At 41.5% G+C, this 144,179-nt stretch overlaps 1 protein-coding gene across 1 annotated transcript; it reads right to left on the reverse strand.

The window, feature by feature from the left end:
- Positions 1-19,443: 19,443 nt before the first annotated feature.
- LOC311029105 (cadherin-18) lies at positions 19,444-99,519 on the reverse strand. The gene is made up of 12 exons (XM_084034039.1): positions 99,358-99,519; positions 79,392-79,949; positions 65,361-65,655; positions 60,347-60,466; positions 48,941-49,108; positions 47,494-47,681; positions 46,601-46,854; positions 41,296-41,432; positions 37,937-38,058; positions 36,228-36,345; positions 26,905-27,156; positions 19,444-20,236 (listed from the first exon to the last, which is right to left on the reverse strand). The coding sequence occupies exons 2-12, from the start codon at positions 79,620-79,622 to the stop codon at positions 19,734-19,736; spliced, it is 2,388 nt and encodes a 795-aa protein (XP_083890165.1). The 5' UTR covers positions 79,623-79,949; positions 99,358-99,519; the 3' UTR covers positions 19,444-19,733.
- Between the last annotated feature and the right edge of the window lie 44,660 nt (positions 99,520-144,179).

Here is a 144,179-nt window from a genome sequence, read left to right on the forward strand (position 1 = left end):
CGGTGATGGCTTCAAAGAGGTATGATGGAATGCAAGGGTCAGGTTTAATACACTCAGAGGTAAAGAGTTTCGTGTCAGAGCTTAGGATATAAAACAATATTTTGCATTGATGTCTTGCATTAATGTCCTACCTGTCATTCACAGGAAAGGCCATTAATGCGAAAGTGTGAAATTTACTATTTATCTTTTTTAGAGTGACTTACTAGCGGTTACTTATCTCCAGGTGAAAATCCTGCAGGGCTCGCAGCTAAAAGCTCCTGCTCACAAGGAGCCTCATCTTTAGGTATACAAGCATTTTCCCAAAATGTAAGCATTTCTTTTCGAATGCATGACAAAAAAAAAAAGGCAACTTTACAAGAAATAGACAAGTAGCTGTAGTTGAGAGACAACTGGTTATATTTTTAATTGAGTGTAACCTAAATTGAGTCCTGGAAAAGCAACCAAATGTTTTTCACAATTTCTCCCACCATCTATTGGTAGCTACCATCTCTGGGGAGAAAATAATCCAGGATTTTCACTCATTGTGTAGTATAGACACTAAAACGGGCTGTTAACATTGATCCTGCTGTAAAGTTGGGCATTAACATGATATTCTATGGGGATTGACTACCTCAAGTGGCTATTTGAGTTAGACACTTACATGTTGGTATTTTCAGCACCAGAGGTTGCTGTTAGTTGATCACCAATACAAATATACAACAAAAAGAAAAATCTTTTTTTTTTTTTTTGCCAAAATCTGTTAATCAAGTTTGCCTGGAACTTTTTGTCTGTGTCTAATGGATTTGTTTGTTTGCCTAATCATCCCACTGCCTTTAGACTGGATAACACCTTTCCTTCATTAAAGAGCTGCAATTCTCATCAGCATTCAAGTCCTAGTTCCAGATGTGGACGAGGCTTCACTGCTTAGTAACATTTTAATCCAAAAGACAATTCTTGGTTTGATTTCCCAAAAAGTGATCATGTTTTCACTGCACCCTCTGAAAAACAGGAAAAAAATATATCAATTTGTAAATTCAGATATATGAGGAAACATTGCAGTAGAATCTGAATGCAGTGTTGTATATCCGGCTTTACAGCCTAAAATAAAGCTTCTCTGACTCTACTCTGTTGGTAGATGAAATACAGGTTTTCTGTTTTCTTGGTTTGTTTGTTTCTGACGCGTTCACTCAACCATACTTAGCTGTCACCACTGAACACCAGCTGTGAAATGTGAATGTTATTTATATAGTACAGATGGCAAGGCATAGAATGTTACCGGTCCTTCTTAATGAATGTTGACAGTAATAAATGAGTCAATTTTTCATGTTTTCAGCCAAGAGGAAGTGTGTCAATATTCCCAAGAAACTGACTTGTCACCAAATGAGGGCCATTTTTTTTTAAATAAATGCATCTTGAGATTATGGTTATGATATGTCATGGTAAAAAAACAAACAAACAAAAACAGTCGGGGATCTAGAGCAAACAACCACCAGTATTGATTCAGTCTGCTGTGAGGAGTACATGAAGACCAGGGCTCAGTTGATTGTTATTTCAGGCACACATTGGGCGTGTTTTATTTGCCCTTTATGAGTTGGCAGCCAGAGAGTCAGATGATACAACGTGGCCAAAAGTATGTGGACAATCAAGGGTTACACACATTTATTAATCTTGACTCTCTCAGTCAAAACTCATGAGCTTTAATATGCTGCTATAACAGCCTCCGTTCTTTGAGGACGGCCCTGACTGAGGGTTTCCTCCCTTCCTAGCAGCCACAAGTGCTTGGCTGGGTGGTGAGGTCCGGCTCCCAGTTGGTCACACCGCAGTGGGAAAGCTGGAAGGATGCTCTTGCCAAGATTTCCATGCAGCCCTAAAGTTAAATGTAAACAAAAGTATGTAGGTCAAGATGCTAAATGTGGCTTGAGAGATAGAATGACACAGACTCATATTTTCTATGATATTTTGAATTATAATTCTTTGCATGGTCATTTCATGCTCATCCCATGAATGTTTATTGATTGTCACGCTTTAGAAGAAATGCAGATTCACTTTTTTTTTCATTTTTTGTGATGAATACAACTTATGTCTGTTGTAAGGATATATTTCACCCTAAACATGGTGGGTAAACTTCAGCATTTCTTAACTTAATGATAGTGGTGACATCTACCCAGTCAAAACAGGTTCACTGTAAGTGTTAGAGATGTAGCCCAGTCATATTTCCTGACTCACATCACATTTTCACACTCATTCCGCCTCAATTTAGACTTTCTTCGCTCCGTGAATGGAGCTGAAAGCACTGCCTTGATGCATGTATTTGATGGCCCTCAATGAGAGCTTTCTCAGACACGCAGAATTGTGAAGGATTCCGAATGAGAGGCCTCCATCCTGCAGCAGAGGTATCATGCAGCAGAGGAAATTACTCTGCTTCCTAATAAAACAATCAGACCTGGGATGATGTTTATCAGCCCAGCAATCACACCGTTTGATATCCACTGAAAGACAGTTATTGAAGAAGCCAACCACATCAACAGAATTTAGATGTACTTATTCTGTCTTTGTATCCGTCCAGGATGTCTGAGTGCTTCTTTTCACGACTTACGTAGATATCTTAAGTATTATTTTGTAAACTTAACCTGGTTGTTTCCTATCAAGACGGGAGATTATCTTGAAAAGACTACGCATGTTACTAGGGGAAATAGATACATGTTGCTGGACATTCGTCGGAGAATCTACGGCAAATTACAACTTTTTGTAAAATATAATACAATCTGTATGAGGATATGCTGAAGTAGGTGAAGTTATGCTAGAAACCCCCCTTCTGCTTGTACAAGACCTACAACCCTCTCATTTTACTCTTAAAGCTATGGTCTACATTCTGAAAATCAGTTGAGCCTCTGAGACAGTTGACAAAAAGCACCTACCAATGGGAGCCTACCGGAGCAATGGCTCCCATTGGTCAATTTCTATGCAGGCCTACGGCTGATAGACTGAATGGATTTTTTTTTTTTTTCAAAATCTTAGACCAAAACTTGTATACATTTCATTTACAACCTTTTTTCACTTCCTGACACTTTCATTCCTATGAAATGTCAAAATCAAAACAGTTTGGAGACCCTGCACTTTCCTGTCTATAGAAGCTCCTTGTTGGAGGGCCCTGCACTACTCACTGATGTGATTTTGTGGACAGTAGTGAAAGTTGAGATATTGATTTGCTTGTACAGTGTGGTCTTCACAATCCCATCAGCCCTCACATGAACGCAGGTCAAGGAATGCAAGCCTGACATTTCAGTGAACCGTTCATTCTGGAACAGTGGAGATGGCTGAATGTGTCCTCCATGGATTGGTTTGACATTTCATGTAAGCTAGGACTGAATAGAGTGGGTCTCTGCTCAGGGACCAGGACCCTCAGGGGCCGCAAGACTCTATGATGGGGACTACTAAATGTAACAGTTTAATTATCAGTCATTATCAGGTAGCTAGTGTCTTTGGGTTTGGGGAGGGCTCAGGTTTGAGGAGGTTGAGGTGTTGACTGAGTTCCCACACGCCATCAACAGTTCATGGGAAGTTTACGGTGCCATGAGGGAGCAGGCTGGGGTGTAGAAGGAAACCAGATGCAGCCACGATGATGGAGGCAGAAACACGGGGGGAGTTTCTGATGTTGAGTAACACACAGGAATCAGAAAGCATATTGCCCAGTAGGTTTCAACATATCAGGACTTTGCTTTGCTGTTCAATGAGCAGAATAGTTATAAATAATAAAGCATTCAAGAAAAAAAAAACATGAAATGAAAAAATACACTATACACACGCATAATAATAAAAAGAATAAGTAGAATAATAAGTACAATTTGACAGTGGAAAAGTCCGTAGTATACATAGGCAGATGGCTTTGTGTGTGTGTGTGTGTGTGTGTGTGTGTGTGTGTGTGTGTGTGTGTGTGTGTGTGTGTGTTAGTGTGTGTGTGTGTGTGTGTGTGTGGGAAGGGGGTTCAGAGTGCATATCAGTGGGGGTCCCGGGACTTGTTGATGAGGCCAGTAGCAGATGGGTAAAAACTGTTGGGCATGAGGTTTTGGTCTTGACAGACCTCAGCCTGTTGGCAGAGGGGAGTGAGTGAGGTGAATGATGGCAGAGACACTCACACTGCGTAATGCAGGAGGCAGGCAGGAACCAGGAAGTGCAGGACTAACCCATTTTTAACTGATGTTTCTTGTTATTCAACTAACTTTCCCATTTATGGCTGTAACACTGTAAATGTCCCACCGTGGGACAAATAAAAGATTATCTTATCTTAAATGTCACAGATATTTAATAAGGTTGGAATTGACATTTACATTTATTTAGAAAAAGGAATATAGGCTAATTGTTTAAGTTATTGAGAAGGGGTTTATGTTTATAAGAATTTGTTTTTGACCATTTGTTTTATTTATATTTCATTTTATTTTTTTATTTATTTTTTTTTACTTATTTGTAACATGACTGAAATAAATACGAATGAAGTGTTATCACTGTCCACTCACATTTACCAACACAATTCCCATTAGTATCTCTGCATAAAAGTAATTATAAAATATGCAAGATCGGCATATCGTTTGTTTTCATGAATGACCGGTTTGTGCGTCACTTTAAATGTTTCTCTCACAAGGAATTGTTGGGTGGCGTTATCTCCTTTCCTTTGGTAAAGGAAAGTGTTTCCTATGCTGAAGGAGACATGCAAGGAAGCATTGAAGCACCTTTCCTAAGCGTTTGAGAGAATTGGACCAGCTCTTATCAGGTTTGCCACTTAGATTTCTAAGTAAAAAATAACTTCCAAAAGCAGCCCTGGAGATTCTTGCATGAGATGTGAAGAAGAAACTGTCAACTCCAGTGAGTGAGCAGGAGAGGCTTATGTAGAAGGTTGATTGCTGATATGGAGCACCTGTGTGCCCAGGTGAGAGCAGGCTGGCTGATGAGGGGGGCGTGGCTTACTTACAGAGTGGAAAACCACTGCAAACTGTGTTCATGCACCGCTCATAGCTGTACCTATAATATAAAAGTCATTCAAAAATCAATTGTTATTTTTGCCACGTGATTACGATCCTTGTGTCCTGGAAACTGCTATTTGTGTCACAGTGTTGCTTTAAGGCCTTTATTATTTCCTTTATTATAAGGTGTTTATAATGGTTGAAAGCTACTAAAAGATGGAATTGTGGAGCTTTGATTATTCTATATTTGCCCCCAAAGGTTTATAAGAAACTTTAGTTTGTTAGCTGCTGCAAACTTGGCTGTTTGGCTTGAACTGTCCGCATTCACATTAAAACAAAACAACTTGACAGTTAAACGGTCGCGTTGAAGCCGCTCTGTGAAATGTAATTTGAGTTTTTTTGGAGAGACAATCAGAGCCAATCTGGAGACTCTGGCAGCTCTAATCATCAATTGGCAACTAGTTTCTTCTGCCCTCTTTTTTTTTCGTTTTGTTTTATTGTTTTGGTTGCAAACACTGTCATCACTGAAATACAATTCATGGAAATGATAATAAAAGTGTTATATAGCGGGGCTTCATTTATTTGTTTATTCTGTCTCTAAATAAACCTCCCTTGGAGGTTTGCCTCGTCAGCTGGGACACGACTGTGCCGCCTTGCAGGCTGCACACATTAGCTTTTGAGGAACTGAGACCAGATTCAACACTGCCATATGATTTCAATATGTCAGCCACATGGGTCGCAGACATTTCCCCAGAGTCTGGGAATTGGAGTACGGGGAACCAATTGTGTTCCTCGCACAACACGCGCGATAATGAAAATGATGTTGCCCGGCTCTCCACAGGGAAATCTCCCAGAAGGCTAATAATTCATTGTCCGGGTCCTGGCTTGTTGTTTGTACATTTACATCCAGTTTCTTTCTTGCATTGTAAGTTTTTTTTGTAAAATAATGAATGAAGTCAATGGGAGAGCATTGTTTGCATGATGTTCCCATGAAAGATGCCTCAGGCAAAGGAAGAAAATGCCTTTTGAAAAAACAAATATATAAAAATAGTTAGCAATTTCTCAAAGCTCAACAATCACTGTTCCTTCTTAAACTCTGTATACGATCTGCTGAGGTTCTTGCTCATATTGGAAGCAGCAAGACGGTGTTAGCTCACCTGCTGGATGGTATCATGCACACGCCACATGAAGCTCAGACAGATATCTTATTTTCACTCCCAGATCAATAATACTACAGGGTCATCACAAGACCCCCAAAAATGATTATACTTAATCTGGAGATTGCAAGCAGCGATGAACACGGGGTCCCTTGGATTACCTGGCATGTTGTCGTTTCTCCCAGCAGGTTTTCACACATCACTCTGCATGTACCTGCTACGTTTCTTAACTCTACAAATAATGACACTGCAGAGCAAACGTTGCTTGGGAGGATCCGTAACCCAAAGGATTTCTTCCATGCGTATTTCAAATAATGCTGTGGATGTTGTATGAAATATTGTGCTCTTGGCCAACCGAGGCTACGTAAATCAGTAATAAAAAGGGGACCTCTGCCTAAGTCCCATACTGGACAGCATGGGCGTCGCTAGACCCCTTTTACTGGGGCACGTGCCCCAGTATTGATCTGCCGTGCCCCAGTAAAATCTCCCGTTCGAGTTTTAACGAGCTACTATATTTGGCAGTGGATTAAGTTATATTGATAATAACGGTAAAATAATGGATTTTCTTTTTCATCCACAATCTCAAACCAACGCAGTTTAACCCCAAATACAAGCTGAGGCGCGCACCTTGTGGTCCGGGTCCGGCGCGCACATTACGTCCATGCACAGCAGTGTGCATGTCGTAGCCGGTGCACCGCTGTTTTTTGTAATTTTAGTAATAGGGGGCCTGTGCCCCAGTAGAGCTTTATGTCTAGCAACGCCCCTGCTGGACAGTCTAAATACACTATGAAATAAATCAGTCTACATTATCATTTTATAATGACAGGAAATACGTGGCAATGCTTTGGCTTTGGACAAAAGGCCTTTTTAACAGCAGATATTCTTGACACGTAGCAGGAGAATATGGGGCATAATTAATAACATTAATGATGGTCAAGTTCCAGCTCCCCACTGCCGTGCCTCCCTGCTGCTCACTGACATGGTTCACTGGGACACTTGACATGGAGTGGAATTTATTTGATTAGTCCCACTTGTGATTTTCCCGTTATGAGTGAAAGTGGATGGAAATGCACTGAGGCTGCCAGAAACGGTCAAAACCAAATGCTTTTCACTGCTGCTTCTCATGTTGTTGTTGTTGTTGTTGTCAGATCTGCATCTGAATGGATAAAACATGATTTGTCACAACCAGATTTCCCATAATAGACTTTGCAAGGGAGTTGCCACTCCACATGAAAGAATAAATAAAAAGAAATTGAAGCTGGAGGGTCTGCCCAGCTCAAAGCAATTGGTGCATTTCCACCCTTAATGACAGGCCGTCTGCAGGGGCTCAGGGGCCTGCTGGTTTAATCTCGGCGCTATCTGATCACTGGCTGATTTCCACTTGGGACACCAGGTGAAGGCAATTATCTGTTAACTAGCTGGTAGGACAGGGAAAGCAACACAGGGAGCGCCGCTGACAGCCACATCTCTAACTATCGTCTCACAAGCTTTGACAACTCGGCGTGGCAAATCCTGTCTCATCAACACATCTTTTAAAAGGTCAAGGGAAATTAAAATCAGGGCCTTAGGTCTATAATCAAGTGCGTTCTTTTACCGAACCATGTTATTTCATCCAGGACACTTAATGCTGCTAAAAGCATTCCGTTATTATAAATTATTTTTATCCAACGTGAAACACTTCAGTGGTCTCCGTGTGCATCGGCTTGGAAAAAAAAAAAACCTCACTCTCTTGTGATGTAAAATCAAAGTGGTATATATATATATATATTCTGTCCCTCATTCAGCTGAATGTCAGAAACACTCATCGGTGTCTCCCCAAAGACCTCATTATCCTCTTAATTTCCAATTATTTCAAAGACAAATGAGTACACCTGGCATCCTAGCAGGCCTGTCAATGGTGAACACAGGAGACGGAGCCATCCTCGCATCCCTCACCGGAGATAAATGGGATGACGATCAAACCCTTTTTAAATGTATCTCTCTTTTTTTTTTTGTATTCCAACTAGGTTGTAATTCAAGTAGGACTTCGTTCTCATGGCAGCGATTTCCCTCTCGTTCACGTTTACAATTAGGTCTCATATCCTGATGTTGCGGTGCAGCTCATTTGTGTTTGACATTGAAACAGGTTCTTCACAGTATTTCCTAACAGGCGACCTTGTGGCTCAGTTGTGTGGGGCTATTATACTGTGTTCAACTTTGACCCGGCACCTCCTTTTTATCATGAAAAACCCTCTGAGTATACAGTTGAACCAACACCGTTCTGCAGCAAAAGCACTTATGAACTTACTTCTGAAGTAGGTCATGCATAAAAAGGTAAATCAGAACTAGGGAAATTATGTTACAAGGTCAATATGAAACCGTGGGGATGATGGCAAACATTTTGGCCTAAAAAAATGATTTTTTTAGTTGGTAATAAAATATGTTTTTAACTGGTGACAAATATATCTGTACTTTTCTATCAAAAGCCAGTTAAGAATATGTATCCCAAGCCATTACATTCTTAATCACTACGAGTTTTTTGTCTTTATATATGGTCAGATACTTGCATGTGTCATTATATTTGTAATAAATGGAGGTTTTTGACCAGCGGTGTTGTGTTAGTAAGTGCATCGTTATGTTTACTACCCCGCTAAGCTAGTCCCGGGACTTTCCAAACCGCCCTAACGACTCCATCGCCATGCATCGGCACGGAGGAAATGCGCCCAGCTAGGAGCAGCCGGCACCGTGGCGAGGTCCCTCGAGGGGATCCTCCCACATCCAGCATCCGTCTCAGACCTGCTGAGCTGAATCATCCGGGCAGACTGCTGCTGAGGTGTAAAAGTATTTTTGGTTCATTGTGAAAACAGACGACATTACCTCATTACCTTTTATCTCTGTTATGTGTGGCACATCACATGTATGGTTAAATATTTACCCACAGACAGATGAATGAGAAAAAGGAGAGAATATAGATGTCATGCTTGTGATTTGCTTGTGAAATTGATTCTGATTTGGACTATTTTTGTCAAAAACTGAGTTGATTCATGAAATTAGCAAACATTCCTCCAGATTGTTTTTTTTTTCAGAGAATATTACGCAATAGTAGGATAAAGTGAGTAGCTGGAGAGACTGCCTCAAGCTAAACCTCACACTGGGCTCTGAGTAACCACTAATCCAGTTAAGGTTCCCTTAGATGAGGCTCGGTCGGGACGCTATTCATATTTGATTACATTTTGATATGTTACCGCATGTGGGCCACAGGATTATAAAGCCCAGCAGGTAATGGGGGTCCATTTTTTTTTTTTTTTTTTAGTAATTCAGTCCTTTAAATGAATAATTTCTGGCCCGAACCCCAGGCTTCAAAACGTCTCTAGAAACCTGGGAGTGATGTCACAGATTACCGACTGCGTGAGTCATGTTTCTGCATGATTCACCGCATGCATGATTTATTTAGTGTGTTGGATTCAAATTTGATCTGGTGTTGCTTTTAAGGAATTTTAAGGAGCCACTGAGAGATGGCATGTGGGTATCAAGTGGGAACCTCCCATCGCAGATGTTTAAAGGGAATTAAACCCTGATCAGCCCTCCACACTCTCCCACTGTGCTGACTTCAAGCCCACAAGAGGCCAAATGATTAAGTTTAAAAACACACCGCATTTGAAATCATTCTACAAAGTGATTCTATCCGCCGAGCACCGGGAGTAATGTTGTAAAACATTACCATGCATACAGCACATGTGGCTTATTTCACACTTAATCATTTAAACGGTTGTGACTTCCGACTGTGGGAAGCAGCGTTGATGAAGGGAACACCTAGATGCATTGTGAATAGTCATCATGCATCCACAGTAATCATTTGTTTTGTTTATAGGCTTTTACAGAGTCGGGATGTATCACCACGCTCTTATTAGTGAAGAGCTGTGAAAATTGCTTTTTCGCTGCCGTCACTCGTAACTCAGCACTTTTCACACGTGACATGCTATTTCAGAAGATGATAAACTCCATGGAGCAACTCGAGAACACATTTGTAGTTACTTTGATTTTTTTTTTTTTTTTTTTTCACACATGAATGGGGGGAAATTTGATCATTAGTAGACTGAATGTGTGTAAAGCTTCGATACATGGGGTAATTACTAGTGTGCATGTCGAGGATGAAAACAGCGGGGAACAAAAGTCTACAAATGAACAAAGCACATCATACTCCAGGTAGTAAAAAGATATATTTTAAAAATGTGTCTATGCCTCCACTCCTAATCTATTTGCAAACTGTGTTCTCAGGAGGAGTTTCTCAGCATCCAAACTACTTCAATGACAAAACTTCTGTCCTGAGAAGCACCAGAATGTCCATGTTTTTTCCCTGCATATGTTTCCAATTTCAAGTGGAGAGCTCGTGCAATGAGAAATCATCATCGGGGACTAATTAGTGTGGTGGAAGGATTCAGGTGTTTGAAAGTTTTTGCCTAAGTGGTTGCAGATTCTGTACTCGCTCCGAAGAGAACTGCCCCATCATTCTGCGGTGGCCCATCTCACCCTGGGGCGTAAAGCCGTGTGAAAGGAGATTCATTCTCCAGCAGGACAGCGACCGTAAACTCGCGCCGAAGCCGTGCCACCCGCACCGAGTCTAACGAAGAGTAAGGAGGTCTGACTCGCGTAGCTGTTCTCGTTGGATGTATGTGGAAACCTTCGGGGGAGCAGGTCAGGCCGCCGTTTAATAAGTGGGCCCAGGTGGAGAATCAAAACACTCCAGCACCGCACGGTCAAATCCCCAGCTGGGTTGCTTTCTGAGCTGAGTTCACCATCAAAAAATACGCCGACAGTGTTTGAGGGTGTGAAGCCACTGAGGATCCCCGCTGCCTTAACAAATCTCCCAGGGCACCTGTAGGGTGAAGGGATGGTAACCAGTGGGTGAAACAGGAATCTTTGAACATGTTACAACCCTCATGGTGAAAAAGATCTTGACCTCCAGACGTTTCAGAGGCCAGTTCTCAAACCGTAATTAAGGAAAATGGTGCAAACGCCAAGATCGACTCGCCCAATCTATAATACATGAACCGATTTTAACGATGGAAAAAAAAAAAAACAGTTCTCTTCGATCGGAAAATGTATTCAGACCGAACGTGAAGTGAATAATGAAGCCGATGCAAAGACGTTAATGAATTCCCACGGGGGAGGCTCAAGTGGATCCCAATGTTTTTGTTAATTGCACACGAGCTAATGATTTCATGCTGTTGACTGTTGGTGGCGGTTATGCACAAGGTAAAATAGTAATGAACTTGTAAAGATAGGGATGAAGAATACAAGTAAACCTGGATATAAAAGTGTGTTTATTATAATAAGAAGAAGAACAACCATAAAGAAATCAACAATAATCACGTTCAACATGGTTCAGGCCGTCAGGATTATTTTGCATTCGGTCAAAGCAACTTCCAAAATACAAACACAAAGCTTACTGCTCATCCGCCTCAGCTTGGCAGCAATGTCTGCCAGCTCGCTATTTTCACAAGATTTATATGTTGTTCAAATGCTCAAATGATTCTGTTTATTTGTCTCGGCGCACATGTGGGAATTGTGCGACACTGCCTCTAGAAAACAAAAATACATGCTGCCTGGAGACAACACAGGTGACATTATTGTTAGCTATACCGAGTTGTCTGTTTGGATTTGTGTTCACATAGCATGACAATTACCGTATACGATTCACGCCAGGTTACAAGACGGATGCAGCAGCAGCTGGAGGAGAGAGTAGCATGCATGGTGGAACCCGTCTGCCCTGATCCAATGTCTTCTCTCCACATAATGCATTCAACACATACAGAGCTGACGATGGTGCTCCACACGTGAGGGGAATAGAGCCGTACGTTTGTTTTTTAATGCTGTTTCACAAAATGAATACCTCTATGCAAGATGTTATGCAGTATTCCTGTCCTTTACTTCAGGATCTGTATATATTAAACAATGACTTTAAAGCCTTTTTTGTTATATCGATCAGCATCTGTACAGTTTTGTCACAATAACACAGTGTGTGTGATGTAAAGAGTAGATTTTTATGATTGCTTTTACCTTCTTGAAATATTAACAAATTAAAGAGCAATAAAAACAAATTACTTTTGTAAGAATGGAGTGAAAAATAAAGGAATGTTATCGTTATGACATTTCTTGGCAGTCTTCTTTCGCTCAAAGCTTTCCTGTGCAAGGTCAGCACTTTCTCCAAAAAAACATGTATCTCACATCATTATATGGTTTGATTTGATCAACATGACTGAATGGTTAGGTCAGACAAAAACATTTAGAGAATATTTGTCCTCGATAATTATGAGAAGTGGAGTTATTTGATAAATATTATATTCGACCAACTCACCTGCTGCAATCCATTTGGTTTGGTTCCTGGTTTGTTGCCACTTTGGGGAAAATTGGGTCCTCGTGTGTGTGAATGTCCTGGACATGGTTCATAATGGAGGTCCACTTCCCCATTCTCTCAGGTCTGGTTGTTGATGATGACATCCTTCATCTTTGCAACCATATCCAGTCCCTTTGAAATTCCTAGAAATACAGATAACATGCAGGTCCTCTCCATACAACTCCCCATAATAAAATACTTTTTATTGGAACATGAACAAACTAATTTATTACACTAAATGGACTTCCAAAAGGACTTCCATCATTCATCATTCACAGTTCCCCCCCCCCCCCAAAAAAATGAATAGAATTGTTTCGGCAAATGCAGACGTCTAATTCTCGCTACCATATTGGCCGAATTATATTTTGACACATAATTTGTCGTTCATTCCATGTGCATTAAACAGCACATGAATCCGTCTCATATTCATGAAGAGGTTTCAATTTCATGATGTAGCTTTATATTAGTCACACGCTGGTGAAGAAAGTCTGCAGCAGCCTGTCCCCACTCCTCCTCTGCATAACTTTTCAAGGCTATGTAGGTCAGCTGTCTCACTGAAACGGTGCCATTTTTGTTTTTTCAACCACAATTTTTAAATTCTTCATTGTGTATTCTCTCATGTCATTGGAAATTGCGTTTCTTTACTGCAGAGGTGACATGTCGGGGAGACAAATGCTAATCACACACATTTATAGCCTTTGCCTCGGAAGCAGCGGAGGCATATAAAACTCCAGCAATCAGAGTTATGTAACTGTACTTTCTAAATAGACTCATTTTCAAAGCCTGGATTCACAGGCATACAGTTTCCCCATTATGGCCTCTCAACCATCATAAACATCAGCATAAGACGATGTGACACTGATGAAGTCACTTTGCATCTTAAAGTCGAAATCCAAACTCATACAAAGAACTTTTTTTTTTTTTTTTTTAATAGCAAACAAACCACGGCTGCTTCCCAAACTTTTGGGGGTAAAACAACTTTAATGATCGCGAGCTTGAATTTTGAAAGGATTTTTTTCACTCTCTTTGATCTTTTTATTTCCAATTCACCTTCACATACTCCAGAGTCATGAACATTTATAATATGCAAAGCTCTCCTCCATTAAATCATACTCTATGTGAAAGCTTCAAAACCTTCTTAGAAGCCTCTGACCTCAAACACTATGAAAAGTAGCACCGGCTGCCTCTGCTGGCCCCGAGGTCTTAGCTTACACAGCCCACTGAAAAAAAAATACATAAAAAATGAAATAAAACATTACCCTCCACACACACACACCCTTTACCACCCAGGCAGTCAGGTACACAAACATACATGCACATCCATCCTTGACCCGATATGCAGAGTGCAATTAAAGCTGTTTTGAAATGCAAGCATCTGCAAACAAAGTCCACTGTTTGATGCATGGCTGCTCATCTAGAAGACATGAAGGGTGTTAAGGGGTGAAGGAGGCAGTAAAACATCACAGGAACCATCAGCACTTTGCAGCAGGGCTGGTATTTTTCTTCGATAATCCATTCTGCTCCTTTTGACGAAAGATAAAACCTCAGGAGCTATTTCCCCAACACATATCCTCACGCGCCTGTGAGATATTACCCTCGCCTTATCTGGGAAACATATGGGCAGAGCTTTGATAGATTGCGGCTCTAAAAGGAAGAAATCTTTATTCAGGGAGTGACGGTGTAATCCATGTAAGCCCCCCGCTCGGTGTCTTTACACTTATCACACTATTCATTTTTTTGGTACAAAAGCACAATTTGACACTGCGGAAACTTTACACCACCTTTTAGAATTAATTAACATTTGAGTTCATTTCTCAGCTAAAACTTGTTGTGGACGTCTCCTGTGTGCTTAATTAGCTAACAACTGAGTAATTGTGTCAACATGAGCTTTTTTCACTCTTTGGATGAAGAACCTTTGAAAAAGTGTTATTCTCCACACGATTTAGCTTCTATTATTAAAGAGCCTGCTGTGTATGATAGAAGGGCATTGCATCCTCTGAGGCAATTATGTTTATCATGTCATTAGTGGGGCCGGAGATACTACGGACCACGGTGTCCCTTAAGGGTCAAATTCAGTGCCTTCAAATTGAATAGGAGCCCAAGTACAATCTGCTCATCTCTCATTTTAAGGTAGATCATTACTTGCTCCAGGGATGTTTATTGACTTTACCCTCATCTACTGTAGAAAGATTAGTTGGGTTTTTAAAATGATGAGCTAAAATATTCAAATTAGTCGGATACCTTTCAACCTGCTGCAGTTCTGAAAGGTAATATTTGCCCAGCCATGATCTCCTACCAAGGATGAATTGGTCCAAAAATAAAGCTACAAGCTGAAAACGTTCTGTATAACTATAAAAAATACAGAAACGCTCCATATTAAGACGATTAACTTGAATACAGATTATTTCAATAATTGATGATTCTTTTCCCCCAGATAAAAGCTTGAGAAAATAATGAGAAATCAAAATTGTAATTATGACTTAAAATTGCTTGGTTAGTCGACCCAACAGTTCAAAACCAAACATAATCAATTTGATATCAAATGAAACGGAAAAAAGCAGAAAATCGAGAAGCTCCGATAAGAGAATGTTTGGCATTTTGACTCGACAAACAACTCAAATGATTAATTGATGATCAAAATATTTTCTCACAATGAATCACCAAATTATTTCTCCACTGACATAAATTAAGTGGACACTCGAAGGATTTCAGATATAAAACATTCCATATGGATAAAAGCTGCAAATAAGACAAAATAAGATCTTACATCTCCTAGAATGCATTTAGCATTTTTCATCATTTTATTTTTTAGACCAAACTCCCGATCTGTGGTTCATTAAGATATGCAAACTGATATATTAACCTGATAATGTTATAGTACACGCTCAGCTAATACAACAATAAGTACAATCCAATGTGTTTGTTAGATTAAAACAGAATCTATGAACTATTATTCTGTTGATTTAAAAATAGAAGCATTATTCTTTGAACTATGAATCCTTTTGTAAAGGACCTCCATTTATATAGCAATTTTCTGGTCTTTTCAACCACTCAAGGCACTTTATTTCAATAAGTCCTGGGATAAAACGCTTTTAGATTCACTCTCCTGCTGTATGCATGCAGCTATCCATCTTCTGGAGCCTTAAAAATGTCCAGTTTACACTTGTTTACAAACACAGACCTCCAGGGCAGGTACTCGTATATTTGCTGCCCGAGGAAAAAAAAGACAAGTTAGGAGCCTGGGAGTAATTTGAAAGTTTAAGTTTCCCATGGCAACCACACTGGGAGAATAATTTGGTGAAAAATGGGGTGAAAAAAAAAAAAAAAAAAAACTGCATGGAAGGGAGGCGAATGATAGATTCTGAGAGTGACTGATTTGCTGCAGCATTTATCCGATAATGGATTCATTTGAATTCAAATCAAACACAACTCATGCACTTTGTGAATACAAATATGCCTTAAATAGACACATGAGCAAAGATAGCTGCTGCATGTCAGTTGAGAACTTGCCTTTGGCTACCTTATATGACCTTAGCCGCAGGCCAGCCCTCAGGCTCCTCACAACTTTTGGAGGAATTTCTGTGCTCTTTGTTTCAATCCAATTGTGGAAAAAGACCAAAAAAAAAAACAAAAAAAAACAGCAGAGGGAAATAATGAGCAAGAAAAGGAGGGAAGAAGAATTTGACAGAGGATTGTTATGCAGGGAAGACAGCCATTATGTCAGGACGTACAAGTGGAGGGTCTAAAATATTCATTCACTTCCTTTGGTCTTTTCTTTGGACCGTCGTCAGCATTTCTGACGCAACCAACACTGAAAAAGAACATGACAGAACAGAAGAGTCAGTCAGGGCTGGTTGGAGATAACTGATCAGCACGTACAAAAACCACCATATAAGTGATAGCATTTCTTTGTGTCAGTGCTCATGTTAGTGGCCGAGCCCTTGTTTCCCGTCATCATTACACTGCATTTTTTTTGGGGGGGGGATGACATTCACTATTCGTGACAGCTACTGAACTTTTCAGACACACATTGTTACAAAATACTCAATAGCTGCAAATGAAGGCAAATCGCACCGTTTAGAAGTGTGCCGTCTCCTTTAATGTCGCCCCGCTGACAAAATGACAGCACTTTGAAGTTTTAGTTTCGTCGTCTCTTTGACATATTACTTAATGAATGTGAGAGCTTTCTTCGTCCCCTAATGGATGTTAGGGAAGGTGATGTCCCCTCCATTTAATGTCATATAAAGCATCATAAAGATGTCACCGACGATGCTTTGAATGGGACATCTCAGACACGATTTCTTATCGAGAAGGCAAGACTCCCCTTTTACGCAGACAAGAAATCCTGTAGATTAAAATGTAGTAATGGATGTTCTTGCTCATCCTTTCGCTTGGCAGGTACCAAAAAAATGAACTCTCCTGAAACGGATGATTCAATACATTTAAAACAGCTATGATCAATGTTTTTTAGATTAATTATGGATCATATCCATATCACTGGACTACAGATTCTGCAGTCGGGGGAAAAGAGCTTCAGGCGACCATATTAGTGAACAGAGTGGAGAATTTAGGAGCAAAAAAAAACCCCGATTTGAAATGAATGATATCGCTCTGTATCTCCCGGATGTGTGAACGAGAAACAGTTTGCTAACATGTTTGCGAGAGGTGATAAAAAATGGCAGAGGTGTGGTCACACAGCTTGTTTCGGTTGTCCCAAGTGGACAAACATATCAGTGAATGCAGTTTTCAAACATCCAGTGAAAAAAAATCCCACAAGTGATGCATATGTGACCTAGATCTGTATCTGTGTGAGCAGCACAAACACATGGAATCTGATCTGTTAGGTTCTGATTTGTGTTATGGTTGGATTTGTAATTTTTCATGTGACTTTTACGTCACTCTAGATCGACATATTTCAGTGCCATGTAGCCAGTCACATCACTATCCCACCACTCCTGGCTCCCATTCAGCATCTAACACCCATTGCTCCATAAAAAGCCCAAACATGTGAAGGCTCTCTTTTTATCCTCGCCTCTGTCCTCATCTGCTCACAAAAAAACATGAAGTAATCTACAGAATGCAACATCTGTTTGGCATAAATGTGCACACTATCTTCCACTATTGCACCACCAAAATTTACAAAATATAATTTTGTAGAATAGTGTTTGTGTTGTTTGTTTGCAAGAAATTGGTGCATGTAATTGTGTTTACTGTACTAACAGGATTTACACAAGCCAAGCACGTTTCGTATGCACACCGAGTACACTGCTCACTTCTCCAGCATCAACACTCGCCCCTTTGAATTAGTAAACTCGGGACGCAGCATTGAAGTTCCTCTGCACCATCCCAAGAGTGCATACCCATATCTCCCTAAGTGGTCCCATTGCAAAAAGTGTCACGCACGACAAATTAATGAACCGATGCGGAGAGATTGCTCCTATAGGGGGGCTCGCAGACACCTAATGAATTGGAAAGCTGACCAGGAGGAGATGCTGGGGGAAACTTCTGGAGACCAAGGTTGCATTTCCTGGTTGGGGCTCCAGAAAAGTTCAAGATGCTTGCTGTGATAATCGTATCCACTCAAGTGTTATATTATAATGGGCTTCTTGCAGGAATGGATAAAGGAAATAAATGGTATTTGTGTTCCAACCCTGTCTTTACAAAATGACATTCCCATACAACTAAATTGCTCACTCAATTATGTTTACATTTTTTATAGTTGTAGTTTTAAACAGCTTGAAACAAAACACGCTACTAACCTACATATGTTTAGGCAACAAAACCACTTGGTTAAGTTTTGAAAAAACAACTTGGTTGATTTAAAATGTTTACTAAATTTAAATATTTAAAGACCCCGCCTTCGCCCAATGACAGCTGGGATCGGCTCCAGCCCCCCCCCCGCGACCCTGAATACAGGATAAGCGGTAGACAATGGATGGATGGAAATATTTAAAGATTTAAAATTACTAGGAAATTCAAACACAACAAAACAAAAACCCAGCAAAATGACTTGGTTATGTTTAGTCAACACCAATATTTGGTTCAAATGGGACTGAACAACGGTCTCCTGGGTGACAGTCCTTCTGTGGACTCTTGATAGTATTCTATCATACGTCAAGGGTAAACTTAATCCAAAACAACATGCGTTTCCCTCAAAATGCAACTCACAATGCCCTCTTGTTCTATGGGAACATCATTTTTAGGCGACCAGGCTGTTTTGATCGTTCACAATTTACTTGAACTATTTATCTATTTGAATTTGGGATGCACCTTTGTGTTCTTATTTTTGATTGAGTGCTTTTGCCAAAATAAATACAATCTCCTCAAATTTTAGTTTTAGAAAACAAGTCTCCATACTGCTCTTTGATGCTTTCATTTTCCTGTAACGCCAATACTGATGCTCTAGAAAATCACATGTACCTCAATTTCACTGCTGAAGTTCTGTGAAATCTCTCCAATTCTCAGACATGTTTACGGGTCATGGGCACATAATAAACACGTCTACAATTTATGATTAAAGCTGTGTTCCTCATTCAGGACACCCGGATTATGAGCATATTTGGATGGTTCAGAATGTTTGGTACATCTAGAATGAAATGTCAAGAGAAAATACAAGAGAATGTTGCTGCATGAGATCAACTCTGTGTTACCTTACCTCCCTTCAGTTAATATCAAAGAAGCTTGGGAAATTGTGCATAATTGTGTTCCAAAAATGTGGGTGATTTTGAATGAGCGTTTCATAGATAATGGCATTTTGAAAGAAATGACACAAAACATATTGTAAGACTAGAGGTGTCATTATTGTGCATATGGCTAGCTCAGCATCATCCTCTGCTTGGTGAATCATAAACACCGTTTGATAATACCGCCCACCATGATAATCTAACCGCTTGCTATGAATCCAATCTTGGAGGAAGAAGACAAATGTACGTACATTTTTTTCACATATCCACTCATATGGATTTCAGGACTTTATTGAGCAATAAAAAATATACACCAAGGAAAATATCATTTTCCTTTTCCCCCATACTCTTGTTCTTCAATCTCAAAATCTGATTTTAATACTTCCAGATGAACGACCCATGATCCAAAGCGAAAAAATTAAAAGAAAAAAAAAATAGCAGTCTTGTTTTTTTTTTTTTAGTTCAACAGTTATAAACCACCGGAACAGTTTGAAAGCATCTCTGTTAATATTGTTCACTGAAGATTTTTGAAAAAATGGATTTCAACCAGATTTGGTTTGAACGGGATCGAAATCACAGACTAGGTCGTCACATCCGAATCTGCTTCTCCGTAGAGTTCTGCCAGCTTCTGGAACTCGGGCCCCCAGTCGTCCAGGTAGTGATAATCCTGCTCCGATTGCGTGGCCGGAGTGTCTAAAGGGCTGACGGTTCCCGTGGGCGAGCCCTGACCCTCGTAGGCGTAGGTCTGGAGGGAGTCGTAGGGCGGCACGCTGGTGTCCATGTCGGCCTCCACCAGTCTCTGCTTGATGAACTCGTGCACATCCACCTCGTCCAGCTCCGCCGACGCACTCCGGCAGCTGTGGGGCGCCGCGCAGTGTTTTCTGTCCGGACGGACGTCCCGCCGGAACTTGAGCTCTTCGGCGGCGGCCGGGTTACGGAGGGCGATGATGTCGAAGGCCTCGGTGTCCTCCTCGCCTCCGCCCTCGTCGTCGTACGTGACCACGTTCTCTCGGATGTCCTCCTCGGAGATGATGAGGGGCTCTTTCTTGCTCCGCCTCAGTGTGATGAAGAGAACCACGATGGCTGCAAAACACAAGGAGAAGCGCTAGTGATAATAGCCAAAAACATTACAATAAATAAAGTTTAATTTTCTAAACTAACTTCCATATTTAATAGAAAATATCTTTCTTCAACAATTCAGTTGACAAAGCTGCTTAACTGAAGAACATCACAGCTGAATGTGTTTACCACGCTCAGCCATGTTTTTCGTTAACACCCGACTAAATGAACACAATGTGCATATTTATCCGATTTTCCATCGGGACAATAAAACTACCCAAGCAACGAAGAGTTGCAAGTCAATAATACGTCATTAGCCGTCATTAGCCGTGATGTTACTTTGAACGCAAGCTGTCGCAAATGATGACAATATACACAGCATCATCATCTGGGGAGCAAATTTCATCTCCCATCCAGCCAAAAATGCATAAAAGGAGTCAGTCTGTGACTATAAAGCGAACGCGAGTCAGCATAGCGTGTCTCATGTAATCATCTTGTACCTTGAGGTGAATCCAGTGATGGATAGAATGAGCCAGCTCTGCCACATTAAAGAAAATATAGCATGATGTGGCATAATGTCTCTGCACATTAGTACCTTATGGAGTGAAATATCTTTTTCCGACTGTTAATGAAGTCATGGAGCCGAGTAATATTTGATGACATGCTTCAGCTCGGAACTTGTTCCTGCAACTAATGAGTTATACTTCTTTGGGTTAATGATGACCTCTCTGCAAGATGTTAACACGAACATCTATTAAATAAAACAACAGATTACATTTGTACCGCGGTGCGATATCTAAAAGGAGTTCATTATGCTGCATTAAAAGCCAGCCAGATCAGCGCTCCTGCAGAGGCGCCTTAGCTTCACAAGCAAATTGCATTGAATATCAGCAAAATATGCATTTTTCTTCCCCGATGGTGATATAAATGTTTTCTCCATCTTCACGTTCCACAGCAAACTGTTATGAATATGCTTTATCTAGTCAGCAACATATTAAGAGGTGGTGGATTAAGAGGAGGTCGAGGTTTTCAGCTTTAATAATGCCAAAGGATGCAATGAGGCTAATCTACTGTATTTGCTCAAGCATTACATTATATATATATATATATAGTAGTGACTATGGCGCAGACTATAAAGCAATTTCAAAGGGAAAATGTAAGCCTGAGAGTAGAATTAGAAAAAAGGTGCATTGACACCAAGCTTCTGCTGTTTATTCACCGGAGCCTTAACTCCTTCAGTTCACCTTCAGGTGAGAATAATCCCATCCAAACTGTGGCAGTACTGAAAAAGTGCACCAGAAAAAAAAGCCAGACCTCTTCCAGGTTTTGTCACTGGAACCAGAACCAGCTACAATACGACACAGCCCTCTTTTTTGGGGGGTAATCACGGACAGATTAACTCATCAGGGAGTCCACAAGAAAATAGATCTACTGTGAACTAAAGCACTGTGACTGACACAGAGGGGTTCTGGGAAAATGCTCAATTGCCGAAAACCTACAAACTTTTGCCACAACTGAATGCAACTTTTCAGATAAATGGTTGCCAACATAATGCTATATACTGCTGTGGCATATTTTGGCATCTGGATGACCTTTGAACTCATGGATCTGTCCATTAAAGAAGTGTTTAAAAGTAGTTTTTAGCTGTTGAAAGCCAGAAAAGGTATTTTTTTTGTCTCTATAAAGGACTCCTGCACAAGACAGGTAATAACACAGCTTGATCTTTTGAATTTAATGCAGTGCTGCTGCATATTCTCCCCAATAAATATACAATATAAATCAAGTTAATTTCAAACAAATAGGAAAGTTAATAAGACCTGAGAACTCGCACACTTTGTCCAGCTGATAATCCAGCCCCGGGTATGAGCACACGGATAATGGCATCCGATAGACACCAGCTATGCTAATAATAAAATGAATTAACATAGTCTGGATTCCTTCCTTCCTAATGCTTTAACTGCAGGCAAATCACTACAACTCTAGTGTAGTCACTGAACTACTTTGCAATTGGATAATGTAAGACTGAATGTAGAATGCAACAGAGTAAACTTGTCCATTATAGACTTCAATGTGCTTGACTGTATCCAAAATCACCTTATGACTAAAGTCATTACGCCCAGATTCATCCATTTACATATATTTCACTGTTCAGTCCCTTGTCTGTGGTTTTAATGAAACCTGACTGTGATTAATCTATGCAGCGACAAAAACCCCAAAAACATTCACTTTACTCCACCCGGTGCTCCGGCGTCGCCCGAGTGGGGTTAGAGAGGGTGAAAAATGCAATTTGTGCGGTACATTGATAATCGCACAACTTTTTTCAAACAACCAATTACGCGAAACGGTTGTGAGAGTGTGCCGGGTGAGCTGGGTCAGCCACCGTGAGCAGATAGGAAATAAAGAATTGAGTTCCTTTTTCGTGCCGCTACCTTTTTTAGCCACTTCCTGCTCCCACTATCTCCAGTTTTACACCTCGCCGTTGTTTAGACGTAAACATCCTGAATAGAGCAACACGGTTAATATACTTTTTTATTTACCAGCACTTCATACATTAGACCACACTCTCCGCAGTTCATCTACTTGCATTCGTATATTCCTATCCACTGTACGGACTGTATTATATTACACTCTCTCCATTAATGCTCCCTCAATGGTCCATTCAGGTCATTTCATTTGCCTGGCCAAGGCCAGTTGAGGCCCAGCTGTTGCTCGGTACACCACTTACAGTACCAGAGAGCATTATATCAGTGCATAGATATCTGTTTGCTGCAGCAGAGGCCATTGGAGAAGTCTCTTTTATGCTGCGTTTATCCTGGTTATGGAAGATTACGCTGGGCGACCGGAGGACTGCGTTGTGAAATGATGTCTGCAATCCAAACAAGTGGCCATTCGATGGGATTCCTCAAGGCACAAACCGCGGCTCGAAGTGAGCAAAACTTAGAACACAAAGTCAAAACACTGAGAAGTCACTGTTGCAATATTTAAGTCAGATTGTCTTGTGTTTCATTTTAGTTGTCAACATATCAAATATATACAAATAATGTTATATGATGGTTTTTAAATGGGGTTCCCGGGAAATCTAGCTGTGCTTTAGGCCAAAGCTAATGGGGATCCGGTAATTAACTCAACTAAACTAACTTGCTGCTGTTGCACTGGACTGTAAACAAACTACTGAGGATTATTATTTCAAATAATTAACAACAAATTTACCAAATACATGGTGTTAAATTTGCCATAGTGTGTTATTCTGTATTGATCTATCACTTGGCTTCATTCTACATTAAGCAGGCAATGATTGAATTTTGAATCCAATCCCTCATTTCAACTCAATTAGTACTTTAATACTGTACCATTTCCGTTGGAACCAAATTGGTGTAATCCAAAAAATGATCTTCTTATGAATATTTAATGTCATTTAAGTCACGTGTAAAGGCCATTATCAGCCGAGTCGGAGAGGAGATGGTTTGTTTCCCTTTTCGGTTTTTGCTCCAAGCGTAATTAGGACGTCTTATTAGAGGGCACTGAGACAAAATGGGACATTAAAGGGACGGAAAGCAATCACACACAAACAAATCACACTGACAAGCAAAGATGAGCACAAATTAAAATTTGAGTCCCGTCTGTGTAAGTGATATAGACGTTGATGCACTGCCTCTGCCACTCCTGTCTGGCAACCAATCAACTTCAGTGTGGGATAGGGTTAAAAAAAAAAGAAAAACCCTCCCAGGAAGTTGAAAGATAATCTCACTATGCTTTCACATTTCACAGCACAGATAGTAAGGTTACACACACACACACACACACACACACACACACACACACACACACACACACACACACACACACACACACACTGGAAGTTCCTCAGTGTGAGTGGAGGAGACATAGAGGGCCATTTGTAACATCTGCAATTCTAAAATAAGCCACAGAGGAAAAAAACAACACCTTAAAAACAAGGTTTTGTCAATTAGAGAAATGTAAGCTATTTAATAGTCAATGTTTTAGTCTTAACATATACAACTGAATTAAACATTTCTGCAAAAGTAAAGTTTAAAAAAACTTTGTTTGCAGGACATTGAATCTGCAATCGGTGCATTTCTAGCTAAAAGCAGAAGCACTAGATAGTCTCTTCTTGTGTAAAGTGATGTGAGAATAAATTACGCCCACTCTTAGAAATGTCAGGTAGAAATGCAAATGTCCGATTGGATGTCATTTCACGGATTGTGTGTCCCGATCGCATGTGAATGGGGACTGTAAGTACTGGGGTTTGATGCTAAGCCTTACAGCACATAGACAAACAGCATAGGGAGAGAGTGGTGCATGACATGCTACTAAATTCTTTACTATTCCAGCAGGACGCCCACGTCCAGCTCTTCATTGTACCTGCCGGGAACACCAGAGATGGTGAATTATGAACAAAAAAGCGTCGCAGGCAAGTCAAATGACCAGCTTGGAGACAGAGCGGAATCTGATTTATTTTGACCGCGACCCACTGACGAAAACCTCTAATCTCTTCGGGTGATGGGTTACCAAACCTCTGTCCAGCATCTGGTATGTGAGACGCTCCGCTTGTAAATGGAAAGTGTGAACCTAAATGCAGCATGGGTCTGAAAAAAAAAAAAAGGTGTGATCCGTCTCTCCCCATTTCTCCTTCCACTCTCTAGTATCTAGTAGATGATTAGGGATTCAGCGCGTGTCTCTCTCACTCGAGCGTTCGCTCCAAACAGTGGTGATGGCCTTTTGTTCGCCTCAGCCAGAGGCTTTGGCACAGAAGAGGAAGACAGCCAGTATGAATATGCATAACCTTCACGCGCTAATGTCCACAGACAATTGCTGAAGAGAGGAGGGGAGAGCAGCCACGGTGAAGCCTTGTTAGAACACACGTCTGTCCGATCGTGTCTGACTGCGGTTGGGTTTGCCGTGCCGAGGCCGTGACATCTCTCCGTTTGGCCAACAGATTGTTGACTTTGGTTTATTTGATCTCAGATCTGCGGGCCAACACATTTCTCCCCCACCTATACCGTCCACAACTTCAAAGTGTCAAGACGATATTTGCAAGTTTAAATATAATCATGTGCTGTTGCTGTGAAGACCGGTTGCTATAGTAACAAGGGCATCTACTCAGGACATGTGCTCTGGGTGCTGAAGCGAGTAACACGGGATGCCGTGCTGTTTATTTTCACGATGTTTCTGACAGAACACGTCCGTCACACATGAACTCAACGAGAGAGGTATCCGTGTTGGCCGTCAACGGATTCCCTCCGAGCTCGTCCTCTGCTCTTGTCGTCACAACCTGCTATGTCAAAATGCGAGCCGGGCAGGGACGGATTGCGGAGGAAGACTCCGGTGCATAGCAAAGGAGCCGATTTGAATTGAATTTCAATCGGAGACAATGCGATTTCGGGTCTTATCTGATTCGAGCTGCCTGTCAGACTGTGAATAACTGCTCTCGGATTCCAGTCCCACTCCCCAAACACTGCAGGTTTATTCTCTCACTATTTTACTATCCTAGAGAAATTAATGATAATAAACAATAATAATGGCAAGCACCAGTTTTACACATAATGTGGAGATCATTTTCATGTCCTCTTTTTTATATTAGTAGTACAACAACAATTTTCGTTTTTTCATTTTCTGAATCTGCTCATATTCAGACAAAACATGAAAACAATAAAATAATGAAGTAGCTACAGCAAATATTGTCTTATTTTTGGGTGATATATAAAGTAATAATAATGGTTTAAAATGTTGTACAATTGCATAGTTTTAAGTAAAAAAAAAGCTTGACATTTTCTTGGCAGAGTATCCCCGAAGCTATTATTGCCTAGCATCTTTTATTCACTGTAGGAATTCAGCATGCGTCTCCGTAGTCCGCTGCATGGTATGTAAGATTATCCTGACTGGGAATCTGCTCTTAAAACCTGAATGGAGCGCTCACACCCTGTCTGGCTGGCTGCTGTGTACTCCAGGCTGAAGGCATCCTATAATATATTATGGAGCGATACCTTGGGCTACAAACTTCACGGGGAAAAGCACTTTGAAGTATTAACGCCACGGATAAATATAGACACACACCACCTTAACCCTATAACGTCTCCGTTGGAAAATCATTGGAGCATTATAGGTCGACTGTAGAAGATGCCTATCCAAGGTATACAAAATAACCAAATAAAATCACAACTGACACAGTATAACATGCTTAAAGAAGTCATAAATACATCAGAATAGGAAGAGAGAGACTGCAGATACTGATGTTGAATGAAAATGGGGCTAATGGGAGCACTGGCACTTATTTTTTTACCACTTCAAGCACTGCTCAGTATTCTTTCAGTTGTATACACCTTCTGTCTGAATCACACTGACCCTGCAATCTCCATTCCACTCTTTGCTGCCTTTATCCTAGCCGTCCCTTTTCTAGTCACCTCTCCGCCTGTCTGTGTCCTCCTTCTCTTCTGTCCTTCGCATCCCTTTCTTCTCCGTCCACCTCAAACTTTTTCTAACCTCATTACTAATTCCACCTCTGTCCTTGCTCGCCTTTTCATCCCACTCCTCCTCATCCTCCTCCGCTTGTCAAACCCTTTCAGTCTTCCCTGCTCCTCTATGGTTCATCACCTCCATCCATGCCCCCAGGATATGCTCCCCTACCCCCCCCCCCCCACACACCTGCTTCAGTCCCCACAGTTCCAACTTACCCAGCAGGATGACGATGCACAGCAGGATGGCGATCAGAGCCCCCGTGCTGAGACCCGCCGAGGAGAGGAACGCCTCGCCTTGGCACATCCGGATCTTGCCGTGGCGCTGGCATGGGCACACCCGCAGGGTCAAGGTGCTGGTGCCGCTCAGCGACGGCTCCCCACCGTCCCACACCACAATGGGCAGCTCGTACAGCTCCTGGGTCAGGTGGTTGAAGCGCCGCCGCCTGGCAATGATGCTGGCCGTGCTGTCTGTAATGAATTTAAATACGTTCGGGAAATTAGTAGTGGCGAAAGCCTGCGATTACATATTGACACAGGAAGACATTGAGGTAAGGTTAAGAATCGTCAGCTAAACAGAAAAGAAACCCACAACGTATTCCACTGTGAATCCGATCTTTGCTTTTGAAGTATCTCAGGACGATAGCTTTCTTGCCTGACTGTGGCTTCCCTGTGTGCCAGGGCTAATTAATTTCAAAGGTGTTCCTTTGCTTATTTAAATGTGCTGCAAAGGAGCAGTTCACCTTGGCCTCTGCAGAAACACTTCTGTTAATGGAACACGTCATGCAGATAAACAGAAATGAAAAGGCCGGGATTTGAAAAGAAGAAAAAGCAAACGAGAGAGAGAGAGAGACTTCGAAAAAAGGAGGCTTTTCATGAAAAGATTCAGCAAAGAGGAGGAAGCAAATAAGTACACACATACAACACTTGTATACAAGTGTAAAAATAGGAGCTTATTGTGTCGCTAGTTATATCAGTCCTCTCTCCAGGGCACATTTTAACCTGAACGACATAACCACAACAATGACAGTGATTAAACAACTCTAATTGGCTTGAACTAATACCTGCAGCAGAACGGCCGTCTAACACCACTCCAACCAATAGACTTGATGAAAAAGGGCTCTGATTTCTTTATGTACATTGGCCACTGCAGGGATTCTTATTACCATGTATTTATGTAGGGGTATCTATAAGATGCACAGCGGGCTACTTGCCAATGTCCTATATTCTGCTGCAGCCCAACTGAAGCAGCCTTGTTTACTTAAGCTGGATTTATTCATGCATACTGGAACTACAGGGACACTGTATAAATAAGGAGCTCTATTAATATATATGTATTAAATATGCATATGCGGAAAAAAAAAACAATCCAATCATGAAAAGCATATGAGAGCCTGCATGGTCAACAACGGAGCCTCCATTAGCCATCTGGTGGCGTTTATGGTCCAGCTTCCCGACCAATTACAACCAAAGGCGAGTCCCTGTGCTGCATCGACTTCCACCGCGGCTGTTTTATTCATACCGATAAACGCCAGTGCGAAATGAGTACCAGCAGAGTGCTAGAAACTTCCTTCAAGGACAACCGGAATGGGAGCAGCTGACGACTCGTCCAGTGCACCTGGAGCTCAAATCTGTGTTTGTACACGGGCAGCTATAAAATATAATCTGAGATGGGATTTATTTTATGAACATTTCAAATGAGGAGAATATATTAACTGGCATTGCTAAGTGACAGATGGTGATTCTATACTTTGAATAACTTCGACAGTTGATTTAAGGAACTACTTTAAACTGCCCATGTATACTGTAGCTGTATATAGCATCATCGCCACTCATCATATTTTTGCTGCTTGGGCAGAAAGCCCCAGCGTCACTATAACAACGTCCGGAGCAGCCTTTTAATATTGTAATATAGGGTCGCACATAAAGTTGGAATCATTTGCAAGTGTCTTGTCTTTTATAGCGCCAAACAAATGTTATGCATGAATACATTTTCACCTGGGTGATTGTGACACATAATGCTATCATTGCACCTGGTCAAAAGTGATTACTGCTGCATTTAAATAGGAATAATGTTCAAACTTTATGGGCGACAGATTAAGTTATTAATGTGGAATGCTGCTTATCTAAGCATTGCGGATTGTTATAAAACACATTCATAATCAGCTTCAGCACTAGCGTCGTCTTTAACTCCGCCCCCCAGCCCTCAGTCCAGCGCATGCTCATTCACATGAAAGGAGGAAGGAATAATTAAGTACTGTATAAGCGTTCTCATTAGGAAGTTGATTTACATCACAAAATTGGTTTTGGGCCCAAAAGCAGCATGTGACGGACCCAAAATCTGTAATTCCACAGTTTGGCCACCAGAGCTCTTCCTGGGAGCTTCATTGTGATTGGATAGCTAACATATCTGCCGATACTAGCTCATTAGCCAAACTTACACTTACCCCCCTTTCTATCTGCACACAAATAGGTGCTGTTAAGATGTTTCCTTTGCCAACAGCACAGACAAAGCTCATTTCCCATTCGATAGAATTGTTCAACACTTGTTTGAGAAGGGCATGCATGCTAAGAAGCTTACACGAACACGTTGGCCTGAGGGTTTACCATTAGGAATCTAACATGCAATGCTTGCTGGTAGGTGTAGGCTCTATCAGGCTGTAACATGTATTTCTTTCAGGCTAGTGAAAAGAAACAAGCTAATGTCTCAGTTGCATTTAAAACATAAAATGTCAGAAAACTTACAGAAAATAATTGTAATGTCAGTTATCAATTGAGGAAGTTTCATGGTGATATCTCCAAGTGAATTGTTTTTACCCTTTCCACCTGTCATGTCTGACATTTCTTTTCCCCCCAGACATTCTAAGCAAGAGATCTCCACTTTAGTGGCATGTGACACAAGCACCTGGATGACTCACTCTGGCCTCTCGTGCTTTACTAGACATGTTCTGAAAGCGTCGAATGGCGTCTTTTTTCATTTTACACCCAGCAAAAACACGCCCGCCGTGCTGTCCTTCCGTGCTGCTGCTCCGAGACCTCGCCTCCCACTCTCATCTCCACTCCATCTATGAATAATTACAATGATCGACAGCTGGAATGACACCACGTACTTCAAGCTTTATTAAGTCAGACTTGCGGTATCACCGTATCGGCAAGCAGATGGGTTGGCTGGGGAGAGAGTGGAGTGGGCAGAATCAAATAACGAGGAAGAGGGAGACGGGGAGTTGGGAGGTGAGAGGAGAAGAAGGGGGGGTCGGATGGAGGAGGATGTGTGTGTGTACGTGCGAGCTAAAAGGGAGGAGGCTGAGGCAAAGAGAGAGAGAAACAAGCCGTGTGTGTCCGCCGCCGGAGCCTTTACACTTTGAAGCACGGACCCAAGGCACCGCGGGTCCTTGTGCAGACCACAACCAGGAAGTCTGCATCAATTATGTCATGCAAATTTCACATTAAACCGCCTGTCGTCGCGGGCGGGCGCAGGGGAGCTGTGGATTGGCTGATTAAAGCCACAGTGAGACGGGCCCGGCCGCCGCCATGTGGTTCCCATCATACGAGTAGAGGCGGCGGGAGTTAGCACGTTCGCTAGCTAGTCGTGTTGTGACGGCAGCGCTCTCTACAGCATGTTACCAGCCGTGCGAGACCCAGGATGTTGAAAATGATCCTGCATATTTTTGATCTTATATTTTGTATTCATTTATTCTGGTTTCTATCATAATAAAAATACATTGATCTACATAATGTGGTAAAATGGCTGGCTTACAGTATAAATTGATACAATAAAAGATGCCCAATTACATTTAGTTTAATATATGATATATTATAACTGTAAAAAAAAGCTAAAACACATTGACCACAGACACGCGACACAACCACATCTCTACAGGCTTCACACTTGCCTACACAAGTGCTTAGCTGGATTCCTTGTGAACTTTGGTGGGTGTGTGTGTAGGTGCCACTTATGGGATTCAGCATGAACCGCTCTCTCCAGTTGCCACTTGGAGCAAGGCACGCATTGATGCGGCATCTTTTTGGAGCAGGATGTACGGTGTATTCGGTCAAATTCTAAAAGTGGGTAATGTTGGGGAGGGCTCAAGTTTATACAGACTGCAACTGTGTAAATATATAGCCATTGTGTTGGGCAACGGGTTATTTCTCAGATTAGACCAAAAGAACCAAACAAATGTGGAAATGTGATCAGCAGCGTGTGCATGTGTGGGCGTGTGAAAGTCTCTTCGAAGAATTAAATAAAGCAACAGCCGTGTAACAGAGGAAGCAAGAAGGGAAAGAGATCTGTGTTCCTGTGATGAGCTTTTATACCTGCAGCCACAATCAGGATCAGGTGTGGCTCATCAACTGCTATTGTCCTCCAAGACGTGTGTGTGTGTGTGTGTGTGTGTGTGTGCAACAGTTAACCACCAACATACTAACAAAGCTTCCTGGGCGGAGCATTCCAAAGATGTAGACTGCAATAAGTCTGAATTAGACTAGTTGCATACTCCAACAATACTATTGATTATATGTAATGTTGTTTTAACCAAACAGAACCGTCCGAATACATATAGCATTATGTGTCCAGCTATTATTATAGGACGGCTTTGAATATTGATTAATGGCTCAGTGTTGTTCAAACACTAATATCATTGTGTGTCGAGATAATCAGGCTTTTGTGCAGAATATCAAACAGCAGATCAAGAGACAAACGTGAAACTCTCCTTTTTAAAACAAGCCCCTGCGTTCAATACGGATTAGTCTGACTCAGTAAGGCTTAGCTTAAGAAAACATGCCCGCCAGTGACTACAGATGGCAGTGATTGGGCAGTAACAATCAAAGGGGATTGCAGAGTACTATTATGTTCCTCTGTTACGCACGAACAAATAGGGCCGCAGCTCCAATGTGGAGCTAATGGCTGAAACTTACTGCACACACATACACATACATATTGGATTATTTAAAACATTAAATCAATTGTCTTATTCATTTTTTGAAGTCATGAAAGGGAAGTCTCTGAACTTTGCTTGGCTATTAATAATAGTTAACAGAAGAGCTTATCAAACATGTGATATATGTGATATTTCCAGCTGCTGTAAAATTCCAAAAGTTTTGACTGAACAAGCGTGAGACAAGCCGCTATTCCCTCTGTGCAAATACAACACCCATTTGCAAACTTGCGAGTGAAGTGTGAATGACATAAAAGCTAATTAAACGGCCCACATATAAATGGCTTGGCGGCGCCTCTTTCAACGCGGCTGATTAACTATAACTTAAACGTTGTCTGTATGCACACTGCAAAGGAGATCCCTTCACAAATCAATTGATCTATTTAAGTATGTGTGTTATTTAGAGATCATTAGGCTCCGTTTAATTGCTTTTTTTTTAGGAGCAAATGTCATCACAATGTGACACATAATGAGATGAGAGAGGCATTCAATTTTCACTTATTGTATAGTCGGAGTAGTCAAATTGAATGTATTCAAAGGGCTTTTAACGGCACAGGATTGTCACAAAGTGCCCCCCCCCCCCCCCCCACCACCTCTGGTTTCAGCTTTAATGGTGCCTGATGACGCTGTAGGAGTTTGACCTGCATTTAATGCAGCACTTCAAACGCATCAACACATCTGCAAAGTGACTACAGAGCCTTAATCGAAGGCTGACTCTGGGTTTTTCTTTTAAAGCTAAAACGTGACACTTGACATTTTGATCCGACTTTGTTAAAAGTCAAGCTGAAATGAGAATTTGACATTTAACACGGGCCAAAAATAAATACAAGATAATTTCCTATCAAAATCATTTGTTTCATTCTTCCTGGAAAACCAATGACACATGCTTAAGTCTGCTGGCAACCAATGTCAACCGAAAAGATCACAACATACATCCATCAATCAACATCCATCAATCAATCTGCAACTACGGGTGGAAATTTGGTTCCTGCAAATAACGTTTAAAAAGTATTGATTGTTAAATTGCTTGAAATGTGTGCAGAATCAACTGCAGATATTTAGCTAAAGTTAGGGGAAGTCTCGAACTCAAACTAAATCCTTATTTTTTTCCCCCTTCAGCAACAAAATGTGCACTGAGCCACCACCAAAAAAAAAAAAAAAAAAAAAAGAGAAAAAAAGCTCCCATGAGGATCCATTGTGAGCAATCTGTAAGCGAGGAGGAAAGGAGGTCATGAGAGAGTTAGTCGTGTGAGTGACTGAGAGGGATTTTCGTCAGTCGCACAACAACAGAGGGAGGTATTAGGCGCTGGCACAGAGCGCCGACCAACTGTTGGTCTGCTGCGACGGCGATGAAAGAAGCTGCTTTGAGTGCGAAGAGCTTACTTTAATTATCAGACACAGGAGTCAACAGCATGGCGTGCTGTGCCTCCCTCTCCCTCTCTCTCACACATACCCGGGTATAATACTGAAGACAGCAAAGAGCCTCTCACACACAGAGGCAGCAGAATGTTCTACGACTCTCGACAAATCTTTGGAGGAAGCGTTGGAATGCAGCGATTGGAGCAGCGAGAAGTCAAGAGTGCAGCGGCTTAACATTAAAGGGGAGTTAGTTGTTCTCGGAGTGGAGACGAGCTGAGGAATTTACACGAAAGGAATGAGCGATGACCGTCCAGGTGGACGTGTTTATAAAATAGAAAAGGATGTTAAATTAGAAAGGCATCCAAGAAGGTGAAGCTAAACACTGCAGAAACCTTGTACATTCTTTCAAGAGATATCCTTATTTACGTCTTATTATTACACTGTACTGCATTTATAATTAGCACACTTAATAGATCCCATTTCTCAGCATTTTTATTATTAATTGTATTATTATATAGATCCCACTTCTCAGCAATTACACTGTGATTGTAAGTTTCGTGGGGTGATTTCTTGTATATCTCATTCCTTGGATTTACTTGTATTCTCTGCAAATATTGTGTTGTATATACTAGCGTTAAATACATTATTTACAATGTTTTTGTATTTCTTTACGAGAGAGCAACTGGAACAAACCAATCCCCCCCAGAGATCAATTAAGTATTCATGAATTAATGCATGAAGTTGGAATTGTGTCTTTATACATGGCGGGATACTTGCATGTGTCATTATATTATTACCGTTTTACCAAAAAAGACAATAGAAGTGGACGTGTCCATAGTCAGTCTCTCTTAGAGCTCCATGCAAGTCGTCCCCTGATGGCCGCTTCACATTTCAGAATCGGAGACTGCCATTGTGAGCATCGAGGTGTGGCCGACGGGTGCCGTGAACCTCAGTCAGAGCCAAGTGCCAACTTCACCCTGGGGGGCTTTTCCAAACCAACCTAGAACTAGTCGCAGCACCTCAAATTCACCCAGCAAGGGTCAGACACGTGAAATCGCCTCGCCACTTTTAACCTTCAGCTCTGCAGTCTGCATCCATGACGATTGCTGACAGTTTGAAAACCCAACGGGGTTACCAGATTTACTCACAAGCTACTTTTCGTAATCGAAGGAAGGGCAGGTTCCTTCATTGATGAAGCGGCTGACCATAACAGGATGTTGTTATGTGTGTGTTTGACAGTGTGAAGTCGCTGAAGCAAGAATCACTTTCCTCGTCTAAAAAGGCTTTAAGAGTGCCCTTGATCGAGGCATTGACTGCTCCGCTGGAGCTACTGTGTGGTCAACAGAACGAGTTAGAGGCTTTGCTGGGCGACTGCTTCCCTTTTTATCTGGTCAACTAACCGTCCACTTTCTTACTCTAAAACACATCATTCTCTTAAGAGCCTTCCTGGTTAAAGAAAAGAACATGTTTCAGGATCTGTTGGTTACATGACCTATTCATTCCAGAGGGATCATTTTTAATGCAGGTAATCACTTCCACCACAATGTCCTTCATAAAGTTATATTCAAGTTCTCTCGAACGAATGATTAAAATACAAATTATTTCTTATTTTCACGTCATGACACATAATCGGCCCGTCCCACACGGGATTATCCCACAGATATAGTTTGAGGGGGGAAAAAAAATACAAGCCTCTGTGGGATGGTATGCAGCTGGAGCTACATCCAAATTGAAAGGCACTATTACTCAAACAGCATGAACCAAAAAAAACAAAAAAAAACTGCTATCAATCCTTCAAGAGAGAAGGGTTTCCTTCCTGAATGCTTTGGGAATATTTTGCTGCAGACGGCTCTGTTGTAATAAATCTGACAACTCTCAGAGAATCACTTTGCAGAAAGTGGGGAATATCTTTCAAACGGTGGGTATTTAGGTTGGAAATCTAGTGTTTTAAGAGTTTAATTTGCTCTATGAACTCCGAGGCAGTCGCCCGGCAAGTTCAGAAATCATGTTGGTCTCTTTTCCTCCGAGACAGACACATCTACAGACTGTGTAACAACCGCTCACAACTATGATATATCCTTCCAATGATCTGCCCGACATTTCACGATACAGAACACAACAGCAAATAATGACTTCATCGCTGTGGCAATTGTTGTTGTTAAACAAAAAAAGAAACAAAGAAAGAACAACACCCAAAAATTGTGCCAAAGTAACGAGCCTCAAATAGTCGAGATGAAAAAGGGTGTTATTGTGGCTCCAGGTTTTATACCGGGCCTGCACATTTCCAGAGCGGTGTCTTCATTTTTCGATTCTCAGTGGGGAATGATAGCTTCTGCAGTAGAGACTAATAAATACAATAAAGAAAAGAAAAAAGGAAAAAAGACACCACTTCTTGGCAGTGTAGGAACAGTTCACTTCAGAGCCGCTCTACCAAGTTAATGTGTAAAACAAAAGCAAACTGCTGGATAAACTAGTCATTTGCACTCTTGCAAAAAAAGGAGACGTGGGCCTTTGGAGCAGCGATGCACTCGATCTTTGCTTTGTTTGATTCGTTCGCCCCTTAGGAGTGGAGGTGGGCAGGAGGTGAGGGAGGTAAGTGCCACTTACACGGAAGCTGCAAAACTTTCCTCTCTAACTCAGTGGAGTTGAAGTAGGCAAGGGATGGCTTGTGGTGGGAAGCAACTGGACCAAGGGCGAAACAGCCTTATCTCCTATAATCTCATTGTTTTCTCTTTTTTTTTGTGTGTGTTTGGATCACTCTCGCGCTCTCTTCCTCTCTGTCTTCTTGCCTCTCTCTCGCTCAGTGTGAACTCCTCCTCTCAGTGGGCAACTGAGATCTTCAACTGAGTGTTTTTTAAAAGCCCTGTGATTGCAGACCAAGCTAGCGCTAGGTGTTCCCCTGAGACTGAGATAGTTGCCTTGGTAACACCCTGCCGTTGGCCCCTGCGCCGGCTTAATAATACACGCAAGCAGGTGGGGGAGAAAAGACCGTTTGTCAACACGATGTGCAAATATGCTAAACTCCTATGACTCGTCCGTCTCATGGGATCCGACTCGGGGTGGACGGAGAGCTGGCGTTCTGATCTCCAGGTGTCTACACGCATCTTCATTACACCTCCCAAGATGAGAGGAAATCAGCACGGCTTATTGGACTTTGGAATGCGAGCGCCGACGGATGCTGCCGCGCCCCGGAGGCAGAGTGCAAAACTCATAAGAAATGCAAACAAACATATTGACCGCTTTAATTACCTTCATTGTCCTTGAGGGTGAAGTTGGGATTAACCGGTAGCTGGCTCGGCAAAGCGAAGGAAAACCTCTGTCCGTTGGCAAAGTCGTCCTTATCCACCGCCGTGACGGTCTGGATCACCTGTCATCCAGGAGGAAAACACGCATTTAATCTGCCGCTGTACCATTTACAATCGCATGCAGGAGAAGGAGCTCTGATGAATGATTTGTTGGTCTAAATGGTTCCTCTGACTTTCCCCTCTACCTGTATGCTGCCTGGCGGCCGCACTGAGGTTTCGGATCATTGGGCTTGTGCCAGCGGGGGAGCTGGTGTCTAACAATGACACGCTTGCCCTCAGGGTGCCATTTTTGTCTGCTTTTACCCTTAATTGGTGAAAGACAGTGAAAGCGAGGAGAGCCAGCTTGGAGAGAAAAACGACTAGATACCTTGTCACCGCGGGGAGTTCTTATCTTCAGTGTGAGATTTGGGGCGGTGTTGTGCTCAGACCAGGAATTTCAACGGCAACCACGGCCTTGATACCCTTCTGAGAAATGCATGTCCATCGGCCACTCTGGTCTCAATGCCCCGCCCGCCCGGCCCCAGCTGATTTTACCATTTTGTCTCTTTTCATATCAATAGTTTTTGGACACCGGGTGCTTTTGTCGATATCCTAAATGCTTTACCATAGGAGAACTGGACTGTTTATGACATACGTTTGACACCAGAGCCACACGTGGTTTTAGTTGATTGTTATAATTCTGTGTATAATGATAATACATGTTAAACAGAGCACCCTGGAGTGTATTAACTTATTTTACCAAGGCCACTAACTAAGTCAATAAGAAGCTGTGTTGTGTTCATTTCAATTAATAAATAGGTCCATACTTTGTATGCCGTTGCTATGGCTGCCTGCAAATTAAAATACCATAAGCACTGATTCCCAACAAGGATTTAACTCTTAATTGGAGTGAGATGCCACGTTACAGTTTTGATGGAAACTTGCCAACCAATCAGAAATGAATATTCATAGCGTACCAATTTAAATGCAAACATATTCCAAAAAACAGTTAACAAGCAATTCCATTCTTTCACATATGTTGCCATTTGAATGGCAGTGCGACACATTATAATTCCTCCCACTCAATCCCCTGGGCCAAGAACCCTGCTGATCTAATGCAAAACCTTAATTCAAATTTAATGCAAACCTTAATTCAAACTTTTTCTTCCGCTAGCTTAAAACTATTAAAAATGTATTTCGTTGTGTCTTTGCCGTCTTTACTCCATCATCCTTTGCCGAAACCGCCTTTTCAGCCATTTCCGAGCCGCTGATTGCTCTATATCTCAAAAACCTTCTTAATTTGAATGAATCAAAGACTACTGAGAGCAAATATAAATGAGCTTCGATTTAGTGCTGTCATGGTTTGCTGCTGAGATACTCATTTTGAATGAGGGATGATTGAGGGAGCTCTCTCTCCGCTGCCTTTACAGTTTCTTACTGCTCGGCTCGGAGCAGTGAGCGAAGCCATAGTGCTGAGGGGGAAACAGTAGCGCGGTGCAGAATGTAGTCAGGCAGGCAGGAAGGCGACCGAGGTTAATGCACAGCTCTCAACAACTTCTGAGGTGTTTGAGTGGTGGAGAGAGAGCTGTGGATGTGCGAGGAGGTAGAGGGAGAGAAATGGAACGGAGATAGGTGTTGCGTATTTTTTTTTCGAGGTGAAACCTAGACTCTCACCTGTCCTGGCCTCGAGCTCTCGCACACGATGACCTCCTCGTCCGTGGCTATTTCTGGCGGGTTGTCGTTCATGTCCAGGACCTGGACGGTAACAGGGACGTGGCTGAGAAGGCTGGGGTTGTCTGTAGCGGGGAGACAAAGGAGACGAAAGTCACGTGTCAGCATTAATAGCAAAGTAGAGCGTCAACACTGTGATCTAAAACTGGGGCACATTGTGCGCTTCTTGTTGTGGGTTTTGTCTTAGGCTGTACCACTATTAAAGCACCGAGGGATGCAACATTTTGTATATTAAAAGGCACATTAGATCCTCTTTTTGCTGCATTTTGCTCAGCTGTGATGCATTATTTGCTGGAGATGTCATTCATGACACATGTACAGTAAATCATATTCCTTACCTCCTGTCACCTCGACATAAAGAGGCAGCCTTAATGGGAACAAAACAGCCACCGACACTAATGAAATGCAAATTGTTTGAAATACATGACATTTTTATTTGCGGTATATGCTAGACAGCGGTGACATATCTACATGGACTAATAGTGCCATGAGTGCATGAATGTCAGGCTAAAGTGCTCCTAGAAGTGGGACTGTGATGTTTAGTTATTAGGTGCGTAACAGTAATACAATTTGTTGTCATTTTGCACAAAAGTAATACATTTTGATTTGAGTTAAATATTGGGAGGATAAGCTAGTCTTTCCTCAGAACACACGGATTGCTGCTGCTGATAGCACCATTTATTGCACATCATAACATTGCACCTACCAGACAGCTCTTTATGCGTTTTTTAGATGCCAAGTACCAAATCCAGATCCAAAAATCCAACAATAAAATTCAATCATACATACTTTCTGTAATGTACTTACTCACTACGGCCTATCTACATAGACAGGATGAAGGATGGTTTGCAGCTTGACACTTTCATCCTTGCTTTTTGACAGTGTCCTAGTATATGACTGTATCCTTGAATACGAAGGTGAATAGATAAAGAAACATTAGCATGCAGCACCTCTGTCGGCCCGGCAGGAGATTTGCCTAATTGTTATTAAGAATTACCCAAGTTACCTGATAGCAATTCTTGAAGTTAGCGGGGCCTGCATTGATTTAATTAATTTCCAATGTAGGAAAGGACATTGAAACAATTGGGAGTAATTTGATTTTGTAGTTAATTATAAGAAAACAATACACTCTAACCTATCTGAATACATTCTAATCAATATGCAAATATCTCCTTCATCCTTGTTTTCTCCCGACTTTAATTGTTGCTTTCGCTCTAAACTCATTTGCTAATAGGTTGTTTTTAAATACTGTTAGTGATTGTAATATTACTATTAACAATGCTATTAAAACATCTCGCTGCCATGCTGTTTTTTTCTTTTTTGCCCAGTTTTCTGAGCTGCAAGATGGTCAGAAAACAGAACAGTGCATCAAACTGCATCATGACTATACTGAACTATTGATCAGGGATGGATATGGAAGCAATTTTGTTGGATTGACCATGGCAATGAAACAAAATAAAATAATAAATAAAAACTAAAAACAAAAATAATGCTTTTACCATTTGAAGTGGGATATTTCCACAAAATAAACTACATAAATATGTTTAATGAACAATGTAATTCTTACTGTTTTTAAGTCAAGAATATATCCAGAATATAAGCGTATGTAGACTGGGCTGCATGTAGTATATTCACTGGGATCCTTAAATGCAATGTAGCAGACTAGTGAGAGTTAGAGGATGATGAAAGACAAAGTAGTGACACTGAACTGGTTAGCTAAATAGCTACAGGCGATAGCTGCTTACTGTAGTTTTTTGTGAACCTAGAAAGCCATTGTTTCTGTGCATTCCTTCCAAATGTGTAATTAGTGGAAAATTGGACTAATGGATTAAGACTGGGGGGCAAAAACATGAAAGGACTGCATGGCTTTTGCAGCTGTAAGGGTGAAGGCCGTGAAGGGTGGAATGCACCGATAAGTGCGCTGCCAAGCGAGTAGCATCGGTGCTTCTGTGCTGTTTTCACGTATTTAACTTAAGTAATACACTGACATTTGGTGCAAAATTGGCTCCTTTCTATGTAAATGAGCCACATTGCAAAAAAAAGTCCAATCCATAAAGATCAGTGCAAATAGCAACAAAAGAAAAAAAAATCAGTAACTGTGAAATTGTTGGCATCTTTAGAAAGTTGGCGGCAACTGCAGCACATTTCTACTGAAAGACGGGGATATTAAATCTCAAATGCAGTTTCTCTCTGTCACATTTAAATGCCTCGCCTGAAGTTTTGAGGAATGCCTCTGCACCTCGTCGGTCAGGACGAGCAGCTCGCGGTCTGAAAGTGTCATTTTTCTTTTTCCCTCTCTGCCTACTGAGCTCATTCTGCGAAGTGCACACGGATAATTGCGCCCAGCTACAAAACTTTGTTTGCACTGTATCATCCCTACACACCTGAATTCGCCCATGCTGCAGTGGAAGTGTGCTGATTAACATGTAAAGTATCGTGTTGATGTGACTTTTTTTATCAAAACTTTGAGTCTTTTCTGTAGTTAAAGGGAGAGCCTATCGTCATTTCTTTTTATGGAATGTTCCTTTTGTTGATATTGATTTTGATTGACATTTTACATGCTATGATTTTGAACCAGAATTGTTTTTTTGACTATATGATCCCCTTAGGGGTGTCTTGTTATCTTCTGGGGAAGGAGGGGAGACGACTATACTTTATATCATGCTTTCATGGCACAAAGCTCAGCCATGATTTCAATGCTGTTCTGATAACGATTTACAATGTCTCCCATAGCTTGGGGCTAAACACGATGAGTGTGGAAAGAAAGAGCAATCTCTTTAACTGCCTCTTTCAGCCAAATGGATAATAGTATTTCATGTGTTTACTACAGTGCCCGAAGGTGTCAAACATACTATATACTCAGCTATTTAAATATTTAGAAGGTCAGATTGGTACAGTGTATGCATGTGTGTGTGTGTGCATATCTGCTCATTAACCTACTGCATTACACCATTATAAATTCATTTTTCATATCAATATGGATGCAAAAATATGTGGATAATTTGGAGAAAAAGTGCCTTTAAACCTAATGAAATTGTTGGTCTACAATTTAATTAAGATTGTGTGTTCACAATAGCACTGAGGCAACTAGAACGGTCTCCAGACGTTCTCGCACTTTGCAAGAATTAATTCAGAACCTGTTTGTACAATAGGAAGTAATGAAAACCGTGTCGACGTGGCAGAACATTCTGGTGAAAAAGCGTTGCATCTGCTCCCTCATAAACACTCACATAAGCACGAAGCATTAAGTTTTATCGCCAACTTCTAAACAAAAACTCATGGAAAGCAACTTGGGTACCTACCAACCTCCGAGGCCATCACAGTGATGTTGTGCCAAGCCATGTCTTCTCTGTCCAGAGACTGCGTCGTCCGGATGAGTCCACTGCTCTCATCCACCCTGAAGTACCTCACTCCTTCCTCTTTGCTGTCCAGGACGTACCTATCAGGGAAGGAAATATGACTATAAGTCTCATTAAGTATGTAACATAAAGTTACAAGAGGTCATTGAGATAACCTGCTCCCACTGCAAGTTACCGGAAGTGAGTCTATAGTCATGCAATAAACATAGCAGCCCTCAGCTAAACCTGAGATAAGTGATTTCATCATATTATTCTACCACAGGGAAGTTTACACAAACTGGAGTATCACTGCTAATGATATGGGTGGACTGCCCCTTTAAGCCGCCAGTTAAAATGCCTGAGAACGCGATGCAGCTACTTCAAACCAGCAAACAAAACCTTTACATCAACGTTAAGAGATTCAGTCGACTGAAACGCAAATGAATGAAGTGCAGACGCAGCTCGAGCCGAAGGGGGTAAGTTCTTATGCTTCTTTGATTTTCAAAGTCTAACAGCACACGGATGGAATAATCCCTACTGCTATTTAAATGGACTTTAGGTCTTGAAAGAATGTTCGGAAAATAAATATTTCGAAGTCAAAAGCAATTATCTTCAATATTTAATAATGACAAAAAGGCGATGTTCTGCTGCCAGTGTTTACACTGTTGTAATGGCTTTCTAGCAACGGCGTTATCAAACTCGGAGCGGAGCAGCCTGCGGAATACAAAGCAGACACGGGATCAGCTGCTCCCCGAGTTGAAGCACGAAATCAGCATTGACTGTGTGTTCCCTAATTTATCTCTTAATGACCCATTTACACCTTTAATCCAGCATTCATTCATTCTCCTGAGTGGTACAGCTTATAGTCGACAATTTCCAGTAGGCACGAGATATGGAAATGGTATAGCGGTATTAATGCCAGGATTGCATTTATTTGAAGTTATGAACTATTTTCTTCTTAGCCTGGATTGCTTATAAGTGTACACAGTGCCCTCGGTAGAAACACTGTCATGATTTATCCAATGTACAGGTTCCTAAGTGCATGGAGGCTTTTCAGCAGTAAAAGTTAAGGTGCTAAGGATTTGCTTTGTCAAGATGAAAAACTTAGTTATTTCTTGGCTTTTCAAGGGGAAAAAACACTATAATTGCAGCTGGTGATAGAATCTTGTTTGTTGGTCGTTTATTTTCTTATTCCTGCAGATAACTAGCCATAAAAAGAAGTTAAATCATTTATGTATTATTATCCAGAAATAGCTTTTATTTTCTTCTTTGGTATGAGACTCCCTGAATCAAAACACAAGGGGCCCTAGTTTCGTAGACCAGCGCAGGGCGGCGCAGGGTGGCGCAGCCGGCGCAGTGCAAGTTTCGACCCGCGCAGCCTTGCGCACCGTCAGTTTGGCAGTTTGGTAGATCGCCTGCGCCAAGATGGGTGTGGCGGCGCAGCAGGGGGAGGCGTCACAGATTCAGCTTGGCGTAGCGGAAGTTTCGTGGCAAAAAGCCTCGCCGAGACTGCGCTGAAAGCTCGCCAGCTCCGACCTGGTCTACTTTCGGCGCAAGGCGCAAGGCGTAAATAAAGTCCATTCATTCAATGCGAATCACAGCTGGCGGATCGGAAGTTTGGCTGACGGCGCGCAGTGCGCACACGTCACCGAGACCTCACAGGCAGGTTTCCACAGTTCCAGGCACATTTAAATGCAATAAATAATCACAACAAACACCATTTAATGCAACTAATTGAATCAACACGTGAATTTATATCTATATAGATTGTCCCCTCACATCTGACGTCAGATCAAAGGCGGATGGCACGCGTAACGGAAACTCAGACCAAAACATCTCCCTCTCTCTCTCCTGTTTTTTATAATATCGGCATTGTTATTATTATGATACGCGCGCACAGCGCGTGATGAGCGTGGTGGGAGCAGCGGCGATGCTTCTGTCATCGGGTTGTCAAGCGACGGAACTTGCACTGAACCTCCCCTAACGCATTAAAGGAGAGGAGAGGAGCTCATTTGATTGGTGAAGATCTGAATCGGCTGTATTAATCCCAGTCCACGCCTCGTCTCCTCCTCGTCTCCCACTCACGCCTTCTTCTCCTCCCTCTTTCCCACTTGCGCCGGTGGGCGAGACGGGAGGTGTGCCTGCGCGAGCCTGCGCGGTGCACGAAACTTGCAAAGTCCTGGCAGACACACCCCGTCGGCGCGGCGCAGGTTCGCTGAAAGCTGACTGCGCCTGGTCTACGAAACTAGGGCCCAAGATGTGTATATACTGTATTTCCATAGGTAATAGTCCCTTTCACTGGCATTTTGGGAAATACCGAAACATTTAAACTAAAATCCAAGAATTGTGTTTATGTGTTCAAAACGTTTTTTTCATCTTTTGGCATACTTTGTGTAAAAGCCTGGTAATTAACTGAAGATCAAGACTAAAAGCTTAGAGTATTGCAGCTCAGTGAGGCGGTAAAGCTTTATATACAACACAAAAACAATCTTGTTAGATGGATCAAACACTGAAAGGCAACTCTCCAACTGTCAAAAACACACCATCCAGCCTTGATCTAACCTCTGTCGGGAGCTGGGTGTATTTATATATGCAATAAACATATTTACTTTCGTACAAGTGTATCATGGAGAAGTATTTTAAACCTAAAACTGTATCGCTGTCAGCCAGCCAACCAGAGTGTACTCAAACACAATCAATATACTTACAATAGCTTAGGCTGTACATTAATTACACTCATACCAGCCGGGTCTCCCACACAATGAAACTGCATTGTGAATTACACTTTAAGAGAAACATATTATGTAATGGAGTACGTTTTCAATTACTCACAAGTCAGTGGAAGTTCACAATGGGAGTAGATCTATTCAGACAGACTCTGGGTCAACAGTTAACTAGAAGTTGGTCCTCTGACTGCATGAATCTATTCAAAACTTTTATGAAAAAGTGCCGTCGCAAGCAACTGTCACAAATGATCAGATGCGCGATGCGCTGCTGATATGAATGGTTTTAATTAAAGAAATGTAGTATTTTGCCTTTTTATCCCATTGGTCTTTAAATCTTTCAGGATCTTTAGATGGGTAATTTTACATTTTACTGTACAAAAACATTCAAACCGTAACTGAAACCTGCACTGACATTTAATTGTCTTCCATTCAAAATGCCCAACTTGCCTCAGTTGAAATCATATCGTTGCTCTTTCCACTTGAATGGAAATAAATGATCAGTGAATACAAGCTGACGACGGGGCTGACTTGACTGCACACAGTGCTTAAAAGTAACCAGGCCAACCAAGATGTTTTCACAACTGCTGATGATAATGTCAACCAGAGGTAATGAGCCATCAAGGCGTTCTCTGGCTAGTTAGATGTCAATTTCAGACCAACATTTGAAATGTCACTCAACAACATGTTTATTTCATTGCATGCATGGGTAGACTTCTGATGATCAAAGAGAGCCAGATCCCCGCTGCATTCTGACACCAGCGCGGGGAGCACTGGCACAGTTGTTTCGCTTTTCTTTTTTCCTTTTTTTCCTAGGTTCAAATGGCTGTCATGGTAATACTGCCTTCTTCGAACATGAGCGATGGAGTGATGTACTGCAGGAATGGTCGAGGAGGTGTCCCACGAGGAGAGCACGGGAACTCTTTCATATGGAGATTACTTTCTTGTTTACAACTAAATCTAAACATTCATGAATCAAAGAATCATTTTTTTTTCATTTTTTTGTCTTCCTCCCATTTGAAATTGAACGCCATTCATCAAAAGCCACAGAGCTAACCTGAAACAGGGGGGAAGGACGGCGGTGTGGTCATAAGTCACTGTGCTTAATGCTGTTAAGAACACCCCTGGGCCGTAACCTATGGGCTTTAACCTGGGATCCTATAGCATGTAACAGCAACAGATAATTGCTTCTTATTGATATATCAGCAAAACTTAATCTCATGAGGAGATCCGTGTTTACATCTACTCCATCATTTACGCTGAGGCTGCGGAGGGAATTCAAATTAGTGGAAACGGTGTAGAGTTGCTAGAGTGTAATGTCACGAAGTGTGGTACCTGTGCAGAGCTAAACACCTCGGATTAGTCCACCGCCGAAGGGTATTATCAATCTGTTCTCAACAGTTCACAAGTGTGTGTTTAGAGCGCATACTATTGTCTTAAGTAGTTGTATTGCCTCAGGTCACTTTACGGACTTTGCAGACAAAATAAGGGACGTCGAAGGCATGTATAGGAGCAGGAACACGCAAGCTTTCAATCTATTTCAGATGATGCTCCATGGTGTTCAAGCCAATTCAAAGTGTGCCAATTTGGTCATTTGGAAAATTGTGGGGCGCATTAAAATGTGTCCAACATGCATTTAAAAATGTAAATGTTAATGATGAAACATACATTATTTTAGATGTTTTCAGATATTTGGGAGCTACAGCGTCAAGTCACAGCTTCAAATGCTCGTCTTTTGTTGTATGGAGTAGACATACAAGCATTTTTACTTATTGTACAATGTATTGTATTGTTAAGCCTGTCTGTTTGTGAATGTTTTTATTTTATAGGTTTTTATATGTTCAAAACAGGTCTCTCTTGTGAAGGAGACTCATTGGGTCTCAATGAGATTGTATAAAGAAAGGTTAAATAACCAAATAAAATATGATTGGAGTTGGAGTTAGGCAAACATTTCCTGGATGCAGAAATAAACTTGTAAACTTTGAGGAGTGAATATAAAGCAGCTCGCTTTTTTAAAAATATCTCACTGGTAAGCCAAAAAATAAACCGATCAAAAGATGGATACATGTTTATATAAGCAATTCCTGGTGAAGGTGTTGCCAGTTTGGAGAAAAAACGATCTTGGTTCTCATTTTCAAAATGATCGCATGGAAAAAAAATGTGCTTCATGTATAATAATTTAATCTTATATAATAACAAACCTTTTGGGGATTTTCTAAAAATCCATCTGGCAAAGACTGGTATGTTTCCCTAAAAAAGTATTACCTTTTTAGCGCCCAATTAGTTGACAGTGACAGAGTTACTTTGGCAGCCAGTCACATCTGAAAGAGCACTGAGCCTCAAAATAAGCCTCATAATATTAGCAACCTCCTCTCTCACCCTTAGCTTTTGCAGTTGGCTTGTCTGATATTTCTTAACATGAGACACCGTAGATCTTCAATTATATCCAACGGTGCACAACTAATAAGACAGTATGCCTACAGCGCTGCTCTGCCTCTGAATATTGATAATAATTTCCGCAGATTGTATACGTAGGGGTGTCTTACCTGACAGGACTGTTCCTGCTGTCAGGGTCTCGAGCCGTTACAACGCCCACCTCTGTGCCACTCGGTGAGTTCTCATATACGTCCATGATGTAATGGTCTATCGAAAAAACAGGTGCTTCGTCTACATCCCCGACGGTGATTTTAAGAGTGGCGGTGTCTTTGAACGAGCCGAGATAGGAAAAACGAGGATCCATATGTGTGTTGGTCCCTTCGATGTGCAGAGTGTAGGTCTTCTTTCTCTCGTAGTTCAGAGGCTGTTGGGGGGGAAAGGCATCATGGGGGAAATATAATTAGCACACTTATCATAGGAAGTAGTTTCTCTCAATAGATTATGTGACAAGAAAATGACTTAGGGCTCACTTAAAGCTACTACAAGAAACTTTGTGTTGATTTTGGTGTTCTCTGTGGACCAAAGCGGTCATGTTTCCAAACACCAAATTCCCTTTAGAAAACCCCTAATTTTATTGCAGTAGGATCTGCCACTCTGCCCTGTTCAGACCTGGTTCTGGTGCTCCCCTGCCTCCTTTCCATCCGGCAGCCCAAGTGATACGGCCTGGGGCTCTGGCAGCTTGGTGTCAGTGTTGGAGCTGCTTATAGGCTAAGCTCAAATCAGATGTAATTAAACGATAAAGTAGATGCCTGAGAACTGTCAGCTAAATGCCATGTTTGTTGATAAGAAGTCAAATTTCAATGGATGATTTGTTTCACTCTATAAACTGTAAAAATGTATGTATGTATTTTTTGAACATTAAAGCATGAAGTATTATCCTGAAAATGAGCATGATGGTATCCTTTAGTCTTGGTCCAATCAAAAGACTGAAGCACACAGCTACGTCCTGGTCTATTTTCCAAAGGAGTCACATTTCTGTTTTGTCGACAGCGCGTGTTTTTACCTTTTTCAGGCTGATGATCCCCTCTCTCGTGTCCCTGTCTGTGGATATGGAGAATGTGTTGGCGCCCTCCGAGTTAATGATGCTGTACTTGATATCTGCATTTATGCCAAGGTCCTCATCGTTGGCTTTGATCTTCCCCACTGGCTTCCCTACTTGAGCTGATTCAGGGACGTACAATTGGTAATTTTCTGTGGACAAACATAGTACGCACTTAGAGACAAGCAAAAAAAAGAAAAGAAAAAAAGAAAAGCCTCTTAAAAAAGAAGCTGACCAGCCCAGAGTCGTTGTGTCTAAATGTTCTCCTAACAGGGCTTAGCTAAGCAATTTGATTCTGTCACCATTTGTCCCTCAGGGAATGCCATTAAAAATACTCTGCAGTGCCTCAATTGACTTTAAATGCTAAACTGAGGTTCATACTCGAGCACCACAATGGAGCGGACCCAATTCTGAGGAAGACAATTCAGACAATGTTGACGGTGTTTAAATAGTGTCTAGGCAGCACAAAATTAAAAACTCTGAGCCGTCGGGGGATTGGGCTGGATGGGGCACTTTCAAAGACAATGAATCAAAACTTCATCATTATTTAAATTTTACTATTGAAAATGGAGAAAATGCAGAGTGCAAAAAAGATTGGATGTATGCTAGTCTAATTTATGGAAACATTCAATGCATTAAGACTTTGGAGTGACACAGTAATGAAGTATAATACATCACTGTGTGGAATGTTGAACAGGTCTATGAGCTCTCTCGGATTGATAGACGGTTAATCATTGCATGCATGAACACATTATAATTCAAATAATATTGTCCCTGCAAATACTGAAATGTTGTTTCTTCTTCTTAATCAAGCAGGAAAAACAGAATGCGCTTTGCTTAAAGGATAATCGGCTTGTCTTTCATTTTAAGCATCGCTTACAGTTACTTGCTATCTTTTCACTTCCACAAGGGAAATACAATATGGAACCCTTTTTTGTAGAAATGCTGTTCAGGTAATGTTACTGCCTGAGGCTTCTGTAATGGAGGTCTCCTGCTTAGATTTGCAGCCACAGCTTGGCCATTTAAAGTAATATAAACTTTGGATTAAGGTTGGTAGTAGTAGTAACACATTAGCATTACCATTGTTAAATTATGGGAACAAAAATACCAAATTAGCCTTCTGTCTAGTTAAAAAGCAAACATACCAAAAGGCAACAGTAATAACACTAAGCCCAATGAAAATGTAGTGTCTTCTCAACGTTATTATTCATTTTCACTGATTGTTGGACCACCATGGGACATTATTTTGGAAAAATGTATGGAAGTCAATGGTATGAGACAAATAATTTGTTTGATCCTGGTTGAAATGTGACATGAAATACATATATAATATGTGATGATATATGAGATCAATTTCTTGACAAACATCAAACGTGTATTTCATGGTAGAAAACTTGAGGTGTATACACACTTTGGGGAAACATGGGCGGGTTGTCGTTGACGTCTATCAGGGTGACGTTGATGGTGGTGGAGCCGGAGAGGCCCCCGACCTGGCCAGCCATGTCTTTGGCTTGGATAACGACGGTGTAGTGTTCTCTGGCTTCCCGGTCCATGTCGGCTAAGGCAGTCCTGATGATTCCTGCACGGATGGATGAAAACAAACAATTTGGTCTGGATGAGGTCTCACAGTAGCAAGCATGTTGTACAAACATGAGTTTACAGTGAACAGCAACTAACAGGAACAAAAACAATTATAATTTCAAATCAAGATTGTCACTAGTCATTTGTCACTGTCCTAGTATTTTCCGTTATGGACTATCCATACAGCACTGTGTCACACTCTCCTTTAAAGACTAACACCATAAAAGTGTGCTTCTCTCTCATCTTTGATTCTCCCGGCCCTTTCGTTGCCAAGGTCAGCCTTTCCTCACTTTTCATTTCATCGGAAATTACTATGCAACCTTGGATTGGACCAGAATGCGACTTTCCAAGGCGCCCTCTCAATCACATTTATTACAACAATAACACAACCATGAACTTTCACAATGCTAACTCAGTGATGTATGACTGCACCGCTACACCACAGAGAAACTCTACGCAAGTAAATTGCAACACAGTAAGCCAAAAAGTCAGACGGGGTAGTTTGGTTTTCTTATAGGGGATTTACTGAATGTAATAGCAGCGTGTATTGCACATAGTATTTATTTGTGTGTGTGTGTGTGTGTGTGTAAATTTTGAATATGCCTGTTTGTCTACATAAGTTTTGTTTGTGTGTGTGTGTCTATATCTGTGCTGGAGGGTTCATTCGCCATCTTATCTCCTGAAACAACCTCACCACATGGAGCCTGATTTAATATGTTCTACCAGTTACGTCAGTGTTCAATTTAAAGCATGCCCCCCCCCCCCCCCCCCCCCCCCCCGAGACAAGAGCCTCTGGCAACCATTGACCATTATGTTCCCGTGAACTTGTGACCCCCTGCGATATTACGCAACGTCTGACCGGGAGCGGTGAAGCCTTTATGGACAACGGTTTCAGGGCTCAAGCTCGTCATTTTGTTGGTTACAATTCATCAACCAGATGCGACACGAGAGGGTGGAGCTAAGTACAATTAAATTCTGAAAAATACATTTTTGACAACCAAAATAAAACAATTACATTTTATGAACTGAAAAGAGTTATAGTTCTAAGACACAGACAATCCCAGAACGGATCTATACAAAAAGGTAGCCACACCCTAAATCATACCCATATCATTTGTTTGTCTCTAATTGGAAACATAATTTATATATATATATATATATATATATATATATATATATATATGTTATAGATGATACAGCACCCATGGGAATGTTATGAGCTCATTCAACATCTGGAAAAAAATGAGAACTTTGAGGAGCTCTGACCATCCTTGTTGAAAGTATAAATGAGGCTTCAATCGAGAAAAAAACTTGAAATACATTTTTACCTGACTAAATCTCTAAATCATCACTTCTACCAAATATTCTGTTAGAGCTCAATTTCCGGGTCAAGCCATGACAGCTTCATAAAAAACGATTTTGGAGTGAATGAATGCAGTTCTATGATTCCCTAATTTCACCAAAGAGTCAGATACGGCTGCGTTACACAATAGGTCAATTTGCTCTTTCTTTCTTCAAGACTCTATAGAGGGAAACTAATCCACTCGCCTAAGGCTGAATAATCATTAAAAGTGGGTCAAGGAGCAAGGCAGCCAACAGTATTAAGATCCAGGGGATCTTAGGTCACACATCATCTGTCACACTGAGCTCTGTCTGAGGTAGACTATATGTGAACCTGAACTGATCAGCAGCAAATCAACAAAAAGGGGATGGACTATGGGATTATAGAGCAGAACACTAACTAATAATAGTAACATCTAATCATCAAAGGCAACATGAATAAAAGAAGACTTGTATGAGAAGTCAGCATAGTTGACCTACTGTCAGATGTTTTCGGAATCTCTGAAATGTAACCTTTAAAAAAAAATAAAAAGAAATAACCCTGACATGGTGATGAAGTTGCAACGAATGAGCTGGGACTCGTGTCTGTATCCACACTGGTGTGAATAACATCTAACCTATTGATTCCTCTTGTTCATATTTCTCTAGCGGCGGATGCTTGTCGACTTTTTATTCCAATAGAAAAAGACAGAATAAGAAAATAGCTTTTCAAGGTAAAATGTCAGTATACACCGCATGTCCTCAAATTCCTCTTTAAGGCTAAAAAAGAAACATTACTTGTTGGATGGTGTGAGATTAAGCGAAATAAAGATACTGGAGCTTTTTTTCTTTGTAAGGTACTTTCAAACACGTTACGGCGATACAGTATGTTCTATGTACCAGCTCTGAGAGTGTGTACTACTTTGCGCGGTGTCTTAGTTCTGCCTGCAAAAGAACAACGGTTAAGTGGGGCAGCAAGCTAGACAGACACTAATACGTTGCGTGGCTCTATTCCAGGGGATATCAAAGCAAACCCATTTACTTTGACTGCCAGGTAGATTCTTCTCTGGCATGATATAAAAAAAAATTTGCATTTGCATTTTCTTCCCCCCTCTGTACCTTTTTAATTGTTAATTTTTATAATTAGTTCTTGATTTAAAAGCAATAATAGTTATGTATCGTAACTCCAGTTCTAGTTGAGCGATTGGCCTAATTAAATGGAAGCCGACCCGGTGGGGTGTTATACTTGCTACATTCTGCCTTTTAAAATCAAAAGCTAAAGCAGACAGTGACGGACCGTGCCCTGTTTGAACTCTGACTGAGTTGACGGAACAGATTAACATACTGCCCTCCCTGCTGGCAACGCCAGAACTACGAGTTCAACACGCATGAATAATAAAAGCCTGTGTTTATGTTGGGACTAATCGGATTCTCTGTGATCTCAAAATGTTGCTAAATATCCGTATATGTGTTGCAGGAATAATAAAACAATAAAAGCAATTATATATACTGTCTCTTCCAAAAAAAGAGTCCAATTTAAGCTCTAAAACCACTTAGTTAGGTTTTGGAAAGCAGCGTGGCTGACTTAACCATCAACACCGATTCATGTGACTGATGCCACAAAATGTCAACTTTATTAACCCTGATCCTTTGCTTAACGTCACACAGATGTTTTTAATCACAACAGTTTCATGCACCCTTGTCAACTCTCCAGCTCCCCGCTGTCCGTCTCTCCTTACTCCGCTGACCTCCATGCATGTGTGTGCTGCTTCCTGACCCGCGGCCAAACACCACACACCGTAAACCACAGTGAAACACAGCATGTTTGTTATTACCCTAATAAATGTGAACTCGTTTAATTTCAGCTCAGTGTGAGAGAGTGCTTTGGATGTTTGCCGCCATGGCGTTTCACACCAGTAGCACAATCGCCACGCAACAAAAGCACCCTGAGCAAGAAGCCAATGACAATGTATTAATATCCACATAAAACATGCGCCACTCAATTCACTTTTAAAAGGGAGGGAGAAATTCCCTCGGGACAGCGACAAGGCCAAAAAGATTACAGATCAAGTTTCTTATTTTAAATATTATTATTTTGTAGAAAAAACATTTTGAAAATACAGAAAGGGGCTTCAATGCTATTTCTTTTTCTTGCATTTGGATCAGGAATGGGTAGAGGAAAGTATTTTTATTTTAACCTACAAAACTGGCTAGCACAAAGAGAAAAAAAATTATATAAAACAATGCTAAAAAAAATGCAATCCCTGTTTTTTTTTACATTCACATAGATAAAATACATCTCCAAAGCTTGACATTTAATAAAACAGTTGAATCAGAACAAAGGACATTTTTCAAAAGCATTTTTTTCGATCATGATGTTGTGTTTTTTTTAAATGTCAGGTCTCTGCATGGATCCACTCCTTTTCTTGGATTCTGAACTAATCAAAGTGCTTGCAGCCACTTCCCCGTAATGATGCGGGCTCTGCAAACTCCATTGGAAGTCCTTTGTTATTAACTGGAGTCTTAGCATTACTTAACCCGGGGTCCTTGAGACACACCAGACCTCGGCAAGTGGCCACAAAGACAGATGATCTGACCTTTCAAGTCTCTTATTGCGCCTTTACTCATGAAGGCGCATCGCTCCCAAGCAATATTTCACAGCGGCAGGTTTAGGAACAATGAGCACACTCTCAAAGTATCCTCTTTTTTTGGGGGGGGACTTTGGGAATTCCACTGTCGCCCACATCAGTGGGGATGATCTACTGTCTGTCACAGTAACAAAATAATGAGAAGCTTGCTGTTTGGGACCTATAGGATACAGGACAAGAGACTCACAGACGATGCAATGCAGCAACATGACACACGTGCATTCACTGAACTGCAATCATTCTTTGTGAAAAGCTTCAACATTACCAAAAATGCCCCAAGGGTATTCTTTGGCAAGTGTCTGAAAGGTATGTCAGTACGCTGACATGACGATCGCACCCTTGAACCGCCTTTCCTGACCACGACTGAACATAGTCCCCGCTAAATCTCCACGGAGCTCATGAGTTAATTTGGAAAATAATTGAGAACGAACTCACTTCGGTGAACCTGAGCCCGCTTGACAGCGAGGTGGCTAGCCTTTTCCTCAACCTCCCCAGTCTATTAGAGTTGATACCATCACACTATCTACCTCTTTGTCTGCCTGCAAACTTCTAAAGGAGGACAATCTCCTGGGTGAACAAAAAGGATTATAGGAGATTACTAAGCGCTCTTCAATCTCCAGCTTCAGGAATTTTGTTTTTTTTCCCGGCTCATCCAATACGATGTTATCCCCATGCGTCTGCACTCTTACAGCATTTCCGGTGGAAAAAGGTAGATAACACATACAAAAGCAGCTATATAAATCAAATGAATCATAACCTCTTCTTTGACTTATACATCGGATTATATATCTGATTGAGAATAATTGCTCAGGAGACTGCAGGGCGACTGATTGTGAAAAGCGGCAGCTTTTTTTTCCCTTTTTTTTACCAGAGGTAAGACTTAATCCATGAACCACAAGAACAACGTCTTGATCTGTGTCAGATCCTCCAATAAACTTGAACGCTCCCAAATCCCAGATCAGCAGAGAAATTAGCCTATTTAAAATGCAAAAGGGACTTGGGGGTTCGGCAGTGTGGCGTGCCTCGGTGTGTGAGCTAGTGTAGATGTGATGTGGAGCTGGAGGGCGCGTTCAACTACGAGACTCGAGAGGAACAACCTTGATGTCTCTGCAGGGTAAGTGACAGATGCACGGTAGCGATGGGAGCGACTGGAGTTACGACCCGACTGTAAAATGGATAAATGCGGCCACCGTCTAAGATGTGCTTGTGCTGAGATATGGAGAGCTCTTGTTAAAACTGCCGGCTTGCAGTTTTCAGATTTGCAAACCATGTAACCAAGTGAATCCACAGCAGCCAAATGCTCAGAACAAAGTTAGCATGTCACGGAGCTTACTAGTCTGGCCAATGCAGTCTGACAAAAAAGGGACAGGGCTTTCCCAGAGGAAGCCTGCCAAATGTCCACCCAGGCACCATATGTAGCGTTGATCCTCTGGGATTTACATTCAGTGAGGAGATAGAGGTTGAGACGGTCCGTCTAATACTCTCGTGTCCTTGTGCTTCCGCTCCGTCACATAAGAGGCAGCAGGTGGGGGGTCCTTCTTAAAGGACGCCTCGTGAGGATTTGTGGCTTTTGTCAACACATTCTCACAGGGCCTAAGTTTGAAACTGTGATGCTCAAGGTATCTCTCTAGGGTCGACTGTGGAAGTGTAAGGGACGGCTTGTCCTTGCACATTTGTGCTGAACTTCCATTTTCACAGGAAGTTGAGGTGTAGGCAACAGAGCTTAGTTTGTTAAAGATAGGAAAAGATTGTGGTTGACGCTAACTTGATGACTTACGACTCACATGACTAGCGATACTAACGAGTCACGTGACCAACTAACGTGACAAAGTCAATTGATCAACTTGGTTTTACGCAAGACAAAAAAAAAAAACGGCATCTTGGTAGAGAAAGTCCTGCGTTTGTTAGACTGTTCCATCCACCTCCCTCCCTCCCGCCCTAAGCTGACAATCGCTTCACGCCAGTGTCTCTTGGCGTCTAATAATGGGCTTTACATTGGAGTTAGTTTGTCGCATACAGACACTAAATTACTTTAGGGGAACTTGACGTGCTGCAAATGAGAACGGGTTGCTGATCTTGGAAAATCTGGACTGTAGTAAACTTCTGTCACCACCCAGCTTCGTTGCTCTAATGCACTCCAAAATGCACTATTGCATTACATTTTCAACATGTGTTGCATTTTCCAAAAGTTAACTGAGCAAACTGATGCTGGCAACAGAACGAATAAGCATATTATCCCAATTGTTTTCCTCTAAATCAATTTCTAAGAAGCCACAAATGAAGTCCTTTTTATTGGTGATACATATCAAAAAACAAATAAAGAAGGTCCTTGCCTGTAAACTGCCTCCCCATGTGGTTACTGCAGGCAGAAAGAGAGTGCAAATGGTATAGAGTTATGCGTGGAAGTTTTCACTCCAGCCACCCATAATGCACCCGTTGATTTCACTGATTCAGGTCTCTTTTTGAATGTGATATAATCAGTGGCTGTAGCTGGCAGTTGGACAGGAAACCTGCTTCACTCCCCACCGAGTGGATAATGTAGACACCCTTCTAAAAATATGGCATCTCATTATGCTTAGAACTCTATGCACACCATATAATTTAAATTTGCACAAATTGGCACTTGATTTAAGGGGGAGAGATTGGAGAGATTGGAACAATTCCTCCATTAATAGATCAATTCTCATCTTAACACTCATTGCTGAAACATTTATTAAATAAATAAATCGTGACATAGAACACTGATTCATTCAAATGCTTCAATTTTTGCCTTAGCTTTATAGTATGCCGTTACGCTCTTTACTTAATTCAGGAATGAATACCGTTCAATAATAAGAAAGACCAGTAACTGGCCACACTCACCACTGGTCATATATATATATATATATATATATATATATATTTGCCATTATTTGATAGAGGGAAGAGAGAGGGGATGACATGCTGCAAAGGGCCACATAATCATCAGTTACATTTCTGTAATTACAAAGTCTGCGTCACGCTTGTTTATTCCTTCAGCCAAGTAAATCTAATCCAAAATCCCTATCGCTCCCTGTTTGCATGCTGCATGACACCACCACAGATGCATCAATTACAATTTTACATCCGTGATTGAACTTCATTTCCAGCGGAGACGAGCCACTGCCTAAATGTTGTTCCCTGAGTTAATTAGTCAGTTAAGAAGCATGAACTCAGAGTTGCTTTGCATTGAGCTATCAGCATGCCTGCCTTAATGATCTGACACAGACACACAGCTTTTCTCTGGTTTGGTCAAATATTGAAGCGAAGGCACGGCGTGGTTCAGGATTGGGTGTGAGGTCAGGCGAATAAACCTGGTGATCATTACTTCCGTTGGTGTTGTTGTTGCCGGGATGTGAAGCCACGTGCTTTATTGATGGACAATGTTGAAAAACTTTACATTGTAAGTAGGCTACGATTTAATGTTGAATGCATCAATCTGGAAGTCAGGAGGCTAGATAAACAATGTTTGTGCTCTTGTTAACAATCAGCTTGGTTACATATGAATGGAGGATAGTCATGCCAGGAATCTTGTTCATCCTCGCGTTTACCAAGCCAACCTGTAGCCAGTTGGAGGCCACGCATGGAGGAAACGTGCCCAGCAAGCACCAGCCGGCACCAGGGAGAGGATCCTCCCACAACAGTTAAATCCCTGCAGCAGACACGGAGCCCTCCCCTTGAGAAGTCTAAAAATATAAACGCTTCATTATGAGACTGTGGTCTACCTCGACTGGAGGCAGTCAGTCGAAAAACAGCTGAGCAAAATGAGAACCGTGTAAGTTTTCCTTCTGGAACAAAAAAGTGAAACCTGTTTGAGTAGATTTGATGACTTTGCACATCTTATGATGGGACTATTGCGCGCATCCTGATATATCGATAATGAAACGATATATCACGCATTCCCTAATGTGCTTCGCAAAATTGTTCTGATTTTGATCTCATCTTGATGAACGTGGCTTATCATATTTGATGTTTCTGTGATATGGATGTGCAGGATCAGCCTGCTGAGGCGCGATGAGTCATGTTTAAGTTTGCTTTGGCTTATTGAAAGAGGACTCGAATGTGCTCGTTCCATGTCAGTTAACACCTCACCTAAATGCAACCCTAATTTAGCGATGGAGTGCTAATAGAGCCATGCAGTACTTCAAGCATTAAGTCATTACCCACAGATGTTTGATTATGGACAGTACTGTACAGTATCTTAATCCTCACAGCTATTACAAACACTTAATGGGATGTTTTGTTTCAGGAGCTGCAACACAAAGGTGTGATCGCTTTGCCGAGGCAGCCAGTTATAGAAGCTGTTTGTCCTGTTGAAGGTTGAAAAGTGCGATGTACTGTAACTGTGATCAATTTACCATTTAATACAGTTGCCAGACAATCAGACAGGCCTGTGATTTTCAGTCGCTGGGGGGTGTGAGATGATGTTATCAAAACCACTAAGCCAAGGGGGGGAAGCAGGTAAAAATGGTTCAATTTGTTGCGTGCTGAGGATTTGGGTCGAGTCTAAAAAGGTCCTTTGGGGATTCCTTCAACACCATATGTGCAGGCCAAATGCTATCATTACCCTCTGTCCTTAAACGATCTCTTCCTCTACCTCATGGGCCTTTTAAAATATGTCACCAGATCAAGGTCAAATAGAATGAGGTGGAGTCGTCCGTGTGTTTATTCCTGCTAATGATACATGAATTCCCAGACATGGTGCCTCTCCAGTTTACGCGTGGTGGGAGCCAGGTACATGTGGATGCAAGGAGGTGTAAGCGAGTGCCTGCACTGCGAGACAGATGCAGGGAGCAGCTTCAGGTCCCCGGCGTGCTGCACGAATTTGGCAGCGTGCCAACTAAGTGCTTTGCAAATTGCAGCTCACATGCGAGTGCAGCTTCCTCCATGTGCGGGTTTTTTTCCCCTCACTGACCGCTGGAGTTCCTTGTCCTAATTTAAGGAAGGAGGGTGGTTCGCCAGTGGCAAAAACAACAGCCGACATGCATAAATTAATAGATGTGCTGTGCGGGGTAGTGCAGCTGGCTGGAGCTTCGATCACTCCCCCCCCTTACTCCTCTGCACGCCTCCCGCTGAATTATAATGCAGACAAGATGCCGAGTCAGCTTAAGCAAAACAAGCCATCTGATGTGTCCAACAGCACGCTGCATATGGGAAATGCAGAGAAAATGACTGCAGGATCATCGTTTTTTTGTTGTTGTTTTTTTAACAGTCAAAATTTAAAATAGATTTCAACTAACATATTTGAAGGAACAATTTGGTGTGACGTTGCATGAGAATGCCCAGTTTTCGTAAAAAAAAAAGAAAATTGGCATCGCCTCGCCACACCGCTGTGAAATTGCTCCATCAATCCCCACTGCCTTTGTCCCTGGAGGTGAAGTCAAAATATTCCGCAATTCATTTGTGTTGCTCATTCAGCAAAGAATTCATGTTTTACATGGGCGGTGTGCTCTCAAAGGGGCCCGTAGTTGTTCCACACAGCAATGAATCAATTTATACAAGTGCATCGTCGTTCAGTTTAACCAACAGCAGTCGTAGCGAGAAGCATGCACGGTTTTCAGACGTGCACACGCTCGCTGGTGAGACAAAAGAGAGACCTGAAATAAACAGACCCGCATGCTCACAACAACACAGCATATAAAAGTTATATGTCTTGCACTTTAGAAGGTTTATAAACATTTAATAGATTCCAGCAGTGGTCTTTCTGACAAAAGGATGGAATTTGAAAATGCTGAGCGCTGCCTGCATGGCTTTATTCCTCCTTTCAAAAGGTCTGAAACAATGGCTCTCTGAATGCATCCCCACAAACGTCTCCTCTCACCCCTGAGGAGTTAGTTATGGCCCAGAAAGAGTGGATCGCGTGTTCAACAATATAGCAGTCGTATGCGGAGTCCATAACTCTCCCGTGGCTCCTTTTAGCTTTTTATGGTGTCAGACGTGCTGCAATAAGAGAACAGGATGTTCACAGAAAAGAGTGTATGTGGTGCACATCAAGGCACAACACTTGAGGAGGTCAACAGTAGACACGATTATTATCCCAATTTGTATTGAAGCAGCATATTCAAGCCCATAAGCATTAGTGATCCAGGATCTAGTTTCCACAGGGTGAAGGTACTTGACATCGCAGACCAAGTTTAAGAGATAATAAACCCATCGAGAAGTACGCAGCATTATGATCAACGCCAGCAAATATTACATTCCCAAGCAGCAGTCCAAACTTTTTGAAGGATGATTTCCGTCCACTTGTTAAACACTCTGAAATCACAAAGTAACATTATTTCCGGACCGATTCTCACTTTTGGCCGTGTAGCGGGTTGTTTCAGCTGGCTGCTCAGCTGGAACTCCAGGCTCTGCCTGTGATGCTCAGGTGTGCATGATATTGATCATTTTAATATTTTGTGGAAATGAGGGGAGACTTTTTCACTCAGATGGTCTCTAGCTGAACAGTACTGGACTTTGGATGCGGTCCAGCAGGCTCGAACCAGACATCCAACATTCATGTAAAAATCACTAACAGATAACCTATGAAGAACCACATTACCGTTAATGTTCAGTGGCAAATTGCCCAAAGCCAGATCTCTCTGCTCTCTCAACTAAAGCACACTATATCCATGTCTTGTAGATGTTGTTAAATCATCTATCTTAGAACTTGAACTGACTTCAGTGTAATTTCCTGGTTATTTAGAATCCATTAGCCTTGGAAATTGATCTCAGCGACAATAACTCAATAACAGTAATTAATGTCCACAGAGCTCTTCGGCCCCTTCAAAAGCCCAAGTAAATTAACTGGGTTAATCCCCTTAATTCAGAGGTGATCTCAATATAGACTGGTGCATGCACCTCTGCATTTAATATGGTAACTTTTTTTATTAACAATTGCCACTCTCTGCTTTTACAATGACTTTATTCTTTGGGTTTTGATCTGATAGTTCTCAATAGTCAATATCCAGTCATTTTATCCCCATCACAAAGTGAGCTGCCCTTTGTCTATCATTACGCAGATGACCACTGCAGATTCTATTCGTGCCAACACTGAATCCACAACTGTCATTTAACATTCTTCAGAAACACCTCCATTATTTGAAACTGTGCAAAAACCAAATGGCCAAGAAATACCTAATTTGAAAGGTAATAAAGTGCTAATCACACCAGAATAGATGGAGTGCATTGTTATAAATATCAAGGCATTTGGGTAAATGAAAAACACGTTGTTAACAAAATTTAATACATTAAATGAATGAATACCACACCTGTTTTGGGGTCAACGGAGAAATATGGCTGTCCTTGTAGAATACTGTAGACTATTCTGGCACTGTTTCCATATGTGGGATCGTCAGCATCAGATGCTATGACTTGCATCACAGAGGTGCCTAAAAAAAAAGAACACAGCAAAATGATTTCCTGGCATGTCTCTATTAGAGATTTTCAAATGTGAATAGAAGTATATTGAGGCGTGAAAGTCACATAGCAACTTTGTCTGGAACCCTTAGTGGTCACCTTAGATCTGCAAACAAATCGTTCTTTTTGAGCGACTCTTAAAGAGGAATGAAGATCACCTCACTTACCCCAAAGACAGCTAGCGAATCAACAAACATGCTTGAGCATATACCAACACACTGTCGCACATGATATTGACAGTTGCACAAAACGAATTAAAACGATGCAAAAGTTCAAGTTATCTGGGCAGATAGTGTAGTTACTAATATCTAAAACACTATATCATTGTGTCACATGAAATATTTTTCAGCTGTTGAACCTCAAATGGCGGATAAGAGTACAAGCTCTGTTGTAAGTTTTTAAGCATTTCTCATTACGCGAGAGGAAAAAACAAAGACAAATGAACTCAGTAGGATGGCTCGTTATTAACATTGTTATTTAAAAACCCATGCAGAAGCCACTGTGGTTCAATTTAACACTTGAAGTGTTGCTCAAACAGCATTACAGGCTTCATTAACCCATTATAATTGCATGATGAGTGCACTAAAAGTTTATATAGTGCATGTGTATATGTAATAATCATAGTGTGACTGTGTTAGCAGACATATACGATGCATCCTAAGGCCTTTAAATCTAATGAACACTTGCTTTCTTGTTTTCCTCTGAGAGTAATAATTCAATTAAAGAAGTGAAAGCCCAATGCGTCTCACAAGATGTGAGCTTTTTTCCCCCTGGGAAACCTGAAGGAGCGGAGTGAAATGCCACCCATAATGAACCATGTAGTCCGCAGCATGCTGGCCACTCTGAATGTCTATCAACCTTGCAGCAAAAATTGCACTGGGAATTATGTGGACTTAATCAGTTCTGGGATTGCTTTGGAAGCTAACTTGGTTCCAAATCATCTGCCTGAGAAAATGTATTAGTTAGTTCATAATGTCATGTAATTAATAAAGAAAATACTCATCTGTGACCTTGTATTATTAATATTTCTGAACAACGTGATGAAGAATCTGGATGTTCTGCATGACTTCAGTTTTTCAAACTGTGGAAATGGATTCATATCAGTGTCACATTCTGAGTGATAACGCACTCATTATGCACTCCTAAAAGAGTGCCCAATGTGCTTTCTATTGCTCACAATGCACTTCAACTTAAGTGTTTAAGGCCTACTATGTATTTGAAACTATTAAGGCGATGAGAGCAACATTAAAAGGTCTGATTGTACTCAATGCAGAGTCAAGAGTGAGTACGCACATGTTTGCTGAACATTAGCTTGAAAAAAGTCTGTTTCACAAATGCAGTAACACTCTGCCAGGAATGAACTTTCAAAGGTTTTAAGGTCACAGTACCTTTTCCTTTTTCCTTTTCTTTTTTTTTTTTTTACAAATGCCCTGGAGAGTAAAAATACTTTGCACAATACACACAATACATTGTTAGAATAAGGGGCTCCCACAAAGGGACCATCACCGAACAAGCGGACAAGATTTTTTGACATCTTATAAGGAGCCTGAGACCTGTGTGAAGTTCTAGCAACTGAAGCTGCTATTCAGAACGTTCCTGTCTTTGGACTCATCCCACTTAATTCTCTACTGTGCAGGATATAGTGGCATCAAGGTTACAGATTGCAAGCAATTGAAAAACCCTTTGTTCACCCTCCCCCTTTCCAAGACCGTGGTTACATGGGCAAAGCAAGGTTTACGACCTTGCCTGCTGTAGTTGACAGACATTTCTACGGTTTCGCAATCACATGTGACTCACGTTGCCGCTATTTCACACGTGCATCAAAGAACTACGGCGGACTTCAGGCAACGTAAAAAAGCAAAAAGGCCCTACATAGAGTGCAGTCTGTGTTTGGTTTGCCTGCTACTGTAGAAACATGGCGTTTAAACACTCCATGAAGAGGACCTGCTTCATGAAGGGCTCATTCTAAGCTAGCACAACATGTTGACACTCCAGTGTGTCAAACAATGGACCTTGATCAGGGCTCTAAAGCTAAAAAAAACACACCCCTCGAGGGTAACTTTTGCATGTGTCTACATATTTAAGTTTTCCATTGTACAGTAAAGAGAAATATACCATGCTAAGGTGGTGAAATATGTACTTGGTTCAACATGTACATTATGAAACCAGCCAAATACTGTTTCCCTTTACATCCACTTTCATCCGCTCCATTAAATTTCTATCCATCCATCTCTACTGACCTCACTGGAGTTCTTGGCGCGACCACATAATGTACAAACATAATGTACTTTCACAAGATCAAGGTTGGTTTCCGAAGGTGGATTACAAGCAACAGGTTCCCTTCATCCTCCCTCACTCTGAGTCAAGGCTCTTGAGCCATTTGCTTCCTCCCCACTTGCATGAAATAGAAAAAAAAAAAAATCAATTTCCTCGATGTGTCCTGTAAGGAAGCGGCAATTAGTTAGCGAGATCTCGGCTGACACATAATGGGTTGAAGTAAGATGTCATCCTAATGGGATAAAAAAAATGTCAAGACACAGCCGAGTGTGCGTTTTCAGAGACGCCTGCCATCTACAGATACTGAGTCGAGAACAAAAATTGATCTCTGTTTTATGATGGATAGCAGCATCTACTGGAAACAACACCTGAGAGAGGCAAAGAGGGGGAAATAAATCACAATGTATGTGTTCAGTCCTTTGTATGCAACCCTGAATGTATTTTGTGTTCTAAAGGGTTTCACGCGTACCCATGTGTGCTATTCGGCTCAATTTCCGAAACAGTGCTTCCAATAACGCTCATTTAATCATAACTTCTCATCTCAACAAGCGACCACGTATATACATCAGAGTTATGAAACCGCTATTCGCAAGTGATTTTCCCATAAGTGAATTGGTTGACAAGAAAGCAGAGATACTGTATCCAGTAAGTCCACTTAGAGACATCTCAACTGGTGGATTACAGTCCTGGGAAACTGATACTCCTTTCATCCAGAACTCTAAAAAGATATGATTGTACCGTTGAATGGAGGTATGACACCGTAACGTCGGACTGCCTGACACATGCCCAGCTAATCAATTTAGACCGGTGGGGGGAAAAAAAGAGCAACCAATTAGTCGCCAGACTCCCAGACAGCCCCTTCCTGCACTTGGGAGCACCAGTATTGACAAATGTTGGGGGGATTAGTGCTCTGGAGTGCAAGGACAGTTGATTGTTACAGCCGATTTGACGCCGCAGACGCCGAACCAAAGAGGAATTGCTTTAATGGACATGAGCAAAAGAGGGGGCGGGAAACAAAGGCTAATTATTTTCCCCTTCACAGTCCTTGATTCCCTCCCTTGGGTCATCAATGGTGATTGATTCTTTTTGTGCGACCGATGATGAAGTTTGTGGCGGACATTGAAACTTGAGAAAATGAGTAGTCTCGTTAACCGAAAGAAGGATGCCAATACGAAGATGATGGGCTGTGAGTGTATTCTCATTGGCCTATTATGTACTTATAGCAGCAGCAGCAGCACCTTTATCTACCTCAAACCAGACCTAAAAATAAAATGTCCGGTATGTGCAAATAAATATCACTCTTCATACAAAGCCTCAGAACATGCTGTGCAGAGAAGCACTCTCAGAGGAGATTAAGACATGCACTTGACACATCCAATTTAGGAACAAATATACCGACTGGCAAAGTTGTATGTGTGTCAGACCTGTCTGTTCCTGAATATTCATGAATGCAACCACAGCGATATTGATTGTTTATAAAGAGGACGCCTTCAGGTCTATTGGGGTTTGCATATTTAATCGGGTTTCGCACATTTCCATCTTCTTGCCACAAGAAGCTGATGATTCTGCTCGTTTTCTCCTTTGTTTTTGTCAAAATGGGCCTCCCGCGTTGCAGCTTTTCTCGAGAACCGCCCATCCTAACACCTTCGCGCTCGCTCTTCCCCGAGTTTGCAGCAATAAACCTGGCAAGTGTGAAGTCGATCAGATGAACAGGTAGCGAGAAAACGGAAAGCTAGACAGATAAACTTACATACAAAGACTTTTAGTTCAAAGTAGTTCTTTTCAACAGCTGAAGGGATTACGTTGGACAGATATAGATGGAATGTTTTCAACGAAGTGCCAGCATCAGATTCACTTCCTAAAAATATATTTGAAGGAAAATCGCTCTGGCAGCACTTCGGCCACCATTTATGTTTTTTTTTTTCTATTTCAACCTATAAATGTTCTGAAGGAGGAGCACCATCCTTTTGAGCCATTGTATCAGAAACCACCGGGCTGAGAAAGGGGGCGAGGGGTTCTTCACTCAAGCTAAAAACAGAACGATACAATACATTTTTTTGCCACATGATGCTGGGGAGGAGCAGCTCTCAGAGGAGGTGGATAAAGGCTTTTCTTCCTCTACATTGCGGAGGACTCCACAGTCTGGATTGCTGTGGAGGCACTATTGAGTGCTTTATAAAGACCTGCCCACCCGGGAAACCATCACAGCAACCAGAAAACAAAGATGAAAAAGAGGCCTCGGCTGGCTTAGAGAAGATCAAACATTCTGCGGAACATTATGACGGAGAGGACAAACGAGAACGCTGCACAGGGGTAATAACATGTTTGATCGGGACCTTCTTTTAAACCATCTTGGGGCAGATCTATTTGAAATCTAGACAAAAAGTAGTCAAAGGTCTTGGTAAATATTTGTTCTCTTCACCTCAGGGATGAAAAGGATTACAAACATTGAGAATATCTCAAAAAGCAGCAAAAATAACACTCAACTCCAGACAGGTTCTTTTACCATCACTCAACCCATTCAAAAAAGGCCACTTACTGCCGCTAACAATCATCCGAAGGTCCAGTTAATGCTGTAGCACTACTCACCCACTTCAGACATCTCAGGCACCGCAGCTACAAAGGGTCCATCTGGAAATTTGGGTGCATTGTCATTGATGTCTTGTACTTTGATGATGAATTCTGACTTTGGTTCCAGCGCCTCCTCTGTGTGCCGGTCCAAGGCTTGTGCATGCAGGACATAATGTGTTTTCCTCTCCCGATCCAGGCTCTTAGTAGCATGAATATCTCCCGTCACTTCATCGATGATGAATATACTCCCGGCTCCTTCCCCGCTCAGGATGTAGCGGACAGATCCGTCGCCTTTATCGGAGTTTGAGTGAAGCTGCAAGGCAAAACCAGACACAGGGTGTGTGAATACAACGCTTTCCAAAATCACTTCTTAGAGGGGGTTTTTGAGTTGCAGTTTTCAAAATATTATTCCAGTTTGTTAAATGTACAATGGCGACAGTGCACTGCTGTAGAGTAGCTGCAGGAAATGTACATATTTTATATATTTCTCTGTTTCATGTCATTGTAAGTTATACCTTTGGGTTTTGGACTGACGAAACAATCCAAAACAAGAAAAGTACATTTTTATGATTGCCTATTGAGAAAATCAACAACGGGTGTATTAATCACATAATTACAATATCGATGGCATTATTCAGAGCCCTAGTCCTTAGGCTTTGGGTTTTATAAAAATACATTATGATTCACATCTAGAGTACTACACTTTGATTCAATGTCTATCAAGGCCATTTAAAAAGTTGCGTGCTTTATATAGCAGTGACCTTTGAGGCTTTGCTGCACTGCACGGTGGTGCTCAGCCCACATTTCAGGTGCAGAAAAACGATTCAATATTCTCTCTCAGCCATGACTTTACCCGAGCATCGCTGAAGAAATTCATCTTTCGAGATTAACGTTTTTTGGGGGAAATCCTTATAAGACCGTTAAAGGCAGAAGGAGCGCAGCCTGTTTTTTTTTTTAACCAAGAGAAGGGGGAATAAGGGGAGACCGACACTTTTTTTCAGCCAAAATTGATACCAAGAGGATTAAGACTTTCATGTCAATAGCTCAGCTGGGTTTGGAGTTTTAGACTTCATAAATATATTTTACAATACCACTGAGTTTCCAAACCAGGGCGCGATGGTAATATCATCATTTAAAGAACTTGATGTTAACCCATGAATAAAACATGTGAATCATCCTTTTTCCCCCCTCAGGGATGTATCAGAGATGAACATAACAGAACAATCCATTTTCATTTATGCGTTGGCAACACTTTTCGTACTGGTGGTACTGGTGGTATTTTTATATCGCATCTTTCTAAATGCACATCACTGAGCTGGGAACACAACCTTTGAATTCCAATGCAGTCTAATTTCAAACATTATTTATGCAAATCTTTGGAGAACATAAGGTCCAGACATACAGCAAATACATAATTCATGCTCTGTTTGTATGCAGGTAATATGCTAATATTCCTCGCATTATTTTATACGTCTGGAAATGCATATTACACCTGTGTGCAAACTGCCAAAATGTAAACAAACATGATAAAGAATTACATAAAATGTAAATTAATAGGACTTTTACTTTAATGTGATGAATAACAATTACAATCCATCATTGTCATCTGTTTCCTGCCAATTAGCAGCAGATATGTCAGATATTGACAGTGTTGCACTCCGCTCTTTAATATGGGGAGTTTTCACAACAACATGACGGCAACTAACAGACTTCCACAGAGGCCAAATCATCTGTGCCTGAAATGCAGGTAAAGATGTCAAAACGAATTATAATAACATGTAATACTTCATGTTGAGTCGTAGTACATTCCCACATGAACAGCAGTCACAAGGTTAATCAACAGGGACGTACTTTTATATATGTTTTTATGTAACCATACAAGGCAACATATGAAATTCTTACAAGTTAACACGAATGCGAAGGTATTTCCAGCTCAGATGCCTCAATATCAGGCCTTACATGAAATTTTATTTGACGATATATTGTCCCAGAAGTAAAAGTGATAAATTATTATTTTTTGTATACAGTTGGACATTGGAATGTAGAAACATTTTAAAATACCCTGAATTAATATATCATTCGGGACCATCGGCTAATACCAGCTGACTTTCGGAAGAAGGCAGGTTACACCTTGCACAGATCGCAGGTCTATTACAGGGCTGACATACAGAGACATGACACTGACAATCAATCACGCTCACATTCACACCTACAGGCAATTTAGAGTCATCAATTAACCTGCACGACTTTGGACTGTGGGAGGAGAGAGAACCCACGCAACACGGGGAGAAACACATGACGCACATTACTAAGCCAAAAGACCAAGTTCATCACCCGAAGCATCACCATCCATGTAGAAATCAAACAGCAACCACATCTTGGAAAGCAAAGGAGACATTCCAAGGTCCAAGGTTTAGACAACATTTAAGAATTGATTTTGAATTGATTCTGAACATCCTCAGCCAAAAAGTGGCCTTATTTATATTGGCCAACAGTGTAGTGATCAACCTACATGAAAAAATATATATCATAAAGCCATCTCTGGTCATATCACCTAGCCCTACATCTAATTTAAACACTTATAAACATGAATAAGACGTTTCCCACCCTGTAAAGCGTGAGAAAATAACTGGCCAACCAGCCTCTGTGATTTTGTTGTGAACACATTTTGCTGGTGCAGTTCCTGAATTAGGACACAGCTAAATAGTTTTTGGAGTACAGACTGAGGCTGAAGCTCGTCTACACCCGCAGTGACCCAAATTGAGAAACAATCAATCATCATACTGTTCAATCTTATTGAAAGCATTAAACTCTGTGCCCATTATGGCATGATTCGTTGATTGACTGTCGGGTCTTCACATGATTAATTACCATTTCTTCCACTGGATGCCCATCAGCTATCTCTGTTGGGAGACATGATGTGACTGGACAGGCTGTAAACTAGTCGAGCCTGTTAGGAGACTGAAGCCCAGTTCTTCCCTAGCTGAGAGTATTTTTCAATCAATTAAAGGGGATAAACTGTGAAATGAAACAACCCAGTTACTCGTTTGTGGGCTGCCTAGTTTAGAATCCGTGTGATGCAACAAGCCATTCAGATTTGGCTCCCTTTCCTATGTCATTAGAATATATTGCACCCTATCTGAGTATCCCTACCCACTACTTGAGAATTAATATCACAAAGGTGCATGCAAAAATCAGTATATATCCCTTTTTAACAATGAGTTCAACTCTAGAGGTACAAATTGATATTATAAAGCAACCCTTTCTCCTACAGGCGTTGAACCAGACCATTGTGGTTAAGAGGGAGCAAAGCTCACGATTTATCAGTCCGTCTACGTTCCCCTATGGTCACAAGCTCCGGGTAGTGACCGAAAGAACAAGATTGCGGATACCAGCGTCCGAAGTGAGCTTCCCTCATGGGGTTGCTGGGCTCAGCCTAGACATACGGTGAGGAGCTCAGACATCGGGATGTTACTCGGAAAAGAGCCGCTGCTCCTTTGCTTCGAAAGGGGCCATTTGAGATGGTTCGGGCATCTGATCAGGAGGCTGCGTAGACCCAGAAGACGCTAAAGCGATTATATATCTCATCTAGCCTGGGAATGTCGTAGGGTCCCCCAGGAGGAGCTGGAAAGCAACGCTGGTGAGAGGGATGTCTGGAATGCCCTTCTAAGCCTGCCTCTCCCGCCATCCAGGCCCAGATAAGGGGAAGAAAATGGAATGAATTGGGGGACAAACAGCAGTCTCATGCTTGGAAGACCTATTTTTATGTTTTTTTTAACTGTCCACTGGCCCAACCTCCTTGGACTCAATCGATTGAACCTAACTTGTGAGATGTCAATGGCAAATAGTTCACGACAAACGTATTCACAATGCAGTTCCACCGCATGATAACTTAATTTCCTGGCTGTAGAAAAGCAGCACTACCAGTTTACAGGGACAAGTTATTTAGCAAGTTGAATGGAAGAGGTCCTCAGGTCACCTCTGATGAAAACCCAGACGAGCGAACAAATTACTAATTAGAAAGCCGCTGTTGATTGCAGACCTGACTCTTGATGAGAGTTAGTGGTAAATATCAAGGCTGTAATTAGACAAAGAGTCAAAGATCCTGTTGAATCAGGTAGTTAATCAGTTGCTAGATTGTACTAATATTAAACACAACCTCTCGAGCAAGAAATAAGGACGCATTAACACAGCAGTGGAAATAAGGACGGGAACAATTACATTGATTGTGTTGTTCGGACCATTTGTGCATTTGTGTTTTTTATATCATGTGTAGAAAAAAGTAGACTCCACTGCTGGGTCTGGTTTGACAATCAATTTCTACATATAAATGATATAATATAAATGCAGAGAACCGGAAGGACCACTTCCATAACTGACATACTTCTGTCCAGCAGCAACTCCAAAAATCAGAAATGTAATTACGCCTCCAGTCAGGATGCTAATTTAGGCATTGACTTCCTTTGCAGGAGCCAATAAATCATGCCTTTGCGAAGTGCGAACCAACGATGCATATGGCGACTACTGCCTTCCAAAATCTATGGGTGATAAAAGTGTCAACAAGTCGCGGGCCATTACACAAACATCATATGAGCCAAAAGTACAATAATATCTTACCAGCTGGGAGTGAAACAATATGAGGATAGAAACTGTCACGTCATGATTAGTGTGGCCAAAATAGGTGTGATTCACAATAGTATCTCGATAACCATCAAAGGATGCTTAATACTCCTAAAATTAAAACTTAAAAACACATCTTAGTGTACATGTTTTTTAGCAAAAAAGATCTTGTGCAAAAAAAAAGGATAAATCGTTCTGTTTTATCCTGTATATTTAAAAATAGCGCTATTTTTCACTTGTCTACCATGAAAGCAATCTAGACAGCTTTTTCAAGCCACTCCAGACATTATTCACGATTATCCCCTTCATGGAAATGAACTACAATCAACTTTTTGTGAGTATTTTTATCGTGATCTAAGATAAAAGCCTATCCATAATGAGGATATTCAACCTTCAGATCAGAAGAGTTAAAAGAGGATAATAATTCTTGCTTGAATATAGATGCAGGTGTGCTTGCTATGTGAAGTGGTCATGATTGCTTCTAAACTCACCCTCATCTTCCACAATACCCCATCACGGTCCATTGTGATCTCATAGCGGTATGAATTACAAACTTCTTTCTTTATAGAATCCAGAAGAACATTAGGTCTCTTTACAGTTCCTTAGAACATTTTGGACTTAATATTAAGTATTCTTTGAATAAATTTAACAAAAATCTCATCTCAGGTTTGATTTACCACCAAACACTCTCTAAAAAAAGAGCCCATTTTCTGTCCAACTGTCACAATACAGGTCTATAAAGCTCTAAGTTGCTAAAAAAATGACATCTTCTCTTTCAGGTCACCTTCGGCTATTACCATACACTCACAGCAATAAGGTTTATGGGCTGCGGTGAGTTAGGACTTTTGTGCCCCAGGTTTAGTCTGTCAGGCCACATGCAGGCCACCAAAACCTCCTGATTGATGGAGCCAGTTAGGAGAAAAAGGTCTGCAACTACAGTAATGTGGTCTTCTCTTCATGTTTTTCTATCAAATGAAAACCATACAATCCTTGTTTTGATTGACAACTAAATGTTATTAAATGTTATAATCTAATTATATTAGGGTATTTCCAGTGGCTATGGTCAGAAATAGAGGGTCCAGCATTACATTGATCAAGCAAAGAATACAACCATTCAACGGTAACTTGTATTGGAACAGTAAATTAAGTTAACTTAACCTTAAACACCACCAAAAAAAAAAAGACAATACAACCAAGAACAAGTAATAAGGAGAGATATTATGCTGATACTGTATACTTCCTGGCTTTGAGTTCACTGCACAGCGTTCTCGTTAACTAACCATCTGTGACTGTTTGATGACACCAAAGAGACGAGAAGAGTCCAGATTTCTCTGGACAAAAAAGTTTGCATTTCACATAACGTCCCTTCTTAGTCCAAGCTGATTGTACAAAACTGGGCTCGAGGGGAAATTCCTGTCACGATTTCAAACGCAGGCCTCCATTTCTCTGCAAAGGCTATACTTCAGCATCGGAATATTTTATTCACACGTCATAAATTTTGATCGCAGGACATTTTCTGACAACTCGCCTTAACGTACTTAGTGTCAATGCATCATTCCGCGAGCCTGATATGAGCTCAACATACATATGTGAGGCTATCTGGAAGGGAGGGGAGGTTGATAAAAGTGGCAGTAATGTCCAGTCCTGTGTGATATATAATGAATGGAAATGGATGTAAATGTCTCATACATACTGATCAGTGAAGTGCGGGGAAAACATCACGAGAAAGGTGACATCGTGACCTCTGTGACCTTGTTGTTTTGTTGTCTCCACCGCGAAGCCTTACCGCGGAGGAATCCTTTTCCTCCGCACATCATCAAAACAAGGGATTGCGGTGATCTCTCTGTCTCTACGAGCGACTTTATTAAAGACTAGTGGAATAGACGACTGGCGCGTGGCAGACGGCTGGCAGCTGGCAATGCATTTCTGAGGAGTTTAGAGAGATCAACAGAGAGAGACTGCGGCTCTGAAGTCGCCGGCAAAAACACACTCCAATCTCAAGAAGAACCTCGCTTATAATTTCATCATATGCCCAGAGGGAGTGACCCGAGAGAAAAGTGTATTTTCACTTTCTTTTGTCAACAACCTGCATGTTTTCACTGTTCGGGCTCTGCATAATCATGGCAGAGAGGAACTTAAATTGTTTGTGTTAACAAGCTAATTGGTGCTCACAGTGGAACAATGTACTTTCTGGCTCTGTTGTGGTGCTTTTTAAGGGAAGAAGAGATATGAGGAAGAAATAACACCTCTAACCTGGCAGATATCTGCTACTACAACATTAAATGCTATTTTATTTTTACACGTGTAGTAACAATACACGATAATGGGTAATAAATGGAATCAAACTGGAGCTAGAACCTGTGATTATACTTATTAAGTGACTCATTTAGTCGGTCAGAATTGATTAAAAATGATGTCAATGAAAAATCACATAAGCTGCACCTGTGTGACGGACGTATGAAAAATAATAAGCAATTAATTTGGTCTCTAATTGATAGATAGATCACCAAATAACCTTTTCAACTCATATTCAAAAATGTTAACTGCGAGATATATTGTGGGAAATACAGTTTTAATTGTCTTCATAACGACGCAGATCAATGAATTAAAAAAACGATTTACCGGTACATATATTTCTCTAATACATTAATAGTTAAATCATTTAAACATTTAAAATTATCCCCTGAAAGTTATGAGACAATGTTGATGAAATATTAATGAGGAGACTGTAAGGCCAGATCTAATACTGGAATCCCACTGATTTCACACTGTACATTTAATGTGATATGTATTTTTTGAATACATCACGATAGCATATCTTGGTTTATATGATTGTCTTGATTAATTGCTATTATACACTGAAGAGAGCTGCAATGAGAATACATTTGGCTTGGCAAGGGAGTCACAGTTTCTGTAATTTGATGAATTTGAGTTATCATCTCACCCTATTAGATAGTGTAATGTAAAATTGTGCTATTGAATCTGTACCGGCATTTATTCAACATGTTTCATCACAATTCAAACCAAATCAATGGGATATTCTACTGCATATTGACTAGAGCTGCAGTTAATGACTTTATCGATTCATCTGACAATTACTTTCTTACTTGCTATTCCGTCTTATCGCTACAAAAAAAGATGCCAGTTCCAATTTCCCCAGATCCCAAGGTAAAATCTTGACGTTTGTGTTATTCAACCAAAGCTCCAATCCTCAAAGATATTCAGTTTATTATCATATAGGACAAAGTATAATAATGCAAATCTCACATTTGACACCTGCAAATGACTCCAAGGATAAGACATTTTTTTTATGTTGCGTTTTTATGCAAATAACTAATAGATGACTACAAAAAAATGTATTGATACATTTTTTATTGAATTTATGATTTGTGAAATGATTTTTCAGGACAGTGGTGAGATAAAAATAGTCTGGGACCAGTTGAACAAAAATAAAAACAAAAAAACAATCTTTATCAGCATGTATGTCTCATCAATGATTGGCAAAAGAATTGCTGGCGGGAAAAAAATTGATGTTTGTGATGTTCTGTGTCGACTCAAATTCTCCATTTCTGGGCCAGGAGAACAACATACACAATCACAAGACTCAGTCTTGGTTCAGATCTAGACGCCATGCCGATTTTTCTATTCCTGACAAGTTTCTAGTGAACAAATGGAGAGCCGACTGGCCACATGGTGCTGCGATAATCGGCCAAAAATACTTAGAAGTGGCTGCAATTCAAACATACATAACTCATGTTGCATTTCAGGTGCAGTCAAGAAAACTACTTCATCTTCTTATGTAAGGTTAATGAAGTGTAGAAAAACAACTTTTTGGAAAAAGGAGAACATGACATGTAACACAATTTTCCCAATACAGAGCACCGCTGATACATTACGAGTTTCTGCACAGCTTCACCTTCGTCTGTTTTGCTCCACTTTTTTTTTTCTCCTTTTCTCATCTGTACAAGCTTTGTCATTTTTTCATTGTGCAGATCCTGATAATGTATGTGGCTGCTTGGATTACATTATCGGCGAATGTCATTTGGAACGGCTTGGCGGCATTCATTGTACAGATCCACATAATGTATGTGCCTGGCTTTGCCTTGTTTGCTCTCTGCTTGTATAAAAGGATGTTGCTTTCCTGCTGTTGTGTCCACTCATTATCAGCTGTAGGTAGGGAGCGAGAAGGTGAACAAATAAGAATGCCTCCCTGCGGAGAGAGGATGAATAAGTACGACACGACAAACTGGATGTGACAAATATATTGCAATACAGCAGGGCTCCAGACTAGCTTTTTACAATGGTCGCACTGGTGTGCTTAACTGTTTCATTTAGCTGCACCAGCACACAACTTAAATACACATACACATTTTTACAGCTAAAGGTGTTAACTCCACTGATGATGTCGTGTATGCTGGTGTGAAAAATACATTTGGCTACACACCTAACCAGACCAGCTAAATGTTAGGCACACCGGTGCGACCAAGGAAGATATTTAATCACACTTCACTGATATTTGGTTGCATGTGCGCCCAAAATGGTCACACTCTGGAGTCGGGATAAAATGTTGTGTCGCCATTAGACTGGCACCGAATAGTTGCAATGTTTACATCATGCAGGTTCAGAAAGCTGCAGGGCTTTGTTGCAAGTGTTGAAGGTAGGAGTCGGGTTGTGGAGTATTTATTATTATTACATCAACAATGGGCTGGGGGGGGGGGGGGGGGGGGGGGGGGGTTTGGGATGAGCAAGCTGCATGCCCTCGCTGTTCATCCGTGCCTTGGCTTCATATTTGCAATTAGTCGAGGGGGTGAGGGGGTGGGGGGGGTCATTTTTGATTAAATCTCGGCTCTTATTCTTCACTCAAGAGGACTTAATCACTTTCTATGTGGGTGTGCTTGATTGTCTGATTATCACCACATTTTGACCATGCTCCCTCCCAATCTACTCCTCCTTCTCTTCAACTGATTTGTAACAGTCACAGTACACCCTGATGATGGCGCGCCCGCCTAATGACCATACATCAAGAGACAGTGATGAGGGGGGTGTGCCGGAGACGTGCCTTTGGTGCACATCACGGAGATCCGCCCTAATAGTTGTCCTCTATTTTGACATCTGCGGGGAGAGACAGAATGATCCGTTGTCTTCCCAGCTGGATGGTTGACTTCTTGATGTACAGTAATGAGATTATTAGAGTCCCGGAAGCTACTCTCGACACTCATTTAATAGCTCTGCCTCGAACTGCCGCAAAATAGAAGAAAAAAGAAATAAACATTTCCGATGAGACAGAAATGAAAGCATCTGGAGATGAGGTCTGGAAAGCATGACGTTTCTGCCTTGTGTGCTGGCAGCCAGCGAGGGCAAATGGCTTTAGTCTCAAGTGTCTAAATGGTGCTAATACGTTTGGCAGGGAACAGGGGGAGGACAGTGGAATGCACTTAGGATATTAGGCATGCCTGCACAGACAGCAGACATAAGCTTCAAGTGTTATTTTCTGCAGTCGGTGAATCAATGGAGGCTGAGCTGCAATTCACTTTGTCAGCTTCGTTTGTTTGATCGGTGAGAGTGTGATTCTATTGACGAGGGCACACATACAATTGAAAGTAAATGTTGGTGTTTGCATTAAGTCCAACTGACCCCTTTGCTAAGGCCCGCCCACTGCTGCTATTCTGTCAAACTGTAAGAACCACCATGGAGCCCGTACGGTCACTAAGGGTGGGCGGTACACTCACACCTGTAAATATAAAGAGGTCACCTGGGCCCACCCCTAACTGCACCTCAAGACAAAGAAAATCCCAAGCACAGTCTCCGGGGCACGGCCAGTGAGTTGTTGGACCGTTCGGAGCTGGCTGATGCTACGCTATGATTGGCCAGCCTGTGTTCGAGGTGCGGGAACTCATTAAAGAATTATGATCACCATTAATTGTTTAAAGATGCGCCCATTATCACCCGATCCTGCTGTCCCCCTTCTCTACGAGGCTCTACAAGACTGTTCTTTCAGCTCGTTGTTTTTAATTTGAGAGGCTGTAATTTTACTGTTTGGTTTAGTTTAGGTTCATCAACCTCTTTTAATTAATAACTGTGTCTCTAGCCACGGAGTCGATGCAGTCAGCTGTGCGTGTTGTTCTATTAGCCACACGCACTGTCCACAACGATGACAGTGAGCGACGTCAACAGGGGGCGGTTAAGAGGTATGAGTGAGGAGTCAGCAAGCAATCAATAGCAATATGTAGTATACATTAGCCTCCCCCAACCAGTCATATTACAGTTCACATGAACGTCGCTCCAAAATGTCATCACATCATTTTAACCTTTCAGACATTTGTGTGAAATCGTCAAAATGAGCATACATGCTTGAGTTTGTGCCACATTTGAAGACATTGGACCAGAAAGGCGGACAACCCGATGATGTAACACCTCCGTACAGGACTGTCTCTAGTGTGGAAGCATAAACACCTTTAGATACAAACACAGACACACATCCACACTCATATAAGCTTTCCCTCCGTGTCAGAAACATCTATCACTGGTTGATAAGTATTTTCTGGTTCATGTTTCTCTTTCCAACCATGCAAAGTGATAAAATGACACTGGCTGTAAAATGATCCTTGTTATTTCATGTAACACCCCACTGCTTTAAAACATTCCAATCTGTGTTTCTATTTGCATTACGAAGAGTGGGTGAAAAGCAATTTTATGTTAAGACCTCGCTTTGCCTTTTTTCTCCCCTTTCTTTCTGCCTACTGTTGAGCTTTGCTATTACTGTACATGCAACAAGACAGTTGCCTGATTCTGTCACAGCACAATCCATTTTTAGATGTATGAATAAAACATTTAGGCGCTTTGCTACTTTTGCTCTGCAAATGAACACAGGATGAGACTATTCCTCCTGGTCATGGCTGGAGCACCGTTTCCGTCAAATCTCAAATTATTTGCTGTATATTTTCGAGGCGGGCAGACACCCAATGATGATTCCATTCCATTTCTTCTCATCCAACAGCTGTTCCATGTCCTCCAACTGAGTTAAAGCCGTTCACTGAGGTTAATATTCATTCAGGGTCTGGGGATTTGCATCGTCTTCTAAAGAATCACCAGCCGGTCCGTAACCTGCCCGACTACTTTGGGGGCACCACGCTGAGCTGATTGACATGAGGAAAATTCACACCTCCCATTGGGAGAATGGCTTGTCTCCTGTCTGGTATCTGGACGAGCCCCTGTCCCCGCACCGAGCATTTGCGTCTCACTCATGCACAAAGCTGTCATTTCCCAAAAGCATCAACCCCCCAGAAAGGTGTCACTGGGGATTACGGGACACCTCAGGGGGGATTAAAAATGTTTTTGACAGTCTGGCTGCTTCACTTATTCCCAAAAGTCACTCCATACTGTCCTTTTATGTGCGAGTATTGCAAAGTACACATAACATCACCATAACTGCCAAGGCCGACACAGACATTATTACGGTACGCTCGTGTGATGTTTGACCTTGCAGATTTCTCGGGTTTTTTATGTCTACTGCGCACAAATTAGAATTCCAATTTCTGTGTGCAACGCTACCCGCATCTTATCATGAAGCGTCCGTTTCAAAAATCCACATTTTCCCGATGAAAGCAATTATCGAGTGTTTTGGCAATTCCCTCTTGGTGCTGCTCATTTGCTGCTCGCTAATGTCCAGAGTTTTTAATCAAGCATAGGACGGAGGGGAAAAAACAATACAGCGCAGTATGTGCTGAGTGCATTAATTCTCCTCCTCCTCCTCCTCCTCCTCCTCCTCCTCCTCTTCCTGTCATCTAATTAAGGGTCATTCTGTCTCCTGGACACATTAGGACACACCAGTCCCATCCCACATAATTAAATGTTTTTTGTGCTAACCATCTGGAGACCTCATCTCTTTAAACATGCATGTCAAATTGATTCCTTAATAATGTTGATGTGTCTTCTCACTGCTTTATTATCATCCGGGATTAGCTGTTTATGTTTGTTGTTTTGCTTTCATCAGTGGCAGCCGCCACACACACACACCCACACACACACACACACACCCACACACACACACACACACACACACACACACACACACACACACACACACACACACGACAACAACACCCTGAAGGTACGGGTAGAACTAACACACCAGCCAACCAGCCAGCACAACAAACAATCATGAACTTCAAAAGCAGCGGACGTATATAATGCATGAGTAACCATGACTTGGTGAGGTTAATCGACAAACTAGAGCTCTGAATACGCTGCAAACATTTTTGATTTGACCTAATAGTGAAGACTCAATACCTCGACGACGAGGGGTTTGTTTTTGTCGGCGCTGTGGGGTTTTATGGTTCATTCGTGCATCTAATAATATTAGCTTAAACACGTTTCACCAATAAATAACCTTTCTCTCCTGCTCCGTGGGGACATTTGTGATTAAAACTCCATGTTTTTTCTTTTTTTCAATAAACAGAGTTGGAATGTGATATTTACTGTTGTTGTTTTTTCCCCTTCACCCCCCAAGCATGTCATCTCTCTTTTCTTTCATTTTCCCTTCAAATGGCACTGTTGAAATACAGACATGTGCAGTCGGAGGAGCCTTTCTCATTCTCTTTCTCTCCGAGTGCAGTTGAGGGGATTAGTCTGTGCCTGAGTGCCTGGAATAATGATTACTGCAGCGGAGAAACACATTTTAACATTTCAGGAGATAAGGGCAGGCAATCTGCAAGCAGAGGACTTAACCAGCTCCCTGTGGCTTATTGTGGAGCTAACAGAAAAGTCACCACCAACAACCGGGCTTCACTGTATCCTGCATGCACAAGCGGAATGAATACTATCTTCTCCCAGAGTAAGGGACATCAGTCACTCTGAAGTTTCATTCATAAAAATGTTCAAGCTATGAGGCGCCCTGGATTACTATGTCACCATTGCACCACTGTCCAATTTCTTCCTGTGGTGGTTCATTTCCCACCAAGAGATCAAATCTGAGTTCAATTCCCACAGAGGGTGCAAATCGGGTATTTCACTTGGAGGATAGCTTGAAGTAGAGAGGGTGTTTCTCGCTTCCAAACTTCATCCTCTTTTGGATTGCAGACCCCCCCCCCCTCCCCCCGAGTGGCAACACATGCTGAGAGGCTCTCCTTAATTACACTGAATAAAAAAGAAAAATTGGACATTATCATAAGAATAATTTGGTCCGACAAGCTTATGACAGGAAAAACAACCCCCACACCTGCACAAATGAGCACCGAATTTCCACATCACAAGATAAAACAAAGAGCGTGTACAATGCCGACGTGGCAATCTGCCTAGATAGAACAGTGTGGTCCTGCTATAACCCATTTCTCAATAAACAACAGGAGAGAGAAAAATGAAGAGTAAGCTGTTCCAAATCAAATCCCTGTTCAATAATGATAATAAAAAATTTCAAAAAAAGATGCCTACCTTCCCTACATACTGTGCATCTGGTCCCAAGTGTTCTTCTAAAACAAAGAACTGGTTCCAGATCCAGCCACGCTTCGGCCTGTGATGCACCTCCGTCTCCCCGTTGGCAAGTTTGGTCTGATTCTTGGAGGGCACTTTGGCGGGGAGGTGGTGACTCGCCCCGCAGCACCTCTGGATGAAACAGAGGCACATCAGAAAGGGGCAGAGGCAGGAGGTGGTGGATATCCTCATGGTGGCGCACTTTTTTGTAAAGTTGTCCCCGTGATCCAAGGTGTAAAGGTCCTCCCACCACCGCAGCCTCCACAACCAGCCACTGCTGCAAGCACGCGCAGTAGTTCCAGCAAAGGAGGGATCTAAATCCAAGCTAAGGAAATTGCGGTCCCGATAGATCCTCTAAGGTTCATCGCACAAAGCCGAAAGGTTTAATGAAAAAAGAAGAGCCAAGGTACATTTACATTATGGAATTTCCCAGGTTGTGAAGTGTTGAGCAAACGGAGATGAACTTCTGGGTAGTTCTACCAAGGGCAAAGGTTAATCCCGGAAGCCATTCTGGATTTCCTGGGAAAGAGAGGAGGGGGAAGAGAAACAGAGTTAGAGATTAAGTTGACAGAAGCTAAATGTCCACAAATTCCCTCCAATTAAATTGCATCTCATAAATCCTTACAGATCAGGACATGCACTGGCCAACTGTGAAAATGTACAAACAGGCGACAAGGAATCTAGTATTGGTATTCCAGCCATTTTTTGCCATTATGCAGATGATACAAACATGTTTAAACTTGAGGAGTCACGCTGCTATTAAAAGGTTGCCCATGCCCATGAGGTCAGATCAGCGCTCAGTGACTGATACCGCCCTGTGAGGTCAGAGTCGTGTCGCAGAGCAAAACAGCGCTGGCCCTGTGACTCGAAGGATGAGTCGGCTTTATTAAAAACCATCAGGAAAAAGGTTTGATTCGGATGTTTTAACACGACCGGGGCATACTCTGAGGTTTGCCGTGTGCCTCGGTGCGGTGAATAATAAGTGTGGCAGGAAGAAATACATTTACTCTGATAAGGACAGACATCAAGCCACTCAGACATTAGGTAGAAGGGGATTTTGGAAAGGCAGTGGACTGGAAAAGACAGAAGAAAGCTGCTTTTTTTAATCAAAACCATAAATTGAAGATGGCATTGAAATAGTAAAAAACAAATGCAAGCTTTGTTGACTTTCTTTCAAGCGAGACTCATAGTCTTTTGACGAGCATGCACAGTACACTTGTACGTGCAACTCTGTGGTCTTTAAACAGGAGCTTTTACTGCAGAATCGACTTGTCTTGGGATTGGTTTTTAATATAGATGTATAATGTTATTGCTGCTAAAGCATAAAACCTAACTGCTCACTATTTTTGGATTAGAAGACATTGCAGAATTTGACCTTGCTGTTCTGAGATGATCTTTCTTGTGATGTAACAAGGATATGGTATGATGCATGATGCCTTTTCAAAATAAACTTCCGTCTTCACAGGAAGTTAGGTGTAAGCAAATTAGTAAGCGTTGCAAGCCTAACCCTAATCCTACCCTGGATGTGAGGCGAAAAGGTCTTCAAAAACTAAAGCAAGTCCAGTTGTCTACAATAAAGCTTTCAATGATGACTGAGAGCCTTCACAAACACAAGTTAGTAAGGTTTAAGAGTGTGTTGGATATTCATTTTACAAAATGTAAATGAAGAGTCACGTGACAAACAGATGTTGGGACAAAATAACTCAAATGTTACTTTTAGGTTCACACAGGACACAGAACAGAAATACCTGTGTTTGTACTCTTGAGACTGAAGTTTAGCCTCATAAAGGATTTATATCCTGTTTAAAACTCTATGGAGACATCACTGCCGCCCATAAAGGAAAACCTTTATTCACAGAGGCTTTCTTTTTATAAATCGGCTACATTCTCAAAATCTAAACAGTTAATATTCATCTTTGTTCTAAACCCCTTTATTTCCTGACGTTAGTATAAGCCCAGCTCGTATTGTCTGTCGTTGCTAGTTGGCTACTACATGTTCCTGCAACGCTCCCGAAACATCCTCAATAAAAGGGTTGAAGGTGAAAACGGACAAGGATTTGGAGTTCACTTGGCTAAATGCAGAATTGGAACTACACTCTGGCTTTTGACTCACATTGAGTCCAGAAAATGAACAAAACATGAGAAGGATGATCTGACCTCTAAAACACCAAAGTGTCAGGTCAGTAGTAATGTCAGCTGTGAATGGACAAACACATGTATATGATATTTAATAGGATATAGAAGCTGACAGACTTCAAAGTCTGTAGCTCTTTATCTTTTACAATGCACGGTTGGAGAAAAATGCTGAAATAAGACTTTAATGCAACTTACAACTGTCACTGAATTCTTTTTTTTATAAATATAAATATTTAACATATATCTATGGATTAGGATTTCCTTAGAACCCCTGACTAATCCACGTTTCAACTATCTCCACATGCAAATTATGCAGCTCAACGTCAGCCGTCGCTGGTGTTGCCTAAGTGCAGTGGTTGTAACGGGTAATACCTCCTGCCAGCCCCAGCAGTAAAAGAGAAGGCAAAGTCTGTTCCGCATCACCTTGGATTAAGGCATTTGATGATAAATACTAAACATGTGTAATCTGGAAAAAGATTCTCATCTGCATACGCCCAAATCCTGCTTCCCCTGCTCCCTTCCAATCACAGAGAAAAAAAGATATCAAGCCCTGTAAAGAATACTGATGAAAGACTTCCTTTGAAAAGACGTTTCATGGATTTTAAGGTTAGGTTGCTGTTTATTTATTTTGTTTGTTCTCTTCTCTTGGTTCAATGAGATTCATTATCACCATGATACAACCACACTCTCAAACCTTCACACATAGACGAGGCTGAGACCATCATGGTACCTGTCAGAATCGTTTTCTCTCGTTTTACCGTCACCTCCTGAGGCTCGATCCAATCAGTCACTTAATAGTCTGCTTATCATGCTGATTGTAAGCAAAAAAAAAAAAAAATCAGGAAGCCATGAAATCAACAGCATCTGGCTCCGTCAATGGGAGTAATTCCCCCCATTTTTATGATGATGATATTGTTTTGTGCAGCCTTCTGCCCATGTCATGTTTATATGTGCACCGTTTAACAGGATGGGTTATGCATAGCGGCAGCCGCAGAGATTTTGGCAGGATTCATGCAGAAGTGGCTACATTTACACACACATGCAATTGATCTGGTGATGTTAATGAGCCACATCGTTGCACCCAAGGACATGCCACGCTCGGGTCTCTAGTTTACGTTCGGAGAGGGTTCTGCTGCCGGAAACACATTAGAGCATTGCATGGGAATTAATCCTGAAAAAAAAACTCCCAAACAAATGCATCATTTACTGCTGTTTGAGCAAGTTTGCTGAAACTATGTGACTCATTTTCATCTACAATAGGATCTTCGATAGAGACCAATAGGATTTATGTTGAGAGATGTAGGGAAATCAGAAAACATGAAACCAATTAACTTCTGATTTACTTCATTTTATAGTCATTTTTTTCAGTATCGTAAGTATTCAATCATCGGTTACATACCTTTTGCTTTTATTTTGTTGATCTGTCAAAGCAAGCAATTCAAAGATGCTGTACTGTAGGAACATGTCTGGTTTGTATTTCATCAGCAAAATGATTTATCAGCCCCTCAAAATAAACTAATCAATGATGGAAATGTTAATTAGATGCAACTCTAACTCCAGACTTCCTCTGCATAGCAGCTGGATCATTTGTTTCCCAGAAACCACTGCTTCGTTTTTCGAAGTACTAAATTATTAAATATCTTGGAGAAAAGTCACACCGCATGATTTATCACATTTGTCCACATGCACAGTATGCATACTTACATACAAGTGTGAGTTTTCCCAGAGAACCCTTCCAAGCATCATACCTTTTATGCCTACTTCACAAACCCCGTCATGCTTTATTAATGTATTAATTTATTTATTTTTGCTGGGGGACTGTTCCGCCTGTAGCTGGGACATTGCAGGCAGACAGAAATACAATGTCTCCGTCTCCTTATTTATTCATGTCAACAGGAAAACTCAATAAGTAGAAATCAACTGGTCATGTAAACAACGGAATAAGACCTTTCCCATAGTACGGCCAACAGTTTATGCATGTAAACACAATCACCAATGACACAGGAGACAACCGCTTAAAAAAAGCCAAGTCAACTCAGAGAACAGGCATCTGTCGCCTGCCGCTAAAAGCTAATGTTTTGAGCTTCGCCCACTGCCATCAATTTCACAGCATCAGCCATCTGATAGCAGAAGACCGGGGCAGGTCAAAACACACATCGGCGAACCAACTGTGTTGTCCTCAGAAAAAAAAGGGAGCCAGTAAGAGAGAGACCAAAGCGAAAGAGACTTGAATTTTCCCCTCACCTATAAAAGGAACAAGTACAAACATCGTCCACCCATTTGTTTGTTGGCTGTAGTCTCAGGCAGTTCTGCTGAACGGAGGTAAATAAACAGGACGATGCATGCAGCACAAGAGAAAATTAGCGACACAGCAATGTGCTTATGTGAAACCGCACTGTAATGCAACTGTAATGCTGCCGTGGAATGTTCCTGAGGCCTGAACATTAATTAAGTTGTTTTTTCGCTGTTGTTTCTGCTGAATCAAAAAGGTGCTCTCCACGGACCTGATGCTTCAATGGAAAGCAAGCTAAACAACCTCTTCAGCACCGATAGATGCAATATGTGCTCTAGAATCCTCTCTGAAACTATTAATATCCCCACTGCAAACTATGCATTGTTTGCATCAGGAAAACACAAATTTGAATGTTAAAATATCAGTAACAGCATCATGTTATATTTTAAATTTGTTACAGTCAGAAAGTGATTACCTGATGAAAATGTCAAATGTTTTCAAAGTTATTGTTAGAACTGTAATGGTATTATAAAGTACTCATATCGGTACTCAGTATCGGCAAGTACTGAAATTCTAGTATTTATACTTGTACTTGGTCTGAAAAACGGTATGGTATCGGTGCATCCCTAGTTTGTAGATCCTTTTATTTTTATTTTATTGTTGTTTTACATCCTGTGTGTGAAATGTGTTTCTGTGTGATATCATTACAGCACTCTGCATTGATCTGACTTCAGGTTTGTTTAAAAAAAAATGCATGTTGGTCCCTTGTCAGCAAAAAAAAACTGTTTTTGTTTCTAAGCACCTTAACCTAGTCTCTTTGCTCTTTGTAGCATCATTATATTAAATATAAAAGCAGCTATTAAATACCCCAAGGGTTAGGATAGGTGTGTTATCTGTGAATGGAGGCACTTATGATCTGCATGCATCACAGAATGTGCTAAATGCTCAGTCACTGTCAAGTGATAGCAGCCACTTTTGTCAAAACTACAAAAATGCATTTAAATTATCACTACCTGTTAAGAGCTTTTGCCTTGAGTCTATTGAGTGACTTGACCTGGCTTGTCGTTTGTAAAAGGAAGCAGATTAGCCTGATCAGCTTCACAAGCGGGGCAATCCTCTGAATATGCGGCACACCCTGGAGGTTCCACGAAATTGGAGGAGACAAATAGGTTGGAGTGAGGTGCCAGCGATTCAGGGGTTTAGCCAAGCAGACTGTAGTATTTCCACAATGCCATTTTACTCGAAAACACACAGGGGATCATGGCTGAATAAATTGTTTAAATGGAAAAACAATCTTGTGAGCTTCCACTCCGGCCTATTTTAGGATTTAAAATATATCAGGATTTGTTGGGAGAATTAGCATCACCTCATCACTCTTGAAGTGATGAAGGTTGTTTTCCACAATTAGCCACATAACAGATCACACTTTCTCTGCTGGAACAAGCATGACATGTCTTTTGGTCGCACCTTCCCTACCCTTCTGGCTTCCCAAGCCCACAATTAATTGCACTCATCTTCACTGTAACTCAAATATTTCCTCAGGTGAATAATTTTGTTCTCCAAGTTATCTTGAGGACACCTGCAGTAATATAATCTCAATGATATAATATCTATAAAAACAGTTTTATATCCATTCATATGCAGACAGGACAATATTTTGGTATCCAAAGCATTCTGTTTTTTTTTTTTACTGGTTTCTTGTTCAGTCTTCAGTTCTACTTAGTGTATAACCTCTTGCATCATTTCTGGTAATGCAAGAGAGCAAAAGTGTTCTGATTTCAGTTTGTAGTCCGAGTGATATTGACCAATGAAGGTCGGTTGTTACCAGTCCGTGTGGAGAGCAAAGGAAGCTGAATACATTGGCCAAAATCTCAGAATCTCAAAAAGTCTCAGAACTGTGTGGTTATCATATGATGACCGGCTTTTGATTGGTTTAAAATGTGCTTGTAAACTGTGAAACAATCCATTCACTCTCAATTAAAATAGCTAATCGGACTGTAAACAATGAGGGAAAGGAAATCGTGTCCTGGATCTCCACTGGCTACACTGGAAGCCCAGATATATAGTCCCTTCCCCCCGGAGGCTTATCCCTTGTCAGACAAATACACAATGTGTTCCGAGATGGGCAAGAACACAATTTTGATCACACAACATCACCCAAAGATGGTCCTAAAGTCAACGTTAAAAAAATCTAATAGTCAGGACCAAGCTCTATGGATAAAACTTTCCTCGATCCGTCTCCTTCCAGCGCAAGATCTGCACATCTGAGAATCAACTCTTTCTTCTTGCCTTAAGTGGTGAGGCTGAGAGTAATTTAGGTTCCAGGCAACGGAGTAACATTCTAAATCAACGTGTAAGCTGTGATAAACAGAAAGAAAATAAATTGGCTGTCAAACATTCTTGTCCTGTCGAGAGCGAGACAGTAAAAGCCCTCTGTGTAAACAGTTCGGGAAAGACGGGGCGACAATAACGCTACAATTAGCCATATGAAGCTTGAAAATATGACATGTTACAGTTCCTGAATATTGTTTTTCTCTCCCTCGTGCACATACAAACATAGAAGCAAAACAAACAAATGCTACAACCTCACACTTCGATCACTTCCCAACACTTGTGGGTAATTAAAAGCAATAAGCAGCAGGTTTTTAAACACAGATTAGCCCTGAAGGCAATTAGGCCCATTGCAGTAATGACTCCCACTGAGTCATGTGGGCTGGGTGGTATGTCAGTCACCCCCACCCTCCCTCCCACCATGTCTCCCAAAGTCAAAAGCGACTTGTCCTTCCAGTACGCCATCTTCCAACCACCATCTGTCCCAACCCTCAGCTTTCATTACCTCAAACCCAAACGCACCCCTCCTCACTTGGCTTGGCGAGGCAAAAGGTTGCCGAGCTGAGAGCAGGAAGCACTCCGACAGGTTTTTCATCTTCTCATGTTTATATGCCAAGTTAAACAACCTTAATTATGTCTGTGAAGGAGGAGAGGTTTTTACTCTTGGTGTCAATTTAGAAAAAAAACATGCCTGGACTCGTGAGCCCCGCTATATGTTGCGTGGTTGCTTAATAAGAGTCGGTGGAAGATGGAAAATGTCCCATCTGCCGTGTGTTTAATGGCTGGATTCTTGAGCTCTAATCATACAGCAGGAGTGCCAGGATGGAGCAGACAGCACCCATCTGCTGGCCACTGCGGGGGAAAAAAAACACCGTTTTTCAACTCGCATCACCATCATCATCTCGCTGTTCTCCCACTGCTGCCGCACAACATCCAGCTAAGGGTCCATCAGCATTATGCACGTAAGAGGAAGTCTGGCAAATGCGTCGCTGTGGGGCTCCAACTCATGACTATTCATTATTTATAGAATAATCTGCCGATTGTTTTTCTTAATACACCAATTAATTGTTTCGGGGTATTGGCTTGATAAATCACTTGAGTGAATAATCTATTATAAAAACATTGTTGATACATTTTTCCGTCAGTCGACGAAGCGATGAATCGGCTAATCTTTTTCAGCCCTACTTGGATGCGTGTTTAATGCTTTTGGGATTTGAGTCATCCGCTGCCAAATCGACAAAGAGAAAAAGACACACGGTGGGATTGAGAATGGAAATGTATTCATTTCACCTGCAGCACTTGGTTCTCTTCATGTCTGCGAAGTCTAAATTTGTGATTGAGTCGACCGGAGTTTGGCAGGCTTCAGTGTTTCACACATGCTAAAACACACAGAGCAGGTGGGTTTTACAACAAGGAGAGTGGGCCCTGTGTGTTCTCATCCGCAAAGTAGGGCTGGGGCTATTCGCATTAGCATTTCATACACAGATAAGCTTGCTTTCTCGCTGCCAGGTAGAGTCCCCCCATGAGAGGATGAAGTGTGAGAGATTTGGGGGGGTGGGGGTTTCGCAGATGCTCGCCACACTGCTTTTCAAGTGCCCATGGAGACTCACTGCTGTTAGGAGCCACAACAGACAAATATGCAGTCGCATCGTCCAAAAAAAGAATAAGCTGGTGATGTAGACTGCAGAGTCGGGGGTTCGGTGTGAGGAGGGACATTTACAGTATGTTATGTGAGCTGTGGGCACAATAGTGTTTTCTCCCTGACTTCAATTTTTTTCCCTTTTTACATCATTACAAAGGCCGTTAAAAGCTAAATCCCCTTCAAGTACTATGAAAAACAAAGAAACGGGATTCCTGACTTCCTCTCAGGTGTTTCCTGCAACAGCGTGTGGTATTGTGCAAATGCTTTTGCCTTTTTCCTCAAGCTTCTTCTTCTAATTGATTGACCGCCAGTGCCAAGTGTGCTATGACAAGCAGTGTGACTCCACGCCTGACACTGAAAAGTTGTAAAAAAAATAAAAATATTATACGTGGCGCAAAAAGAGCATACCAGGTGTGTTGCACCATAGGAAAAGAATGCTTTCTGTGTGATCGGTCCCTAGTCTTGTTCTTGTTGTGGCCCTTTTACTCTTATTCTGAGAGATTGATTTGGGAGATTGGACAGTTTCGTTTTTTGCTGTATGCCTGTGCAGGTTGTAATTTGTCGATCTGACTTGAAGCATAACCCTTTTTTTAAATTGGTGAATAACTGCTTACTGTTCAGTCACTTTTTTATACAATCCATGGTCTATAGTAACATGATATAGCTGGGGTAAACACTCATCCTTGTATTAGCTGGATGTTAAGCTTGGAATTGGGCTCCTGGCACCGTGTGTTCGACTTGTTTCAGGGAACTGCAATCCTTTTTCATACATGCAGAACTGTCTGACACTTTGGCACATGCTTTGACAGTTTGGCAACTAGCTTACAAACACGTTTCTTGGGGCGAGGAAGCGGGCAGATGTTGCTACAAAGTGAATAGTTCAATCACAGTTCTGGAGACAGTTCTAAGGAGATCTGCTTACATATGACAGTGATGGTAGTGACAGAGTACACTGATAACTGACAGCGCGAATTAGGCAATATTTGCCAATACCTCCGAAATATTGTGTGAACGGATCACATGCAAATGCGTACGCTCTTGTTTAAAACTGGAAAATAGGGGCAAAGATGTTTCGACCATTCTTGTTTTTGTGCATGGTACTTAATTTTATTACATTAGATATAATTATAATTACTGCTTGTTAATAAAACGCAGCATTGAATCGGAACCTTTTGCAGGGGTATTCAAGCAGCATTAAAATTCCAGTTGTCGTCTTCACTCTGGCCTGAAAGCCCCCCCGCAGCTCTCCTCTCATCCACCTCAGATCTGTAAATCAGTCAGGACACCCTTTCAACCCCCTAACACCCACCACCACCACCACCACTCTCACAAAGCATTGGTCCAATTAACATCTCTCACATTTCAATGACCCGGCGTTGCATGTGAAAGATGAGCAGGTCTGACAGGCGCACAGCACACTAATGTTTTATCAGTGCCACACATCAGGGTTTCCCATTGTACTGGGACACCGAGGACTAACCAATTGACTCGGCTTTTCCTGTCTGTCACGACACTCCACGGTTTCTGACTGAAGAGTCCATATTCCACCAGAAGCAATCTTTTTGGGTAGTTAAGATAATATCCCACAACACTGAGTGAATAATAACAATAAGCAATAATGAACAATACCACAGGGTTTCACTTAAAACGTTGTAGATGGTTAGCACTAAGGCCTCCCAGTTCTGAGTCCTGAGTTCGATCCCCAGCATAGGTTGACATGGGTTTCCTCACAAACTACGAAAACTTGCATCTAGGGTTGGGTATCGTTTGAATTTGAACGATTCTGATACCGATCCCTTGTTTCGATTCCAGTTCCAAACGATTCTCAATTCCGATTCTTTTAAGAGGCAAGGTAAAAAGGTTTAGGATATTTTAAATGAGCTAGCTAACCAATGGTCTTTCTGAATTAAATAGGCTGACCTTCTCCATCAATTTTAATTCTATGAACTTTTTACTTTTTATGAACTTTAACTATGAATTTCTCACAGGGCTGTTTTCAACTACAATATAAATATAAAATCTATGAACTTGAATAAAAATATTATAAATTACACAAACCTCGGAAACAAACTAGTGCGGGCATTTAGGGACCGAAAAAAATAATTGAAATACAAACATCTTCATAACGGTTCCGGAACCGGTTCCTATTTGGAACCGGATCTCGGTGCCCAACCCTACTTGCATCCCGATATTTTCAATTGCAATAGATACACAGATGCCGAGTATTGATCTTTTAATATACAAACTAATAATATTGCACAAATTAAACAACAAATGCTTCTTCAATCCGCTACATGGGCTGAGCTTTAATGATGGTTTTGATGTGCTCGTCAAGTGATCTGCTTGACTAACCAACCAATTTTGTTGCAATAAAAATTACTGAAGTGGGATCTAACTGTTTATTAGGGCTGCAGCTATCGAATCTTTTAAATCTCAACACAAACAAAAAATCTAAATAACCTAAAAAATTTCAAAATAAACATAAAATGCTCGTCTTTGGTGATAAACAGTGTTAAATGTTACTATCATGCCTGACTCCTCACTGCTCCGGTTTGTGGCTGTCTGACGCTGAGACGCTGTGGGGAGCAGAGGGGGGGGGGGGTGTGTCTGCTCGGACCACCACGCACCTGTCCTGGTACTGGTTGTGTTTCTGGTGTTTTTAACGATTCTGAACGACGACACTCCGACAGTAAAGGCAGTGTTCCCAGGCTCTGGCCACAATGTTGGCCCACCCGTGGCAAACTGAAGACTGAATCAAACGAACGGTTCTTATAACTACACCCGACCGGACCGCCCAGTTCAGGCACAGCAACTTTCTTGTCTTCATTTTGACGCTTCAGTCAAGAAGAAGAGACCGAGGTCAGAGCCAATCATAGACGAAGGCTCGCCCCTACTCCGCCTCTGATTGGCTCAGACCGTGGTGATTCATCTCTGAATGCTGTGGGGGAAAAATATTCCACTACACACATAAACAGACCCGCTGAATGGAGCACCGGTGCGATCAAGGAACATATTATTTAGCCGCACTTAACTGATTTTTGGTCGCATGTGTGCCCAAAATGGTCGCACTCAGAGTTCTTGCCTCGAGCATTTTTTATAATCGAGTTACTCGAATAACTCGAGTAATCATTTCAGCCCTACTGTATATTATTAGATAAAAAACTGAAACGTTAAAAAAAAGGTAATATATCGTTATATATATTGCATTGCATCGTAACTTAAGAACTGTGACAAGACCATGTATCTTGGGCCTCTGGTGTTCTCACTCCTTACAACTAGATGGAACAATATTTTAACACAGCCCATTCAATTCCACAAAAAGAGAAATAGAGTGATTCTATTTTCACATTTTCTCATTATGTATAAGTCATTTGTTTTAGTCCTGTACATTTCAAATATGTTTTTTGGAACATTTTAGGGGAAAACTAGTGCGAACCGCCTCATCGCCTGAAATGTAATCTCAATAATGCCTACTAACACACTTACTCTGCTGAGTTCTCCTTGAGCAAGATGCCGAATGTCTACCAGTTTATTCTTTGTACACTGTTGAGAATAAAAGTGTTTATGAAATGCCTAAAGCCTAGAATGTAGATCTAGTTGGGGATAAGTATGATAAAGGATGTGCCCAGGTGTATAAAACACAGGCTTTCCCTTTAAGAAGCTGAAACCTCCCGGATGTGACCGAGGGCATCGCCACCACCCTGACGCTTTTGAGCAGAGAACAAAAAAAATTCTTGCAGGCAGCCCCCAGGATCCCAGGCAGAAACGAGCAGCGATTACATAATGACAGTTCATACTTAACAGCTCTTTAAAAATGAGAAAGTCTCTCAGCAAACATTTGCAAATGTGAGATGGAAATCCAATCCCTGAATAGTACATTAACTATTCATACAGCATATTGGCAAATCTGTGACTCTGTTTTCAGGGTTTGCAAAGGCATTCTTCTCATAACACAATTTTACATTCATCATATATTATTTTTTATGCAATGTGACGGCATTTGCATCATTGTTATTGTATTAATTTAAATCAAACATCCTGGTAAAATGGTTTGTCTATTTGTGAGTTATATTTTTACGCTATGACCAGCTACCATTATATGTATTATTATCAATCGGACTTGGATCTCAAGTACGTCAGAGCAGTTTTTCTATGAAATCCTTAAATAGCTCTTTGTTGATGTGGAGACCATCATGAAGTGGTTTTTCAATGGCTGAAAAACTGTCACCTACCATTGATGTATTTTCATAAATCTTTCCCCAAATCGTGAAAAAGCAAAGAAATTCAATATTACATCGTGAAATACAGCAATGAGGTTCATGGCGCATTGATGATTAAGAAATGATTTTATTGTAGCCAATTGCAAACAACTTTACTGTCAAAGTCACGTGGCCTTATAAATATGCTCCGCCATGATCAAACTCAAAACACAAGAGACTCCCCTCACAGTACTGAGTGTTCTTTAAGGCAATGCTCTGCTGCCCAGTAGATGAATCATTCTAATGTTGCTTTCAACCACACTGAAGAGACCTAGAGTGCACAATGTCAGCATGATGTAGAATGCCCCGTGTACCACGGTAAGTAAATCAAGTCTAAATTGAAAAAAAAAGAAAGAAAAGAAAGGACAAGCTTGATGACAACAGGGCAGAAATGCTGAGATAAACATACAAAACCCTGATGTTTTCTCTTCCTAATGGTATTGACGAGCCAGGCTTCAGAGGTTGGTTTCAATCAAGTAAAAACTCTCTTTTCCTGAATTAGTTTTGTTTTCCACAAAGCGAGAGAAGCCACATTTCTCCAAGGTGTTCTCACTTTCTGCATGATTAGAATCAAACCTGCCCAGATGATGAGTTCACAGAAAACACCTTCTATTTATTACTGCCTGTCACCTGATTGGCTGTGGCTTGCACTGTTGGATGTCAAAGGGCTATCGAATCCTCTCGTTTAGCTTTTACTTTTTTCATGTACAAACTTAACAGCAGAATATGGGCTTTTTTTCAATATGATAGGACTGAATGGGACACTATGACTCAGGAAGGCAAAGAAAATGCTGAGTATTCTATCTTTCATTTGAGCCACAAAAGAAATGCCCCGCTTGAAAGATAATACTGTTTGTAGTGTTTTCACAACCAGAATATCTGCTCATAATGTTTGGATAAATATGACGGAAGTCCTCTTTGTTAGTAATTGGAAAACCGACCATTGCAGTAGCAGGGGGGGATTTGCCACAGTGTGATCAATGTAGGTGCTTCACTCAAAATAATACTGTCTCTGAAAATCTTCCCTGGAATCAGTTTAACTGGACAGCCGGTCATGTGGAACATAAGGTGCACGCAGGAGGATATCATAAAAGAAGGCAGAAAATTGGACTCAAACGCCAATACCATTGAATCTTTTAAGTCTTAAATGGAAAGGCACGGCCGTTTTTATCCATTTATGCTATTCCCTAAGAGATACTGGAGGAGAAACGCTTTCTTTTACATGATGCACTGTAGCCAGTTGTAATCGGTGAGATGTGATAGTTGGATTTTTGTAGCAAAGGGGGTGCAAAGCAATCATCGAAGGTTATTTTTTAAATATTTGAAGTAATGGAATATGACAGAGTGCAATAGCTTGTCAAGCTATGCAAGTTTACACCAATGGTGAATGCAACTTAAACAAACTGACATTCCAGATGTGTGTGCTATTAGTGAGCAAGTAGAATTAATAAGTAAGTGGCCCAGTATTTAGTGGTCTGATATACATGTATATGGTGGAGTCTTCAGCTTTCAGAACATGTATGCAAAACGACTTATTAAGAAGTATTTGTAAACAGTGAGGTTGTACAAATTAACCCTTGACAACAAAACGATCCTGGATCTTTTCAACACATTTGCTCATAGCTTTACAGTCTACAAATTCCTTCATGGTAGCACTGGAAAGTATAACTTCCGAGCTTTCTAAAGCACCTGAATGCATCTCACATTGAAACTCACAGCCTCAATGTCAGTGGTAAAACGGTTGCATTCAAATTGCACATTTTTATAAATCCATGTCCTTGTTAAAAGGTTTCACCAAGGCCTATCCTTTGACAAAAATACCACTCCCCCAACATGCACACGCATGTTTTGGTATTGGCTGTAAAAGGGTTTGTACATTCTCATCAGGGAAAACGTGCTTGATATGAAATTAAATGACACCCATCGTTTATCTTTGTAAACCAGATAGTCGCAGCACATCGCAGCATTAAAACGCAGGGGATTATTTTTACTGTGTCACGTCCTGGATTTAGGAAGACATGGCATCACTGACAAGACCGATCAACTCTTGCCTGTTTCAAATCTATAATTGATACTTGCAGAAAACTCCTACATCGTAATTCCTGGTTGGCAGATGGAGACGGTGAATGACCATTCTTTGTTGGCTATCTGTGAAGAGACTAGTGTTGTCACGATACCAACATTTTGGTACCGGTACCGGTACCAACATGTGTTTCGGTACTTTTCGGTACTTTTCGATACTTTTTCAAATAAAAAGTGAACGCAAAAAATGTCATTACTGACTTTATTTTAATAGAAAATCTTAGAACAATAACATATTAATCAGCAAATAAAATAAAATACCACAAAGACAAGCTTTTCTAATGCACACAATTTTAAAAATGTTAAAATATAAATACAATTATATAATATAAAATATAATAATATAAATAAATCAGCTCTTTTTTTTTTCTTCCAGAGCTACTTTTGTTAAGAGTGAAGGGCGGTGGCGCTTGCTTTTAGCACTGAATGTGGCTTTTTTTCATGAGTAAATGACCTGTCGTTCCCTGAGCTCAGTGTGCAGGTCTGGGGGCTTGTCCTTTAAGTGTTTGGCTAAGTCGGAGGTGTTTCCGCCGTTAGCCATGCATGTATTAAACACCGTTTACACAGTGGTGCATCGGCGTTAACTGCCTCGCCTTGCGCATTTGTTTTAAGCTAAAGTACGGCCATATCGCACTTCGCGGCGCTGGTTTGTCCGCAAGTTGCGGCGTGGTGACGGTTGCAGCAGCCATTCTCCTCTCCGTGCTTCGCTCTCTCGCGCTCTCGCGCACGCTCTCTCGCTCTCTCTCTCTCGCGCTCTCTCCAAGCTTTCGTCCTGCTCCGTTTGTTGTAACTTGCTAGCGGTTTCCTCCGGCTTGCCTTTTATCTCTCCAAGCTCGCTCCTCGTCCTCTCAGCTGTAGTTACAACGCGGTGACGTCACGTGGCGAGTTCGCCGCGCTGTTGCGGGCGCTGCCGGCGGCGCTGCAAGTACCGGTCCCGTCCAAATGCAATATGGTACCGTTTTAAATGCCTCAGTACCCCGGTACCAAATTAGTACCGGTATACCGTGCAACCCTAGAAGAGACTGTTAATGTTTGGAGCAAACATGATTCATCTTTTGAATTTCCCTTTGACTGTGTTGTTGGAACAATAACCCACTATTATTTATCTTGCCAACCAGGGATATGATTGAAAACACAATGGTGGCCATCACACTGTAGCCACCTGGAGTGAATAATTTCTGAGTGGACCATGACTTTTTAATGCATCTCGCACGCTTTCGATTTGGCACGATCTAGCAGCAGCGTTACGATGGGGTGCAGCAATTTAGTAGTCCGCAGGTGAAAGAAATCCAGGCATCAGATGTGGAGATGCCCTGGCATTTAATCCCTGGTATGGATCAAACTCCAAAAATACTGGGTACATTCAATTCCCACAATGCAACTTCATACCATCTTTTGTTAAAGCCTCCCTCCACTCCACACCTCCAGGTTGCAACAGAGGATTTCTGTTAGTCACCAAGCCGAAGGCAAGATAGAAAATAACCCCGATGACAGCATCAGCCACAGAAAAAGAACAAATCTGTGTGTGCAAAATTGGTGGAGTGCAACTTTTTAAATGCATGTAAATATGAACCCAGGTGGAGATGTGTTGACTGGGTTGAATCTCAGATCGCAATTAACCCTCACAGTAGGTCGACGGTGGTGAACGCCTCTGCAGTTGTTAATGTGTGATCTGAAAATATGCAAAGTTAATTATTTTATGATGTTGCACCTTGCCACTGTGCTGAGTGATACATGCTTAAGATGTCTGCTCTGCTGCAGGCACACCATCGTCGGTGAGTGATAATTGCACAATTGTTCACACTTGAGTTCACAACAATTCTTTAGGGCAGGGTTTGTGTAGCTGGGGTCGTAATTAGGGATTGGAGTGATTAACGTAGGTGGCCTTTATGCAGTTATCATGATGTCATCATCACACACAGGGTGTGATCTTCAAACGCTGGAGTCTGTAGGTAGAACAGACATTTTCCTGCCTTACTGTCTACCCTAAGATTAATAATGGTGTAATTAGCTCAAGGCCCTTTTTAAACAAAGAGACAACCACAGGCTGGAGACACACACTACTATATCAACAAAGAGTATCTAATAATGAGTGCTGAGGCCACCTTTGTCCTTACAAAACATTAGCAAAAAATGTTGGATTGCTGACCTGTGTATGGTGGGTCTCTGATGCAGGAAGGAACGGGAAATCCAAACTACCCATCGCTTAAATTTCGGTCTGGTGATCGCTGGGACATGTATTTTTGTTGTCAAGCAAACCCACTTCACCATGGAGATGGTTAATCATTCTATTAAGTGACTTGCCAGGAGATCAATCTTCACAATTTCTACAGTTTTGCATTCACGTCAATTACAAGCGATGTCATGGGTTTATCTTTGATTCATCTTTTGTCATATTTATCAAAAGCAGATGATTTGAATAACAAAGAATCTTACGGCCGGTGTAGCTTGCAAGATTTAATAGAGCAACAAGGTAAGACCTGAAAATCAAGTGGCAACCATTAGGCTTCTCCGGAACTCGGTCAGCTGCCTCATTTTGCTTCCACAGAAGTGATGACAGCACTAACTAGGGCTGGGCGATATGACCTCAAATCAATATCACGATATATTGAGAAACTCACCTCGATAACGATAAATGAACGATAAGTAACCCCCCCCTAAAAAAATGCCACTTTAAAGGACTGTAAAACTACACTGTAGTTAAGATTTATATTATTTATTTGGTAGTTTAAAATAACAAAGTATTAAAAATACAGTCTCTATAAACAAATTCAAAATATGGAGTTGTCAAGTAATCAGGTTCTCTATAACGGGAGAAACAAGTTGCATCCCTTGTAAACAAAATAAATTTCACATTTGCCACTGGAAAAGTAAACAATGACTTGTGCAAAGGTAATACATTTCACATTTTTCTGATCGACATCGTCCTCGCTGAACCCAAAATGTTACCAAACGATCGATGACGCATTTCTTTTGGGAACGAGGTGCTCTTCCTCCTCGACCAGATTCAAGGTACGTGTCCACAGGGGCGATTTTAAACGCGTGTGGACGCGCCGCTTCCCAGTATTGCACGCTTGGCGGGCTGCCACTAGAGGATGATTGACAGGCGCTCTCCTTTAAACAACACTTTTTTGCGAGCGTTCGCGAGCGTTCCCGAGGCGGCGAGTCGAGCCCGGCGCCTCTGATTAGCATAAAGTAGATTCGACTTCAACTTTAGGCAAATGAGGAGCGGCCAACTTGCGCGCCGTCTCTCGACATTCGCCGCGACGCTACCAGAATGCATTGCACAGCTTTTCACATAGACAATGAATGGGACGCGGGGAAACACCGCTGCCTGTGGACACGCACCTTTACTTCGGCTGCCGCGGCAGCAGCCGCTTCATCGTTTAAACCGGCGGGCTCCATTTTCGTCTCACCCACACTTTCCCTTCTTGTTACAGACTGGATGGGGTGGAGTCACGTGACTGCACACGCTGTATACGTAGTACAGTACAGCCGAGCGTCTTAAAGGGACATGAACATACTGGTAGCCTACCTACACACACAGCCAAACAAGAAAAAAAAGACTTTTTTTTTTTTTTTTTTTTTAAACCGAATATACCGACATGGGCAAAATGACGTCGGTTGTCGTCGTAAATTTCGGTATCGGTACATTTTCGGTGTATCGCCCACCCCTAGCACTAACTGTGTTGTGTCTTTAAATCGTACATGACTCAAGAGTGTTAATGTGTTGCCAGTTGTAATGCTTGAATTCAAAGTTGAGGTGAGTAATATGTAGTGCTGCCTGTTACAGTATGTCTTCCAACCCTGCTCGTTTAAATGTGGGAGAAGCGAGGGCTAATGGTTTGTACAAGGGAATAAAGTACCACTAAAAGGATGGGCGACGCAGCAGGGGGCCCTCTGAGGCTGGCGCATAAGTGCATGCCACACAAACTGATATTTACAATATTACATATTGTTTGTCATCCTGGAGACTAGTTGCCGATTTTCTCCTGTTTACTGTGAATGGATTAGGGAACATTGTGATGCACGTGCTTTATTAATTTCTGATAATATGGCATAGACCAAGTACAAACCAATAACCTGGGAAATTATAGACAGAAAATCAGTGACATAGAAAATAATGAGTCTGGTTAAATTGGTTGGTTGGGATGGTTAAATTAGAGCTGCTACATATGTTCCCAGGCCCCAATTATTATCGAAAAAAATTGCTTAAACTTCTCCCCAATTACCACGTTTATGATCATACATGTAAATATGTCGTCTGCATCAATATCAGAGCCCATGGCAGCCGAATGATTCCTACAGTAGAGCCGTTCCTTGGACTATCCTGCTAGATGAGGAAAACATAATCATCCACAGATCCCCCCCCCCCCCCCACACACACACACACACTCTGTAGCCTAACATGCTACTGAATCACATGACACTTGCCATTTTGTCCTAAACATTTTTGCAAACACATCAGAGAGGTGTTCACCTTGCAAAAAAAAAAAAAAAAAAAGATTAGCCATGCAGATTGGCAGCCAAACAGCTCACCAGAAGCCATTCAAGGCAAAATTAACAGGGACAGCTAAGCATCTGGCACTTGGCTCGCGCATCTTTCTACACACCCGACTGTCATTCAGATGATTTCAACTCAAAGACGGTCTGTATGTGTTTGTCCCTCAACGGAGAGGTGGGATCCGGAGCGGAGAGGGAGGGGGGGCTCCACTTCTAGAGGGGCTGCAGTCAAGAGTGGACTGCTGTTTCCTGCAGTGCGCGTAAATGTCAGTCTGGCTACACTGGTGCGGCACACGCATCAAAGAGATCGGATAGCCTCCAACTCCCGCTCTGTCCTAGCAGCCTGTCTATCATTCATAACTCCACCGAGGCGCCGTGTGCAGCAACACCCCACGAGAAAAGGACAGTGGCGCGCGAGAGCCACGTCCACTCATTACAGCCGGGACACGAGTAAGAGAAAGTGGGCTCTTCTTTATCCCCCCCTCGCCTGTTTCTTTCAGCTTAGTGCCTAATTTCACGGGGCGCAATTGCGAACGCGCGCACAGTCAAACTCAACGCTGACGAGCGCGCGCGCGTGCTCTCGCGCACAAGACCCCCTATTCATTCGTCAGCCCTGTCAAGCCACAACACACAGTGGGTCTGTATGCGGGCGCGACTCTGTCACGCGCACAGGTGCACATGCAAAACTTCCTCTCTTAATACAGCCCTAAAGACAGACAAACTTCTTTATGCGTATCTTACCTTTCCGCGTGAACTCCCCCGAACAAACATGGCAGATGATAAACGGCGAAAAAGATGCACCAGTTTAAGTTTGTTCCTCATTCCTCTTTCCCTGCGTGTCTCGTAAGTAACGCAGCCATCCTCTCCCGAGCAGAGCTTGTCTGCGCGGCTTGCGAAGAGCCGATACTCTCGCTCTCTTCCCGCGTGTGGTTGTGTGTTCGTGTGTGTGTGTGTGTGTGTGTGCGGGCGACAGGACGAGCGAGCCGAGCCGGTGCATGTGTGCGCGTCTCTCCTCCGAAGCATCCTCCAATCCTGCCCGGCTACTTGCGGCAGCTCAGGACGAGGAAGACGCCCGATTGGTCGGTTTTCAGATCAATCCATGGCTCTCAGCCTCGGACCGTGCCTCCCCCTACCTCTCTCTCCATTACCTCCTCCTCCTCTGCTCCTCTCTTCTTCTGTTAACACGTGATTATATGAGATAGTGATCAGGAAGCGATACGTTATCCCTATCTCATTTTGTTACACACACGCACACACGGTGTCAGACACAGCCTACCTTCCCTGACTGTCCCAGTAGGATAGGGAGCATCAGCAGTGAAGAAAATAGTGCTATATAGGCTGGCTCCAACTCTTTGCCAGCAAATCACACTGAATCTCAGAATTGTTGGAGCTGCAGACTAAATACTGCATTGGTTGTGCCCCCCCACATTTTTAAAACAGGAAATAAAGTTTTAAACAATAAACTTTATTGCCTTCAAGATTCTTGACTTCATCTCAACCAGCCTGACCTAATATATTATGGTATGTAAATTGACAGATAGATGCATTAATGAATTAATTAGTCAGCCATATTTTAGCAGAGGGGCTGCTGGGACAACATAAAGTACAGATGCAGACATGTGGGCGGACCATGGACTTTAGTGGAGGTAGTCAACGTGACTTTTGTGGATTACGGTTTTGAAGCCTCGACTTTGGCATTTTGGGCGTCACCATCTTGGAATTTCTGCAACCGGTAAGGGAAGTGACCATATTTGGACTATGTAGCAGTGAGGGAAAGCGCAGCGAAGAAAAGAACAGCTGCACCCCGAGTGGCAACCTTACAGCATCTGGCTCAATCTGGCTTCTGATGCAAAGCTGTTAACAAAGTTAGCTTCCATAATTCAAGGTGAACGTTACAGCTAAGCGTTGAAGTCATCTCAGTAGCATGGTAGCGACCTGCTAGTTAGCCACATGCAAGTTAGCCACATGCTAAATCATACTCTGCTTTATGGTCTATTTGACTCATAGACAATTTACTAAACGGACATCATGCTGTATGAAGAAGATTTGACACGAATGATTGAGACCATAAACTCATGTTTACAATATGTACTGAGATAATAAATTAAGTGAGAAATAGGGTTATTTTCTCATGGTGCAAATCATGCAATCAGACTTCTTTTTCCAACTGGAGGATTTGCTCCCCAATGGCCAGTAAAGCGAATGCAAGTTTCTGGCACTTCAGCTTTTGCTTCACTTTTCACAGATTGATGCCTGTGGCGGACATGGTAGTGAAACAGCAAGAGGAAGATCTCCACTTCAGTAGTGAAGAGCTTATTTATATATTTAAAAGCAAAAAAAAGAATGAAGAAATAACAAAGAAACAAATAGATTATATTTTCAACGTCTCTCAAATATCACGTTTGTCATGAGGCTGTGACTATCCTATTTGTCACAAAAGGTCATTTAATACAGCGAGGTTTCTAAAAACGATGATGCTTCCCCATTGCTTCAATGGGGACTTACATGACGCACAAATACAGTTGAGCTCATTGATTCCACGAGAGTCTCAGCTTCCCAGTCATTTCCACTAGTTTTACAACTGCTGGAGGCTCGGAAAGACAGTAATGTCGGCGGAGGAAGTCGACGTCCTAGCAGAGTTTAAAAGGTTAAAAATATTCAGACATAAATAGTCTGGCAGTCCATTATTTCATCAAAACATGAACTGTCTTTTAGGATGTCTTGTTGAGATTTTGCAATCATGAACAGTTGCTTCCATCCCTCAGAATCTTAATAGCGCCATCAGCAAAGTGTGGCTGCCAATTACTGGCTTAGGCGAGTGGGGTCAACATGGAAGCAGTGGAGAAAAAAGTCCAAAGAATCCTAAAGTTTAATTTGCTCGTTCACCCTTGCCAAAGACACAAAATGTGTAGCTTTTCAGTAAATAATAAAATGATGCATTCTGTTTTGGGCTTTTAAGAGGCTTAGACAAGGGAAAGGGAATGTCTATGTGCTCCAACACAACTTTGTTCAGACAGGGTATATACAGGAATCCTGAAGCTAATTTCAATACCTTTTTAAGACTTTTTCAAGACCATCCCAATATTTTTTAATACCTCACCGCCACTTCAATATGCAACATTTACATCAGACACTTTTAACTTAACAGTTTTAGTTTGTGATAAAGACTACAGACCACTAAGACCACTATGGTACAACAGAATTCAAAATAGGCTGGGACTCAAGGGCAAAGTTTATTTAAAAAAAAAAAAAACATTGCTCCACTCTCAAAAAACAGTCATGACATGTTTCTTTTTTGTAGATTTGTTGAGCGACTCATCAAACATTAAGACGAACTGCCCAGCCGTGTTGATTGTGTTGATGAGCTCCTGCTTGAAGTACGGTGCTAAGCCAAGTCGTATAATGTCACCAGATTTGTCCTTACTACAAGCAAAAGTCTTGGCTATGTCTGAATCGGGAAACATGGCCCTGAAAACGTCAGCCAAGTTTTCGTTACTGTTCAGCGAGTGGTGTTTCTCCGCTGTGTGGAGACACCACAACACCTCCGCACGCAGCGTTGCCGTGCCTCCCAGCGCCACCCTGATGTCAGCAGAAAATGCGGATGCAGAGTGAGCCGAGGTCGTAGCCGTAAAGTTAGGTTCAGGTGCGGCTGCCGGTGGTTATGTGACGGCACTAGGTTGTGGTAGTGCACAGAAAGCAGCAATGGAGAGCTGCCGCTCTCGGCGGCTAGCAGCGGCTTTGTGGCTAGCACAACACATGTGGGACCTTAATGCCTTAATTCCCATAGACACGATGTTAATCCTCTTCTTGCACAGTGTACAATATGGACTCCGCAAACTTGCACTTCCCCATGACCGTTCACCAAGCCTTCTCTTCTGTTTTTTCGCGCTGAGAGCGTCATGTGACATAGGTGCGTTCGTAATAGGCACTGGGAGCGCCAGAGCGTACTTTGTGAATTTCCGAGTGCACTCTGGCGCTCTCGGAGACGGTTTACGAACGCACCCACAATAGCGTAGTTTTTTATGGACAGGTTCATCTTTGTTTTTTAAGGAAACAAATACATTTTTACACGTTCACAATGTTTTTAGGATCCAAACTCTTGGACAGCGAATTCAGAAAAAATACCTTCAAAATTTAAGACTTAGTAAAGTCATGATAATATTTTTTTAATACTTTTTAAGGGTCTTAATTTTCCCAAAATTGATTTATCACCTTTTAATACTTTTTAAGACACCGCGGATACCCTGTCAGAACTATAGAGCAAAAAAGCTTCTCACACGCAACTCAACACTCATTATGGGACATAACAATGCAGTTATCAACCAATAAACGTTTAGCTAAACTGACTTGTCAGGGAGCTATTCTTGCAACCACATACTATGACATTTAAAACTCTCCCCACTAGCTGCTGTTTTCAGAAACCAGGGTGCTAGTCATCTGTTCCTTTCCAGGTCTATAAGTAATGCATGTTCCATAAAGGATGACATTTCGTTTTGAAGCCATGTTTAAAAAATGCCTTGCGCTGCTTTGTGAAATTCAAAGCACCATCTGCAATGATGTATGCATCTTTAAAAAAACAGTCTACATGGGGCATTTTAGATGATTTTCTGTCTGGCCATAATCTGACCGGGGACCTGTGAATGTACAGACTCCAAATCGTAGCATGGACATTCAAGTCCAAACCATATTTTAACAGCACAGATGTTTTAACAGCACAGATGTTGGCCAAAACATAAAGATGAGATCCACAATAATGAGAGCGTCATGAGCAATAATCGCAATCACTTAAGATTCAGAATGGATGACTTTATGATTTCAGCTTGACCCCCGTTTTCTATTTACTTTTCAGAATGATGACAAATTATTATGATTAAATCCTAAAGGATATCAACCAAACTCAGGCAACCTTATCCATTCTTTCAAAAATGTTTTCACTTCAAAACATTCTCGGTCTTTTTACCTTTACTCCTCCTCTACATTCCACTTCTCCACTAGGTGACGACTGCCTTTTTTTGGGTTCAAGATAGAATCATATTCTGCAACAAACACGACTGAGCTTGGCTGCTCTGAGTTTCCTGATTCGAACACTCAATTACACTTTTTTTTCTTTCGCAAGGACACTTCATTTTTGACTTTCACTCATTTTTCCCTCTCTATTTGTTACTGTCAATCAATTAGTCAGTCTGTCAGTCAGTCAGTCCGTCTCGTTCTACCTCTCACTCCTCCTCTCTCTCCTACACATACACACATTAATTTCGCTCAGGTACCCTTGGGCCGACTGTTGAGTCTGCCCATGAATTCAGTCGTGCTTTTGCTCTCTCCGGATCCAAAGGGAAACTTAATGAATAATGAACAGAGCGGTGAAAGGGGGCGGTGGGGGTGTAGGATGAGGCGATGGGCAGCACAAGAGCGAGAGTGAGAGAGAGAGAGAGAGAGAGGCCCTTCAGGACCAGGACACGATGGAGAGATGGAGGGAGGGCAACTTGTTAGTGTTCACTCATCAATTAGGCCACAGAGGAGACATGAAGAGAATGGAGGATGATGCGTCATGAATGAGGGGAGGAGGTGCAGGGGGGGTGAAGGTCTTTAAACTATAGAGTGTGCTTGCTGAGGAGACAGATTAGACAGAAAAGATGAGTAGGCGAGCAATGGGATGAGAGGTAAAAGGAAGTGGACACGGATGGGCAGGGGTCTCGGAGACGTCACAGGCCTCAGCACACTGCCTCCAGCTTCATCTATCATCCAGGCCTAGTTCTTCCTGCCAACACAACTGTGTCTCTGGTCCACATCCAGAGTTGGCAAACAGCTTCAAACATGCTCAAAAGTGGATGTGCTCAGTATATTTAACACAAAAAGTAATGTAGATTCTCCTTGAAACTGCATACCGGTATTGTCATTTCCAGCAACAACAACAACAAAAAAAAGAATCACACTTCCTGGTATTCAGTGATTGGTAAGTGGTAGATGGACATGTTCCAGTCTGGGTTGGAATAGCTTCTCAGACCACATTCACAACCAGAACAAAAATTGTTTGCAAAGAATATCGACCTCTCTGAAGATACATTTAATGTTTCATCAGCCTCATATCACACATTTTTCATATCATAGAAACACACAATTACACGTGAAAGTGAAACAATTAATGTAATAACACAACAACATAAGGAAACGTAATGCAACAACAAAACCTAACAACATAACCTTACAAACATAACCTAACAAACATAACCTAACGTAACCTAACTACGTAACGGAACAATGTAATGTAACAACATAACTGTAAATAACAACTAACCCTTAGTGTAGTTTCTTACATAACGTAAGCATAAACTCAATGTTTATTTGAGATACTTTCACAGGGGACACTAACAGCAGTCTCCTGGGTGAAAGTCCTGTGTTTGTTTGACACATCTACCCTTCCCAACCATCCTTAATTAACTTTCTTGCTTGATAATATATGGGTAACTAATAATAACGGTTGCTGCAAAAAACTTCCACATATTCATGGTTAAAAGAAATGTGAAATTTTCAGGGTTTGATAAAGAGAAGATTAGTTTTAATTCCGGTGCAAGCACTCAGATACATCAGAAAATATAGTAAAATATTTGGCAGGATGAGCAGTGTTGGGGTGACTGATAAGGCAAGCTGTATGCTCTCTGTCTGGGAAGTCTCAATCAGTATTCTGCCAGCCAGTGTGCAAGAGTTTTGATTGGTTCACATATTTGAACATTTCTTGCCTGTGGTAACCTGCACACAACTGAGGCATTGACTGATTATTTCAAAAGAAAGCTATCCAAATGCCAAGAATCTCACATTAATGTACAAGGCCACAGCTCCTTCCTGAATTGTATATCAATGACAGCTTTGACAATGCAAAATGTATTTGTCACAGCAGAAGCATCCCATAAATGTAAATCGCTGACATACTTTGTGCATCAACTTCCTGTCGATTACCTGACACCATCAACTTAGAAACTTCCACATTCTTTTGCATCTTTACTTTGCTGGAACGGCATTTCATTTCGGTCTGGGTTTAATGCTGTTAGGTTTAAACCTAGTGTATGAAGTTCAAAATGATGGGTGGGAAATAGTAGTAAATAATTGAATGATTGAACGGTGTATTGATGGTTTATTGAGGGCCAGAGGAGCCTTCTTGCACGTACAGTATATGAGTGTGAAGCTCTGTAAACATAAATGCCTCTCCCTAATGACAGGCTGCACACGGGTTACTCAGGTATCGATCCAAAGGGTCATTTCTCTGCATGATGTCTATTTCCTTGACTTGTTTTTAATGACAGGTCAGTGGATCACTTTGCCAGGGGGGCCTAATTGCTGACGAGCCTTTTTAATGATACACCGAGATCACAATGTTCTCTCTGGGCACATTTGCAAGCATTTGAAAGGACATTGCTGTGTAGAGAATAGCCTATGTTTTTTTTTTCCGTTTTTTTTTTTTTTAATGGTGCAAGCCGCTTCTGTGGACCCTCAATATAGAAGAGATATTTGGTCAATTAATCACAGCTAAGCAGAACTGAGGGATTACGCACTTGAGTGAATCTCATTTCAAGCTGCTGGTTCGGGTGGGTGTGTGCACGGGAACGGCGGTGGACGCAGACAAATGGTGGAGGCAGCGGGCTCTGCTGGAGCTGGGAGACACATATCAGCAGGGTCGGACTGGGAATTTGTTTGCCTCCCACAACACCTCTAATTTATATGTGGCTGACGAGCATCAAGGTTACACCGCACCACAGTATTAAAAATCCATAAAGTACTCTTCACCCCCCAGTGCAGAATACTGTGAGTACGGTTACCCACAAGCACTTACCCCAGCCAAAACAAATTGCTGCTCGGGAATCAAAGAAATAGTTGTTTTTTTTGCTGCCGACTCACAGTATTGTATCCTCGTTAAAGTGCAAAAAAGACTTGCAGAAGAATATGCAGCCTCTCAAAGGGAGGTAATCTCTAATGCACGGAGGTTTATGCAGTTCGATATGAACATTGAGTATTTCTACACCAAAGACGTTTTGAATATTCAACTTTGACTGGAAAAAAAATCTGAATAAATTCTAAACTCTGATAAATTATGAATTCACAAGATGTGATTTGCAATACAAACATAGGCACTGCCTGGTGGGAAGGAGGGGGTGAATATCAAGAGTCAAACTGTTTTACCCAGGGGGAAGTCTGCATTCAGCTTATTTACATCCGGGTCATACGCTAACAAATGAATGAAAGCAAGTGCAAATCGTATCTGACACAAAATAATAGCTGCATAATTGGAAATATGACAAGTGGAACAACTTACCAAAATAATCAATCCTATGACAGGGCAGAGTCATTGACTTTCAAAAGCACGTTTCTTTCGCACTCATGTTTCGAGGGACACCATGTGACTCGGCTCTGACTGATGACTCAACACAGGAAATGGCGTGAGCAGGGAGACGCTGTCAAGAGTTAGAACTCCTAATTGGCCGAGTGCACTATGACTGAATGATGGAGCTCCTGCTAATGATAACATTAAAGAAGTGGGTCAAGACATTTAATTCCTTTTTTAGGAAAAGTACTCTCTAAAAGTAGAGTGCAGATTTCCACCAGGTGCTTCCGCAGTGACCACTGCAGTAATGTTTGATTAAAAGAATAAACCACATTTGTCTAGACAGTTTTCCACTTGCCCGTCTCCAGCCACAGATACACTCTCCCTTGAATAAATCTGCGCCGACTGCATGCAGCTTAACTGCAGTTCACTGTGTAACACTTCATGTTGACAATTTAACGCCTTCTCTGAACACTCAGGGCCCTAGTTTCGTAGACCAGGCGCAGTCAGCTCTCAGCGCACCTGTGCCGCGCCGACGGGGTGTGTCCGCCTGGACTTTGCAAGTTTCGTGCACCGCGCAGGCTCGCGCAGGCACACCTCCCGTCTCGCCCACCGGCGCAAGTGGGAAAGAGGGAGGAGAAGAAGGCGTGAGTGGGAGACGAGGAGGAGACGAGGCGTGGACTGGGATTAATACAGCCGATTCAGATCTTCACCAATCAAATGAGCTCCTCTCCTCACCTTTAATGCGTTAGGGGAGGTTCAGTGCAAGTTCCGTCACTTGACAACCCGATGACAGAAGCAGCGCCGCCGCTCCCACCACGCGCATCACGCGCTGTGTGTGCATATCATAATAATAACAATGCCGATATTATAAAAAACAGGAGAGAGAGAGGGAGATGTTTTGGTCCGAGAGGCTGAGTTTCCGTTACACGTGCCATCCACCTTTGATCTGACGTCAGATGTGACGGGACAATCTATATAGATATAAATTCACGTGTTGATTCAATTAGTTGCATTAAATAGTGTTTGTTGTGATTATTTATTGCATTTAAATGTGCCTGGAACTGTGGAAAGCTGCCTGTGAGGTCTCGGTGACGTGTACGCACTGCGCGCCGTCAGCCAAACTTCCACTCCGCCAGCTGTGATTCGCATTGAAAGAATGGACTTTATTTGCGCCTTGCGCCGAGAGTAGACCAGGTTGGAGCTGGCGAGCTTTCAGCGCAGTCTCGGCGAGGCTTTTTGCCACGAAACTTCCGCTACGCCAAGCTGAATCTGTGACCCTCCCCCTGCTGCGCCGCCACACCCATCTTGGCGCAGGCGATCCACCAAACTGACAAACTGACCGTGCGCAAGGCTGCGCGGGTCGAAACTTGCATTACGCCGGCTCTGCCACCCTGCGCCGCCCTGCGCTGCGCCACGAAACTAGGGCCCTCAGTCCTGCTGTGTGTTTAGCCCATTAGCTGTTAGCCCTCTTAGCCACTCCTGGCTGATTACATCGAACTAGCCTTCCTCCGACCAACATTCAAAGACGAGTTCCATTGAAGCCAATGCTCATCCATCCATCCATACATATGTTCATACATGCAATTGTCTTAGATCACTTGCAACCCCTAACATTTTACGATATATGGTGCACAGTGAAATGAGATAATTTTTTCTCAGGATCTCGGTTCTAACACACAACATAATACACCTAAACTGTACAACAAGCTATTCCACCTAAGACATTTGACATTGACAGTGTGGTACAGGTTGGTGACTTTTTGAGTACCGTTTTATCACGAACAAATTTGCATTGTTTTTATACTCGAGGGGCAGCAGCGACTTTAAATAGCTTGTGTTGTTCCAACCAACATTCCAATATCCAAAGATATTGGATTTATAAGGAGATATAACGGATAAATAAGGGACACCCTCACATTGCCACTTTCACAAAGGTTGGAATTGCCACAAATTTAGCATTTTTGCTTCATAAATGGCTTAAATGAATAATAAAAAAAACTATAGTGGACAGTCTTCATTCCTAGAGCACCTAGATATATGCATCACATTAAATATAGACATTGTGCATTTACAAAGTGTGATTTTTCAGTCGCACTGTGAGATACATATGTATATAGTATATAGAGAAGATAAGGGGAGACCTGACTATTTACAATGTCCTTGAACACTTCTATTATACGCAATAATACATTGGGCTCCAGCACACTAATTACCATCAGACCTGAAGGCTTAACTGCCTGTTCTCTCTGTAGGGATACCATTATCTTAACTTCAGAAATACTATGACAACCTTGGTGACATTCTTTGAGGTTTGAAAGAGAAGCAAATATTGCTGGAATGTTGTATTTGTTCTCTTTTCCCCTGTTTACCTCCTCCAGAGGGAAAACTCTGGCCAATCAGCAGAGACTTTGTAACATAGCAACATGTGAAGACATCTCCAATGACTGTCGGGGCTGCACAGATATGAATGGGAAAAGAGACTGTGTTCACATTTACAGTACATCAAAACTGTATTTACATTCACATACAGCATTAACACAACACGAGAGTCTTTTATCCCGCTTCTCTTCAACTTTATTTGATTGTACTTTTTATTAAATACATGAAAATGATGGTCAAAACTAAATGGACACTACCTACATATATTTTTTTCAAGTTTTTTGTTTAGAATTGGGGTTGTTTATCATTTGGGCTTGGTCCCTTAACTAAAGGCAAAGTTATAATAATGATAATAATAATACAATAATATAACATACAGCATAAAATAATACAATGCAATATTTAATACACTTTCACTTAAGTAGAATTTAAAATTCTGGACTTTATAAAGTATTTTTCCAATCACAGAATGTGTTTCCCCTGAGTAAAGAAAGTAAATAATCCTTCCTGCACAAAACCTATAATTGTAATTGCTTTTCTGTCTCTTCCCTAGTTGATAAGTCACATTGTTCTCTTTGTAACATGCCATTCCGAACCCCAACCCATTGATATTTTTGGGGAAAAACACACCCGTTGCAGTTATGGTTTCTGTCAAACAAGACTGAAATGTAGCTGAGAATGAATTATTTAACATCTCACATGGTGAGGTATACACCATTAGACAAGAACTGTCATGTGAAGCGTGCTTGGAATGACTTGATGTCTTGCAGCCGTGCTTACATGAGAGTGAATGACGGCACGTTTGCAATCCGACTTACAAAATCATGACGATATGTCACAAAGTATACGTTTTTTTGGGATCACGTTGGAAAATCTCCACCACTGTGTGCTCCTGCCTCTGGCAAGGCCCCGAGGAGCTCTGTCCTCCCATGCATAGAGATCTCATTTATAGACCCACAGTAAGCAATCAGGGCTGGCTCAAATAGTTTTATTTCCCACTGAGACGCTCGGCATGTGGAAAAACTGACACTCACTTGTAAAAGAAAAATAAATACAATTCCGGAAACTGCCTCACAGTGTTACCATTAAGTTAGAATTGTGTGAACTACTGTAAATGTAAAAAAAAAACTAAATAACGAAAAAGCACTTCTATGTTCTAACCTAGCACTTTGATCATAGTACTGTTGTTCTTAAGGTAAACTTGCTGAACAGCTACTTTACTCAGAGAAGGACATGACACTTACTTTATTGGCAATGATATGTCGGGGGTTTCTTTCTTTTGACAAATGTACTTATTGTAAGTTGCTTTGGACAAAAGCGTCTGCTAAATGCCCTAAATGTAAATGTTTCCCTCTCAGAAAATCCTAGTGGTGAGCTTAAATAATACAATTTGGACAATGAGCTAATTTCATGATAAATATTATTGATGTACAGATGTATGGGTTTCCTCACACTTCATCAAATAATATATAGATACATGCATCAACAGATGTTTTACAGCATATATTTTAAAACCTAAATAGCCTCTGGATTGGAACTCCTATATATTTTACATAAAGACTGACAGATAACTGCTTTCCACTCCAAATAAACATGTATTTTTATTTTGTCATATTACTGTGCAGTACAAGTGACGACTTTATGCTCATAAGGAGATGAGGCGCACTTAGCAGGATAAAAAGGCTTACACCTCCATCATCTAAAATATTGTGGGAAGTGCGGTTTTTTTTAGGTTTTAGTCGTCTTCACACAGAATCTAATTTGTGCTACTACAGCACTGTTGACATGGTGCTGCAGTTCTTTGGTGAATGATGGAATTGGACAAACCTCTTTTTTTTTACAGTTTCCCCGAGAAGTTCCAGTCCCAGCCAACAGCAACACAACCCCATTGGCCTTTGAAATGATCCACCTCAGTCCAATTAATCCCTTTGTGGAGTAAGTAAGAAAGCGTATTGGTAGTTTGTCATCGCAGACAGCTCCAAGTAGAAATAAAATGCCTGCCTACATTTAAATACTATTAATAATTGTATGTTTGTTTGTTATTGTCATTTCATGGCTGCTGGTGACTCACTTTGCCCTTTGAATCATTGATGTGATCAATACTGGGTCTGAAGCACTGCAGCAGCGGATGAAATCCAAGTCGGAACTTTAATATCAGGGCAGGCACTGAGACCACAAGGCATTGAATCATCCATAATAATAGCTGGGTGAGAGACTGCATGGCGGATGATGGTCAAGACGTGATGCATTAGGAAGGATGCAGCAGAAGTTAGGGCTCGAAACATGGACTCATTTCATGTTAATAGTGGATTTATATGACTAAGTGACTCCACATTGTTGAAATGCACATGCAAGAGAGGCCACACATTCATGTTCTTCTATAACAAAAAGAAGCACCGGGGAACTGCTGGCCCACAAAGGTGGAACAGAGCATGTCTGACAAATGAACATAAAAAAACGGGTCTGCTGAAGAGGGTTGTGCATGAGGATTGAAATCTGACATCTTAATCATGAACTTGAAGAGATGAAAGTGATACATTTAGAGAAAATATAATACTTTCACACAATTCTGCCAAGGTTAAACATTGTACTAGGAAGATGGAGTTTTACACCGACTGCACAATGTCAATGTGTTATATTTTATTGTGTTTTCAGCTTCATTGAGACTAACATCTCTTTGCCCAGAGAGACTTGCGAACAAGAAACATCCACAAGAGCACAATCAGCAAAACAGAAAAACCAACTGCACAATAAACAGGAATTAAACTGTGTGCTGGTACACAGCGTGAACAGCGTGTCCTATATTGTCCTCAAAGTTATGTAATTTGTGTTGAATTTAAATTTAAATGCCTGGGAATGTTGGACAGATTTGGATTAAATGCATATGGAATATTGCTTGGATAATTTGTTCATGTAAAGTTCAGTTGAAAGGCGATTTCAAGAGTATCCTGTTTCTGTATCCTGAAGTATACCCAACGGAAACGGGACAGGCAGACAGGATGTAATGTTGGGAGCTATTCGATTTGATCGGTCAAAAGATAAGCTCACAACCTCTTCAACCTCTGTGCCACTAAAAGTTGCATATTGATTGATGGTTGGATGTCATGACATTATTGGTTGAAATTGGCTGGTACTAGCTCTTGTAAGCATGGGTCATATTTTGTTTTCCAGGAAGAAAAAATATTGGATTTTGATTTTAAAATACAAAGAAATTAGACGGTTATAATTGTACAATATGGCCAGCGATGTGATCTAAAAGGGTTAAAGGATTGACTTTTATGGCATTTCAGTGAGGACAGTCAAGACAGTCCCACGTATAAAAGGAGCAGTGTGTGGGACTGAGTAAAATTTAGTAGTGAGGTTTCAGATTGTGACCAACTGGATACCCTTTCCTTGACCCCTCCCTTTCCAAGTGTGTAGAGAACTAGGAGCCAAACGCGGAAGTACAGCCAAAAAACATGGCAGTGCAACATGGTGGAATATATTGACAATATAGCAAAGACTCAGAGAAGTGTATGATTGTCCATGAGTAGTTTGACAAGTATCTGTGGAACGCTTTCATTATTTTTAGTATAACGCACAGTAGCACAACTCATAATATATTTTAGTAATATCTTTTTTAAAAGACATTTTGCACTTAGGGACTGCAGGTTTAAAATATGATGCTGCCACTTACAATAAGATGCCACGTCTAAGTCTATAAATGTTATGATTCCAATATTCTTAGTAAATATGCCTCTATGGACACTGTTTATTTGGAGAATCCGTTAGAGGCTGTATGTCTGGATTCAGATTAGAGTCTGCTTGATTCAAAGGGCGTCATGATGATCTAAGACGCATCGAATCCATTGTTGCACCAATCTTTCTTGTTGGACCTCTTCTTCCTCTTCTTTCTATTGTGCTTCTTAACTATAAAATAAAGGAAAATATTCTCAATATAATAATACAACATAATAACTTGTTGGTATTGTAAGCATTGGTTTAAAACACACCACATTCAAGATTTTATGCCAGAAGATAAAATGTCACCCTACATCTTTCAGACTTTCAGTTGGGAGGACAAAATAATCTTCAGGGACCTATATGAGCAAAAGGTCCAGTAATATTTATAGATGGATTTACGGATGGTTGAAAGTCATGGGTCAAAAGGTTTCACTCTCTGGCAGACAGTGTTTGCCACAGGCTCTGTCTACAGATCAGCTTTACTGGGCTATACTATTTTAACCCTTAACCCTACTTAATGGATATAAAAACTCAGTGAATTAGATGTTATACTGCAACTAAAGTTATAGAACATGTTATCCTGTTCATGAAACATGGTTTAACTCCAAAGACAAACTACAAAATGGAAATTTATTTGGAAAGGATGTCACATGTCCAGCACTTATTATTCAGCAGCATGGCAATTATTACAACAAAACATAATTTACTACATTTTAGATGGGAGGGCATGCAGAGAAAAGTACTTTCTCATGTTGCTTTTAAAAATAGGATACTTCAAAAAGGACATGGCAAATAAGCACTCTGAAGCTTTAAGTGGATGTTGTGTACTATGGCGAAACGAAGGTGATATTTAGTGACAGCTAAATTTGCAAAATCTTCTTAGAATCGCATGAATACAGGGGGATTGTTACATCCAGGACACCAATTAGAATAATTTCCTTTTACAGCTGAAGTCCCAGTCAGCCTTTGTCTCAGCTTGTGTCCCGCACAAAGCAGAAAACCAATATGAACGCTGATAGGCCCGAGGATCATATTTCAGTATCTTTCACACCCTCTCAGATGGTTAAACACAGTTAGTTCACTGGCATGGATTCAAGTTACATTTTAGCAGTCGCTTTAAGAGCTTCTCTCATTATGCTGAGTCAACACGGTTTGATCAAATGCAAAGTGACAAGCGTAGTTTCTACAGTGACACCATCTAAATGTCTGAAAGGGATTTCGCGGCAGACTAGACGAGCAGGAAGGCGCCCCAAAGCCTGAACCATGCTGTTTGGTGGAAATTGACACTGTCAGATGTCATTCACATTTAGAGGAGACAATGTCGAGACACCTGCGTCACTCAAATCCTGGACTAGGGCCGCCGACAGGAAGTGGTGACAGAATGTTAGCATACAGGATTTCACACTCTTATTCCTTTCAGCAGGCGACAGCTTTAGTTGGACAAACACTATCAAAGGTTACAGGAGGAATGTTGGACTGAAGCCAAATGGAAAAAAAAACAGGAAGAAGAAAAGTAACTAACTGAAAAACCTAAGTTTGCTGTTTGACCCCATGGTCAAGGTCATGATAGAAAAAAGAAGAAATAAAGACATATTCTAATTAATGGTTATGAGGCTTTTATTTCTTTAGCTTTCTTCCAGGGTCTGCTGGGACAGAATCCAGCAAACCCATGACCCTCATCAGAAATAAGCAGCAAGGAAGTGGGACATACTGAAAACAAAGGGTTTGGCCCACACAATCGAGGCTCATTACCAGCTGTGACAGCATGTGGCTGGTAGTGTTTTCACATTGTAAGGCTGTGTGTGTGTGTGTGTGTGTGTGTGATCACTGTGGTCTGTACTACGAAGCAGGATTTGGGGTTAGCGAGGAAACTTCAGGTTAACTCTGGGTTTTTAGTCCTACGATGCTGGATCACTTCTTACAGGGGTACATCCCCATGGTAACTTACGCTGCAGAGCTAACCAGCTCTGGAGCCGGTTATGTTCCTGATAAGAGATCAACGTGCAGTAAAGCACCGCCTACTGACCAATCAGCTCCCTTTGAAATTGGCATCAACATTTGTAGAAGATCCCGTGGAGCTCTGTGCTCGGATAAAAAAAAGAAGAGAACAAAAGAAGATTGGTGCGCCGATCGTGAGAGGGTCCCTTTGCAGAGCTAGAGTGTTCAGAGCGCGGCAAAACCCTTTTTCTTCCCCCAACGATGCTTTATATGTGAGATCCAGATTCTCATCGGAGGGAATGACTTATCTGTGTCAGCGTACAGCCTACTTACCACTTTGAATTATGTTATTATATTGATTTTATTTGCTCCCAAGTCCGTTTTACACCACTGGGATTGCAGCTGAAAGAATTAGGCTGATATTGTCATGCACCCGGCCATAAGAATACATCTAAGCTACACATTAAGTTTTTTTTTAAGTTTTTTTTTGTGGTCTTTTATTGCGAGAGGGGCAAGACAGAGGGAGATGACATGCTTTAAAAATGGGCGGCCAGGCAGATTTGAACCCGGGGCCGCTGCACTGAAGATTTAGGGCCCTAGTTTCGTGGCACAGCGCAGGGCGCCGCAGGGTGGCGGAGCCGGCGTAATGCAAGTTTCGACCCGCGCAGCCTTGCGCACAGTCAGTTTGTCAGTTTGGTGGATCGCCTGCGCCAAGATGGGTGTGGCGGCGCAGCAGTGGGAGGGTCACAGATTCAGCTTGGCGTAGCGGAAGTTTCGTGGCAAAAAGCCTCGCCGAGACTTCGCCGAAAGCCTGCCAGCTCCAACCTAGTCTACTCTTGGCGTAAGGCGCAAGGTGCAAATAAAGTCCATTCATTCAAGGCAAATCACAGCTGGCGGAGTGGAAGTTTGGCTGACGGTGCGCAGTGCGCACACGTCACCGAGACCTCACAGGCAGGTTTCCACAGTTCCAGGCACATTTAAATGCAATAAATAATCACAACAAACACTATTTAATGCAACTAATTGAATCAACACATTAATTTATATCTATATAGACTGTCCCGTCACATCTGACGTCAGATCAAAGGCGGATGGCACGCGTAACGGAAATTCAGCCTCTCGGACCAAAACATCTCCCTCTCTCTCGCTCCTGTTTTTTATAATATCGGCATTTGTTATTATTATGATACGCACGCACGCACAGCGCGTGATGCGCGTGGTGGGAGCGGCGGCGCTGCTTCTGTCATCGGGTTGTCAAGTGACGGAACTTGCACTGAACCTCCCCTAACGCATTAAAGGTGAGGAGAGGAGCTCATTTGATTGGTGAAGATCTGAATCGGCTGTATTAATCCCAGTCCACGCCTCGTCTCCTCCTCGTCTCCCACTCACGCCTTCTTCTCCTCCCTCTTTCCCACTTGCGCGGGTGGGCGAGACGGGAGGTGTGCCTGCGCGAGCCTGTGCGGTGCAGGTAAAAACACATTCCTAAGCCATAAGCTAACTGGAAGAGATGTCTCTGCATGAAGGTTTAAGGAATGGGCCGCCAGCTTGACCGTATCTGTCTGGAGGCCCCTGGGATCAATAAATCTGTAGGTGTGTGCATTAAAGCTGGCTACAGGATGTTTGGGCCCTATTAGGTACCAAGTTCTGCGTTGATGGCGAGATGGTCGGAGGTTGCTTAATGTATCCATTTCCATATAAGTACAGATAGATAGTCCTTTCAGCTTTAGGTTTGCAGGCCCCAAGGAGTGACATCAGCAGAGTTAAATAACGTATAGAAGGTGAACTATTCTGCCTATTAGAATGGATTGGAGGCTCCTCTCGTGCCTATTGGGTGGTTAGACCCTCAATCCACCAAAGTGACCAATTAGAAGAAGAAGTAGGTAGGTCAGGTGAAGGGGGCTTCAAAAAGGCATACACAGGCAGGAATAAAAATGTAACTTCCTCCCTGAATCCTCGATAGGATTTCTCAGGTAGAGCACCCGGCAGAACTTTGGAGAAAACTGCTGGAGATTGGGGAAGACCAGGGGTACCACGCTGGTCCTGACGCAGGTTTATCATTTGTTTCAATAAAGATTCCTCTATTATCTAGCCTGGCCTCAGCTGATTTATTCATCACCAAACTACACATGACACCTTTGAGGGAAAACCCACAAACAACAATTACACATGAACTCACACTGTCACAGCTGGTAAACAAATGCCATCTGGTCATTACTACGGATGTATGTATTGAAGCTATAGATGCAAAAGACTTTATGGATCCCATCAATGACATCACACGTTTTCTCCACCATAACTTGTATGTATTACACATCTACCAATCAACACCATTCACCTGCACCACACTGCCAGTGTTAAAGAGCTGTGTGTGAGGTTGTGACAGATTTCCCCAACACTTTGCTATGTCACAACCAATGTTATCAACAGTTGGAAGTTGTCTGCATGAGACAATACACTAAACTGATTATAAACTGAAATGTGTCAGCATGCAATGTGCACCAAATGCAGTGCAAAGAGTATTTTACTTACTTTAACAAGATAGCAATACCTCTTTGCCTTCATTCAGTGAAGACACATTTGCATTTTGAGCAAAAGTCTGGATCCAAGGCACAAAAGTTTCTGTTCATCAAAAAAACAAAAAAAGTTTCACTCTGCAACATTTACTGTGCGGATCAGACATGGTTTAAATCTGCAATGTAACTCCAACAACACAAAGAATCCTGTTCTCTTCAAGTCATGGCTGCTTTGGCACAATACATCAATCTTTTCCTTTGAGAGTGAGGCTCCATAATCTTGGAGCAACAAGATGCTCCCCCACTGAGAAGTGAGACTGTTCACAAATGTTTCAAGCTTCTTGATCTGTTCGGGTCCTGCTTTAGTTCTCGTCTCCCACACAGCGTGTTCCTCAGGAGGCTGCACTCATTATGTTCTGTAACACCAAAGTGTGCTCTAAATGCATGGGACATGTGTCACATTTACCAGCGAAACCAACATATTAACTCTGGCTGTGTGGCGTCTAGGAAAATGGGAAAATGCTATGCAACGTTCACATGCATTTTTAACCATTTTTATAAAGAATATTGTGTTTATATCTAAAGGTGAATGTATTTTTGCCAAACCAAAGAGATTATACATGCACAAGGAGCAGCTTTTTCTCCGTGGATGTATATTTAAGAGCATTACAACCAGGAAATCTGTCATGGTTGGGCTTAAAAGAAGTATGCAGCTAGGTCTACGCAACAACATGAACTCTCACGCTTTGGGACATACAGTCTTGCACACCAGCCTTTTGGCTAAAAGTCTTTGTTTTTGTTGGACCAACCTAATACGTATTATTATATTACTAGCCGTTGCATATTTACATGGATGCGTTCAATCGCGAAAAAAGATCGTTGTTTTCATGCTCAGCGGACAATTTGTGTCCCTGTACACTAATCACAAAATTTCAGTCTGCTGTGAGACTGGGTGTACTAAAATGTGTAATATCTGCATAAAGCAAAAGGTCAACAAACTCCATGAAGAGAAAATGAACTAGAAATTGTAGAATTAAGTGTGTGGCAGCGTGTGCCGCCATCACAAATCATTAAAGACTGTTATATGTCCATGACTCTGCCAAGTCATGGAATTGACCCTCCAGTTATACATGTACACTTATAGGTGAAAATGCCAATTGTGTTTTTAAATTCTAATTTTTAAAGTTAATTTAAAGTCGGCTATGCTGTCCAGGCTTAGATCAAACAGTTTCACCCGCTGAACAAAGATGTAAAAGTGATATATGGCTGTGGTGTTTTTGTTCTGATGAAACCCAACAAACAACTTCCCTCCTTCCCCCAGCTTGTGGGAAAAATCATTATCTAATGAGAGCAATGTTTGGGGAAATAGCTCAATGAATATTTTAAAGCCACTGGCTCCATCAGCTATTTACTAAGAGCAAGTTAGTTTAGTGCAGTTCAAGAAGAAAAAATATTAACAAACAGTGGGGTGGAGGGGTGTTTGTGCGGGGGTGGGGGTATGATAGGCAGTTAAGGCACGTCACTTCTTAGCCTTGCATGTGGTTGATTTCCTCAGGCCTAATCTTTGCGAGACAGATCTGGGATTAGGGCATCACAAACGTAACACCAGGTAATCCAGCTTGTGTGTCTCGCTGGCAGAGGTCAAGCATGTCAGCGTCTGCCGCTAAATATGGCCTCCAGCCGGTGTTCCGCATGATGGCTGCGAGTGTCCAGCTGGATAAGCTTCTCACCCATCGTAACCAGCAGCGTTTGTAAGTCCGGTTGGCGAATCTGGCATTGCAAATTCGTCTACTGGTAGATTTAGGAACATCCTGCAAGCGTGCAGCTAACACCTTCTTTTAAGCACTGCTCCAAACCTTTATATTCACTCACATCGACTGTACACATTAAATAATGTGTTATGATTGAGGTTATTGTGTGTAAGGTCAAGTGTGCTGCTTTCGCTATACAACCCCCCCCCCAAACCAAACACAGCTCTCTAAACACTCATTCCAAAAGGTCACTCTTCACACTGTCAGAAAGATCAAGAGGCAACATCTCACCCGAGGAAGTGTCACGCTAACCCCCCTAATCCAAGAAACCCAGACCTCCAGACATCACACTTAAAAACTGGAGGCTCTCGATAGAAAGCATCCAGATCAAGATTGGAGAATTACTGTATCTTCGTTGTGAACTCCATGCCAGTTGCCTTTACACCCACCTCGATCGAACTTCCCACCCATAACAGCCCTGAAGCACTGTGATGCAACACAGACAGTGGATAGCATCCTGACCCGAGGAGGCAGCGGCCTTTACCTCCCAGGTTAATATAGAAGCTGAAATAAATCAATTTCTTCAGTCTGCAGCCACGGCTCTGGGACACGGCATGCTTTCTGCCCTCAACTGCAAAAAAACACAAAGTTTTTCATGCTATTATGAAAACTCTGATTGCAGTATGATTGGCATCCCTTTTATTCCAAAACAGAAAGTCTATTTTTAGTCAGGAAATTAAAATGCATTATTTGTGAGTCCCAGAGGTAATCAAAAAATAATGTGAAACCTGATTAATCACTGACAGTGTTGAGTTAAGATCTTTAAAATTGTAATCCTTATGATTTCAGACCTAGTTGATTTTGCACATATTTACAAATTGTGTGTTTACTGTAGTAACAGCAAGTATGGTTTAATGCTATGTTCGACACTCCTTGAAAAGCTACTTAGTCAGAAATCTTAGAGCAAGTGGAGTATCTGCTTATAATGCAACTACAAAAAGTGATTTTGTTGGTATGCAAATGTAAGCAATTTGAGCCTGGGGCAAGAATGGCGGACTCTGCCACTTATGATGAAAACAATATAAGCTATTTACAGAATGTAAGTATTTAAGGACAACATGTTCTCACTCCCAATGCGTCAAATAGGGCAGCTCCATGTACCTGTTTGCTTACATAGTTTGAAATAAATCAATGTTGAGTCTTGGTTTCACACAGAACATGAACACCAGTCTCCTGGGTGAAAGTCCTGTTTGTTGGACTTGCTCTTTTAATATGTCATCTCACTTCCTCCTTTACCCCTTCCATAACTATGGCCACTGGAAGCATCATAGTAGAGCACAGATTCTTTTGAAAGTACCAGTACATCATCATGTATAATTACATCATGCGATAACCCCTGACTCACATCAAATGGAAACTGTCTGGCCGACCTACAAGGCCAACAGAAATCCCCGTCTGCCAACTCCAATTTCCACGGGTAGAAATTCCATCCAAATTTAAGGATTTGTGGAGTAAACCCCGACCACTCCATCACTCTCACCCCAAACAATGGCGTGAGAGGTAGCCGCAGAGCAGAGTCATTTTCAATCCAATGTGCTAATACAGCCTTTGCAATGTGAGGGCAACATCTTAATCTCTTACCTCATTAAGCTGTATAATTTGTAATAAAATCCTCATTCCAGGCAGAGAAGTGGAAAGCGTTGACTTTCAGTCTAGTGTTACTGCCAGTAGTGGTGATTGTAAAATCCCACATGGGCAGCAGCAGCAGCAGCAGGCTTTGTGTATGAAAAGCAACGCGCCATGTAAGTAAGAGCATGCACTTTTACCAAGGCTTCCTGTTAATACCTGGATAATCCCTCATTATCAAGTTGGTATAACACACAAGATTGCCTTTTCATCATTTTGAACAAATTATTTCGAATGGACATCAACATTTCTGACAATATTACAGGGCAATATATACAGGGCCATCTCTCTGACCACTTGGCTATGCTATGTAATTTGTGAAATGCAATATTTGGAAATGATGCACCATAGAGCATGTTTGTATATCCTGTCTTGAGTCTTCTGTAAGCACATTTGCCAATAATTGCTTATACAAATATTGGCAGTAGCATGTTATGCTTTTTAGGCTTGTTTCTAAAGTGTAGTTCCTTATTTGGGCTATAGGTGACTGTGAGTGAGACCTGTTTTTCCTTCTTTAGTTACTCCCCTAACAAGGTCAGGGACTAAGCATGAGAAAAATGGACAAAAGTGAACAAAAATCGGGAGAGAGATGGGATTGAAAGACAGGGGACGATTCAAAGGCAGTGGGCAGATGTTGTAAGTGAAATACATGCACGTCATGCAGATCTTGAAAAAAGAAATATGTGAAACCAGGAGGGTGCTCTCACTAAATTTAGGTGTCTGCAATGACCACTGCTGTAATGTGTGATTTACGCCGGAACACCAATGGCCTGTAAGGTGTCGTAAAACACACTTAAGTCAAACTAAAACATTTTTTTTTTTTTAAAGTGGTGATGTATGCAGGCAATCAGCTCAAAGTCATAGTGGAAGACATTTATTTAGCTAACAAAGAAATTCACCTCGCTCTTCCCGTGTAGAAGCCGCTGAGTGGTATTGGTGTGCTAAGCAGTGTATGTAGTCGTAATTCTGTTAGCAGCACAATAAAAGAGAGCAAACATGTTTTGGCCACTGTGTCTCTGGGTGCAGAGTAGCGGCTGGGGGTCAGTGATGCAACCTGCTCTGTCATCACTACAGGCCGGGGTCCTTCATCATGCAGCTATAACTGGCCATAAATATAATCCAGTTTGCAGAATGGGGGTGCACACTCATAGATGCAGCCACACATGTGACCAAGCATGATCAGTAGTTTTGAAGGTTTGTTATGCAATGCAAAATAAATGTAACACAACAACAACAAAAATATGCTAACACAGAGGGATCAACACAGCAAATGAAATATTAAAAACGCCTCATGGAGGGTGCCACAATGTCGGAACTTATTTAAGACGCTTTTTTCTTCCTTCTGTAATGGAATGATTTTTCCATCACATCAAACTGCAGTCCTGCGACGGTCACACAATATTAATCCATCCTGAGATATGGAATCACTTGTCAAAAATAATGCATCAGGACACAAACGGGCCATCTCATCGATCCAGTCCCAAGGGTGCTTTAAAGTGTCCCACTACCACTATACATTATAGCAGGAGCAGCAAGAGAGACTGCGTCCAGCTGAGAGCCTCCATTCACCATCCTTATCAGTGAACTATCCTTAATAAATCCCATGATGGCAACAAACAAGCTCAATTTTGAATCTCAGGGAGACTGCTTAAGATCCTCCAGACAGCCTTTAGTCCAGATGCCTTAGATTTTCCCCGCCTGAATTGCCAACATTTTTCCCAGGGCTTTGCCTGCTCCAGATATTTCTGTAGGAATGCCTGCGCTTCCGCTCTGTCACTCCCAGTGATCTTCAGGTAGAATGGCCCTGAAGAGATAAGGCAGCCGGACAATGAGCATGTCCACCTGGCAAGGGGAGATGCTCCATCACAGGGCCCAGGGTTACTAAGGTGTCACTAGCTCTCCCGGGCCGCTACATTGAAGAAATGCCATATCCTCAATGGTCCTTGGCAGATACAGAAGACCTCCTGGCACAGTTAACGCTCCCGACTGCAAGGTCTGATTTTATTTTAAACTGTGTGGTGTCCAAAATTAAAGCTGCATTAAGCAAGAATGCTATGTCACAAGGATACGGGGTGTCATGTCATGTAGCACCTGAAATCCTACTGGCAAAAATTTGTATATGCAGGTGAGTTTGAGGTTTTAAATCCTGAAATAGGATTTCATTTTCTGTCCTCTGACATTTGCAACTGTGTTTCTGGTTACTTTGACAAAAGAAGGGACACTATCCCAACCAGATTTATCTGTCCAAAAAAACAACTTGGAGGTGAGATGTAGGGGAAAAACACAACAATTAAAAAAAGTTTTGTTCTGAGCACAACTACTAGCAAGGTAGCAATAGTACACAGAAGCTGTTTACATGGTTAAAATGCCATACCATTGGGCACCTAGCATTGTCTTATTTAGCACTTTTATTCCACTCATGTGAGGAGTTTGAGTTTGTATTTACTTTTTCAGAGCAATCCATTTCAATAAATGGTTAGTTCTGTTATTGAATATATATATATATATATATATTTAAAGCCCTACTTTTATTTGTTGGCTAAGGCCACTAGGGGCTTCAGTGAGAACCACAAACTTTAACAAACTTTGATATTATGACATTTAAACATGCGGTTGCTTTCTTTGCCTGTAGGTGTCAGGGTTGCCAGGTATAGGTCTGAATCTGCATTCGAGATCAGTCCCCTACTTCTAAACTCTAATGGTACATGTCCACAGGCAGCGTTTTTTCCACGCTTCCCATTCATTGTCTATGTGAAAAGCCGTGAAATGCATTCTGGTAGCGTTGCGGCGAGTTCGAGAGATGGGGGGCTGAGTTGGCTCGACTCACCGACGCTCTCTTTTAAACTGACTGTTGTCGATCTAAAATAACTCAACTAGCGTTTCCCTGTGGACACATAGCATAAAATTCAGACTATGTTGATCAGATGAACCTCAAAACAATTCTGGTGTCACTTACATGACCACAGGCATATACAGATAAATACAAACTATCAATGTCCTGATGTGCAGTGAGCATATGCTCCGTCCTGTTGTATTGATGTTCGAGCTGGCATTTAAAATGTTTTGATATTATCTCATTGTGACAGGTTTTTCTCTCATCGTCTAGTGACTTACCAACTGGAAATAAAGTTTCTGCGAACACGAGCCTAGTTATCTGTCCAGATGGAGGAGAGACAGAAGATCAGATACCGTTTTGTGTCAAGACTGCATTAAAGGTCGTTTGATAAGCAGCCAATGTTTAGTTATTTATTTATTTTCTTAATTGGCTCATCATCAGACAGAGTGTACCGTAGTAGCCAGGAGCTAAAATGCAATACAGGCACACCAGCAACTGCATATAACTAGGCCGTTCAAATAACATGCAAATTATACAGCTTCATCTTCAGTTGCAGTTTTTGCCTGGAAACTTTTAGGATATTTCAACCAAAAGCACATTGTTGTTAAAATCTCTGTTGGGTTTCTCAAGATGTATAAATTACACTATGAAATGAATGGAAAATGAATTCATCACAGTCAAATGTCCCTGTCATATACCTCACCTTTACTCTAAGTGTCTAAATATCTGTTTGATGTATATGGTCGAATGTACCTTCATATGGATTCGATATCTGTCTTTGGAACAAAATCAATATTTTGAATTCACAACACTCACACTCCACACAAATGAAGACATAAAATGACAAATCTTGGTGTAACATATTAAATCACTAATGGTGTTTTTGCTCCTTTTTAATTGACTGCAGTGGCCAGTCAGTGTTTTCTGAGCAGCTGCCATCACTTTCTTTGGACGGGGAGGAGCTGGGGTTGAAGACGGTGTTGCCCATTGCTTAAATCACACCAGATGGCTTGAGGAGCGACGCAAGAAGTAGGTAATCTGGATTTATGACCTTGCACATATGCCGAGCGCGGGGGCGTCTGGTGTGATGAAAATGGCAGCTATTTTAATGAAAGCAGGAACTTTGTGCTAAGATCGCATAGAGCGAGGGGGGCTGTAAAATTACACAGCACATTACACCGAGGTTACTCCTGAAACGGCCCTGTGTTTGGCCTCGCAAATCATAGAGCCACTTTGAATCACACTCAACGAGGATCTTGCTACACCGTTCCACCTGAGCCCTTCAAAGCATTCAAAAAATGCAAGTCATAATAAGAAAAATCATCACCCCTGGTATTTATATAGCAGCTCTGAAATGCTCTTTGTGGCTGGTGTTTCATGCCTTACATCAGCAGTCTTCATAAGGTATTATCAAGGTTCTCTCACCGCTGCTGCTTTTCTCAGGCAGGAATAAACAACTGTCAGGTGCTGTTAAAGGAGAGGGAAAGGGATGATAGAGAGACAAACGAGATGTGTTTTGTCATGGCCACAGAAACAAATGTCATTTGCTGTGAAAAAATATCTACTTAAAAAGTCATTTAATCTTGTAAAAGTGCTTTGTCTTGCAACACACTGCCACTTTTTTTAAACAATTTCCTTGAAAAAAAAAAAACTGTCAAGTAGCACAAATCTCCAAACTTAAGCCTCCTTCGATCATTGTTACTTCCTCGTTTTGGAGGTTACCTCTGCTCGTTGTCAGGTTTGCAACGGATAGATGCAGCTGCTTCAGCAAAAATTGAATTGAGTTACACAAAGGCTGCTTCTTGCCACAGGAGCGAGTTGAACTGAACTGATTTGTTTCTCTCCTTCACCTAAGCGTTGCTCATGCTCCTTTTCACTCTTCAAAGTTGCAATTTGGCATGACAGCCATAACACGTAATCCTCGCAGGGAGATGACGAGGGAGTGTAAGTCATGTCACACTGACTCTGAAATAGAAGCTGAATCATAGCGCTCCCTGATGAGGGTCTCGCATGCCGAATGAGAAGGAAAGAGAACCGACAAGCACGCTGCTCATGATACGTACCTCATTTGCTCCTATGGGAGTCTTTGAGTCCTTTTAATGCACAACGCTAATGTTATTTTGGTGTGAAACTAAGAGCCTCAGAAGTTCGACGGCTCTTATATTCGGAGCCTGGTGGGGAAGACCGTGAGTTCTCATTTTGTCCATTTTGGATTGTGCTTAAACCTTAAGCCTCATGACTAATTGGTTGTAAAACGACTCAGGCACAAACAGAGGCAGTTGTTTTCCTGCCCCCTCATCAGGGAAGGCGACGAGTGCAAACAACATCATCCATTTGATCTGCGATTGTTTGACTCAGAATGTGGGTGCCTCAATTTGAACAAAGCCAAATCCTCATTAGTGATCAGAGCTATCACCCTGAACAAAATCATTTCCCACTTTAACTCATAAAACGGTCTGTTCAATCCGGGCTTCTAGGTAAATGAAAGGAAAGATTTTTCTTTCTTTTTTTTTTCTATATATCCATGTTCGCACATGATGCCTTTTGTTATTGATTCCCTGCAAAATGAATTACCCCCTATGTGAACTGCACATTATCAAATATAGGTAGCAGGTAAACTAATCCTCCCTTGAACTGTTTGTATTCCAAGTGCAGCCACAGCTGACAGGGGAAATGATGAATGAATGAAAAAGGCGTTGATAAGACGCCCACAATGATTTTGTGGTCACACTTTGTGCAATAACTTTCCAATTTCCTTCGAGGGCCATTTTCCTTCCCATTGGTTTCAAATTCACACCTTTCCTGAAGCATATCTAAAACCTGACTGTCATATTTGCATGCTCGCTACAAAACATTACAAATTACCCCTAAAGATTTGATAGAATAAAAATGAAGGTGGTTCATAGTTAGGTCCACTTGAGTCACAAAAGTTTAGAATTGTATTGTCCTTCACGGTCCTGAAGAAGAGGGGCCGCATACTCAAGAGCCATTTAGGATTTACAACACATCGGGAATATTGGAAACATTTCTCTTCTGCAAACGCACTGTGCTGATGCAGTGTAAATTAAGCGAGCTCAGTCCGGTTCAACTGACAAACACCTTCACCCTGAAAAGTGATCCTCGGATGGCAGGTCGTGAATTTCAACCGATAAATACCCTTGGCTCTATCAATTCAACTCAGCCCTCTCCGCCCCGGGATGTAGTTTATGTGAAGCTACTATGGCAACAACAAACTTGGATAGGAAACAGTGTGTTTTCCCGACACAGAAAGGACCCCATTGTCATACCTTGAAAAACTGCAACCATCCACTTTTCATTGTACGGCGCTCAGGGATGTAATAAAGATGTGTCTAATTCACTATGTCAAAACGGTGGCCAAGTGTTTTTAACATTTTGTAATTTTTTTCCAAAACCTGGCTTGTTAAGATTGCTTCAACCACTTAGTCTGTCAGATACGCTGCTCGTTTTTTCCTGATGATGAACGTGAGGGAGTGTGAAACCAGATTTTTCATCATCTTGCACCCCCCCCCCCTCCTCCTTTTTGTTTGCCACTCCAGTATTTTGCATACTATGCCTACTACCCGTGTCCTGGGCTGTCATGGTGGATCCTTCACTCCTCTACCCTCTTTGAAGTGCAATTACCGTTCATGAAGATCCAATGCAAGCTGTGTAACTGACAATCAAACCGGAGCAAAGTCAATTTGATTTAATTGCCTAAAAATGAAATGTAGATCCAGCGTCTCCAAGGCGCTCCTGCTTTAATTGTGGCGTTTCTTCCTCTCAGCTAAAAGCCTCACACTTTAATTGATAGCGGGACTGTCACTTTCACAAGCAGGGGTAGCTGCTGTTCATTCTCAGCGTGGCTTTGCATGCTGACTATGGAGGTAATGACACCTTGAATGACAAGAGCACTGTACGGCATATGCTAGACATTTGCTAGGAAAGGGTGAACAAGCTGGCAAACGCACATGACCCAGTGGCCCTGCTGCTACCAGCTGCAGTTGGTTACCAGACAGCTAAATTAGAGCTTGATGCAACTCAATCTAGCCTCCCTAAAGAGCCTGACTTTGTATTGACAATTTGCTAATCAAATTAGAGGATGGATTACACGCCGAACATCTGGTCTTTGTAATAGCGCTCATTATTAAGCTCCACTGTGTAGCGACGAGCAGACTGTTCAAGCACCTGCACCGCTTGTGTTCACACCCTGGTATGCTACATACGTGTTCGCCGCTTATGATGCACGCCATGAGAGATCCATGCGCTCGCCTGTCACATTGCCTTTTCATTACCCTCTGATTTAATTTACTTTTACACGTGCAGGAAATGAATACAATATTTCTTCCCTCATACTGTGGGAGATGGCGACGCTTCAATCTTGTGGCTGGTGAGACACCTGCCCCTTCCAAGAGCTTATCATCACTGATGTATAAACTTCAGTTGAACTTAATGAAAGACATTTTTTTTCTCCCTTTCTCTCTCCCTCGCTCCGGTGCAGCACTTACTGTGGCTGACGTGCATTATGTTCGATTCAACCTCGGAGTTGCAATTTCCTATTTGAGGTAGAAAATGCATGCTCCCTTCTTCCAAATAACCATTAACCTCTAAGCGTCCATGTGCTTTGACAACATAGGATTTGTACTTATTTTCAGGATCTGCCATCCATGGATTTGCTTTGGTGTTTGGTTTTAAAAAATAAAATAATAAAAAATAAAATAATCAAACAAAAGGGCGATATATATATATATATATATATATATATATATATATATATATATATATATATATATATATATATATATGACATGACACATTCATTTTATAGTTAGTAATGAATTTTAAATACAGTAATGAGATTCCTTGCTAGCATTAACAGTTACATTTATATTGGTAGCACAATGTTGCTAATCATATGTAATTAGTTATGCTGAGCAGCCACCGCAAAGCACTTACATTTACAGTAAATATTAATTCATTTTGGATTGGTGGCATAAAAACAAATCTTCCCAGGGTTGTAATGTTGCATTGCTAATTACCTCCAAACGAAATAAAGATTTTGAGTAATTACATTTTTACCACTCTGTTCTCTTATTTAGCATCAGGAGTGCACACTGGCAGTCATGAGGGGACTTACAGCTGGGATTACCAAAGCAAATCAGAAAGCTTCTTAGCCCCGGGACCTATGACATTACTAGCACTTTGAACATTTGTGTTTTTCTACGTGTGTGTGTGTGTGTGTGTGTGTGAGAGGCTTGTGCTGCACGTTTTGTCGTACACTGCGAACTCAGTAGGACGTCTCTAAATGAGAGCAGTTGTTCTGTGAGATTGTTCTCTTAATTCATCTCCTACTGATAGATGCCATCTAATGCCACAACACAGAAGCCACAAGCTGCTGTGTTTACAGTTTGTTAAATCAAGAGGTCTCCTCTTGGTTTGCTCCGCACACATTTTGGCTCCAGTCTCCAATGTTGCAAATGGCTGTACTGTTCCTATCTCTGTTATATTAATACAATCTTCCTTCTCTATTTGTTTTGACTTTTAAGGCAAGATACATAAATACTCTGAGTCTTTATGCTCTGAGGGAAAAGAGAAACTCAAAGCAATAGACTTTTTCGGAAATGTATTTCTATAGACCATTTATACGACAATAAACATCAGTAGGCTATAATATGTGGAGCATTATTTAGGATATAAGAACTCTGATGCTTGGATACTATGCACAGTGTCAGTGCTGTCAAAATGTATAGATAGTGTATTTGTTGTTTTTCTTGCTTATTTTTGATAGCTTCTCATTGTTGGCACCATAATTCCCATAACAAACGAAGTGTAGAGTTTGTTGTGGTCACCACCTGCCCAAACTAGCTAGATTGAAAAATTACAATGACAGTTGGAATTTGGTTCTATTGAAGGGAACCAAATGTGTCATGTACCCTCAGGTGCTAGTGAAGAAAGCAATAAAGCCAGACTACAAAGCATATGGGAAATCAGATCCTGTCATTTTCTCAAAGATTTCTATACAATCTGACCAGAGGAGTCGTCCTCCTTTCTTAGAAAGAATGCAAGATTAAGGCACTTCAGCATTGGCTTCACTTTTCCCAACAGGAGGTTGCCACCTGGTGCAACAAGCCAAACACCAAATGAGTCATATGGTGTTCCTATCATTGGAATTACACCATGTGTTGATGCATGCCAAAACATATATGACCATTTCAAAAATGAATAGAAGACTAGGTAGTAATGATCATGCACATTAAACAAACACAGCCCAATCAACAAACATATTATGTTTTTGAATCATCACAGTAATGGGGAAGGCAGAGTTACTTTCATAGCAGTTTGGCTTCTAAGAAATCCTGAGTGAAAAAAAAGAGTGGCTGATGTGGCCTGAAGAAGCGACCCTCACTGGGGTTGAATAGCACAGTTGATGATCCCCATCATCATTCTTCTGTTAGGGTATAGGAGTCGGTGAATAGCTCTGCATCGATTTGTCCTTTTGTGAGCACCATAAACAGGTCTGGAAGGCAAACAGCCCCCCCCCCCCCCCCCCTCTCTCTCTCTCTCTCTCTCGGGTGTCTCAAAATCACCCCTTAAATCAATATTTTCCTGTCATTTTGTCAGCATGTAATTAGTTAGCTCCGTGGGACTGCCCTGGTGCAATGAGCTTCCCGAAATCATCATAATCCCCCTGTTTTTTCCCCACAAACCCCCATGACTGCAGAGGGAGTCCAAACCAGAGCACATCTGCATACGCTGCTGAGGTTTTTTTCCTCTGGTCCCAGTGCGGTCCGCTGAGACTTGCGCTCTGACAGCCCAAGGCCTCAAAGCTGAGCCGAGTTCTTATTGACATGGGATTGCAGCTTTGTTGTGACCGCCACCGCGGCAGCCTCGCTGATCAACCGACCCAACAGAGAGGCGCAGATGCCAATGTTTAAGAACACAGCGGGGAGCAGCAGCGAGATAAACTAGTGCCAGAGAGGGATGGAGGAAGCACAGCTAGAGAACATTTTTTTTTTTTTTTAAATTGAATTCAGAAAGAGGTAAACAGCCACTTCAGAGAGATAACTTACGTTCAGACAGGCTTTTATCAAAAATACAACATGAGTGGCTCGTATTGAGAGGTCTTATTGAATCCAGACTTTTTAGGCTACAATGAAAACACATTTGCAGGTTGCAAAACAAAAGACAAAAACACTGTCGCCTGCATTAAAAACAGTACTCCAGTCTACATCGACAGTCTTGTTAAGTCCTCGGATGAAATCGGCTCTGTATCATGACTAGAAAATAAGGCAATGAAGGAGAGTCGGAGTGAGGGATGGTGCTGTGTTATCTATAGTAGTGATTGCATGTCTGTGCTCTTTCTATACCAACTGGTGGTGAGGTCAGTCAAGGAATGTGCAGGCTAAATATAAAGAGCATTCTTGAAATACTATTTTATGAATGCTATTTCAGCCCAAGCATGGGAGTATAGTACTTCCCATCTCTTGTTTGCATAACCATTAGCTGGACGGGAGGTATGTAGCGCAAGGCGAAGGACATGACCCTATGAGTGTGTGACGATAATAGCAGGTTAGTGAGTGAAAAAGCAGCGTGCATCTCAGAAGGTTAATAGTTATAAGATGTTACAGCGGGGTGAGATAATTATGATTTTAAGGCTTACAGTCACGTTAAATAATGTATTCATATTGATTATTGCAGTGCTTGGTCCCAAGGTAATTATAAGCCCTCTTTCTTTTTGAGTTTAATATTATTATTCACCCCAGTAATAATTCACTTACTTGATTAATTGCTTGATTCATTTGATTCCCGCGAAATAATTATGGTCACAGTTGCCTTCTGCCTCTCTGCCAGGGAAAACAGCATTACTATTGACTGGGTTTTATACTGGCAAGTGAGAAATATCACAATAACAGGCCACTTATTGTTTCATATCTCACATTTAATATCCAGCTCTTTTACGTGTGCTTTGCTGAATGTCTGTGCATGTCAGGAAGGCTCTGTTTGAATCCAAAAAATCCACTTTGGTTGATTTAAGTGTTTTTTGTTTTTCGTTGCATGTGAAGGAAAACATTCTCCATAAGACATCATAGTCACTATACTGCGCTGAACACTGATTAAAAGAAGTAGAGCAACAGGTGAGGTGTTCGTTTGAATTCCGACAAGATATTCAAATGACCCACAGTTGGATAACAACAGTAAGACAAAGTGGAACAAAGCCAGCGTTTGTCCCGTTTGTAAGGCCTCCATAATCGACTCAACTTGCTATTAATTACAGCAGCCACAAGGTCTCCGAGCACAAAGAATCAGGAGGACGCTGCTCTTCTAAAATCACTGCTTTGGAAACACTTTTATAATCAATTGCATCTGCTTTTATATTCAAATCAGCAATAACATTTGTCTGCATGTTTAGTCAATTCGGATTGAGTGATTGGATGGATTCTGTGGCTGTACAGAAGACTCTCTGATGTGCTAAAATGATGACAGCGCCTTTCTGCCTGTCAGGAGGAGCAACATTTCCCATTAAGTTGTGCTGGCTCTCTTTCACTTGATTTGATTCAATATGCAAAGGCCCTTTGAGAAATCAGACAGCCTGTAGGGTGTGTGCCATGGTAATGTGGCCCTGAATGAAAAGCATGATTATGAAGAGGGAAATACAGAGCAAACAGCAAATGATGAACTCTATCTATCTATCTATCTATCTATCTATCTATCTATCTATCTATCTATCTATCTATCTATCTATCTATCTATCTATCTATCTATCTATCTATCTATCTATCATCCATCCATCCATCCATCCATCCATCGGTAATAGTTATCCTCCTTTCCTTTACCCTTCACGCTTTCGCTTCCATACAATTTATAGAATGCCTATTACCTGCATTACAGTTTTTTTCAGTCGCTTTGGTGCTTTTCTCAGATCAGAATGAAAATTCTAACTATTAGTTCAACCTCCACAACATTTAGTCATTTGTGCACATCATAGTAGCAATTTCTCCTTCCTCTGAACAAATTGCAAATGCTTTTGGACATGTATCAGTTGCTTTCATACAATTCTCTGCTGTTTTATAACATTATCATTTGCTTATGTCATGTCAGTCAAAATTAACTATACTTATGGAGGCTGAATAGTCATTCCCAATAAAACTAATAGTCTTCATTTCATTGCTTGAGTCATAACATACAAAATTGTTGAACTAGTTATCAAATTGTATACCTTTCTTTATCATTTTTTTTCCTGGAAATGTCTCCTAAATTGAGGAATTGCTCTCAGGTGAACTTCAGCTTTCACTCACGAGGAGGTGTGTGAAGTATTAGTTGTAACCAATGACAAGCCACTTGTTCACAGTCACTCAGGGATGAATCCCATGAACCCTCACTTGGTAAGCATATATGAACCGAGCAGGACATAGTGTGGACCATTTCTACAAAACAGGGGAAGAGGGAGAAGAGGCCAAATACATCGGCAGATTCCTACTGAAATTAGGGCTACAGTTGTGGACCATGTTGTCAATCACGGCCTCACAATGGCTGAGGCTGGTCGGAGGGTGAACCAAATGTTGGAAGAACCACTGTGAATTGAAGCTCTACCAAAAGAGTATTTCTTATGTTTGTTCTAAATAAGTGACTGTAGTGTATTTTTCTTTTACCCAATGTTGTAGAATTGCAAAGAGCATATACAGTAAAAATGTGAAACATACGTATTCAGTGTCTTGTACTCCCTTACTCCCCTAACTAAAGCAATGTGTAACTTTACTGTAGTTTTCAAATGGCTGTACAAGTCGTGTATAGTGTTGTCTTGAGCATTTTCAGGTCGTGTCACTGAGTTCTGACCTTTTTTTGCATTGGAAAAGACAGATAATAAACTGTCATAATGAAAAAATGACAAAGCCATTTGACTATCTTGTTCATAAACGATGGTGTCAAGACTTCTCATTTGATGACACTGGCAGTTTCAGTGACATGAATACTTGCTTTTGAGGAATGGACTATCCATTTTGAGCAAGTGACGTGCTTTTGCAGGTCATCCACTAGGTTTTGCAGTTTGCACTAATTGTTTTGAGAAATGCACTTGCTGTGCAAATGTTAATAGTGATGTGAGAAAAGCACCAAAGCGACTGAGAAAAACTGTAATTGCCCATGACCTATAACAGGCTCTCCTAGATTAGGTGTGTCCACAGGGTGCCACCTTTTAAGGCAGTAGCGCTAATAGATTGTACGTGGGTAGTTGGGATTATGGCTCTTGTTGTTGCTAAGCAACCATCGGAAAGTTATATGATGCATGCCGCTCTTTTACTGAAAGTTTATTTGCTGCAGTTTTTCTGATCTAATAGCTGGTAATTGACGGAGTAATAATTAGAGACAGTCAGGATTAACTCCTTCATGTGTTCAGACAACTGGCTCAAATGTGATATTTAATCACGTTTATATATGCATATTGTTTATTCAAATAAACAATAATAATAAATGGAGAAAAAACAATGTTTCTGGGATTTTCTGGGAGTCTGGGATTTAAAGAGTAAGAAGTTAAAGAGGAGAATGATGTGATTTTTATAACTGTTTCTCACTTCTCAACTAGAAAATGGTGATATAAAAGCAGGATAAGCTAACAGCTGCAGTAAACTCGCTTGTTACTAGTTTCTTTCGGCAGACTAGGTCGTCTAACACAAACTGTGTCTGCACATTTGCATTGATATTGTGGCAATGACATGAAAATATACCAATGAAACTCACAAATCCTATCTGGTCATTTGTAAAACACAACAGTCATCTCAGATTTGACAAAACAAAATGACATTTGGGTGGTGTCATAATAAAAAGGAAATGAAGCCAGCACAATAAAGCGAGGCTCCCAGTGGGCCCTTTAACTGTTAATGTTTTCACACTGCGCCAACTGAAGCGGCGGTGTGCAGCCACAGTGTGACACGCGTTCTCACGCAGTCACACAGCGTTACACGGCAATCAACGGAACGCGGTGGTCAGGTGAGCAGGTCCTTAACCTTCACACCAAGATGAATGGTGTTGTGAGGAAAGGCTAGCAAGTCATAGCACCTGTGACGGGTGGAAAATGGTGCAAAAGAAAAGAAGAAAAAAAAGAAAAAAGCATTCTGTTATGGCAGACATTACTATGGTAGAAAATAATAGCTTGAAGCACTGACATACAGCTAATTACAGGTGTCCACATGCATAGTTCTTAAATCCAAAGTGGTTTAATTTAACTGCCAAGGTGACATTCCTTTGTCTTTGCTGTTAAATAGATAAAGTGGAATAAATGAGTAATGCTGCCATCTGTTAATGTCAATTCAAACAGCCATATAGTGGAGTCCTAAGGTGCTAATCAGTAGACGTCCTGCCTACCTGTGGCATTACGTGTGGGGAAATCAGATGCAATATATTATAGAATTAGCATGTGGTTAATGCCTCTTAGCTGTTGATTGCCACCGTGTCTTTTGTCACCTCTATTCCCTTGTATAATTTAACGGTGTTCCTCTAAGTATTCACCTGTATCAAAAACAACAAGTAGACATCTCTGACATCCCTCCATTCATCCATGATGCAACCACTTGACTTGCAGCCTCTGTTACACAAGAAAGACTTGGGAAACATGGCAGAATAAAATAAATTGAAATTTTAAACATGCCAACAAGTTGACAGAGTTATTTTTCACATTCTATTAGACACTGATATGGATGTCACTCTTTTCTATAATTATGTTTATTTGCCATATTTTGACACTCAAAAACTACTGCCTGCCATGGTAATTTATTGTAATGCCGTACACTGGCCAAAATGTCCTCTTTTTCCATTAATAAACTCTACTATGGAACTAAAGGCAATTCACAACATGCAAAATTAAATTAAAGTAAACTGGGACCGCTGCAAGCTTATTTTCTCCCCAACTGAAATGGTATTCAGCATCTGGTCCCCCAGGCTACTCTGAGACATCACTTCATAAAATACTTATATGTGTGAAATTTGGATTACTAAACTCACTTTAATCACTCATTTAATTCCTAAGACCGTCATAGTATGCTTGCTAATGTCTTGTAAATCTACAAGAGCTGAAGTGCCATGGCTTAAGTCTATGCTGACATGTTGTCTGGTCTTTGTAAGCCTGTAAGCCCTTTTTTTATAGAGGCACTTTTTGCTTACCCAATGCCATGTAGTAGTTAATCATGTCAGGCACTATTAAAGAATTACAAAATATTTTAGGCAAATTCTGAAATATAAATAGCCAGCCTGAATGTGTGGTTATGGTTACTTTGAATAGTGTCTCACACAGACACATGGCTCCTGAAACTAAATTTTTCTCTTGGGTCTAAAATTTTTTGGATGGCTTTCTGATGCTAAACATTGTGACAGAAGTGTATCTCAGTGCATCCATTTTGAATGGCAACATGCACTACCAAATTATGAAAGTGAAATGTCACATAATAACAAATTATAATAACAGTCAAGTCAACCTCTTGGTTTAGGCAACAGAACTACTTGGTTAGGATTGAACAAAAGTACGATAAAATGGCTCATCTGAACACCAGAACGTTACGCTGCACCTCTGTACTTACTGACACCTACAAGCCATCTCATTTGGTATTCAACTCATCATTTCAGGCTCCGCATTTCTTCCTGAAAATATTGACATTGATTTGGGGACAATGACATGGCTGGATAGCTAGCTAGAAATATCTCCAGTTGTCAAATGATATCTAAGGTGCATCCCTTACACAAGTAGTTAACGTTTCTTTTGCATAAGAACCGTATGGATGGAAATCAATATTCCAAATAGCGTTATAGCTTGTGGAAAACATAATGAAAACATAAATTCATGGTCTTCATTTTAGTTTTTTTTTAATGGCAAGTGTCCATGTTATAAGCGGGATAATGCCCTTCAAGGTGTCCATAATCAGAAATTAATGCTGCACTTCAGATGGTTTTGTTACATTGTACATTAATTCCTGATAATGGAAATTAGGGGCATTGTCCCATACATAATGGCCATTTAATCGGCTGATAACATGCAAAGTGGGTGCTCAAGAACCAAGTCATTTCCCTAAAACAAACGAGACAGAAATTTCAATAATGCAAAAAATGTCATCACGGTTGTGATGCCTTTAATTACCTTCAATTCCAACATAAACTACACTCAACAAAAATGGCACTCATTAGAAAATGGGATATGTAGTGTTATGAGTATTTAGGCCCTAATGAGCAGTGGTATTCAGTTACTCCCCTCAACAAGCATACAACACTACAATACTGTTACATTTAGAGCCTTGCCTTTGTTTGCTAATCCATGAAATCAATGTGCCCTCTTAAATAATTAAGAGCACTGCTACTTGCAGGGGAAATGTGTCTGGATTTGTTTGCGTGAATGGCCACATCACATGCAACATAATACTCCAAAGTACCCGGACTCCGTGCGGATCAGCATTCATTGGACAAGCACAAATGCTTGTACATGTTCACAGGCAAACGCACCCAACGTTCACATTATCACGTGTGACACATTAACATACCAGTCTAGATTTTAATATTTATAGAAGAACTGAAGTCATACAAGCTGCAAAGAGATACTACATACATACATACATACAGGCTGTTATATCACACACACACACACACATACACATGCTGTGGGTAGGGTTATGTTTGCCGATTCTTAGATTATAGTCCAAAATCAACACAGATCTCTCCGAGGCTCTGCAGACAAACAATGTGCACATTTAAGACTCATTTAAGACTTCTGTTTGACATCGAAGCCATTCACTTTTATGGGCAAATAAACCTTAGTTTTCCTTGGGTTGCAGGGAACCTTCACATAGATCCATAAAAGCATCAACAGCTGGCTTTCCTGTGTTCTGTAATATGCACCCCATCCGTGAAAGTCCGTGACTATTTCCCTCTGCAGTACAATAACAATAGTACAATCCAAAAATAAAGCATTGACATTGACATCATGCAACTTGGAAGTAGCCAAAACTGCATTTACTTTCTCATTGGCAAAGTCATTTTCTGGAAGTCTCCTAGGATCAATAATATGCTGTAATTACAAGGCCCCTAGTTTAAAGCCCATTCATTTGCATCATCAATGCATGTACAGTAGACTATATTGCCTGAAATAGGAATGGGAAATCTAATAATAGTGTTTGCTCTCCAAGGAGCACACTTTCCTGGACAACAAGCCTTGCCTGGAGCTTATTGATTTCATACGAATACATGTTTGATTTTTATGTGTCAAATATTATAAATCAGTGCAGTGCAGTATATGCAGCTTAGACTTTGAATCGCACTATGCTCAAGTGGTAACGAGACTTGTCTTGGACATAAGTTTTCTCCCTCACTGGCAAGTGAAGCATTCAAATGAAAACTCTAGCAGCAACGTGTCCCATTAAATATGTTGAAACTGTCTAGGCAAGCAAAACATTGCTTGTTGCACAGGGATACTATCAGCCCTCACCAATGGGCCTCTCTTTCTCTCTCCGTCTCACTCCTTTCTCCCTTCAATTTGGGTAAAAATCAAGGCTAGATTTTTGACCTGGACATTAGTCAACGTGGTGACAGATGGCAAACTCTGGATTTATTTTCATGGTTGAGCTGGTGCTGCTGCTTTGTGACTGAGGTTTCAAAGGATTGACATTAATCTTCCCCATGTCTCGGTGTGGGCCAAGGAACCAGTTCAAGGTGGAACCAATCTAAGACAAAAGTCCCAGAAATTGATGAACCAGCAGAGGGCACATTAACATTTTCAAAGGGACGACTCAGACTAGAGGGACAACCGCTGTTTATAATAAATGCTCTATATCCATTTTGTTGGGAAAAAAATACAAATGTCATAAACCATTCAACTCCACCTTAAGAGTGAAACAAACTTCTCTTGAAAAAAGTTGTTTTCAGTTTTGTGCTATAAATCATTGAGAATGTGGCATTTGTTTTGTCCTAATGGTGTATGGCTCAGATGCACTTTACAATCACAGAGAGTTGATAATATAATCCCACAAGGAGCCCCCATGCCTGTAGTTTGTTAATCCGTCACATTTTTGGGGGGAGGACTGATGACCCTCATATAACTTATCACATGCAAATCAAATGCCTGATCATTTCATCCATCTATTATTTGTAGACCTTTTCTTCCTGTTTTCTGGATGCAAGATTCAGATCATGCTCCTATCATGAAGACAAAAGAAGAAGAATTTGTTAAGGAATATCCTGAATCGCGTTTTGATGACAGTTTTAGTTCATAATATCGAACGATGGCAATAATGCTGACTTGCCTTCATGAAATTAATGTCCATGGAAACAAGGTTAATGTGGAATACATTTACGCAAAACAAGTGTTTGATCAATATTTACAAGGCAATAATAATGTCATAAACTCAAATGAATAAAAAGGCACCACATACAGTGATTTGTTAAATGTCTGGACGTGGAACAGCAACACTGTGATGGCTTTAACAAGTTCTAATTGATTGGTTTGTGAAATTGCCAACCTCTAAATGAAGAAAGGCAGATAAAAGTCTTTGATGTCCTCTTTTTTTCTTTTTTTTTAACGCTGGATTTTTACTTGAAGTTGGAGGTAGGGGGAGAAGTCACGGACATCAATCAGCAGTCAGGAATCTGCTCTGAAATGCCTGATCTAATCCTTCATGTGATGCTAATGACACATATTACAAAATATGATTAAATTGCCTCCCACAGTAACACCACACATTTCTTTTCCAGTAAGCATGTTCTTACGATGTAGGTAAGATACAATGTTACCTTGACAACCACCGATCTTAAATCTAAACTTGAAAGATTCCCATAACGCTGACAATATATCCAAACTTAGCGAGTGTTTCATAACTCGTGTGTCTGTATCATCACTGTTCCCAGTCACAAAAATATGCCTCGTTCAAAATAAGCAGGGCATGGTGTTCCCTGCCACTTTCACTTAGACTCGTCTCTTGCTCCCCGCAATGATTCCAGACACCTGAGTGAGACATCCACGATTCAAGTATCCTTTAGCGAAACCTTGGGGCCTGCACTGATGTAGCCTTTGCTGACAATGATGGATGCAGCCGTCAAAGGGACTGACATGGTAGGCTAAATTACATTACATTCAAACACATTTTTTTTAGTCCTTTTCAAGGCTAATGCTGCAATGGGATGAGGCACGTGTCGTGGGAATAGTCACATCTCTGAGACAGAAGGTGACAGTGCCAGCAGCATACAATATTTTATTTGCCACTGGAAATTGCTATATTTAATAATTGACTCTTAATACTGTTGGTCCAGCTCATGATGGAGTTGAGGCCTGAAGCTGCTCATAGCTGATATTTTGTGTTCAATAAAACTTTCAGCTTTGTCAGTCCTCAAAGGTCACTATCGTCAGAAGAAAAAAAAAACATAATGTAAGACCTCTCGATTGGAACCATCCATTATGCATAATGAATTCCGTTATTTTAGCTCCCCAAGGTGAAGTAAAATGGGTTTCACTACATCTTTTAGTAACTTTATCCTCTACGCTTCCATAATGCCAGTGGGCAACATCGAAGGATGGATTACTGACCCGGTCAAAGGGGCCAGAAGTACAGGGACATCCAAACTTAGGGCCTTGACCTTGGCTGACTTGGAGGCTAGCTCCTCTGGTATTCACAAATCCCCGGACGCAGGGGCAGATATTGGAAAGCTGTAAATCTAGCCCTTTAATCTGAACACATCAATGTCAGTACAATTTAAAGAGGTCAGAAATTATATATTATACATAGGATTATATGCAAAAGGATACAGACAACACGGTTAGCTGTTCTGTAAAACATTAAAAATAAAACATTAAATTAAAAATGTGCTTTGTCAAATAATTCATGGAATTTCATTGGACAATTTCCATAGTAAGTTACAAATTTGTGACCCGTTTAAAGCCACTGACCCCGAGATACTTGAACTCCTGCTTGGGCCAGTGTCTCACTCCCAACCTGAGGTTACAAACACGGAATGCCAACATTTATTCTGGTGTCTGGCTTGTGTATAGCTGAGCACCCAACAAAATGCAGTATTGAGTGTGAAGTTTTTTGGATGAGTGGTTCTCAAGAAAGCTTCAAGCCGCAATACCGGAGGCCAAGCAGTCAGTCGATCGGGCACCATAAACACTGACCACAATGTCGAGTCTGCATCAGTCTGCTAAGGCATATTCTGTCCCAATTTTAGTGTATTAATTGTCATTGTGTATTCTGTTATTTCATAGCTTGCTCTAGTTTGAAACCGCATCACAAGTGACTGCTGTCAGTATGATTCTGTCTCCCAGTGCTAGTTCTCTACAGAGCCAAAGGACGCTCATGTTCAGCAGCAGCTAAATCTGATATGTCTGGAACGGTGGAAGGAGTGTAAATGCAATGTGAGGGTGAGTAAGAGGGCAGTGGGGGAAGCGAGAATTCACTGTGTTGTTATGTCATTATCATCCCTATATCTGTATTATTATGCAAGTGCAAGCGGCAATGTTTTGGTGGCCTTTAACACTCTCAGCATATCTGATTTGGCCAGTTACTGCAGCAGGAGAATGGAAATCTGGAAAGTGTTCAGTAACGCCCCTTCTCTCCCAGCAGCATCACTCACTGCAAGGTAATATTTCAGAACCTATTATCAATGCCACATTTCAAATCTATCCAATCAGACGTGCCTGTATTTCACGGGCATTATTCATGCACGCTCATTGGTCGAGGGCCGTTCCGTGATACGGTTTAGTATCACAGACCGCTGGGCAGAAATCACAGTCGGTATTGCTCATATGCAGGCGAGTCCACAGGCCATTTAACAGGCTACAAAGTTACGCATGGTCACTACATTTCATTAAACAAGACAAGGTCAGCAGCCTGGGCAGAGGGATCTGTTTTACTGGCATTCGAGGAACGCTGCGCCACTAAATGGCAGTTGACCTTGTTGTTGTATCGTGACAGACACTGGCTCCCATATCCCACCCCATAGCTCCACTAAGGGAGGGGCTGACATGCTGCTTAACCATGATAGGGGATGGGTTCCCCCAGCGCATGCATAATGTCACGCTTTTGATGCTTGATTACAATAATTCCTCCACCCTGGCTCTGTTTTGGTCGGAGTCTACAATTGCCCAGAGGAGTCCTCCCCCCTTCCCCATCTAAGACATCCACATGGCCGTGTCAACAGTCTGCGCCTGGGCGTCTATAGGCAATTATGGGAGGTCATATGTTAGGTAATTTGCTAATCTTGTCAGGGTTGTGCTGAGGACTGTGTTAAGTCTGTAGAGGGAGTATTATGGAGGTGCAGATTAGCATCAGCTGAGTTGACAGAGCAAAGGGACTCGAATGATAGAAAAAAAAACACTTTAACTCTTTTCTCTCTCTGCCGAATATTTTGTGTTTTCTGTCCTGTTTGTTTATCTACAGGATCTATCACAAAAAAATACAGTATTTTACAGGTTTCAGTGAAATGTGATGGCAAGTTTGGCTTTTGGAGATACATTTATCTCAGAATATTCTGAATACTCTCTCGTCTCCATTTGTTTTTTTCTGCAGTGGCCCTAATACGCGGTGTACTAAACAGTCTACTGGAAATCTCAAACCTTTAAGCCCTGATTATGCTTCCGCGTAGTGATCACGCAACGGCAACGCAACGGCCACGCAGTTGCTTGGAGACTGTGATGGTTCTGCGTTGGGTTTACGTGTCGAAATGCAATTCAATGCCACACCGGGAAAGGGCGCTATGTTTTTTGTAAAGACTGACCGACCGACCGAGACTCTTGGCGTATATCGTCGTAGCCTCGTTATAGCGTATTTGTTTACTTTCCGGCTTTAAACGTCCACATTTTTTCAGAACTTGGTGTTTTATTTCTTTGTGCAAAAGCAACAAGGTGCAAACAATAAAACGAGGTGAAAACAATAAAAGTAGCCTTTTAAAAGTTTAAATGGCGGTGTTTATGAGTGGAAACCGGATAGCGGTCTCCAGCGGATGTAGTTAGCGGACCAATCACAGCCAAAGCCGCTGCGTTGGTGTTGCGTTGGTGTTGCATCGCCTCGACGCGCGTCTAGGATTTTTGGGAGGTACAGGCCCTTGCGTTGGACGTAAGGGGGGTCCGCAAGGACGTAAGGGGTCCGCAAGCCCCCTTGCGTTGTGTCGACGCGGAAGCATAACTCAGCCTTTATAGAGTAAATGAGCCAATTGTTGCTATGTTAGTCCCCATAGTAGCCATTTTATCATAGTGAGACCATTTCTTTGAAACATCACTGTATACCATGGCCTAATGTGAAGTGTCAGATAATCACAGTCTCATAAAACAGCCACATACCAGAGGCCTAGGGCATGTATGGCTTACTTAGCTATATTGAAAATAAGGACTTTTCTGAGCTGTTTCCAGAGCAGAAGTGCTCACCATCCATCGATTCTTGCAGAAATCTCCTAATGTCAAACGTTTTTTAAACCATTAAAAGTCCTAACATTTCTCAGAATGATGAAATAATGGACCGTTTTAACATTTACAGTTCAAAGTTGGGCAACCGTGTAATCTTCATCTGCTGATTAACACTAATATGTTCAAAGGACTGTAAGTCAAGTGGAGATTGTTTTATTCATTAGCATGATTGTCTATCCCCAATTAATAATCTGATGCAGCTCTCAGATTCAAATCTTTGAAACACTTTTTTAAACGTAACAACTGGAGTTGGTCTCATGCTCACTGACCACTTTCCATTTGTCTTTGTTTTAAATTCTCATAACCACAGCTTTCTGTTGTCCTCTTATCTTCTTTTCACTTCTCATCTCTGCCAGTAGCAGAAGTCTCATGGTTCACAGTCTCCCCAGACCTCTCTTCTCATTTAAAAGCAGAGCAATTGAACAGTCATTACTGCTGGGTCATGTGAGAGGATTAATAACCTTATTACTCATATTGGACATGCATAAAATAGAGAGCTGACCTTCTTTTAACCTGTCTTCAGCAATAGATTGAGGGTGTCCATTAATTGAATATAACAGAGCTTCAATGTACTGTAGGCTCTTTTGCCTAGGTTTATTTTTGCCTTGTTACTAGATCCCCAGTTAGGAAAAGAAATTGTCTTGCTTTTTGTGTTGGCACCGATTCATTTATGTTCCCTAAGTCCAAGCAGCAATATGGGGCTTATGATGATGAAAGGCACTGGATCCCCTCAGTCTATAGTGACTGTCTACTATTACACAACTTCCATCCAAAGTGAAGAATCTCTTTTAATTAGACATGTGAATCTCACTCCGACAAAATAATTGCTGAACCAGGCATCTCAGTAGGCTAAGGATTGCTTTCCAGAATCCCCTGTTCTGAAAAGTGAAGCCAGCACTGAATCATCTCTGCTGGCCAACAGGGGACGACGCCTCTGGTTGCAAAAATTCCAAGATGGTGACGGCCAAAATGCAGAACTCAAGGCTTCGAAACGGTTGTCCAC

Source organism: Eutrigla gurnardus, assembly GCF_963514095.1.
Source record: "Eutrigla gurnardus genome assembly, chromosome: 18".
Taxonomy (NCBI): domain Eukaryota; kingdom Metazoa; phylum Chordata; class Actinopteri; order Perciformes; family Triglidae; genus Eutrigla; species Eutrigla gurnardus.

Coding starts and splice junctions, on each gene's coding strand:
- LOC311029105 (XM_084034039.1), bottom strand. CDS start 79,622: ATGAGGATATCCACCACCTCCTGCCTCTGCCCCTTTCTGATGTGCCTC. Junction 60,467..65,360: donor GCCTGAGATGTCTGAAGTGG/GTGAGTAGTGCT, acceptor CTTTTTTTTTAG/GCACCTCTGTGATGCAAGTC. Junction 46,855..47,493: donor GGATCATCAGCCTGAAAAAG/GTAAAAACACGC, acceptor CCCCCCCAACAG/CCTCTGAACTACGAGAGAAA.